Source organism: Siphateles boraxobius, unplaced genomic scaffold (assembly GCF_051911475.1).
Source record: "Siphateles boraxobius isolate OS27281-9 unplaced genomic scaffold, OSU_SipBor_1 39, whole genome shotgun sequence".
Taxonomy (NCBI): Eukaryota; Metazoa; Chordata; class Actinopteri; order Cypriniformes; family Leuciscidae; genus Siphateles; species Siphateles boraxobius.
The window spans coordinates 776,164-898,059 of record NW_027509019.1 but is presented as its reverse complement, the minus strand read 5'-3'; the positions used below and the strand labels follow the sequence as shown (position 1 = coordinate 898,059).

Genomic DNA, 121,896 nt, shown 5'->3' with positions numbered 1-121,896 from the left:
GGCCTGTTACCCTCATTTGATGGCCAAACTCCTGTGCTGGCAAACTGTTTTAGCCTTGCAATCCAGTCAGTATCTGACATGGCTTTATGGGATTTTTTGCCAGACATTTTTTTGTTGGGGGGCTAACGGTTAGGTTATATCGTTTTGAACAAAACTACTATAATACAAATTAGTTCTTTAAAAAAAGCACACACGATATTTACAATTATAATATATACAATTATATACAAATATAAAATTACATTGTCCGAAAATACAGTTAAAGTTACCGAAAAATAAGTTTCGCAGTCCTCCGTTAAAATTATGCTGCCTGACCTCCGTGACAGTGATGCTCGACGTCTGAACTTTTTGACCTCTGACACGCCCCTCAGGATATGTCATTACTTCGTACACCTTCGGCTCATTTCGGCAACTTGATTGACACTCGGCTAGCTTCCTGACTCCTCCTCCTAGCGGTGCTAAGCGTAAACGTGCCATCGACATTTCCTTGTACTCTGATTGGTCAAATGTCGAAAATGATAAGGAAAAAGTCAAGAATGGCGCTCTCTGATTGGCTGCAAATGTTATAATGTCGAGAATGGCGCTCTCTAATTGGCTGCAAATGTTATAGCGCGTCGACGTGATTGGCTGTGGCGTTCAACATTGTTCAACATTATCCCCATTTTGACGGACTATCCTTCGGCAGCTGGCGTTCAAGTCCCAGTCTCCCCTGTAGGCGTGGGTTGGAGTCCCACTTCTGACAAACCTAACCTTTGGCTGCGGGCTGAAGCTAGAGTCTTTAACCCTCTGGCAAGTTTATCCAGAAATGCAGTAATGTTGACAAAGCACTGCAATTCAGTTCATGCTAGAATTAAGAGAGGAACATTTCACACCTTCAAAATATCCATTCACTCAACATCCCTCATTTGATGGCCAAACTCCTGTGCTGGCAAACTTTTTTAGCCTTGCAATCCAGTCAGTATCTGACATGGCTTTATGGGATTTTTTTCCAGACATTTTTTTTGTTGGGGGGCTAACGGTTAAGTTATATCGAACAAAACTACCATCAATAAAAATGATTTCTTAAAAAAAAGCACACACGATATTTACAATTATAATATATATACAATTATATACAAATATAAAATGACATTGTCCAAAAATACCGTTAAAGTGACCGGAAAATATGTTTCGCAGTCCTCCGTTAAAATGATGCTACCTGACCTCCGTGACAGTGATGCTCGACGTCTGAACTTCTTGCCCTCTGACATGCCCCACCTGATATGTTATTACTTCGTACACCTTCGGCTCAGTTCGGCAACTTGATTGACACTTGGCTAGCTTCCTGACTCCTCCTCCTAGCAAGGCCGGCGCTATGGGCGGGCCTTAGGGGGCCGGGCCCGCCTAGAGAGCTCCTGTGCCACCCCTCCATCCAATTTGCATTTAATAAATTATTTTAATAATAATAATAATAATTTACGTGCAGTATTTATATATTTATTGATGTGTATTTAAGTGCAATGTTTGACTTATAGGCTAATCTTATAAAAAAAAACTCCCGGAAGTTTGACTGATTGTTTACAAAAAAGGGGTTTCCCGCTGAACCGCTCTGACCGTGTCAGGGTTACATCATCCAGATCACCATCTCCGCCCACTCGTTCCCTTTCACCCAACCAGACTTTTCCCCGTTCATTATCCCCTGAGTACTAATCACCGTCACCTGTGTCCCATCAACCATATGGACTATAAAACACTCACCTTCACTGCAGTCACTTGTCTGGTCTCGTCATTCCATGGCTCACAGACTTCCCGATCACTTACCTTCTACTTACCGTCGCTTCACTCATCTTTGATCAACCCATCCGTACCAGCCATCGCCATGCCACCTGTAAGAGAGGGAAAGAAAGAGAGAGACTTAAAACCACAGCTAAGCTTCATTGAACTTTCTATGTTACTTCTTCTCACCTGTTATCTCCGACCGCATTCCTTCTGCAAAATAAACACTGATAACTTACCATCTTGTCTGATTCCTCTGTGATCCGTGACAGAAGACCAGACCACAGAAAGGAGTAATTATGCAGAATCAGTCGGATTTAGAAGAGGATTCCTCAGCGGCTAATCCTCCGGTCGCCGCGGCACTCTTTCCACCACCTCCACTTCCGCAACCTCCCGCTGCTTCGTTCACTGCCTCTGCGAGTCCCATCGCCCGGCCAGCACCCTACTCTGGTGAGGCGGAGAACTGCAGTGGGTTTCTTCTCCAGGTATCCTTGTATATCTCCATGAATGAGCATCAGTTCCGTAGGGATACCGCCCGGGTGGCTTTCATTATCTCACTGTTATCTGGTCAAGCACTTCGATGGGCACAGTCATTGTGGGATTCAGATGCCCCGGTGGTCAAATCCTTCTCAAGTTTTAAACAGCACTTTAAAGAGGTTTTTGGGCAAACAATATCAGAACTGTCCATTCACGACCAACTCTATAACCTCCGTCAAGGAAATTCTTCAGTGAGTTCGTATACGCTTCAGTTCCGCACACTAGCCGCAGCTAGCGGCTGGAATGAAACCGCCCTGATCACCGCCTTTCGTCATGGTTTGAATTCCAACGTCCGCCAGCTGTTGGTGGTGTATGAGGACAGCATGGGGTTAGAGAATCTGATCCAGCAGACAATCCGTACAGCCCAGCGTCTCACCGCTTGTGATAGGTTTGTACCCACTGTAAGTTCTCCGCCTCCGGCGCCTTCAGTCACTCCTCCAGCACCAGTTCCAATGGAAGTAGACTCCACCCACCTTTCTACAGCTGAACGCCAGCGCAGATTTCAACATTCCCTCTGTCTATACTGTGCTTCCGACAAGCATCTCCTCAGTTCTTGCCCTGTACGACCTCCGCGACAGGCGGTAGGTGCCATTCAACTCTCCCCGAAGATTGAGCCTCTCACACGTACCAGAGTACATGTATTAACCTCCTGTGTTTGTCTCCCAGCGCAAGCCCTCATTGACTCCGGGTCTGCGGGGAACTTCATATCCACCCAGTTTCTCCAAAAGTTGAATATTCGGCGACGCCGTCTGTGCCGAGATCTTCCCGTCCAAACCATACAAGGCAAGCCATTAGGTCGTGGTCGAATTCGCCATTATACACCCACTCTAACTCTTCGTATCGGCTGTTTACACTCTGAGGAAATTTCTCTTATGGTGCTGGAGGAGTCCACCGCGGATATCATCCTGGGACGTCCCTGGTTAGTATAACATCAGCCGGTACTCCACTGGGGAACTGGAGAGGTACTCCGTTGGGGTGAAGATTGCCATAGATCCTGCCTCAGTTCCATCCAGAAGGTTCATTCTTCGTCCCGTTCCAAGTCACCCGCGGGGAAACTAGAGTTCCTGTCTGTTCTACTTCGGTGGAAAGCCCTGAAGTCCAAGTTCAAGGCGAAATCCCAGTGGAGTACCAGGCGTTCCAGGACGTATTCAGTAAGGAACTGGCAACCAAACTACCTCCACACCGGCCATGGGACTGCGCCATCGACTTGCTACCCGGAGCCACCCTTCGCAGAGGTCGTATATATCCTCTGTCCATCCCGGAACAGAAGGCCATGGAGGAGTATGTGAAGGAAGCTTTACATCAGCAGTTTATTCGACCATCTACCTCCCCTGCCGCTTCGAGCTTCTTCTTTGTGGCCAAAAAGGACGGAGGCTTGCGGCCCTCGATTACCGTCATCTTAACTCTCAGACTGTCAAATTCAGCTATCCCCTTCCTCTGGTACCTGCCGCCCTGGAACAGCTGCGTGGTGCACGCATTTTCTCCAAACTGGACCTTAGAAGTGCGTATAATCTGATCCGAATCCGGCATGGAGATGAGTGGAAAACTGCCTTTGTGACCCCCTCGGGCCACTACGAGTATCAGGTCATGCCTTTCGGACTGTCCAACGCTCCTGCCGTCTTCCAAGGTCATATGAATGAAGTCCTTCGAGAGTTCCTCAACCGTTTTGTAATCGTCTACATTGATGATATACTCATATACTCTTCTTCTATGTCTGAGCACCATCAACATGTCATCCAGGTCCTCGAGAAGCTGAGAGCACACAGGTTATATCTGAAGCTGGAGAAGTGCGAATTTCACACCTCTACCGTTCACTTCCTGGGTTATGTCATCAACCAACAGGGCATCCAAATGGACCAGAGGAAGGTGGAAACTATCCAGAACTGGCCACAAGCCTCCTCTGTAAAGGAACTGCAACGATTCCTGGGGTTCGCGAACTTCTATAGACGATTCATCCGGAACTACAGTCATATCAGTGCTCCCCTCACTTCTTCCCTCAAGGGACGGCCCAAGTCTCTGTCCCTATCTCCCTCCGCAGTACAGGCCTTCCAGCGTTTAAAGGAAACTTTCATCACTGCTCCCATCCTCATTCATCCAAACCCGGACCTTCCGTTTGTGGTAGAGGTAGATGCCTCATCTACTGGAGTAGGAGCAGTTCTCTCTCAGCGGCAGGGTGAGCCACCCAAACTCCTTCCATGCGCCTTCTTCTCCAAGAAATTAGCCCCGGCGGAGCGGAACTATGACGTCTGTAACCGAGCTGCTGGCCATCAAACTGGCCCTTGAGGAGTGGAGGCACTGGCTGGAGGGAGCTAACCATCAATTCACAGTAATCACCGATCATCGCAACTTGGAGTACTTAAGGGAGGCTAAAAGACTGAACCCTAGACAAGCCCGCTGGGCTCTATTCTTCACACGCTTCAACTTTGTGGTGTCATATCGTCCCGGGAGTAAGAATTGCAAGGCTGATGCACTTTCACGACTCCATCACACCTCTGTTGAAGATCTTCATCCCGAACCTATCCTCCCTCCAGCCGTAATCCTCAGTCCAATCGTCTGGGAGGTTGACCAACAGATCGCCCAGGAACTGACACGTCAACCCGCTCCGCCGGGAGGTCCAGAAGGGCGTATTTTCGTACCTCCTCATCTACGTACTCCCCTTCTGGACTCCGCTCACTCCCTTCCGCGCTCTGGACATCCGGGTAGCAAGCGTACCCTCTCGCTCCTCAGTCAACGGTACTGGTGGCCGTCCATCTCCAGAGATGTCTCCAGGTTCATCCGCGGTTGTTCAGTCTGTGCCATCACCAACACCCCGAGGAGAGTCCCAGAAGGCAAGCTCGTGCCGTTACCTCTTCCCAGGCGACCATGGTCACACATTGGTGTCGATTTCATGACTGATCTACCCAATTCAGAAGGCTTTACCTGCGTATTCGTTGTTGTGGACAGGTTCTCTAAAGGTTGTAAGCTGATTCCCTTACCTGGTCTTCCCACTGCGTTACAAGCAGCTGAAGCTCTATTCCACAACGTCTTTAGGAACTTCGGCCTCCCAGAGGATATCGTCTCGGATCGGGGACCTCAGTTCATCTCAAGAGTATGGCAAGCCTTCTTCAAACTCCTGGGGGTCACCATCAGCCTTTCCTCTGGCTACCATCCGCAGACTACCGGCCAGACTGAGCGGAACATTCAGGAGATTGGACGTTACCTGCGGACGTACTGCCATCAGTACCAGGACAGCTGGAACCGTTACCTCCCATGGGCTGAGTATGCCCAAAACTCTCTGCGGCAGAACACCACCGGGCTCACCCCCTTCCAGTGTATCCTTGGTTACCAGCCTCCACTCTTTCCTTGGTCGGGTGAGCCCTCGGAGGTTCCAGCTGTCGACTTCTGGTTCCATCAGAGCGAGGGGGTATGGGACTCAGCTCATGTGCATCTACAGCAGGCAGTACGGAGACACAAGGAACAAGCGGACCGTCACCGACTCGACACCCCTCAGTATCAGCCAGGTCAAAAGGTGTGGTTGTCGACTCGAGACATCCGTCTCCGTCTACCTTGCCGTAAGCTGAGTCCTCGATTCATCGGACCATTCACCATCCAGAGGCAGTTGAACGAAGTGACCTACAGGCTCAATCTTCCCCCTCATTTCAGGATTGCTCCTTCATTCCATGTTTCCTTACTTAAACCCTTCACTGACCCTGTCACCCCTGTTCCCTCAGATAACTTTCCCACTGACGTACCTCCTCCCGTTCCCGTTGAAGAGGAGCCCATTTATCGAGTCCGCTCTATCATGGATTCTCGGCGGCGAGGTCCTCGGCTGGAGTACCTGGTGGACTGGGAGGACTACGGACCAGAGGAACGTTCCTGGGTCCTGCGAGATGACATCTTGGATCCAACGCTACTCACCCAGTTCCACAGTGATCATCCGGATCGTCCGGCTCCCAGGGGTCGTGGTCGACCTCGCCGCCGGCAGCGCCCGGTTCAGGCGTCAAGAGCCGCCTCGGGAGGGGGGGGTACTGTCAGGGTTACATCATCCAGATCACCATCTCCGCCCACTCGTTCCCTTTCACCCAACCAGACTTTTCCCCGTTCATTATCCCCTGAGTACTAATCACCGTCACCTGTGTCCCATCAACCATATGGACTATAAAACACTCACCTTCACTGCAGTCACTTGTCTGGTCTCGTCATTCCATGGCTCACAGACTTCCCGATCCATTACCTTCTACTTACCGTCGCTTCACTCATCTTTGATCAACCCATCCGTACCAGCCATCGCCACGCCACCTGCAAGAGAGGGAAAGAAAGAGAGAGACTTAAAACCACAGCTAAGCTTCATTGAACTTTCTATGTTACTTCTTCTCACCTGTTATCTCCGACCGCATTCCTTCTGCAAAATAAACACTGATAACTTACCATCTTGTCTGATTCCTCTGTGATCCGTGACAGACCGCAGCATCTCGGTAAAGTTATAGCGACGCGACGTGCTCGGTTTTGCCTATTCAGAAACGAATGGAAAGAGAAACTCATGAGATTCCAATCCCAAAAACGTCGACTTCAGCTGTATTTAGAACGTGAGTAGGACAGTTGGTTTTATTACTCTTCGTAAGTTGCACCAGACGTGGTGTAAATTATGCATTTGACACTGATATGCAATATGTGTGTGAGTGTGTCGTAGTTGATTATGCATGGTTGATTTAATACTTAACTTGAGATTTGTGACTATTTGGCTGTTATTATAGGAAGCTGGCTTATAGCATGCTGTGTTCACGGAACAATTCAGACAAGGTTCATTAGTTAACATTAGTTAATGACTAACATGAACTAACCATGAGCGATACATTTGTTACTGTATTTGTTAATGTTAGTTAATAAAAATACAGCTGTTCATTGTTTGTTCATGTTAGTTAACAGCCTATAGGCTATAACTGTAACATGATATCTCATGATAGCCGAAATATGATTGGGCAATAGGCTAATTATAGTTAGGATATTGAAATCGGTGTGAAACTGTTGTAGCTAGTGTTGCCACCCGTCCCGGTTTTTCCGGGATTGTTCTTCTTTTTAACAACCTGTCCCGGGAAATTTATAAACTCTCCCTGATATACAAAAGGCTCATAAGAATTATGATATACAAAAGGCTCAAAAAAATTTCAAAAGGCTATGTGAATATGTCCCGGTTTTCGAAAGGCAACGAAGAATATGTCCCGGTTTTCGAAAGTCTACGTGAATATACGTTCAAACAGCGCGCACGGCAGAGAGGTAGAGAGCGCGAGACCTTGCGTGCATGAAGCGCATGTAAGCACCCCCCCCCCACAATTTATTTGTTTGTCATAATTAGCCCCCCCCCAAGAATATTAAATGCCCGTCCATTGATTTGTTTCTGCCGCCAGCTCTGCCTCCTAGCGGTGTTAAGCGTAAACGTGCCATCAACATTTCCTTGTACTCTGATTGGTCAAATGTCGAAAATGTTAAGGAAAAAGTCAAGAATGGCCCCCTCTGATTGGCTGAAAATGTTATAATGTCAAGAATGGCGCTCTCTAATTGGCTGCAAATGTTATAGCGCGTCGACATGATTGGCTGTGGCGTTCAACATTATCCCCCTTTTGACGGACTATCCTTCGGCAGCTGGCGTTCAGGTCGCAGTCTCCATTGGAGGCGTGGGTTTGAATCCCACTTCTGACAAACCTAACCTTTGGCTGCTCAAGCTAGAGTCTTTAACCCTCTGGCAAGTTTATCCAGAAATGCAGTAATGTTGACAAAGCACTGCAATTCAGTTCATGCTAGAATTAACCAAACATTAAAGTAACAAAAACCACCCACAGTTTCCTCCCAGTTTCGAACTGGGGACCTTCTGCGTGTGAAGGGAACGTGATAACCATTACACTATGGAAACACATCTTCAGGATTCAGACATAAATCATTAGGTGCACGCTTTTTAAAAAGCTTATAAAGGAAATGAGCGCTACACCCACCTAGCGTGGCAAACAGTTTAAATCTTCTGTCAGAAGACAACTGCTGTTTCTGCTCAGTTTCGAACCAAGGACCTTACGCACGTTAGGCGAACGTGATGACCACTACACTACAGAAACCTGTTGATCAGGTCATTAGGCATGGCAGTCTGCCTACAGCTCCTTGGTACGATGGCCTTCACCTGTCTCAAAAGTAAGGGTTTTGTAGCGAATTGCAGCATTTATGTCTAAAGTGCCTCCACTTGGGAGATCCAGTCCTTTACTGCTGCCAAAAGACCGGTACAAAAGTTTTGCTCCAGCAAACAAGTTACAGGAGGAGCTGGCCAGGGTCCCCAGACAACTGTTTTAATGACAGCTTGAGCAAAATGCAACGTGTTGGCCAGGAATCGAACCCGGGTCAAATGCTTAGAAGGCAGATATTCTCACCACTATACCACCAACGCAAGACCATTGGGTGTAGGCTTAAAAAAATTGCATGAACTTATTGACCTGACCTACCAGGCACCATATTAAAAAAGAGGTCTCTAATATAATAATGTAACACGTTTTATACAGACACTTCATATTTAAATGGTATTAGATTATTTTTTGGATTCTCTGGCTTCTGTGAAGCGTTGAGGTAAAATGATGCATGACGCCGTTCCTGGAAATCGCGCTGTCGGGGACAACTACCTGTCTCTGCAACTCCTCTTTAGTATAGTGGAAAGTATCTCCGCCTGTCACGCTATAGTCTGGGGTTCGATTCCCTGATGGAGAGATCCAGTTCTTTACTGCTGCCAAAAGACATTAACAAAAGTTTTGCTCCATCAAACAAGTTACAGGAGAAGTTGGCAAGGGGCCCGGACGACTGTTCTAAAGACAGCTTGAGAAAAATGCAATTCATTGGGCGGGAATCGAACCCATACAGCAAGAATGGACAGACCCAGGAATTGAACCCATACAGGAAGAATTCTCATAATCAAGGTATTTAATTTAAAAATGTGAGACTTTTTATACAGACACTTCATATTTAAATGGTATTAGATTATTTTTTTTGGATTCACTGGCTTCTGTGAAGCGTTGAGCTAATATGACGCTGTTCCTGGAAATGGGAAGGCTGTTTGTAGCGAGCTGTAGTCGCGCTGATCGGGGGTGACAACCTGTCTCTGCAACTCCTTGTTAGTATATTGGAAAGTATCTCCGCCTGTCAAGCGTAAGACCGGGGTTCGATTCCCCGACGGGGAGATCCAGTCCTTTACTGCTGCCAAAAGACCAGTACAAAAGTTTTGCTGCAGCAAACGAGTTACAGGAGGAGCTGGCCAGGGTCCCCAGACAACTGTTTTAACGACAGCTTGAGCAAAATGCAATGCGTTGGCAGGTAATCGAACCCAGGTCAACTGCTTGGAAGGCAGCTATGCTCACCACTATACCGCAAGACTGTTGGACGTAGGCTGGAAGCCCTGTTGTGCGGTCAGCAAAGAAATTTTGCAATACATTAGCAGCTGGCAGGTGCAGATGAACTGAAACTCTGTTTGTTTGGACCTGGCACTTAAAAAAAATTGCATGAACTTATTGACTTGACCTACCAGGCTCCATATTAAAAAAAAAATTTTTAATAATGTAACACGTTTTATACAGACACTTCATATTTGACACATGACGCCGTTCCTGGAAGTCGCGCTGATCAGGTACATCTACCGGTCTCTACAACTCCTCGTTAGTATAGTCGAGGTATAGTATAGTAGTATAGTATAGTATTTTTAGAAGATGGCTCCTTCCCATAATCTGCCCTGCAAGCAGTGTGACAGTCTGTAAATTCCACAAACAACAGTATAGAGGTCATTCGGCATGGCAGTCTGTCTACAGCTCTTTGGTACGATGGCCTTCATCTGTCTCAAAAGTAAGGGTTTTGTAGCGAATTGCAGCATTTATATTTAAAATGCCTCCACTTGAGCACCTTTCGCGTGTAAAGCAAATGTGATAACCACTACACTACGGAAACTTGATTTGTATGTCAGTCCCACCTCTTCTAGGGTACGCTTGTTCAAAAGCAAATTAAACTATAGACTGCCCAGTGTTTTTAACATGGCAAAAGCTGCTAATTTTGTTGGCAGACCAAACATTTTTTTATTACTGTACAGGAAACCTCAATGGTCATTTGTTTTATTTTTGTCCTTTTCTAAAGAGATTGAACCACAAACATCCCTGCAAGTGTACTGACCTGCTCAACAGAAAATCGCATATGAAATTTTTACAAAAACCACCCACAGTTTCCGCCCAGTTTCGAACCTTCGCGTGTGAGGCGAACAGTCTGCCTACAGCTCCTTGGTACGATGGCCTTCAACTGTCTCAAAAGTAAGGATTTGTAGCGAATTGCAGCATTTATATTTAAAATGCCTCCACTTGTTTCCGGCCAGTTTTGAACTGAGGACCTTTCGCGGCGGGAGTCGAAAATGGTTAAGCTTAACTTCCCTTAACTTTTCCCATTCATTCTCTATGGTAGTGCTTAACACTACGGATGCAATATACCTTTGGCCACACGTAGACTTCCTGGCGCTGTTCCGCTTTTCCGTGGCGGGGAGTTTAAATAGCATAGTGTCATCTGTCAGTCATTCGCAGTGGAGGAGGGGAGACCCGTTTTACGAACGGAGAGATATTTGTTTACCGACTTGTCAGCAAACTTGTTTTGTTTTGTTGCTGTCTAAACTACCTGCAGACAGATTTTCCCTCAGGTGACCGCATATACATTATTATTCAAATATTTTATAATTTAAATTGCATGTATATTGTCATGTAATCGTATTGTTATCGTGTTGAATGGATTGTGACGATAAGAAACAGTAAACTCCTCGTTGTGAATACAGCTGTTATTTTATAAGAGTAGCTTTGTTTGTAAAGGTGAATGTTTCATCATAATCTCTCACTATGCTTAAAATATATGTTAACAGTGCAGTAAGATGTAATGTGCAGTAGTATGGAGGACCAAACTTGCAATTAAAAATGAATGAATAAATAAATGAATAAATAGATAGATAAATAAATGTGATAATAGGAAAATAAATAAAGGAATAAACGACTTGATAAAATAAATATGATTCATTTTAATCAAATGTATTTTTGTATATTTTTCCCCTAATTTATAATTTTTTGCTTTTATATTTTAATGTATTTGTATTCTTTTTAATTGTATTTATTTATTATTTTATTTATTTGTTTGTTCCATTTATTCTTATATTTATTTATGCATTCATTTATTTGTATATTTATTTATTCATATATGTATTTATTTCCAGATTTATTTATTTTAATCTTTATTTATTTTTATTTTTATTTCTTTATTTTTATATCTATTCTTACATTTTTTTGATGTGCATGATAATTAGGTTGGTTGGTCTTGCTTACCAAATATAAATATTAATTAGCAAATAAATAAAAGCAGAAAATAAATTAAGGGAAATAATACAAAAATTAGTTTGATAAAGAATAAATCATATTTATTTTATCAAGTCGTTTATTCCTTTATTTATTTTCCTATTATCAAATTTATCTTTTTATTTGTTTACATGTTTATTTATTAATTTAATTTCTGCGGGTTTGGTCCTCCTATAATGTAATTAATATCAGACACACACATATATTACATTTAAATTACAAACAAATATATATATGTGTACAATTTAATGGTATAATTTAACATTTTTAATTAGTTAACTTGTTAACTTTTTTTATATACATATATAAATTTTTAAAGCAATTTAAATAATGAATATTAAATAATGCAAATTTAATAAACAGTACGTGCTCTAAGGCTGCATTTATTCAGAAACATTATATAAAGAAACATTAATATTATGGAATATTATAGCATTGTAAAATAACTCTTTTATATATATCACTGATGCTTTAGTATTAACTGTCTTATTTCATTTTGTTACTGTAAGTATTTAAATGCTTATGCTGAGACACTAATGAATACATTCTGATTTCAGAACAGCATCATGAAGAAAACAGTGTTCTTCCCAGGGAAAGTCAAAGTGTCTTTCAGGAAAGGCCCATCAGGCCATTTACGCCGGGACCCATCAAAAGAGGCAAAAAGAATTAAAGACAACCCCTTACTGCAGGACAAGTCAACACCTCAAAGAGAAGATCTGGTCAAGTTGAACGCCCGTTCTGTTGTTTTACATAGAGGAGGGGATGTCTCTGACAAGCAAGAGGTGTTGGGAGAATGCATTCTTCAGTTCGGCAAGTACAAGGGCAAGTCTTTCAAGTGGTTATTAGAGAATGATGGCAGCTATGCTTTGTACCTGTCCGATAAGGTTGAGGAAGAAGAACAGGCTGGGCAGTTCAACCCAGAGGGTCCATGCAAGGATAGCCTCATTTCCTTTCTTGAGTATTCAAGAAGCTTCAAGGAAATTGAAGATCTTAAACAGTATCTGTCTCAAAGGCCAGACGCAGTGCCTTTTTTGACAGAGGATGACAATACTGTTGGATTTGGATCCAGAGCACAAGACACTTGGAGGAAGATTTGGGATACCAGGGCAGACGGATATGCTTTCTTTATAATGAGGCAGGAGTGTGTGCCAGGCAGCAAAATGTACAATTTGCAGCAGTATCTTTTAAAACAGCAGCAAAAACAGATGACCAAAAACACTCCTCCGATGCCCTCACCATCAGCTTCCGCTGCAAGACCACCTGTTCCTTCCATTACTGACTCTGATCAGCCTGGTGAGTTAATAAAATTCATGCAAGTTTGCTTATATTGATTCTTAAAGCCTGCCTAGCTACTGATGCATTTGTCATATTTTATAGTAATGGAGGAGGATGAAGAACTGGAGAGGATGATGCTGAGTATTTCTCCAACAAAATATCTCACACAGCTGAGTAAGTAAATCAAGTATCGTGTCATGTGTGTTATATATACCCATGTCAAATTCTTATAAAATTGGTATAAAATTGTACATACTGGAGAGAAACCATTCAAATTATAATGCTTAATTTTTAGGATCATCTGCAGCCACAGGATCCACAGTCTTATCTACAACAGGTTACTTTACACAACAGGTTACTTTATCAGTTTTGGAGGCTTATTCGGTTACATACAGACTTATCTTACATTTCTGTTTTTTAATTATCTTATTTGTTGTTTTGGCACTGTTCTTGCCTGTTCTAAAACACATGTTCTTTTGTTCTAACTACTGTTAAGGTTTGAATATACCAGTGGTGAGGGTGAGTGCACTTCATGAATTGTATGCATGCTATTTAAACTGTTTTTATTTGTTGTGAAAAAGTGGACTGTTTACTTACAGACATTTGAACATTATCAGAATGTGCATTACTAGAATAAATAACAAAATACATAGAATAAAATAATAAATAATGATTAGTCATTTAATGTAGTCAAGACAATCAAATACATATCATGTACATTCAGTGTTTTAATATGTTTTTAATTTCCTCCCTGTGCTTTTCCTTGCAGCTCTGCCGCAGCCTCCATCAACATCAGCTCCTGTGTGTAGGCCTTCTTCACAGGGTGAAGGCTTTATACCACCTCAAGCAGCACAATCAGCACCTACACCTGCACCAATGCCGTCTGCACTGACTGAAACCCCTGTTCCCAGCTACTTGAACAAAAAAGTAAAGACAGTTAAACACACGAGCATTAAATGTGTTATACACGCATATATATATATATATATATATATATATATATATATATATATATATGCATTTATTTCCTTTGCTTTGTGTTCCGTGCAGTTCTGCCACAGCCTTCACCACCATCACATGCAGTCTCTAGTTCTCCCAATCCACCAGCTCCTGTGTGTAGACCTTCTTCACAGACTGATGGCTCTGTACCACCTCCTGCAGCACAATCAGCACCTACAGCTCCTGCATCAATGACGTCTGCACAGACGGAAGCACCTGTTACTAGCTACTTGCAAGATATTAGCCACTGGAACTGCTCTCTTCATCAAAGAATTTGGATGAAAACAGAGATGGAGTCCATGGGGCTCTGGCCAGGATCACACCCAGTAAGACACCTAATGAATATGGTCTCCTTGTGGCGCTATCCACCTCAGCCTGAGCTTATAGAGACAAACATGGGCCTTCCGTCACCAAAGTACTTCCAGCTCCATCCCTTTTTCATTTGGAAACCTGAGCACAGTATAAATGAAAGGCTTAGAAACAACTACATCCTGCCCTGACTCTACAGCTGTCCAAATCCTCATGTTGTGTCCTCAGGTTTGGGAAGACCCCGAGTGATCCTTGGCACTAGTGGGCAATATTACATCCTTGCTTCACGTCTGTGCTGTAAGGCATGTAAAAAATACTGGTTCGCTGATAAACCTCAGTGGGTGGACATGCTACCACAGCAATTCAGAAACATCTTGCCAACCTTCCTCACTCATAAGAAGGCAATCTGTAAAACTGTGATGGATGAACTGAGGCGCTCTGGAAAATCCCCTAATGACAAGGCCAACCAGCTGTCTGAGTTGCTTCACCTTAAGTTTGAAAGAGCCCACCTTGCATACCTTCTCATTGTGCAGAACGTCAGGGATGCTGAAGCAGGGCTGTATGGCCAGAAAACCATCACAGGAGCATTGAGGAAGGATGACACACCTGCTTCGTTTGGGGGTTACGAAGATACTGATGGGTGGCATGGGGTGTCTGTGTCTGCACATTATCTGGTGGAGTGCCTGCTTCAGGAATATCACCGGCAAGAGGCAGCTCTCCCTCAGCTCCTTCAAGGAACTTTTGGATAGGTGTTCAGATCAGATCACACACGCAAAGTTGCTAGAAAAGTGACCCTCTCATCTGGCACAATGTCATCCTACGCTGTGATGAACGAGAACTGGATGATCCTGTCCTGGGTGATGCTGCAGTCTGAGAGTGAGCAATCCTTGAGGTCAATGTACTGTGGGATGGCCAATCGCTACAGTGCTGCTAGCATACCCAAGGCCAAGTACCAGTGGGTGGACAGGTAAGAATAATCACATCTCATCACACATCACATCAAGATGTGTAAGCAAAGGTAATGAATACATTAAAATTAAAATATATTTCCCTTTTATGTACTTAGGGACTGCTGTGCTGCTTTCAGAGTGATGGACCCAGGACCGTATGAGCACCAGCAGTGGGAAGCTTGGAGGACCACTGAAGCTATACTGTGGCAGAGGTTACATCAGAAAACCTCAAGAATGTAAATGCCGCTTGCCAGAAGTACAATGAGGACATGGTGGTTAAACTAGACTTGTTTCACTGTATGCGGCGATTCACCAGGGAATGTGTTTCGGAGCACCATCCTCTGTATAGCTCGTTCTGCCAGTTCCTCTCTTCTGCCGTAGTAGATCTGAGTGACCTGGAGAAACTGAGGAACGCATACAAGTTCTGTGGAATTGAGCCTGCTAATCCCACAAAGCAGCACATCAGAGCGCACTGCAGGACAAAAGTGCCACATCCTAGAGAGCTGGTCCAAAGAGTGGAAGAAGTACTTCACCATTTCCATCTTGCAAAGGATCCCAACAACATCTTCCTTTTTAAACCCTCGATGCTAAAATTGTGGTACAACTGAATCATGTCAAGGGTGAAGGAGCTGCTGTGCCCATCTGGATCCCTGTCAGAGGCACTTCACAGCAAGAGGGGTTTCATTTCCAACAGGCTCAGTGAGTAACGGGTAATCGCGTCTCTCCTGAGCTGTTCCAGGCGCAGGGTATGACTGGTGTCGCGCGCTGGAATTATCAGCCGCTGGTGGACCTGAAGCAGCCTGGGCTTGTCTTACCTGGAGTGTTTGACCCTGTTTTGATGATGGAGTTAAACAGGGCATCTATAAGAGTGACTGGGTAACCCAAATATCCAGCCTTCCACATCTCCAGCTGGGACACAAGAGAGAGGTTTGGCCTACAATATGTGGAGCCAGGCTGTCGACCTGTGCCTCTTGACTTTGACAAACACAAAAGCAGGAAGACAGACCTAGGGATGCAAGAAGAGTCTTCATCTGGCACTGATTTCTCCTTTCCATCTCAGGTAAGCCTTTAAAGTTCTTTGATAACAAACATTTTATTGAAAAACAAATACTTAATAATTCTCGCTCGCATATAACACTAATTTTGCTGAATTTCAGAAATGCTTAGAGGATTCCTCTTCTGCTGAGACCCCTCTTGCTCCTGAACCAGAGGCCACCCAACAGACTCTCATTTTCAATGTTTTTCTACTCCGAGTGCTGTGACAGTGAAGGAACAAACATCTGAGGAGTTTCTTTTAGATGCAGGTAATTATATTATTCATACAGGCACCAATGTGTGTAATCTGTTTACCTAATCTATGCACACAAAACAAATACTTCGTTTAATAATTTTGTGAATCTCTTTTAGAACTGCTAAGCACACCACCACTGCCTTTAGCTGCTTCTCCCTGTGCTGCTCGGACTGGACCCATTAAGACAGGCGGTCGAGTCTTTGTGTTGGACCATAACAGATGGACAGATCCAATGAGAAATGCCATTGATGGTTTGCTGGCCAAGCACCACGGGAGCAAGGACCTCCTGACAAAGGTGGATGGTGAATATGCTGCTATGGTACAGAGTGCCTGCACTGACCCAAACAGCCTTTTGCACTCAACCACAAAGCAGCACATGAGCAGGTACATAAAAAACCTTGCTAAAAAAAAGAACACTAATGCTTCACTCAACACCAGCCCAGAAAAGCTCCTGGAGACACAGCAGTTATGGCAGCTTCTTCACTCAGGCAGTGAAACCATCAGTGTCCCAGTGACAGTACTGCCACCTGCCCCAGTCAATCCTCCCGCAAAGAGTGTTCCTGAGACTGTCTTTCTGGACCAGGCAGCGCTTGAGAAGATGGTGAAAGGACATCATAGAGAAGCAGCAGGCAGTTCAGCAGCAACAACAACAGCATATGCTGCAAAAAAAGCACACTAGATCCTGTTTAGCCTGTGGTCAGCCTAATTCTCGATACATGGGTGATGGCACCTCAATACATTTCTTTTATCAAGGTGGTGATGTTAAATACTTCTACTGCTCCAAGAAAGTTTTTGACACATATTCCGCAGAGGGCCTGACCAACCCCAGAATGCCCTTTGAAGACTTTGCAGAGACTCCTTTTTTTCAGCGAGAACTGGAGTCCTCGAAGCAGAGAGGGGCAGAAAATAGGAGGGTGATTGAGGAGAGAAGCAAGAGAAAGTCAGTAATGGAGTATCCTACTGGTCGTCTGTGCAGATTCTGCCACCTGCCACTGAAACAAGGACCCAACAGTCCTCATATTCACACTGGTTTCCCTGGAGTGGCAGGCAAATACATTTACTTTCCTGCTAAAGTGTTTTCCCTTTATCAGGCTCAGGGAATGAAATTTCATGGAAAGACTTTCAGCAGTCTCCATTCTATGAGGCTGAGAAGCAGAGGTGGATTGAGGAAAAGAAAAAATGACTTCACTGAGCTATAAACAGTATTTGAGGTCTGGGCATGTCATTTGTCAAAGACATTCCTTGCACAATCTTATGCATATATGTATATACATATTATTGCACTTTTAATGTATATATATATATATATAATTTTTTTAAATATTTAATTTATTTCCATTTGTTCATTAAAATACCAAAAGTATTGTATTTTATTGTATTGGATTGTGTTTTAGTGTTTTTTTAAGTTCATTTATTGACTTGCATTATTTTATCTTGCTCAGATTTGAAAAACACTAAATGTTAAGCACTGGTACTATTATACTCTGTACATAATTGTTTAATTTAAAATACTTTTTTTCTTGTTTTTTCCTGTTCTCCTCAACTTTAGATATTATTATTGCTGTTGTTTAATCTATAATCTATCATTTTAAATTGTTACATTTATTTCCATTGTTCATTAAAATCAAACAATTGTGTCCTTGTTTGCATTGTACTTTAGTGTTTTTAAAGTAAATTTTATTGACTTGCATTATTTTATCTTGCTCAGATGTGTAAACACTAAATGTTAATAACTGTTGTCATTAAACACTACATAATTATTTGATTTAAAAAATCTTGTTTTTTTCCTATGTTCTCCACAGCTTTATATTGTATTATTTTTATTATTAATGTTATTGTTGTTTAATCTATAAGTATTTAATACATTACCTTTTTTAGTTTTACATAATAATATGTATATTTTTGTACTATAAATAAAACGAGAAACTTACTATTTGGTGTTTACTGGTTATATTTAATATATATATTGGATTTCTGTACATAGTTAAACAAATATAATGTAAATATCTCAATGTAAAATGTAAAGGTCTAAAACATTATCAAAATGTTCTTTACAATTATTCACATTCAAATATTTTCTATATTAAAGAAAACTAAACCCTATTATAATGTAAATGTTTATTAAGGTAGTTGCACATTTTGTACATTCTACACAATAACAAATCTTACACGTTTCATTCTATTTTTGTGCACAAAGTTAGTTTATTATATGTAAATCGTACTTAACATGAGTTTCTAATCATTTTTTAATCTAGATACACTTTATGGTAGTTGTGGTCGAGACGAGACTCGAACCTGTAATTTCGTGTATTTTTTCAGGCCCGCCTCCCTGGAATTTCCTGCGTTCTTATTGGCTAGCAACGCTCTACACCTACATGCGACTGGCCCTCCCTGGGATTTCCTGCGTTCTTATTGGCTAGCAACGCTCTACACCTACATGCGACTGGCCCCCGCATGGAAGGCAGCTATGCTCACCACTATTGAAGACTGTTGGATGTAGACTGGAAGCCCTGTTCTGCGGTCAGCAAGAATTTTCGCAATACATTAGCAGCTGGCAGGTGCAGATGGACTGAAACTCTCTTTGTTTGGACCTGGCACTTAAAAAAATTGCATGAACTTATTGACCTGACCTACCAGGCACCATATTAAAAAACAAGGTCTCTAATTTAATAATGTAACACGTTTTATACAGACACTTCATATTTAAACGGTATTAGATAATTTTTTGGATTCACTGGCTTCTGTGAAGCGTTGAGCTAAAATGACGCATGACGCCGTTCCTGGAAGCCGCGCTGATCGGATACAACTACCTGTCTCTGCAACTTCTCGTTAGTATAGTGGAAAGTATCTCCGCCTGTCACGCGGAAGACCGGGGTTCGATTCCCCGACGGGGAGATTCAGTCCTTTACTGCTGCCAAAAGACCTTAACAAATGTTTTGCTCCAGCAAACAAGTTACAGGGAAGTTGGCAAGGGGCCCGGACGACTGTTTTAAAGACAGCTTGAGAAAAATGCAATGCGTTGGCCGGGAATCGAACCCATACAGCAAGAATGGACAGACCCAGGAATCGAACCCATAGCAAGAACGCTCGTAATCAAGGTCTTTAATTTACAAATGTGATGCGTTGGCCGGGAATCGAACCCGGTCACCTGCTTGGAAGGCAGCTATGCTCACCACAATACCACCAACGCAGGCCTTTGAACGTAGACTGGAAGCCCGGTTGTGCGGTCAGCAAGAATTTTCGCAATACATTATCAGCTGGCAGGTGCAGATGAACTGAAACTCTCTTTGTTTGGACCTGGCACTTAAAAAAATTGCATGAACTTATTGACCTGACCTACCAGGCACTGTAGTGATCTTTTTCTTTGTAGAAAAGTTAGAAGCTCAGACCAGGAGACAGTGGAAGTTTTCCAAGCAGAAGTTCTTTATTGTTTGTCGGTAGCTGCAGTCATTCCAACATCGTCTAACTAAGGGAACTTTACATTGTAGTTTATATACATTTCAAGGGGGAGGGATTACATTGTGAGGAACAAAGCATGTAAATGAGCTGAAACATGAGAACAGAACGGTGCAGGACTTCTCGCACTGAGATAAGAACTCCAAGTCAAATGGTCTCAGTAATAAAATGGCAGGATTTCAAACTTGCTCAGCATGACTCTTCACCCGGTAAAACAATGAGAACAGGAAAAGCCTAGCCTTCTCGCACTGAGATGGGACAGTCAGGCATATCCTGCTGGGAATCCCTACCGTTTGCAGAGATTTCCTGGTCTCATCATTTATAAACTTTCTCAATATAAAATACTATTGTATTGGAAATCTAAATTAAACATTTAAATAAAATTTGTAATCCTACAACACCATATTAAAAAAAAGGGTCTCTAATTTAATAATGTAACACGTTTTATACAGACACTTCATATTTAAACGGTATTAGATTATTTTTTGGATTCACTGGCTTCTGTGAAGCGTTGAGCTAAAATGACGCATGACGCCGTTCCTGGAAGCCGCGCTGATCGGATACAACTACCTGTCTCTGCAACTCCTCGTTACTATAGTGGAAAGTATATCCGCCTGTCACGCGGAAGACCGGGGTTCGATTCCCCGACGGGGAGATCCAGTCCTTTACTGCTGCCAAAAGACCTTAACAAATGTTTTGCTCCAGCAAACAAGTTACAGGAGAAGTTGGCAAGGGGCCACCGACGACTGTTTTAAAGACAGCTTGAGAAAAATGCAATGCGTTGGCCGGGAATCGAACGCATACAGCAAGAATGGACAGACCCAGGAATCGAACCCATAGCAAGAATGCTCGTAATCAAGGTCTTTAATTTACAAATGTGATGCGTTGGCCGGGAATCGAACCCGGGTCAACTGCTTGGAAGGCAGCTATGCTCACCACTATACCACCAACGCAAGACTGTTGGATGTAGACTGGAAGCCCTGTTCTGCGGTCAGCAATAATTTGCGCAATACTTTAGCAGCTGGCAGGTGCAGATGAACTGAAACTCTCTTTGTTTGGACCTGGCACTTAAAAAAATTGCATGAACTTATTGACCTGACCTACCAGGCACCATATTAAAAAAAAGGGTCTCTAATTCAATAATGTAACACTTTTTATACAGACACTTCATATTTAAACGGTATTAGATTATTTTTTGGATTCACTGGCTTCTGTGAAGCGTTGAGCTAAAATGACGCATGACGCTGTTCCTGGAAGCCGCGCTGATCGGATACAACTACCTGTCTCTGCAACTCCTTGTTAGTATAGTGGAAAGTATCTCCGCCTGTCACGCGGAGACTGGGGTTCGATTCCCTGACGGGGAGATCCAGTCCTTTACTGCTGCCAAAAGACCTTAACAAATGTTTTGCTCCAGCAAACAAGTTGCAGGAGAAGTTGGCAAGGGGCCTCGGACGACTGTTTTAAAGACAGCTTGAGAAAAATGCAATGCTTTGGCCGGGAATCGAACGCATACAGCAAGAATGGACAGACCCAGGAATCGAACCCATAGCAAGAATGCTCGTAATCAAGGTCTTTAATTTACAAATGTGATGCGTTGGCCAGGAATCGAACCCGGGTCAACTGCTTGGAAGGCAGCTATGCTCACCACTATACCACCAACGCAAGACTGTTGGATGTAGACCGGAAGCCCTGTTCTGCGGTCAGCAATAATTTTTGCAATACTTTAGCAGCTGGCAGGTGCAGATGAACTGAAACTCTCTTTGTTTGGACCTGACACTTAAAAAAATTGCATGAACTTATTGACCTGACCTACCAGGCACCATATTAAAAAACAAGGTCTCTAATTTAATAATGTAACACGTTTTATACAGACACTTCATATTTAAACGGTATTAGATTATTTTTTGCATTCACTGGCTTCTGTGAAGCGTTGAGCTAAAATGACGCATGACGCCGTTCCTGCAAGCCGCGCTGATCGGATACAACTACCTGTCTCTGCAACTCCTTGTTAGTAGAGTGGAATGTATCTCCGCCTGTCACGTGGAGACTGGGGTTCGATTCCCTGACGGGGAGATTCAGTCCTTTACTGCTGCCAAAAGACCTTAACAAATGTTTTGCTCCAGCAAACAAGTTACAGGGAAGTTGGCAAGGGGCCCGGACGACTGTTTTAAAGACAGCTTGAGAAAAATGCAATGCGTTGGCCGGGAATCGAACCCATACAGCAAGAATGGACAGACCCAGGAATCGAACCCATAGCAAGAATGCTCGTAATCAAGGTCTTTAATTTACAAATGTGATGCGTTGGCCGGGAATCGAACCCGGTCACCTGCTTGGAAGGCAGCTATGCTCACCACTATACCACCAACGCAGGCCTTTGAACGTAGACTGGAAGCCCGGTTGTGCGGTCAGCAAGAATTTTCGCAATACATTAGCAGCTGGCAGGTGCAGATGAACTGAAACTCTCTTTGTTTGGACCTGGCACTTAAAAAAATTGCATGAACTTATTGACCTGACCTACCAGGCACTGTAGTGATCTTTTTCTTTGTAGAAAAGTTAGAAGCTCAGACCAGGAGACAGTGGAAGTTTTCCAAGCAGAAGTTCTTTATTGTTTGTCGGTAGCTGCAGTCATTCCAACATCGTCTAACTAAGGGAACTTTACATTGTAGTTTATATACATTTCAAGGGGGAGGGATTACATTGTGAGGAACAAAGCATGTAAATGAGCTGAAACATGAGAACAGAACGGTGCAGGACTTCTCGCACTGAGATAAGAACTCCAAGACAAATGGTCTCAGTAATAAAATAGCAGGTGTTCAAACTTGCTCAGCATGACTCTTCACCCGGTAAAACAATGAGAACAGGAAAAGCCTAGCCTTCTCGCACTGAGATGGGACAGTCAGGAATATCCTGCTGGGAACCCCTACCGTTTGCAGAGATTTCCTGGTCTCATCATTTATAAACTTTCTCAATATAAAATACTATTGTATTGGAAATCTAAATTAAACATTTAAATAAAATTTGTAATCCTACAACACCATATTAAAAAACAAGGTCTCTAATTTAATAATGTAACACGTTTTATACAGACACTTCATATTTAAACGGTATTAGATTATTTTTTGGATTCACTGGCTTCTGTGAAGCGTTGAGCTAAAATGACGCATGACGCCATTCCTGGAAGCCGCGCTGATCGGATACAACTACCTGTCTCTGCAACTCCTCGTTAGTATAGTGGAAAGTATCTCCGCCTGTCACGCGGAAGACCGGGGTTCGATTCCCCGACGGGGAGATCCAGTCCTTTACTGCTGCCAAAAGACCTTAACAAATGTTTTGCTCCAGCAAACAAGTTACAGGAGAAGTTGGCAAGGGGCCACCGACGACTGTTTTAAAGACAGCTTGAGAAAAATGCAATGCGTTGGCCGGGAATCGAACGCATACAGCAAGAATGGACAGACCCAGGAATCGAACCCATAGCAAGAATGCTCGTAATCAAGGTCTTTAATTTACAAATGTGATGCGTTGGCCAGGAATCGAACCCGGGTCAACTGCTTGGAAGGCAGCTATGCTCACCACTATGCCACCAACACAAGACTGTTGGATGTAGACTGGAAGCCCTCTTCTGCGGTCAGCAAGAATGTTCGCAATATATTAGCAGCTGGCAGGTGCAGATGTATTGAAACTCTCTTTGTTTGGACCTGGCACTTAAAAAAATTGCATGAACTTATTGACCTGACCTACCAGGCACCATATTAAAAAAAAGGGTCTCTAATTTAATAATGTAACACGTTTTATACAGACACTTCATATTTAAACGGTATTAGATTATTTTTTGGATTCACTGGCTTCTGTGAAGCGTTGAGCTAAAATGACGCATGACGCCGTTCCTGGAAGGCGCGCTGATCGGATACGACTACCTGTCTCTGTAACTCCTCGTTAGTATAGTGGAAAGTATCTCCGCCTGTCACGCGGAAGACCGGGGTTCGATTCCCCGACGGGGAGATCCAGTCCTTTACTGCTGCCAAAAGACCTTAACAAATGTTTTGCTCCAGCAAACAAGTTACAGGAGAAGTTGGCAAGGGGCCACCGACGACTGTTTGAAAGACAGCTTGAGAAAAATGCAATGCGTTGGCCGGGAATCGAACGCATACAGCAAGAATGGACAGACCCAGGAATCGAACCCCTAGCAAGAATGCTCCTAATCAAGGTCCTTAATTTACAAATGTGATGCGTTGGCCAGGAATCGAACCCGGGTCAACTGCTTGGAAGGCAGCTATGCTCACCACTATACCACCAACGCAAGACTGTTGGATGTAGACTGGAAGCCCTGTTCTGCGGTCAGCAATAATTTGCGCAATACTTTAGCAGCTGGCAGGTGCAGATGAACTGAAACTCTCTTTGTTTGGACCTGGCACTTAAAAAAATTGCATGAACTTATTGACCTGACCTACCAGGCACCATATTAAAAAAAAGGGTCTCTAATTCAATAATGTAACACTTTTTATACAGACACTTCATATTTAAACGGTATTAGATTATTTTTTGGATTCACTGGCTTCTGTGAAGCGTTGAGCTAAAATGACGCATGACGCTGTTCCTGGAAGCCGCGCTGATCGGATACAACTACCTGTCTCTGCAACTCCTTGTTAGTATAGTGGAAAGTATCTCCGCCTGTCACGCGGAGACTGGGGTTCGATTCCCTGACGGGGAGATCCAGTCCTTTACTGCTGCCAAAAGACCTTAACAAATGTTTTGCTCCAGCAAACAAGTTGCAGGAGAAGTTGGCAAGGGGCCTCGGACGACTGTTTTAAAGACAGCTTGAGAAAAATGCAATGCGTTGGCCGGGAATCGAACGCATACAGCAAGAATGGACAGACCCAGGAATCGAACCCATAGCAAGAATGCTCGTAATCAAGGTCTTTAATTTACAAATGTGATGCGTTGGCCGGGAATCGAACCCGGGTCAACTACTTGGAAGGCAGCTATGCTCACCATTATACCAGCAACGCAAGACTGTTGGATGTAGACCGGAAGCCCTGTTCTGCGGTCAGCAATAATTTTTGCAATACTTTAGCAGCTGGCAGGTGCAGATGAACTGAAACTCTCTTTGTTTGGACCTGACACTTAAAAAAATTGCATGAACTTATTGACCTGACCTACCAGGCACCATATTAAAAAACAAGGTCTCTAATTTAATAATGTAACACGTTTTATACAGACACTTCATATTTAAACGGTATTAGATTATTTTTTGCATTCACTGGCTTCTGTGAAGCGTTGAGCTAAAATGACGCATGACGCCGTTCCTGCAAGCCGCGCTGATCGGATACAACTACCTGTCTCTGCAACTCCTTGTTAGTATAGTGGAAAGTATCTCCGCCTGTCATGCGGAGACTGGGGTTCGATTCCCCGACGGGGAGATTTAGTCCTTTACTGCTGCCAAAAGACCTTAACAAAAGTTTTGCTCCAGCAAACAAGTTACAGGGAAGTTGGCAAGGGGCCCTGACGACTGTTTTAAAGACAGCTTGAGAAAAATGCAATGCGTTGGCCGGGAATCGAAACCATACAGCAAGAATGGATAGATCCAGGAATCGAACCCATAGCAAGAATGCTCGTAATCAAGGTCTTTAATTTACAAATGTGATGCGTTGGCCGGGAATCGAACCCGGGTCAACTGCTTGGAAGGCAGCTAGGCTCACCACTATACCACCAACGCAAGACTGTTGGATGTAGGCTGGAAGCCGTCTTGTGCGGTCAGCAAGAATTTTCGCAATACATTAGCAGGTGGCAGGTGCAGATGAACTGAAACTCTCTTTGTTTGGACCTGGCACTTAAAAAAATTGCATGAACTTATTGACCTGACCTACCAGGCACTGTAGTGATCTTTTTCTTTGTAGAAAAGTTAGAAGCTCAGACCAGGAGACAGTGGAAGTTTTCCAAACAGAAGTTCTTTATTGCTTGTCGGTAGCTGCAGTCATTCCAACATCGTCTAACTAAGGGAACTTTACATTGTAGTTTATATACATTTCAAGGGGGAGGGATTACATTGTGAGGAACAAAGCATTAAATGAGCTGAAACATGAGAACAGAACGGTGCAGGACTTCTCGCACTGAGATAAGAACTCCAAGACAAATGGTCTCAGTAATAAAATGGCAGGATTTCAAACTTGCTCAGCATGCCTCTTCACCCGGTAAAACAATGAGAACAGGAAAAGCCTAGCCTTCTCGTACTGAGATGGGACAGTCAGGAATATCCTGCTGGGAACCCCTACCATTTGCAGAGATTTCCTGGTCTCATCATTTATAAACTTTCTCAATATAAAATACTATTGTATTGGAAATCTAAATTAAACATTTAAATAAAATTTGTAATCCTACAACACCATATTAAAAAAAAGGGTCTCTAATTTAATAATGTAACACGTTTTATACAGACACTTCATATTTAAACGGTATTAGATTATTTTTTGGATTCACTGGCTTCTGTGAAGCGTTGAGCTAAAATGACGCATGACGCCGTTCCTGGAAGCCGCGCTGATCGGATACAACTACCTGTCTCTGCAACTCCTCGTTACTATAGTGGAAAGTATATCCGCCTGTCACGTGGAAGACCGGGGTTCGATTCCCCGACGGGGAGATCCAGTCCTTTACTGCTGCCAAAAGACCTTAACAAATGTTTTGCTCCAGCAAACAAGTTACAGGAGAAGTTGGCAAGGGGCCACCGACGACTGTTTTAAAGACAGCTTGAGAAAAATGCAATGCGTTGGCCGGGAATCGAACGCATACAGCAAGAATGGACAGACCCAGGAATCGAACCCATAGCAAGAATGCTCGTAATCAAGGTCTTTAATTTACAAATGTGATGCGTTGGCCGGGAATCGAACCCGGGTCAACTGCTTGGAAGGCAGCTATGCTCACCACTATACCACCAACGCAAGACTGTTGGATGTAGACTGGAAGCCCTGTTCTGCGGTCAGCAATAATTTGCGCAATACTTTAGCAGCTGGCAGGTGCAGATGAACTGAAACTCTCTTTGTTTGGACCTGGCACTTAAAAAAATTGCATGAACTTATTGACCTGACCTACCAGGCACCATATTAAAAAAAAGGGTCTCTAATTCAATAATGTAACACTTTTTATACAGACACTTCATATTTAAACGGTATTAGATTATTTTTTGGATTCACTGGCTTCTGTGAAGCGTTGAGCTAAAATGACGCATGACGCTGTTCCTGGAAGCCGCGCTGATCGGATACAACTACCTGTCTCTGCAACTCCTTGTTAGTATAGTGGAAAGTATCTCCGCCTGTCACGCGGAGACTGGGGTTCGATTCCCTGACGGGGAGATCCAGTCCTTTACTGCTGCCAAAAGACCTTAACAAATGTTTTGCTCCAGCAAACAAGTTGCAGGAGAAGTTGGCAAGGGGCCTCGGACGACTGTTTTAAAGACAGCTTGAGAAAAATGCAATGCTTTGGCCGGGAATCGAACGCATACAGCAAGAATGGACAGACCCAGGAATCGAACCCATAGCAAGAATGCTCGTAATCAAGGTCTTTAATTTACAAATGTGATGCGTTGGCCAGGAATCGAACCCGGGTCAACTGCTTGGAAGGCAGCTATGCTCACCACTATACCACCAACGCAAGACTGTTGGATGTAGACCGGAAGCCCTGTTCTGCGGTCAGCAATAATTTTTGCAATACTTTAGCAGCTGGCAGGTGCAGATGAACTGAAACTCTCTTTGTTTGGACCTGACACTTAAAAAAATTGCATGAACTTATTGACCTGACCTACCAGGCACCATATTAAAAAACAAGGTCTCTAATTTAATAATGTAACACGTTTTATACAGACACTTCATATTTAAACGGTATTAGATTATTTTTTGCATTCACTGGCTTCTGTGAAGCGTTGAGCTAAAATGACGCATGACGCCGTTCCTGCAAGCCGCGCTGATCGGATACAACTACCTGTCTCTGCAACTCCTTGTTAGTAGAGTGGAATGTATCTCCGCCTGTCACGTGGAGACTGGGGTTCGATTCCCTGACGGGGAGATTCAGTCCTTTACTGCTGCCAAAAGACCTTAACAAATGTTTTGCTCCAGCAAACAAGTTACAGGGAAGTTGGCAAGGGGCCCGGACGACTGTTTTAAAGACAGCTTGAGAAAAATGCAATGCGTTGGCCGGGAATCGAACCCATACAGCAAGAATGGACAGACCCAGGAATCGAACCCATAGCAAGAATGCTCGTAATCAAGGTCTTTAATTTACAAATGTGATGCGTTGGCCGGGAATCGAACCCGGTCACCTGCTTGGAAGGCAGCTATGCTCACCACTATACCACCAACGCAGGCCTTTGAACGTAGACTGGAAGCCCGGTTGTGCGGTCAGCAAGAATTTTCGCAATACATTAGCAGCTGGCAGGTGCAGATGAACTGAAACTCTCTTTGTTTGGACCTGGCACTTAAAAAAATTGCATGAACTTATTGACCTGACCTACCAGGCACTGTAGTGATCTTTTTCTTTGTAGAAAAGTTAGAAGCTCAGACCAGGAGACAGTGGAAGTTTTCCAAGCAGAAGTTCTTTATTGTTTGTCGGTAGCTGCAGTCATTCCAACATCGTCTAACTAAGGGAACTTTACATTGTAGTTTATATACATTTCAAGGGGGAGGGATTACATTGTGAGGAACAAAGCATGTAAATGAGCTGAAACATGAGAACAGAACGGTGCAGGACTTCTCGCACTGAGATAAGAACTCCAAGACAAATGGTCTCAGTAATAAAATAGCAGGTGTTCAAACTTGCTCAGCATGACTCTTCACCCGGTAAAACAATGAGAACAGGAAAAGCCTAGCCTTCTCGCACTGAGATGGGACAGTCAGGAATATCCTGCTGGGAACCCCTACCGTTTGCAGAGATTTCCTGGTCTCATCATTTATAAACTTTCTCAATATAAAATACTATTGTATTGGAAATCTAAATTAAACATTTAAATAAAATTTGTAATCCTACAACACCATATTAAAAAACAAGGTCTCTAATTTAATAATGTAACACGTTTTATACAGACACTTCATATTTAAACGGTATTAGATTATTTTTTGGATTCACTGGCTTCTGTGAAGCGTTGAGCTAAAATGACGCATGACGCCATTCCTGGAAGCCGCGCTGATCGGATACAGCTACCTGTCTCTGCAACTCCTCGTTAGTATAGTGGAAAGTATCTCCGCCTGTCACGCGGAAGACCGGGGTTCGATTCCCCGACGGGGAGATCCAGTCCTTTACTGCTGCCAAAAGACCTTAACAAATGTTTTGCTCCAGCAAACAAGTTACAGGAGAAGTTGGCAAGGGGCCACCGACGACTGTTTTAAAGACAGCTTGAGAAAAATGCAATGCGTTGGCCGGGAATCGAACGCATACAGCAAGAATGGACAGACCCAGGAATCGAACCCATAGCAAGAATGCTCGTAATCAAGGTCTTTAATTTACAAATGTGATGCGTTGGCCAGGAATCGAACCCGGGTCAACTGCTTGGAAGGCAGCTATGCTCACCACTATGCCACCAACACAAGACTGTTGGATGTAGACTGGAAGCCCTCTTCTGCGGTCAGCAAGAATGTTCGCAATATATTAGCAGCTGGCAGGTGCAGATGTATTGAAACTCTCTTTGTTTGGACCTGGCACTTAAAAAAATTGCATGAACTTATTGACCTGACCTACCAGGCACCATATTAAAAAAAAGGGTCTCTAATTTAATAATGTAACACGTTTTATACAGACACTTCATATTTAAACGGTATTAGATTATTTTTTGGATTCACTGGCTTCTGTGAAGCGTTGAGCTAAAATGACGCATGACGCCGTTCCTGGAAGGCGCGCTGATCGGATACGACTACCTGTCTCTGTAACTCCTCGTTAGTATAGTGGAAAGTATCTCCGCCTGTCACGCGGAAGACCGGGGTTCGATTCCCCGACGGGGAGATCCAGTCCTTTACTGCTGCCAAAAGACCTTAACAAATGTTTTGCTCCAGCAAACAAGTTACAGGAGAAGTTGGCAAGGGGCCACCGACGACTGTTTGAAAGACAGCTTGAGAAAAATGCAATGCGTTGGCCGGGAATCGAACGCATACAGCAAGAATGGACAGACCCAGGAATCGAACCCCTAGCAAGAATGCTCCTAATCAAGGTCCTTAATTTACAAATGTGATGCGTTGGCCAGGAATCGAACCCGGGTCGACTGCTTGGAAGGCAGCTATGCTCACCACTATACCACCAACGCAAGACTGTTGGATGTAGACTGGAAGCCCTGTTCTGCGGTCAGCAATAATTTGCGCAATACTTTAGCAGCTGGCAGGTGCAGATGAACTGAAACTCTCTTTGTTTGGACCTGGCACTTAAAAAAATTGCATGAACTTATTGACCTGACCTACCAGGCACCATATTAAAAAAAAGGGTCTCTAATTCAATAATGTAACACTTTTTATACAGACACTTCATATTTAAACGGTATTAGATTATTTTTTGGATTCACTGGCTTCTGTGAAGCGTTGAGCTAAAATGACGCATGACGCTGTTCCTGGAAGCCGCGCTGATCGGATACAACTACCTGTCTCTGCAACTCCTTGTTAGTATAGTGGAAAGTATCTCCGCCTGTCACGCGGAGACTGGGGTTCGATTCCCTGACGGGGAGATCCAGTCCTTTACTGCTGCCAAAAGACCTTAACAAATGTTTTGCTCCAGCAAACAAGTTGCAGGAGAAGTTGGCAAGGGGCCTCGGACGACTGTTTTAAAGACAGCTTGAGAAAAATGCAATGCGTTGGCCGGGAATCGAACGCATACAGCAAGAATGGACAGACCCAGGAATCGAACCCATAGCAAGAATGCTCGTAATCAAGGTCTTTAATTTACAAATGTGATGCGTTGGCCGGGAATCGAACCCGGGTCAACTACTTGGAAGGCAGCTATGCTCACCATTATACCAGCAACGCAAGACTGTTGGATGTAGACCGGAAGCCCTGTTCTGCGGTCAGCAATAATTTTTGCAATACTTTAGCAGCTGGCAGGTGCAGATGAACTGAAACTCTCTTTGTTTGGACCTGACACTTAAAAAAATTGCATGAACTTATTGACCTGACCTACCAGGCACCATATTAAAAAACAAGGTCTCTAATTTAATAATGTAACACGTTTTATACAGACACTTCATATTTAAACGGTATTAGATTATTTTTTGCATTCACTGGCTTCTGTGAAGCGTTGAGCTAAAATGACGCATGACGCCGTTCCTGCAAGCCGCGCTGATCGGATACAACTACCTGTCTCTGCAACTCCTTGTTAGTATAGTGGAAAGTATCTCCGCCTGTCATGCGGAGACTGGGGTTCGATTCCCCGACGGGGAGATTTAGTCCTTTACTGCTGCCAAAAGACCTTAACAAAAGTTTTGCTCCAGCAAACAAGTTACAGGGAAGTTGGCAAGGGGCCCTGACGACTGTTTTAAAGACAGCTTGAGAAAAATGCAATGCGTTGGCCGGGAATCGAAACCATACAGCAAGAATGGATAGATCCAGGAATCGAACCCATAGCAAGAATGCTCGTAATCAAGGTCTTTAATTTACAAATGTGATGCGTTGGCCGGGAATCGAACCCGGGTCAACTGCTTGGAAGGCAGCTAGGCTCACCACTATACCACCAACGCAAGACTGTTGGATGTAGGCTGGAAGCCGTCTTGTGCGGTCAGCAAGAATTTTCGCAATACATTAGCAGGTGGCAGGTGCAGATGAACTGAAACTCTCTTTGTTTGGACCTGGCACTTAAAAAAATTGCATGAACTTATTGACCTGACCTACCAGGCACTGTAGTGATCTTTTTCTTTGTAGAAAAGTTAGAAGCTCAGACCAGGAGACAGTGGAAGTTTTCCAAACAGAAGTTCTTTATTGCTTGTCGGTAGCTGCAGTCATTCCAACATCGTCTAACTAAGGGAACTTTACATTGTAGTTTATATACATTTCAAGGGGGAGGGATTACATTGTGAGGAACAAAGCATTAAATGAGCTGAAACATGAGAACAGAACGGTGCAGGACTTCTCGCACTGAGATAAGAACTCCAAGACAAATGGTCTCAGTAATAAAATGGCAGGATTTCAAACTTGCTCAGCATGCCTCTTCACCCGGTAAAACAATGAGAACAGGAAAAGCCTAGCCTTCTCGTACTGAGATGGGACAGTCAGGAATATCCTGCTGGGAACCCCTACCATTTGCAGAGATTTCCTGGTCTCATCATTTATAAACTTTCTCAATATAAAATACTATTGTATTGGAAATCTAAATTAAACATTTAAATAAAATTTGTGATCCTACAGCACCATATTTAAAAACAAGGTCTCTAATTTAATAATGTAACACGTTTTATACAGACACTTCATATTTAAACGGTATTAGATTATTTTTTGGATTCACTGGCTTCTGTGAAGCGTTGAGCTAAAATGACGCATGACGCCGTTCCTGGAAGGCGCGCTGATCGGATACGACTACCTGTCTCTGCAACTCCTCGTTAGTATAGTGGAAAGTATCTCCGCCTGTCACGCGGAAGACCGGGGTTCGATTCCCCGACGGGGAGATCCAGTCCTTTACTGCTGCCAAAAGACCTTAACAAATGTTTTGCTCCAGCAAACAAGTTACAGGAGAAGTTGGCAAGGGGCCACCGACGACTGTTTGAAAGACAGCTTGAGAAAAATGCAATGCGTTGGCCGGGAATCGAACGCATACAGCAAGAATGGACAGACCCAGGAATCGAACCCCTAGCAAGAATGCTCCTAATCAAGGTCCTTAATTTACAAATGTGATGCGTTGGCCAGGAATCGAACCCGGGTCAACTGCTTGGAAGGCAGCTATGCTCACCACTATACCACCAACGCAAGACTGTTGGATGTAGACTGGAAGCCCTGTTCTGCGGTCAGCAATAATTTGCGCAATACTTTAGCAGCTGGCAGGTGCAGATGAACTGAAACTCTCTTTGTTTGGACCTGGCACTTAAAAAAATTGCATGAACTTATTGACCTGACCTACCAGGCACTATATTAAAAAAAAGGGGTCTCTAATTCAATAATGTAACACTTTTTATACAGACACTTCATATTTAAACGGTATTAGATTATTTTTTGGATTCACTGGCTTCTGTGAAGCGTTGAGCTAAAATGACGCATGACGCTGTTCCTGGAAGCCGCGCTGATCGGATACAACTACCTGTCTCTGCAACTCCTTGTTAGTATAGTGGAAAGTATCTCCGCCTGTCATGCGGAGACTGGGGTTCGATTCCCCGACGGGGAGATTTAGTCCTTTACTGCTGCCAAAAGACCTTAACAAAAGTTTTGCTCCAGCAAACAAGTTACAGGGAAGTTGGCAAGGGGCCCTGACGACTGTTTTAAAGACAGCTTGAGAAAAATGCAATGCGTTGGCCGGGAATCGAAACCATACAGCAAGAATGGATAGATCCAGGAATCGAACCCATAGCAAGAATGCTCGTAATCAAGGTCTTTAATTTACAAATGTGATGCGTTGGCCGGGAATCGAACCCGGGTCAACTGCTTGGAAGGCAGCTAGGCTCACCACTATACCACCAACGCAAGACTGTTGGATGTAGGCTGGAAGCCGTCTTGTGCGGTCAGCAAGAATTTTCGCAATACATTAGCAGCTGGCAGGTGGAGATGAACTGAAACTCTCTTTGTTTGGACCTGGCACTTAAAAAAATGGCATGAACTTATTGACCTGACCTACCAGGCACCATATTAAAAAACAAGGTATCTAATTTAATAATGTAACACGTTTTATACAGACACTTCATATTTAAACGGTATTAGATTATCTTTTGCAATCACTGGCTTATGTGAAGCGTTGAGCTAAAATGACGCATGAAGCCGTTACTGGAAGCCACGCTGATCGGTTACAACTACCTGTCTCTGCAACTCCTTGTTAGTATAGTGGCAAGTATCTCCGCCTGTCACGCGGAGACTGGGGTTCGATTCCCCGATGGGGAGATCCAGTCCTTTACTGCTGCCAAAAGACCTTAACAAAAGTTTTGCTCCAGCAAACAAGTTACAGGAGAAGTTGGCAAGGGGCCCCGGACGACTGTTTTAAAGACAGCTTGAGAAAAATGCAATGCGTTGGCCGGGAATCGAACCCATACAGCAAGAATGGACAGACCCAGGAATCGAACCCATAGCAAGAATGCTCGTAATCAAGGTCTTTAATTTACAAATGTGATGCGTTGGCCGGGAATCGAACCCGGTCACCTGCTCGGAAGGCAGCTATGCTCACCACAATACCACCAACGCAGGCCTTTGAACGTAGACTGGAAGCCCGGTTGTGCGGTCAGCAAGAATTTTCGCAATACATTATCAGCTGGCAGGTGCAGATGAACTGAAACTCTCTTTGTTTGGACCTGGCACTTAAAAAAATTGCATGAACTTATTGACCTGACCTACCAGGCACTGTAGTGATCTTTTTCTTTGTAGAAAAGTTAGAAGCTCAGACCAGGAGACAGTGGAAGTTTTCCAAGCAGAAGTTCTTTATTGTTTGTCGGTAGCTGCAGTCATTCCAACATCGTCTAACTAAGGGAACTTTACATTGTAGTTTATATACATTTCTAGGGGGAGGGATTACATTGTGAGGAACAAAGCATGTAAATGAGCTGAAACATGAGAACAGAACGGTGCAGGACTTCTCGCACTGAGATAAGAACTCCAAGACAAATGGTCTCAGTAAAGAAATAGCAGGTGTTCAAACTTGCTCAGCATGACTCTTCACCCGGTAAAACAATGAGAACAGGAAAAGCCTAGCCTTCTCGCACTGAGATGGGACAGTCAGGAATATCCTGCTGGGAACCCCTACCGTTTGCAGAGATTTCCTGGTCTCATCATTTATAAACTTTCTCAATATAAAATACTATTGTATTGGAAATCTAAATTAAACATTTAAATAAAATTTGTAATCCTACAACACCATATTAAAAAAAAGGGTCTCTAATTTAATAATGTAACACGTTTTATACAGACACTTCATATTTAAACGGTATTAGATTATTTTTTGGATTCACTGGCTTCTGTGAAGCGTTGAGCTAAAATGACGCATGACGCCGTTCCTGGAAGCCGCGCTGATCGGATACAACTACCTGTCTCTGCAACTCCTCGTTAGTATAGTGGAAAGTATCTCCGCCTGTCACGCGGAAGACCGGGGTTCGATTCCCCGACGGGGAGATCCAGTCCTTTACTGCTGCCAAAAGACCTTAACAAATGTTTTGCTCCAGCAAACAAGTTACAGGAGAAGTTGGCAAGGGGCCACCGACGACTTTTTTAAAGACAGCTTGAGAAAAATGCAATGCGTTGGCCGGGAATCGAACGCATACAGCAAGAATGGACAGACCCAGGAATCGAACCCATAGCAAGAATGCTCGTAATCAAGGTCTTTAATTTACAAATGTTATGCGTTGGCCGGGAATCGAACCCGGGTCAACTGCTTGGAAGGCAGCTATGCTCACCACTATACCACCAACACAAGACTGTTGGATGTAGACTGGAAGCCCTCTTCTGCGGTCAGCAAGAATGTTCGCAATATATTAGCAGCTGGCAGGTGCAGATGAATTGAAACTCTCTTTGTTTGGACCTGCCACTTAAAAAAATTGCATGAACTTATTGACCTGACCTACCAGGCACCATATTTAAAAAAAGGGTCTCTAATTTAATAATGTAACACGTTTTATACAGACACTTCATATTTAAACGGTATTAGATAATTTTTTGGATTCACTGGCTTCTGTGAAGCGTTGAGCTAAAATGACGCATGACGCCGTTCCTGGAAGCCGCGCTGATCGGATACAACTACCTGTCTCTGCAACTCCTCGTTAGTATAGTGGAAAGTATCTCCGCCTGTCACGCGGAAGACCGGGGTTCGATTCCCCGACGGGGAGATCCGGTCCTTTACTGCTGCCAAAAGACCTTAACAAATGTTTTGCTCCAGCAAACAAGTTACAGGAGAAGTTGGCAAGGGGCCACCGACGACTGTTTTAAAGACAGCTTGAGAAAAATGCAATGCGTTGGCCGGGAATCGAACGCATACAGCAAGAATGGACAGACCCAGGAATCGAACCCATAGCAAGAATGCTCGTAATCAAGGTCTTTAATTTACAAATGTGATGCGTTGGCCGGGAATCGAACCCGGGTCAACTGCTTGGAAGGCAGCTATGCTCACCACTATACCACCAACGCAAGACTGTTGGATGTAGACTGGAAGCCCTGTTCTGCGGTCAGCAAAAATTTTCGCAATACTTTAGCAGCTGGCAGGTGCAGATGAACTGAAACTCTCTTTGTTTGGACCTGGCACTTAAAAAAATTGCATGAACTTATTGACCTGACCTACCAGGCACCATATTAAAACAATGAGAACAGGAAAAGTCTAGCCTTCTCGCACTGAGATGGGACAGTCAGGAATATCCTGCTGGGAACCCCTACCGTTTGCAGAGATTTCCTGGTCTCATCATTTATAAACTTTCTCAATATAAAATACTATTGTATTGGAAATCTAAATTAAACATTTAAATAAAATTTGTAATCCTACAACACCATATTAAAAAAAAGGGTCTCTAATTTAATAATGTAACACGTTTTATATAGACACTTCATATTTAAACGGTATTAGATTATTTTTTGGATTCACTGGCTTCTGTGAAGCGTTGAGCTAAAATGACGCATGACGCCGTTCCTGGAAGCCGGGCTGATCGGATACAACTACCTGTCTCTGCAACTCCTCGTTAGTATAGTGGAAAGTATCTCCGCCTGTCACGCGGAAGACCGGGGTTCGATTCCCCGACGGGGAGATCCAGTCCTTTACTGCTGCCAAAAGACCTTAACAAATGTTTTGCTCCAGCAAACAAGTTACAGGAGAAGTTGGCAAGGGGCCCCGGACGACTGTTTTAAAGACAGCTTGAGAAAAATGCAATGCGTTGGCCGGGAATCGAACCCATACAGCAAGAATGGACAGACCCAGGAATCGAACCCATAGCAAGAATGCTCGTAATCAAGGTCTTTAATTTACAAATGTGATGCGTTGGCCGGGAATCGAACCCGGTCACCTGCTCGGAAGGCAGCTATGCTCACCACAATACCACCAACGCAGGCCTTTGAACGTAGACTGGAAGCCCGGTTGTGCGGTCAGCAAGAATTTTCGCAATACATTATCAGCTGGCAGGTGCAGATGAACTGAAACTCTCTTTGTTTGGACCTGGCACTTAAAAAAATTGCATGAACTTATTGACCTGACCTACCAGGCACTGTAGTGATCTTTTTCTTTGTAGAAAAGTTAGAAGCTTAGACCAGGAGACAGTGGAAGTTTTCCAAACAGAAGTTCTTTATTGCTTGTCGGTAGCTGCAGTCATTCCAACATCGTCTAACTAAGGGAACTTTACATTGTAGTTTATATACATTTCAAGGGGGAGGGATTACATTGTGAGGAACAAAGCATTAAATGAGCTGAAACATGAGAACAGAACGGTGCAGGACTTCTCGCACTGAGATAAGAACTCCAAGACAAATGGTCTCAGTAATAAAATGGCAGGATTTCAAACTTGCTCAGCATGCCTCTTCACCCGGTAAAACAATGAGAACAGGAAAAGCCTAGCCTTCTCGTACTGAGATGGGACAGTCAGGAATATCCTGCTGGGAACCCCTACCATTTGCAGAGATTTCCTGGTCTCATCATTTATAAACTTTCTCAATATAAAATACTATTGTATTGGAAATCTAAATTAAACATTTAAATAAAATTTGTAATCCTACAGCACCATATTTAAAAACAAGGTCTCTAATTTAATAATGTAACACGTTTTATACAGACACTTCATATTTAAACGGTATTAGATTATTTTTTGGATTCACTGGCTTCTGTGAAGCGTTGAGCTAAAATAACGCATGACGCCGTTCCTGGAAGACGCGCTGATCGGATACAACTACCTGTCTCTGCAACTCCTCGTTAGTATAATGGAAAGTATCTGCGCCTGTCACGCGGAAGACCGGGGTTCGATTCCCCGACGGGGAGATCCAGTCCTTTACTGCTGCCAAAAGACCTTAACAAATGTTTTGCTCCAGCCAACAAGTTACAGGAGAAGTTGGCAAGGGGCCTCGGACGACTGTTTTAAAGACAGCTTGAGAAAAATGCAATGCTTTGGCCGGGAATCGAACGCATACAGCAAGAATGGACTGCCCCAGGAATAGAACCCATAGCAAGAATGCTCGTAATCAAGGTCTTTAATTTACAAATGTGATGCGTTGGCCGGCAATCGAACCCGGGTCAACTGCTTGGAAGGCAGCTACGCTCACCGCTATACCACCAACGCAAGACTGTTGGATGTAGACTTGAAGCCCTGTTCTGCGGTCAGCAATAATTTTCGCAATACTTTAGCAGCTGGCAGGTGCAGATGAACTGAAACTCTCTTTGTTTGGACCTGGAACTTAAAAAAATTGCATGAACTTATTGACCTGACCTACCAGGCACCATATTAAAAAAAAAGGGTCTCTAATTTAATAATGTAACACTTTTTATACAGACACTTCATATTTAAACGGTATTAGATTATTTTTTGCATTCACTGGCTTCTGTGAAGCGTTGAGCTAAAATGACGCATGACGCCGTTCCTGCAAGCCGCGCTGATCGGATACAACTACCTGTCTCTGCAACTCCTTGTTAGTATAGTGGAATGTATCTCCGTCTGTCACGCGGAGCCTGGGGTTCGATTCCCTGACGGGGAGATTCAGTCCTTTACTGCTGCCAAAAGACCTTAACAAATGTTTTGCTCCAGCAAACAAGTTACAGGGAAGTTGGCAAGGGGCCCGGACGACTGTTTTAAAGACAGCTTGAGTAAAATGCAATGCGTTGGCCGGGAATCGAACCCATACAGCAAGAATGGACAGACCCAGGAATCGAACCCATAGCAAGAATGCTCGTAATCAAGGTCTTTAATTTACAAATGTGATGCATTGGCCGGGAATCGAACCCGGTCACCTGCTTGGAAGGCAGCTATGCTCACCACTATACCACCAACGCAGGCCTTTGAAGGTAGACTGGAAGCCCGGTTGTGCGGTCAGCAAGAATTTTCGTAATACATTAGCAGCTGGCAGGTGCAGATGAACTGAAACTCTCTTTGTTTGGACCTGGCACTTAAAAAAATTGCATGAACTTATTGACCTGACCTACCAGGCACTGTAGTGATCTTTTTCTTTGTAGAAAAGTTAGAAGCTCAGACCAGGAGACAGTGGAAGTTTTCCAAGCAGAAGTTCTTTATTGTTTGTCGGTAGCTGCAGTCATTCCAACATCGTCTAACTAAGGGAACTTTACATTGTAGTTTATATACATTTCAAGGGGGAGGGATTACATTGTGAGGAACAAAGCATGTAAATGAGCTGAAACATGAGAACAGAACGGTGCAGGACTTCTCGCACTGAGATAAGAACTCCAAGACAAATGGTCTCAGTAATAAAATAGCAGGTGTTCAAACTTGCTCAGCATGACTCTTCACCCGGTAAAACAATGAGAACAGGAAAAGCCTAGCCTTCTCGCACTGAGATGGGACAGTCAGGAATATCCTGCTGGGAACCCCTACCGTTTGCAGAGATTTCCTGGTCTCATCTTTTATAAACTTTCTCAATATAAAATACTATTGTATTGGAAATCTAAATTAAACATTTAAATAAAATTTGTAATCCTACAACACCATATTAAAAAAAAGGGTCTCTAATTTAATAATGTAACACGTTTTATACAGACACTTCATATTTAAACGGTATTAGATTATTTTTTGGATTCACTGGCTTCTGTGAAGCGTTGAGCTAAAATGACGCATGACGCCGTTCCTGGAAGCCGCGCTGATCGGATACAACTACCTGTCTCTGCAACTCCTCGTTAGTATAGTGGAAAGTATCTCCGCCTGTCACGCGGAAGACCGGGGTTCGATTCCCCGACGGGGAGATCCAGTCCTTAACTGCTGCCAAAAGACCTTAACAAATCTTTTGCTCCAGCAAACAAGTTACAGGAGAAGTTGGCAAGGGGCCACCGACGACTGTTTTAAAGACAGCTTGAGAAAAATGCAATGCGTTGGCCGGGAATCGAACGCATACAGCAAGAATGGACAGACCCAGGAATCGAACCCATAGCAAGAATGCTCGTAATCAAGGTATTTAATTTACAAATCTGATGCGTTTGGCCAGGAATCGAACCCGGGTCAACTGCTTGGAAGGCAGCTATGCTCACCACTATACCACCAACACAAGACTGTTGGATGTAGACTGGAAGCCCTCTTCTGCGGTCAGCAAGAATGTTCGCAATATATTAGCAGCTGGCAGGTGCAGATGAATTGAAACTCTCTTTGTTTGGACCTGGCACTTAAAAAAATTGCATGAACTTATTGACCTGACCTACCAGGCACCATATTAAAAAAAAGGGTCTCTAATTTAATAATGTAACACGTTTTATACAGACATTTCATATTTAAACGGTATTAGATAATTTTTTGGATTCACTGGCTTCTGTGAAGCGTTGAGCTAAAATGACGCATGCCGCCGTTCCTGGAAGCCGCGCTGATCGGATACAACTACCTGTCTCTGCAACTCCTCGTTAGTATAGTGGAAAGTATCTCCGCCTGTCACGCGGAAGACCGGGGTTCGATTCCCCGACGGGGAGATCCAGTCCTTTACTGCTGCCAAAAGACCTTAACAAATCTTTTGCTCCAGCAAACAAGTTACAGGAGAAGTTGGCAAGGGGCCACCGACGACTGTTTTAAAGACAGCTTGAGAAAAATGCAATGCGTTGGCCGGGAATCGAACGCATACAGCAAGAATGGACAGACCCAGGAATCGAACCCATAGCAAGAATGCTCGTAATCAAGGTCTTTAATTTACAAATGTGATGCGTTGGCCGGGAATCGAACCCCGGTCAACTGCTTGGAAGGCAGCTATGCTCACCACTATACAACCAACGCAAGACTGTTGGATGTAGACTGGAAGCCCTGTTCTGCGGTCAGCATTAATTTTCGCAATACTTTAGCAGCTGGCAGGTGCAGATGAACTGAAACCCTCTTTGTTTGGACCTGGCACTTAAAAAAATTGCATGAACTTATTGACCTGACCTACCAGGCACCATATTAAAAAACAAGGTATCTAATTTAATGATGTAACACATTTTATACAGACACTTCATATTTAAACGGTATTAGATTATTTTTTGCATTCACTGGCTTCTGTGAAGCGTTGAGCTAAAATGACGCATGACGCCGTTCCTGCAAGCCGTGCTGATCGGATACAACTACCTGTCTCTGCAACTCCTTGTTAGTATAGTGGAAAGTATCTCCGCCTGTCACGCGGAGACTGGGGTTCGATTCCCCGACGGGGAGATTCAGTCCTTTACTGCTGCCAAAAGGCCTTAACAAATGTTTTGCTCCAGCAAACAAGTTACAGGGAAGTTGGCAAGGGGCCCGGACGACTGTTTTAAAGACAGCTTGAGAAAAATGCAATGCGTTGGCCGGGAATCGAACGCATACAGCAAGAATGGACAGACCCAGGAATCGAACCCCTAGCAAGAATGCTCGTAATCAAGGTCTTTAATTTACAAATGTGATGCGTTGGCCGGGAATCGAACCCCGTCACCTGCTTGGAAGGCAGCTATGCTCACCACTATACAACCAACGCAAGACTGTTGGATGTAGACTGGAAGCCCTGTTCTGCGGTCAGCATTAATTTTCGCAATACTTTAGCAGCTGGCAGGTGCAGATGAACTGAAACCCTCTTTGTTTGGACCTGGCACTTAAAAAAATTGCATGAACTTATTGACCTGACCTACCAGGCACCATATTAAAAAACAAGGTATCTAATTTAATAATGTAACACATTTTATACAGACACTTCATATTTAAACGGTATTAGATTATTTTTTGCATTCACTGGCTTCTGTGAAGCGTTGAGCTAAAATGACGCATGACGCCGTTCCTGCAAGCCGTGCTGATCGGATACAACTACCTGTCTCTGCAACTCCTTGTTAGTATAGTGGAAAGTATCTCCGCCTGTCACGCGGAGACTGGGGTTCGATTCCCCGACGGGGAGATTCAGTCCTTTACTGCTGCCAAAAGGCCTTAACAAATGTTTTGCTCCAGCAAACAAGTTACAGGGAAGTTGGCAAGGGGCCCGGACGACTGTTTTAAAGACAGCTTGAGAAAAATGCAATGCGTTGGCCGGGAATCGAACGCATACAGCAAGAATGGACAGACCCAGGAATCGAACCCCTAGCAAGAATGCTCGTAATCAAGGTCTTTAATTTACAAATGTGATGCGTTGGCCGGGAATCGAACCCCGTCACCTGCTTGGAAGGCAGCTATGCTCACCACTATACCACCAACGCAAGACTGTTGGATGTAGACTGGAAGCCCTGTTCTGCGGTCAGCAATAATTTGCGCAATACTTTAGCAGCTGGCAGGTGCAGATGAATTGAAACTCTCTTTGTTTGGACCTGGCACTTAAAAAAATTGTATGAACTTATTGACCTGACCTACCAGGCACCATATTAAAAAAAAGGGTCTCTAATTCAATAATGTAACACTTTTTATACAGACACTTCATATTTAAACGGTATTAGATTATTTTTTGGATTCACTGGCTTCTGTGAAGCGTTGAGCTAAAATGACGCATGACGCTGTTCCTGGAAGCCGCGCTGATCGGATACAACTACCTGTCTCTGCAACTCCTTTTTAGTATAGTGGAAAGTATCTCCGCCTGTCACGCGGAGACTGGGGTTCGATTCCCTGACGGGGAGATTCAGTCCTTTACTGCTGCCAAAAGACCTTAACAAATGTTTTGCTCCAGCAAACAAGTTGCAGGAGAAGTTGGCAAGGGGCCTCGGACGACTGTTTTAAAGACCGCTTGAGAAAAATGCAATGCGTTGGCTGGGAATCGAACGCATACAGCAAGAAGGGACAGACCCAGGAATCGAATCCATAGCAAGAATGCTCGTAATCAAAGTCTTTAATTTACAAATGTGATGCGTTGGCCGGGAATCGAACCCGGGTCAACTGCTTGGAAGGCAGCTATGCTCACCACTATACCACCAACACAAGACTGTTGGATGTAGACTGGAAGCCCTCTTCTGCGGTGAGCAAGAATGTTCGCAATATATTAGCAGCTGGCAGGTGCAGATGAATTGAAACTCTCTTTGTTTGGACCTGGCACTTAAAAAAATTGCATGAACTTATTGACCTGACCTACCAGGCACCATATTAAAAAAAAGGGTCTCTAATTTAATAATGTAACACGTTTTATACAGACACTTCATATTTAAACGGTATTAGATTATTTTTTGGATTCACTGGCTTCTGTGAAGCGTTGAGCTAAAATGACGCATGACGCCGTTCCTGGAAGCCGCGCTGATCGGATACAACTACCTGTCTCTGCAACTCCTCGTTAGTATAGTGGAAAGTATCTCCGCCTGTCACGCGTAAGACCGGGGTTCGATTCCCCGACGGGGAGATCCAGTCCTTTACTGCTGCCAAAAGACCTTAACAAATGTTTTGCTCCAGCAAACAAGTTACAGGAGAAGTTGGCAAGGGGCCACCGACGACTGTTTTAAAGACAGCTTGAGAAAAATGCAATGCGTTGGCCGGGAATCGAACGCATACAGCAAGAATGGACAGACCCAGGAATCGAACCCATAGCAAGAATGCTCGTAATCAAGGTCTTTAATTTACAAATGTGATGCGTTGGCCGGGAATCGAACCCGGGTCAACTGCTTGGAAGGCAGCTATGCTCACCACTATACCACCAACACAAGACTGTTGGATGTAGACTGGAAGCCCTCTTCTGCGGTCAGCAAGAATGTTCGCAATATATTAGCAGCTGGCAGGTGCAGATGAATTGAAACTCTCTTTGTTTGGACCTGGCACTTAAAAAAATTGCATGAACTTATTGACCTGACCTACCAGGCACCATATTAAAAAACAAGGTCTCTAATTTAATAATGTAACACGTTTTATACAGACACTTCATATTTAAACGGTATTAGATTATTTTTTGCATTCACTGGCTTCTGTGAAGCGTTGAGCTAAAATGCCGCATGACGCCGTTCCTGCAAGCCGCGCTGATCGGATACAACTACCTGTCTCTGCAACTCCTTGTTAGTATAGTGGAAAGTATCTCCGCCTGTCACGCGGAAGACCGGGGTTCGATTCCCCGACGGGGAGATCCAGTCCTTTACTGCTGCCAAAAGACCTTAACAAATGTTTTGCTCCAGCAAACAAGTTACAGGAGAAGTTGGCAAGGGGCCACCGACGACTGTTTTAAAGACAGCTTGAGAAAAATGCAATGCGTTGGCCGGGAATCGAACGCATACAGCAAGAATGGACAGACCCAGGAATCGAACCCATAGCAAGAATGCTCGTAATCAAGGTCTTTAATTTACAAATGTGATGCGTTGGCCGGGAATCGAACCCGGGTCAACTGCTTGGAAGGCAGCTAGGCTCACCACTATACCACCAACGCAAGACTGTTGGATGTAGGCTGGAAGCCGTGTTGTGCGGTCAGCAAGAATTTTCGCAATACATTAGCAGCTGGCAGGTGGAGATGAACTGAAACTCTCTTTGTTTGGACCTGGCACTTAAAAAAATGGCATGAACTTATTGACCTGACCTACCAGGCACCATATTAAAAAACAAGGTATCTAATTTAATAATGTAAGGCAAGGCAAGGCAAGTTTATTTATATAGCACATTTCATACACAATGGTAATTCAAAGTGCTTTACATAGAAGAAATTAAAATAATCAAAAGAAATCAGAATAATTAAAACAGTTTAGAATAAAATATAAAATACAGAAATCAGAATAATTAAAACATAAAATAAAATACAGTGCAAACAGTCGGACGAACAGTGGTACAGTGCTCATTCAGTAAATGCACAATTAAACAGATGTGTTTTGAGTCTGGATTTGAATGTGACTACTGTAGGAGCACATCTGATCTCTTCTGGAAGCTGGTTCCATCTGCGGCTGGCATAGTAGCTAAAAGCAGACTCGCCATGCTTAGAGTGAACCCTTGGTATTTCTAGCCGATGTGATCCTAATGATCTAAGTGATCTGTTGGGTTTATATTCAGTGAGCATATCTGCAATGTATTGAGGTCCTAGGCCATTGAATGATTTATATACCAGTAATAATACTTTAAAATCAATCCTAAATGTAACTGGCAGCCAGTGTAAAGACCTGAGGACTGGTGTGATGTGTTCATATTTTCTGGTTCTGCTCAGAATCCTAGCAGCAGCGTTCTGTATGAGCTGCAACTGTCTTATGGTCTTTTTGGGAAGGCCAGTGAGAAGTCCATTACAATAATCCACCCTACTGGTGATGAAAGCATGCACAAGTTTGTCTAAGTAATGTAACACGTTTTATACAGACACTTCATATTTAAACGGTATTAGATTATTTTTTGCATTCACTGGCTTCTGTGAAGCGTTGAGCTAAAATGACGCATGACGCCGTTCCTGCAAGCCGCGCTGATCGGATACAACTACCTGTCTCTGCAACTCCTTGTTAGTATAGTGGAATGTATCTCCGCCTGTCACGCGGAGACTGGGGTTCGATTCCCTGACGGGGAGATTCAGTCCTTTACTGCTGCCAAAAGACCTTAACAAATGTTTTGCTCCAGCAAACAAGTTACAGGGAAGTTGGCAAGGGGCCCGGACGACTGTTTTAAAGACAGCTTGAGAAAAATGCAATGCGTTGGCCGGGAATCGAACCCATACAGCAAGAATGGACAGACCCAGGAATCGAACCCATAGCAAGAATGCTCGTAATCAAGGTCTTTAATTTACAAATGTGATGCGTTGGCCGGGAATCGAACCCGGTCACCTGCTTGGAAGGCAGCTATGCTCACCACTATACCACCAACGCAGGCCTTTGAACGTAGACTGGAAGCCCGGTTGTGCGGTCAGCAAGAATTTTCGCAATACATTAGCAGCTGGCAGGTGCAGATGAACTGAAACTCTCTTTGTTTGGACCTGGCACTTAAAAAAATTGCATGAACTTATTGACCTGACCTACCAGGCACTGTAGTGATCTTTTTCTTTGTAGAAAAGTTAGAAGCTCAGACCAGGAGACAGTGGAAGTTTTCCAAGCAGAAGTTCTTTATTGTTTGTCGGTAGCTGCAGTCATTCCAACATCGTCTAACTAAGGGAACTTTACATTGTAGTTTATATACATTTCTAGGGGGAGGGATTACATTGTGAGGAACAAAGCATGTAAATGAGCTGAAACATGAGAACAGAACGGTGCAGGACTTCTCGCACTGAGATAAGAACTCCAAGACAAATGGTCTCAGTAATAAAATAGCAGGTGTTCAAACTTGCTCAGCATGACTCTTCACCCGGTAAAACAATGAGAACAGGAAAAGCCTAGCCTTCTCGCACTGAGATGGGACAGTCAGGAATATCCTGCTGGGAACCCCTACCGTTTGCAGAGATTTCCTTGTCTCATCATTTATAAACTTTCTCAATATAAAATACTATTGTATTGGAAATCTAAATTAAACATTTAAATAAAATTTGTAATCCTACAACACCATATTAAAAAAAAGGGTCTCTAATTTAATAATGTAACACGTTTTAGATTATTAGATTATTTTTTGGATTCACTGGCTTCTGTGAAGCGTTGAGCTAAAATGACGCATGACGCCGTTCCTGGAAGCCGCGCTGATCGGATACAACTACCTGTCTCTGCAACTCCTCGTTAGTATAGTGGAAAGTATCTCCGCCTGTCACGCGGAAGACCGGGGTTCGATTCCCCGACGGGGAGATCCAGTCCTTTACTGCTGCCAAAAGACCTTAACAAATCTTTTGCTCCAGCAAACAAGTTACAGGAGAAGTTGGCAAGGGGCCACCGACGACTGTTTTAAAGACAGCTTGAGAAAAATGCAATGCGTTGGCCGGGAATCGAACGCATACAGCAAGAATGGACAGACCCAGGAATCGAACCCATAGCAAGAATGCTCGTAATCAAGGTCTTTAATTTACAAATGTGATGCGTTGGCCGGGAATCGAACCCGGGTCAACTGCTTGGAAGGCAGCTATGCTCACCACTATACCACCAACACAAGACTGTTGGATGTAGACTGGAAGCCCTCTTCTGCGGTCAGCAAGAATGTTCGCAATATATTAGCAGCTGGCAGGTGCAGATGAATTGAAACTCTCTTTGTTTGGACCTGGCACTTAAAAAATTTGCATGAACTTATTGACCTGACCTACCAGGCACCATATTAAAAAAAAGGGTCTCTAATTTAATAATGTAACACGTTTTATACAGACACTTCATATTTAAACGGTATTAGATAATTTTTTGGATTCACTGGCTTCTGTGAAGCGTTGAGCTAAAATGACGCATGACGCCGTTCCTGGAAGCCGCGCTGATCGGATACAACTACCTGTCTCTGCAACTCCTCGTTAGTATAGTGGAAAGTATCTCCGCCTGTCACGCGGAAGACCGGGGTTCGATTCCCCGACGGGGAGATCCGGTCCTTTACTGCTGCCAAAAGACCTTAACAAATGTTTTGCTCCAGCAAACAAGTTACAGGAGAAGTTGGCAAGGGGCCACCGACGACTGTTTTAAAGACAGCTTGAGAAAAATGCAATGCGTTGGCCGGGAATCGAACGCATACAGCAAGAATGGACAGACCCAGGAATCGAACCCATAGCAAGAATGCTCGTAATCAAGGTCTTTAATTTACAAATGTGATGCGTTGGCCGGGAATCGAACCCGGGTCAACTGCTTGGAAGGCAGCTATGCTCACCACTATACCACCAACGCAAGACTGTTGGATGTAGACTGGAAGCCCTGTTCTGCGGTCAGCAATAATTTTCGCAATACTTTAGCAGCTGGCAGGTGCAGATGAACTGAAACTCTATTTGTTTGGACCTGGCACTTAAAAAAATTGCATGAACTTATTGACCTGACCTACCAGGCACCATATTAAAAAAAAGGGTCTCTAATTCAATAATGTAACACTTTTTATACAGACACTTCATATTTAAACGGTATTAGATTATTTTTTGGATTCACTGGCTTCTGTGAAGCGTTGAGCTAAAATGACGCATGACGCTGTTCCTGGAAGCCGCGCTGATAGGATACAACTACCTGTCTCTGCAACTCCTTGTTAGTATAGTGGAAAGTATCTCCGCCTGTCACGCGGAGACTGGGGTTCGATTCCCCGACGGGGAGATCCAGTCCTTTACTGCTGCCAAAAGACCTTAACAAATGTTTTGCTCCAGCAAACAAGTTGCAGGAGAAGTTGGCAAGGGGCCTCGGACGACTGTTTTAAAGACAGCTTGAGAAAAATGCAATGCGTTGGCCGGGAATCGAACGCATACAGCAAGAATGGACAGACCTAGGAATCGAACCCATAGCAAGAATGCTCGTAATCAAGGTCTTTAATTTACAAATGTGATGCGTTGGCCGGGAATCGAACCCCGGTCAACTGCTTGGAAGGCAGCTATGCTCCCCACTATACCACCAACGCAAGACTGTTGGATGTAGACTGGAAGCCCTGTTCTGTGGTCAGCAATAATTTTTGCAATACTTTAGCAGCTGGCAGGTGCAGATGAACTGAAACTCTCTTTGTTTGGACCTGGCACTTAAAAAAATTGCATGAACTTATTGACCTGACCTACCAGGCACCATATTAAAAAACAAGGTATCTAATTTAATAATGTAACACATTTTATACAGACACTTCATATTTAAACGGTATTAGATTATTTTTTGCATTCACTGGCTTCTGTGAAGCGTTGAGCTAAAATGACGCATGACGCCGTTCCTGCAAGCCGTGCTGATCGGATACAACTACCTGTCTCTGCAACTCCTTGTTAGTATAGTGGAAAGTATCTCCGCCTGTCACGCGGAGACTGGGGTTCGATTCCCCGACGGGGAGATTCAGTCCTTTACTGCTGCCAAAAGACCTTAACAAATGTTTTGCTCCAGCAAACAAGTTACAGGGAAGTTGGCAAGGGGCCCGGACGACTGTTTTAAAGACAGCTTGAGAAAAATGCAATGCGTTGGCCGAGAATCGAACCCATACAGCAAGAATGGACAGACCCAGGAATCGAACCCATAGCAAGAATGCTCGTAATCAAGGTCTTTAATTTACAAATGTGATGCGTTGGCCGGGAATCGAACCCGGTCACCTGCTTGGAAGGCAGCTATGCTCACCACAATACCACCAACGCAGGCCTTTGAACGTAGACTGGAAGCCCGGTTGTGCGGTCAGCAAGAATTTTCGCAATACATTAGCAGCTGGCAGGTGCAGATGAACTGAAACTCTCTTTGTTTGGACCTGGCACTTAAAAAAATTGCATGAACTTATTGACCTGACCTACCAGGCACTGTAGTGATCTTTTTCTTTGTAGAAAAGTTAGAAGCTCAGACCAGGAGACGGTGGAACTTTACATTGTAGTTTATATACATTTCAAGGGGGAGGGATTACATTGTGAGGAACAAAGCATGTAAATGAGCTGAAACATGAGAACAGAACGGTGCAGGACTTCTCGCACTGAGATAAGAACTCCAAGACAAATGGTCTCAGTAATAAAATAGCAGGTGTTCAAACTTGCTCAGCATGACTCTTCACCCGGTAAAACAATGAGAACAGGAAAAGCCTAGCCTTCTCGCACTGAGATGGGACAGTCAGGAATATCCTGCTGGGAACCCCTACCGTTTGCAGATATTTCCTGGTCTCATCATTTATAAACTTTCTCAATATAAAATACTATTGTATTGGAAATCTAAATTAAACATTTAAATAAAATTTGTAATCCTACATTTCCCCCTTTGAGAGTTCTAAATAACTCTCACAAAATACAAATTTAAACACTTAAACAAACATGCAATTTTAGGGTCCGTGACGTCCCTACGGGTAATAATCTTCAGTCATCTGGTGTAATTTGCTGAAAGATCAAGAATGTCTTGTTGGCCCACCATGTTTGCGCACAAGTGAGTCCTGGAATGCAGTCATCTTCAGATGTGACATGCACACTTTCTTTCCAGCAAACAAGGCATTTGTGACATATTCATCAGCTCTAAGAATATGTTGTTTCTGGAGTCCGGACTTTGTGCGATCTTCATGATGTGTAGTAGTAGGACAATCTTGATCATGTCGATGGATGATTGAAGGTTTCGTATGTGAGTCTCTGCGTTGTGTATTTTTTTTTCTTTCGTGATAGTATGTTCGGCAGTGGGTCTAGTTGTTTTCTGGAGGTTGTGGCTTCATACGCAGGTGAGGAGGTTGATGCGTATGGGTCTCGGGACAGTCATCAGTGGTGTCTGCACAGAGTAAGAAAGAAAAAACAAAAGACAGTAGAGCAGTATTTGTTCAAACACTAGGGTTGTAAACTTTTCTGAGTCAGCTTTTGTTGTTTCCTCTTTCCCTATTTCTTAAACCTTTGACACCTAAGGAACAGTGAGGTAAGGATGGACTAGGATAGGGCCTATGAGGGAAGTCTTCACCCCAGGGTTAACCCCCGAAGCCTGTTGCGTTGGGTACTTCCCGGGGCTCCTCACTGGTTCCGTGTCCTAACCTATCCCTGTAGGTGGGGGAACAACCTTACAGTGTGTACAATGAGTCCAGGTTTTCCTTCCCTGACACAATACTGCAGCTGCTGTAATCAACATCACTTGATGTGGCCCATGCCACTTTGGTTCTAATGGAGGAAACGTTTTTGTACAGATCAATTATTGATTCAGGAGGCATAATTTTCTTCTGTGCTGCACTACCTGAACAAACTTGTACAGTTGCATAGAAACAAGCCTGTTTAGCTGCCATATCAGCAAGATAATTATCTTTAGCTTCCGTAGTATTAGTTGTGAGATGTGCTTTCACTTTGATCACTGCTAATTTCTTTGGAAGTTTCATGGAAAACATTAGATCTTTCACTAATTCAGCATGCTTAATGGGGGATCCAGCAGAAGTTAGAAACTGTCTGGTTTGCCAAATGACACCAAAATCATGAATTACCCCAAAAGCATATCTGGAATCTGTGTAGATATTAGCAACTGATCCTGAAGCTAGTGTGCATGCTCTTGTTGGGGCTACTAGTTCTGCAGCTTGAGCTGAAAAATGATCTGGAAGACGTCCTGAAGCTAACACTTCCGTGATTGACGTTACTGCATAACCTGCTCGTCTGTAGTAATTTCTCCTTCATCCTCTAACAAAACTTCAGTCATAGCAGACATTGTACATGAGGACGGATTCGTGACAGGTGCAAGCTGTAAGACAATATTCGGCATTATTGTGGACACTGCATGATGGCTTTTTTTACGTTTACAGTCTGACCTAACACTATTAATGATGAAAGGCCTGTGCTGTAAAATAACATTTAAGGCTGTGAGTCTACTTTAACCAGTGTCCCCCAAAGGAGAAACTGAGATAGTTACTTTCCTTTTGTTCTATTAAACAAAAACAGAAGTCTTTTATCTCTGTTGTAAGTTAGTGGGGAAATTAAGCACTCACAGCCCAACTGGTTAACAACTAAAACAGCCGCCCAACGAGCTTAATGACGAGGGGAGGGGCTGCTTCAGAGGAGCCAGCAGGCTGAGCAGAAGCTGAGTTACATTGTTAGTTTCTCTAACATTCTTTTTGTTTTTTCTACACTCTTTTCCCCAATGTCCATGTTTACCACAATAATAACAACTGCTGCCCTCTCTCTTAGGACATTTGCGTTTCTGTTGCTTCTCTGCGTTGACCTTAAAGGATGCTGCTGCAATTTTCACTCTTGCCTTGACATCAGAGTTTCTTTCCCAAGTAACTAAACTGTCCAAGTTGTTTTGCAGGGTTCTAGTGACCCATGTGACATTTAAGAAATGCAATGCATTTCTATGCTCTGACAAAAGACCATCACACCATGTGCGAGCTAAGGGGCCATTATCATTTAACACCTTCTCTGAAGTGTCCGCTATACCACTGTATGCAGCAGCTGACTGACAAAATATTTCTGTGTACTGACTAACAGTTTCATTCTTCTTCTGTACACAACTAGTTATCTTTGACCAGTCCACTTTTGGTCCAACAATGCTTTTTAACGCTCTCATAACTATCTCTCAAGTCATCTTTTCTAGCATTTTGAAACTCAAAATAGTTTACAGAATTTTCAAAATCACTGAATTCTGACTGTTGCTTTTGTGTTTTCCCGCTTTATTTTCTCTTCAGGTGCTGATTGTAGACACCTGAAGTTTTGCTGTTTTTCTTTTCACTTTATTTTTGTTATAGGTAATTAAGAAGATTAAAATTTAGTTAGGATAGTTTTGTTTATTATTTTTGCTCCCTCCTGAAGCTTTTATTCCCTTTTTTCCCTGTTTTAATGAATTACGCTTCAGTTTTACCTTTGGTTGGCAATATTCTTTCTTGAGCTGGGGCTGGACATGAGAAGTTCCCCATGGTCTCTCTCATCTCTTTGTTACATTTTCCCTTAACACCAAAAACAGGAAACTGAGGCTGCAATTCACATCAGCTCAATAAAACCTAAGAATAGAAGATTGGAAAAACGTTGCCTGGTCTGCTAGTCTCAATTTCTCCTGCAACATTTAGATGGGTCTCCTGCAAAAACTTGAAAGCATAGATTCATCCTGCCTTGTATCAATGGTTTAGGCTGTGGTGTGAGGGAAACTGGTTTCTTGAACACGAAAATGAGTTCACTAAACTCGAATGGCCCCCAAAGTCACCAGATCTCAATCCAAAAGAGCCCTTTTGGCATGTGCTGAAACGGAAGATTAGCATCTTGGATATGCAGTTGACAAATCAGCAACTGTGTGATGCAATCATGTCAATATGGACCAAAATCTCTGAGGAATGTTTCCAGCATCTTGTTGAATCTATGCAACAAAGGATTAAGTTCTGAAGGAAAAAACATGTCTAACCTAGTACTAGCAAAGTGTACTTATTGAATGGCCAGTGAGAACAACTCCCTGTTGTTTTCTGACTCATATACACTGTATTATCTAATAAAGGCACAACACATATTAAAGTGTTCTAATTTTGTAAGGACAGCACTCACTTTTGCACCACTATGAATGTGGGTGTCTGATCGACGAGTTCCCTGTCTGATGAAGTGAGCCGGAGTCTCTTCCAGGTGGAGCAGAGATCTCTCTGGTCATGCACACAAATAATCATTTCATCATAGAATATTTTTTTTAATCTTTTAGCTAAGGATTATGAGTTTGAGTATGTTTTGAACTTTGATGTTATTCACTATAAATCTTCATAGAAATATATTAATTGAATTTTATAAATACTCACTGTGCTCGTCACACGTGGAGTCTAGATCCATTCTGAGAGCCCGGTTTGATGATTTGGTACAAGGTAAATAAATGGGCCTGTGTAGAAAGTTATAAGATGTAAAGCATTAATTGGCCATACAGAACTCCAAGGCAGTCTGCTTGTTAAGCCATGACATATGGAATACTGTTTTTGGTCCAAGTCTTTACTCCGTTTCAACTGAGAATACCATCTCAACAGCTGTTTATAAGCCTTATTTATTTACTTATAGCAAACATTTAAGATAAAAACAAAACACTCAAAAAAATGATGTGTTGGCTTTACTAAACTTTTTTATGTAAAAAGGTTCCACCGGTTCCACATAACTGGGTTTCGTTAAACAAACATACTTTGTTTAACGAATAACTTCAACATCATGAAAGTCATTTTAAGCGGCCCAATTAAACTCTGAGCTGGGTGTTAAATGAACACTGGAGCAGTGTTAAAGTTAATGAGATAATTAAGTGAATAATTGATTGATGATTGAACATTATTGAAGACACCTGATGTTAACAAGCAGAATCACTGAAGGAGAAAACCGGAATTTCAGGTCACCAATATGGTTATCAGTGTTTGTTTTAGTTGGGCTCTTGACCCCCACATTATTAACTTTATATTTTGTCTGGCTGCTGTATCTGAGTTACAATAGCCAGATAATCAAATAGAAAATGTGATCTGTAGATGTTGGTTGTGTTTTAACATAATCATTATATCACAATCATTTGACCTGAATCACTGAACTCATACAGAAGCCAAATTCTGAGTTAAGTTTACCTTATGGATTATTGCAGCACTGCCATTGTAGAGCAACTATAAGTTACATGAACAAATTATGTTTGTTTAACGAAACCCAGTAATGTGGAACCGGTGGAACCTTTTTACATAAAAAAGTTTAGTAAAGCCAATACATCATTTTGTTGACTGCAGAATAGGTTTGCAAGCATCTAAATATATATCCAAGGAATGGGTAGTTGAATCTTACCTTGCCATCAAAGATATCGTAATGTTTTCTCTCATCCTAACCAGAGCAATGTCGTAATCATAAAACTCCTTTACATTTTTGTCCTTAAGGCCTCTCAAATTAAAAAGTGGATGAAGAATCAACTCCATAGCTTTAACTTCACCAATACCTTTGTAAGAGAATTGAAGCAAAGTATAGTTTGTATAAAAAAGTATAATCAATGTAGTTTAGCGTCTGTGCATGACAGGATACAATCAACATAAATTCACAATTATATATATATTTTTTTTATTTAAACTTTTGTAGGATTACAAATTTATTTAAATGTTTAATTTAGATTTCCAATACAATAGTATTTTATATTGAGAAAGTTTATAAATGATGAGACCAGGAAATCTCTGCAAATGGTAGGGGTTCCCAGCAGGATATTCCTGACTGTCCCATCTCATTACGAGAAGGCTAGGCTTTTCCTGTTCTCATTGTTTTACCGGGTGAAGAGTCATGCTGAGCAAGTTTGAACACCTGTTATTTTATTACTGAGACCATTTGTCTCATCTCAGTACGAGAAGTCTATGTCTTTCCTGTTCTCGTGTCTCATGCTGAGCAGGTTCCACAATCTGTATACCTTATTTACATTTGCTTTGTTTTCAGAAAAGTCTCCACCTATATGCAATCCCTCCCCCTTGAAATGTATATAAACTACAATGTAAAGTTCCCTTAGTTAGACTTGATTGAGAGGACTACAGCGACGAAATAAAGAACTTATACCTCAACAATCTCCTGGTCTGCAACTCTATCTTTTCTACACTTGAGAAGAAAAAGTTCACAACACTTTCTTCGATTTGGCTTTGATTTTTTAGCGGACTTATAAGAGATACTCTCTGAGTAGCATGAGTCACCTTGAATCATTCCATAACATTGTTGACTAAAGCAACAATTCTTACCATGGTGAACTGTTATGTCATCAGCACTGGCAAATGATACAGATTCATCTGTATTCACCTTTATAAAGCAGTGTGCAGCTGTCAATACCATGCTCTTAGTCACTAGACTCCCTTTGCATTTTTCAGCTCTCTGGATGACAAAAAAAGTAAAATATGATCTACCATCTGAAAGCAGTGCTTTTATAGAAGTCTTTATCTCAAGTTTTATTAAATCATTAAACTCTTGATATAAATTTACTAACCCAGCAAACATTGACATGCCAGGGTCTGGTGTAAGTGGTCTTCTCTTGCTCGTCTTGGTCATCTTGCTCTTGTGCCAATCCACACTTAGTCACAACACAATCCAAACACAAACACGTCTATGAAACATAAATGCACACAACTGGTAAAACTAAGAAAAAAAGGCTGTATTTTTTTGAAACCTTGGATCAGGGCTTGCACAACCACACTGCTACACAAAACACACCCACAGGTAAATAATGTATGATGAACTAGCTTGCTTACACTACCTACAGTTGTGGTCAGAATTATTGGCACCCCTGGTGAATATGATCAAATATGGCTGTAAATTTAAATCTGCATTGTTTATCCTTTTGATCTTTCATTTAAAAATCTAACCGTTCATTGTAGGAAAATAATTGAAATCACACTATGAAGTAAATGATTTTCTCCAAAACAAGTTGGCCATCATTTTTGGCAATTTTTAATTGTTGCCAATAAACCTTTTTATTTTATATAACATCCTTGTGCCAAGATAACAGCTCTGAGTTTCCTCCTATAGCTCGGAGAACAACTGACAAAAGATCAGAGACTGTTCCTCCATAAAGAATCTCTTCGACCTATAATTGACCAATGTCTAGGACCTCCAGCAAAAAATAGGCCCTCAAGATTAAAGATCCAGCAGTATATTTAACCGTGGACATGGGGTACTGTTTATTCCTGTTTTCCCCAAACCCATCTGGTGGCTTTGCTGCCAAAAAGCTCTTTTTTTACACTGTAAAAAACTGGCAGCTGTGGTTGCCAGTATTTTACCGTAGAAAATATGGTGGCAACCTTTTATGTTTTATGGGGCTTAAATTTACGGGCAAAAAAAAAACACAATGTAAAAAAAACTGTGAAATTTATGGTAGAAAAACGTCAGGGTTGGTTGCCAGCATTTTACCGTAAAAAAATATGGTAGAATCCTTACTTTGGACGAAAAACAAAACAAAAAAACATCAGCAGGACTTAACTCTCTGATGGTCTTCAAAAAAAAATCACACTCGTGGTCTTCGGGGTCTATTGGACCCCAGACAACAACATTTAATTTTGTAACCGAACAATATTTTTTTTTTAACAAATATAATTTTACTCGGTTCATTAATGTTTTTATTCAACATTTGTGCAGTTTTTGTAGAATTTATGATTTTTAAAAAATTTCTATAAATAAATAAATAAATATTTAATTAAATAGGATTTTTACAAAAAAACCAGCATTTTATGTTAAATAAACTTTATAAAAGACCCAGATTTCTAACTTTCATTCCTGGGGATACCATGGATAATTTTACAAGGTTTAATGTAAGATTTTTGCCCATTTTTTGGAAAATACAGATTAAAATTTGTAATAAATCACTTTAACCACTAGATGGCTATAGAGCTCCATTATATGCTATTTGCTATTTGAATTACTGAAAGATATAGTTTCTAAAGTTGGATTCAGTTGGATTCATATCTAAATATGATAAAATCACAATTATAACAAAAATAAAATAATTTTTGTCAAAATTTTGCATTTTTTGTACTGAAAAAACACAGCACACACAAAAACAACCACAACAGTGAAGTGCCAAACCTGCAGACAGGGTTGGAGCAAACACAGGGTGTGTGTGTGTGTACATTTTATTTTTATTTTTATGTGTACAGTGTCACCAATTTATTTTTGAGGTGGTTCTTCATTTTGTATGATTTTATTTGACAAATTATAAGACTTTTTATAGCCTTACAAATGTATTTCTGTGTGTGTGTGTTTGTGTGTCTGTGTGTGTGTGTGTGTGTGTGTGTGTGTGTGTGTGTGTGTGTGTGTGTGTGTGTGTGTGTGTGTGTGTGTGTGTGTGTGTGTGTGTGTGTGTGTGTGTGTGTGTGTGTGTGTCTGTGTGTTTGCGCACGCACATTTTCAATGCGTCTAAGTGTTACCAATTTATTTTTTCTGGTGGTTCTGCATTTTAGATTATTTTATTTTACAAATGATAAGAGAACAGTTTTTATAGTCTGTATGTATTCCTGTATAAATGTATTCCTCTTTATGTGTGTGTTTGTGTGTGTGTGTACGCCTGTGGTGAGCATGATAATTTTGGATTGTGGATGTTTTTTGCATTGTTGGAAGTGTGCCACTTTATTTCTGTCATTTCTGTCTATGTGTTCTACGTTGTTTCTGATTTTGATGATGTTATTTTGTCTATTTTGATTGCAGGGTCCAATAGACCCCGAAGACCACGAGTGTGACTATTTTTGTCACGCCAACATAAAAACAGATATCATAAAAAAATAAATAATTTGTTGTAGATCTAGAAAGTGTTGAGAGCCGTAGAAAGTTTCAAACCATTTGGACAAAGAGAACATTTTTTTTAATTTGAGCAAAAGTCATTTGGGGTCCAATAGACCCCGAAGACCATCATAGGGTTAAATGTGTGGTTAAAAAAAACATCATATGTGGTTCCCAGTACTTTACCAAAAAGAATATAGTAGTAACTCTTTAGTTTCCACAGGACAACCCTTATATTTCATTAAATGATAAACGTCATCATTCACTTTCACTAGAGTATTAAAATCTGCTTTATATCTTAATATTATACTGATAACCACCATAATAATGCAGGCTGTAAAAAAAAACACATGATGATTCAAAGTTCATCACCATTTGACACAAGCTGAGGCACATGTTAATATAAAGAAGGTGCAGAGTGTGACACACAAATACAAAACACCATCATGTTGATACACACATGACTCCAAAAAAATGCCATTAATATCCATTAAACAATATATAATGTAATACAAATCCCAAATGTACATAACTAATAACAAAACCCAAGAAGGAACATGATTAATTAAAACCAATAACATCAAATGTGAAGTGTCACGCAAGGGAATTTAGGCAATGTCAATTTAGAGAAACAACAAGAACAGAAAAAAGAGAAGCGACGAGCAGAAACAAAATAACTACTTCAGCCACAGCCTTAGATCAACTGAAGATAACAAACATTAAATCTCTGAAGATCTCAGCAGAGGAGGATTAAACAACTCCACAAACAGTATTACCAGCTTCACTTATTACTAACCAGACTGACTTTATTTCTGTCATACATCTATAGTTCTGTTTGAGAATTAACAGAGGTTTAGATGTTGATGATTTATTTTATTTCAACCCAAGAGAGAGACTAGGGGGCTTTTACACTGGGCTCGTTTGCTGCAGTCCGAAGCCGAGCGCGATTGTTCCCGGCGCCCCCCGCAATGTTGGTCTGGTTTCACACTCAACTTGATTCTATCGAACTCTGGTGCGATTGCGTCACCTTACGTCATTGCAAACGTGCACGGTGCATGATAGAAAACACCACGGGAGGCTGCCAAGATGGCGCTCTTACTATACGTGCTTTGAGGAGCTTCGCAAATTCAAACTAATAATTCGATTTGTAGTGCGGTAAGAAAGACCGTCTATCTTTCTTTTGGTGCATAGGATATTGTTTCTACGAATATAATGATTGAAAATGGGAAAATCTGAAAAAAGAAAGAACAAGAACATGAGCCAAGCCAAAGTTAATCCTGCTAAAACTACACCGACAAAACAGCAAGTTTCAAACAAACTTTTGAGTGACAATTTGCATGATTACTTCGAGTCAGAGGTGGATTGTGTCGATATTATGCCTGCTGAAGTAGATTTCCCTCCTCTCCCCGAAACGTCATGTAAGTCTCCTGTTATAAAACAGTGGAAGATTGAGAACATTGATGCAGCTAATGTCCTCTCACAACTCAAAGAACGTATCGGTTACCTAACGTAACCTCGGTTCTCTCTTAAAGAGGGAACGAGTATTGTGTAAGTTAGCTTACGCTACGGGAAAGATTCATCTTTTCGAGATATTGAAGCCAAAAAATTATCCTTAATTTTGTATCCATTGTCAACGCAGTGCAGCAGCTAGCAGACCTAGAGCAGGCTGTCTAGCGTGCTCATAGGCTGCCCTGCGGGAACTGCAGCAGCCTACCACTGAGCCCGACGTGATGTCACGTCCAGTGAAGGGTGCCCGCGCCTTCACAGGTTCAAAGCCCGCCAGTATGGGCATGGCTTAGCGTATATAAGCAGGGCTCGTAGGCTGATTCCCTGGTTTCCATCGACTGAAGCGAAAACGCTCGTGGCGTGAGCACGGCATGTTACGCAAGACTCATTCCCTCTTCTAGAGAGAACCGAGGGTTACGTTAGGTAACCGGTACGTTCTCTTACGAGAGGTACTCTCGTATTGCATAAGTTAGCTTACGCTACGGGAACCCTTTGTCAACGCCGTGCGCGCCAAGCATCCACAATGTGTCCCAGGGTTTTCCGGGGAACCCAGATAAGTGGGAAATAAGGCGGCCAGCAACGTGGGCCAGCACTTGTACATAAGCACTCATAGGGAATACAGAGCGGCGTCGCCGGTCTGTATAAGCATATAGCATATACCCAATAGTGCAGCTCAACCAGAAGAGCTATTATACGTGAGAGTAGCCTGCACACGAACATATCTGGACAGAACGTACCACTCACTTAAACTGACAGAAGTTTTGCCTGCAGAGCGGGAACTTCTAGGTTATAAAACCTGACAAAGGTGGACGGGGAGGCCCAGCCCGCCGCGACACATATGTTGTGAATAGAAATTCTGCTTGACCATGCCCACGATGAGGCCATGCCTCTGGTGGAATGAGCCCTGATGCCCAGGGGGCATTGCAGACCTGTCGAAGTGTAAGCGACTGCTATAGCGTCCACATTCCATCTGGATAGGCTTTGTTTCAAGGCGGCGAGACCCTTGGTGCGCCCACCAAACGAAACGAAAAGCTGCTCCGAGAGCCTGAAAGGGGAGGAGCGCGCAGTGTAAACCCTCAGCGCCCTGACTGGACTGAATGTCGCTCCCGTTATCAGATGAAGGCAGAGCCGATAGAGAAATGACCTGCGCACTGAAGGGAGTGCCAATCACTTTAGGAACATAGCCGTGTCTAGGTTTGAGGATGACTTTTGAGTCATTTGGCCCGAACTCGAGACACGCGGCGCTGACAGACAGCGCGTGTAAGTCCCCCACACGTTTCACTGATGACAGGGCTGTCAGAAAAACGTTTTTGAGTGATAGGTACTTTAACTCCACGGAGTCTAGTGGTTCAAAGGGGAAAGCTTTCAGGGCCTCGAGGACCAACGAAAGATCCCACATAGGAACCGACGGGGGGTGCGGAGGGTTCATCCTTCTGGCTCCTCTAAGGAAGCGGATGACAAGCTCGTTTTTTTCCTAGTGACCGTCCGCGTGTCGACTCAGCGTACGCTGCAACGGCCGCCACATAGACTTTGAGTGTGGATGGGGACCTCCCCTTATCCAACAGCTCTTGTAGGAAACTGAGCAGCCACAAGACCCCACATGTCCGTGGGTCCAGGTTTTTGTCGGTGCACCATTTGGAGACCACAGACCATTTAGACGCGTAAAGCTTTCTAGTAGAGGGATCTCTAGACTGCGTGATCGTGTTCATCACTCCTTCTGGCATGGCAGCGGGTACCCGTTGATCACCTATGCTTGCAGAGACCAGCGCTCTGGATGGGGATGCCAGATCGAGCCGCGAGCTGGCGAGAGGAGATCCGTTCTCACCAGAATCGGCCAGGGGGCTGTTAGTGACAGCCGCGTCAGCTCCGGGAACCAAATCTGATTCTCCCAGCGCGGGGCTATGAGGAGCACCGAGTGGCGCGTTTCCCTGATTCTCTTGATTACCTGCGGTAGCAGAGAGATCGGAGGGAAGGCATACAGAGGGCGGCTGGCCCAGACTTGGGCCAAAGACCGGTCTGCCCTCGAGGAGCGCACCCCAACCTGAGTTGGACGCATCTGTCGAGATGACCTTTCGGTACGAAACCGCTCCCATCATCACACCCCGCTGATACCAGTCGGCTGTTAACCAGGGCTGCAGAGCCGTAATACAGGTCTGAGTCACTCTGATTTGTTCGCAGCCAGCAGCCCAAGCTCGGCGAGACACACGAGCATTGAGCCAGCGTTGGAGCGGACGCATGCGCAGTAAGCCCAGCTGTAGCACTGCTGCAGCTGAGGCCATACAGCCCAGGATCCTCTGGAATGTCTTCAGAGGGATGATGCTGCCCTTCTGGAAAGTGCGCTGTGCCAATAAACGAGCCGTCATGGCCACAGAGTCCAGTTCTATTCCTAGAAAGGAAATTGACTGACTGCCTGCTCTAGGTCTGCTAGCTGCTGCCCTGCGTTGACAATGGATTCAAAAATTAAGGATAATTTTTTGGCTTCAATATCTCGAAAAGATTAATCTTTCCCGTAGCGTAAGCTAACTTACGCAATACGAGAGAACCTCTCTAAAGAGAACTCTCGTTCCCAATTAATAGTCGATCTGATGCCCTGGAAAGAATGGTGGTGGAGAATGCACGAGCGATCGCGAGTATGAAAGAGACCGTTAACGAAAACCCCAAACAGATAGCCGACGTGAAGACAGCTGTTGAGTTTGTATGTGCCGAAGTTAATGATGTTAAAATCCAGCTCGGTGTTATACAGAAACAAGTGAAGAAGATTGAGGTGAAATCATCTGAGCATGAACAACGTTTATCTCATCTCAAAGGATACACACGTCGTTGGAATCTGAGAATCTATGGGATCCCTAAAAAAGGAGAGGGAGGATGTTCGGGAGAGGGTTATCCAGGTCTGTCAGCAGCTTTTACCAGAAGCAACGGACAAACTTCAACACACTGTCAATTCTGTACATCGACTTGGGTGTAAACAAGGGAGCAACTACAAACCTTGAGGGATCATCTTTCAGTTTACCGCGCACTTCTACCGTGATGCCATTTGGCGGGCTGCGAAGGACTCTCCTTTTCTCAGGAATAACAACTTAAAGTTGTCTGAGGATCTGTCCCCGACAGATAGAGAAAAGAGGAACAAACTATGGCCTCTCGTGGACAAATCACGGCGGGACAACAAGCGGGCATACACAAAAATACATAGCAATTAACCTTAACATATGCACAAGAGAAAAACAATATGTCCTTGGACGTAACATATGGGATGAAGATCCAGAGAGTTGCAAGGATCTCTGAGCGACTTCGTTGTCACTTTTGCCTTGTGACATGTTGCTCCATCATGCTGGAAAATGCACGGATCATCACCAAATTGCTCCTGAGTCATTGGGAGAAGTTTCTCTTGCAGGACCTTTTGATACCATTCTTAATTAAGCAGCATTTTTGGGCAGAATTGTGAGAGCGCCCACTCCCAGAGATGTGAGAGGACAGAACATGAATGGCCTCAGGATGTTTCGCTGTTGGAACGACACGGGACTCATGGTAGCGTTCACCTTTTCTTCTCCAGACAATCTATTTTCCTGATGTCCCAAATAGTGGGAAGTGAGCTTCATCTGAGAAAATAACTTTGCACTAGTCTTCAGCTGTCCAATCCTTGTACCTCCTGCAGAATTTCAGTATGCTCTTGATGTTTGTCATGGAGAGAAGTGGCTTCTTTGCTGCTCTTCTTGACACCAGGCCATTATCGAGAAGACTTGGCCTCAATATGCATAAAGATGCATCACAGCCACCTGCTGACAATACTGAACAAGCTCTGCACTGGTGGTGACACGATTCTGTAGCCATTTACTCATTCTGGACACTCTGGGACATCCTGAAACATTCTTCACTACAGTCAAACCTCTCTCCTTGAAGTTCTCGATGCTGCGGTAAATGGTTCTTTTAAGCGCAATATTCTTTGCAGCAATTTTCTTGCATGTGAGGCAATGTTAATGCAAAGTGATGATGGCTGCAAGTCTTTTTTTGGAGGCAACCATTGCTAACACAAGAACACAATGATTGGAAGCACTTCTTTCCTTCCTTTAATACAATAAGATTGTTCTGTTAATTCAATCAGAATGATAGAGTGATTCGTTCACACTTTCTCATGAGCTATTGATATGATTAGTGAAATTATTTTAGATGCCAGGGCCAAAAAAACAACAACATATTTTGGGGTTTTTGTGATAAAGTGAAGCTTTTTGCTGTTCTATAAAATGTATCTGATCCCTCTGCACAATAATCTAGAAGCAATGTGCATCCAAGCAGCAAACTTCATTTTGCAGTGATTTCTTTGCACAGAATTTGTCACTGCCTAATCTTCTGGCCACAGCTGTACATAGAGCAACAATTAAAACAGGAAGTAAGAACACATCTGTAACGTTCGGAATCCACTGAAGACAAAGATAAAGATATCAAAGTTTATTTAACAGGAACTTACAAAAGCCAACAATACGAAACAGCATGCAAGGCACAAAAATGTGCATTAATCACAAACAATAACCAACACTGCACATTGACATGAGCGGAACTTAAATACACAGAGGAATAAAGAGGACAACAGCTGAAGACGGTGAGTGGTGAGGATGATTGCTGGCAGGTGCGAGTAATGGTGAAGGAGGTGCAGGTGTGGGCCAAGGAGGATGCTGGGAACTGTAGTGCAGACAGGGACTAACACATGACAGTGACGATGACAGTGACAGAGACATTAGGTGTGTTCGATATCTGATGTAACTGATCGGCGAGAGTTGCCGCGTGCAGGCGGGGAGGAGCTGCAAACGGAGACGTGAAGTCGGACACTTTCTGGTGCATACTTTACCACAGCTGAAGTGAATAAATGCAATATTTGCAAAATACACAGATGTTTCAGAGACATTTTCATTCAATACTTTATGTACTGCTTCATACAGCGTCTGCTTGAACAAGTATAAAGTTCAACATAAGCCTACAGCTACTATCAATGAAGTGGAATCAACGTTTTTTAATCAGTTTTATTTTGATAAACATGACACAATATAACATTGCGACTACATGAAAAGAGTGTTTACTGTTATAAAAAACTGATTTGTGAGCTTTAGTGGAACTAAAGGTGTGAGAATAAACACGAAAAAAACGTGATCGTTGTCATGCGGTGAATCCGGCCAATCGTGGAACAGCTGTGTCGTCATCAGAGCTCGTGCAGCCGCTCTTGAGAAGCTGCGCTGGCTGAGTTCTCCGGATTCTCTCGAATTGCTCTCGCGGTACTTTGATGGTATATGTCACAGTCACGTGGCGTCGGCGCTGTATCAAGTCAGACAAAATTTCTAACCGGCATGCACTATTTCAAGTCAGCCACCGATCGATCTGCGCAGAGCTGTATGAAGTCGAACAAGCCTGATGACAGTGACGATGACCATTAGGTGGTGACTGTGACAACATCCTTTGTGAATAAACATGTAGGACTGAAGGACAGTAGGCGTGTTTCCGTTACAGATTTGCACAAAACGACTAAAACGTATTTTTTTCCTCTCAAGATAAGTCATTCCAAAAATCATGCCGTCTGATATTGGTAGATTTACTATATCCCAGCCATTGCACTGGCCATTATTATTAATCGTATGTGTGTTATCCATGCTTTAATGGTAAGGAAAGACCCTTATACTTAGTGCGGCTGGTGTTTCTGGGTGTTTCTCCCTCATATCTGCTTCGAGGTCTTGATTGTGGCATTTCTTTGAGGTTTAGACTCCAGTATTACTCCATGTAATTCTATTGTCTTTTATGAATTTAATAAAGAACTCTGTCTTTTATTCTATCCAAACAAACCGCGTCATCTACGTCAGGTGACCTGTAAATGTGCAAAACTGTTTTCATTGCAGTTTTGCAAAATATTTATTTTTCAAATTGCCTGAAAAAGCACCTCATGTGAGCGTAAAAACTTTTTTTTCGATAAATGGGAGTTTTTGCGAAATTGATGTGTTTCACAATGTGTTTCAATTTGCCCAATTTGAAGGGTAATGGAAACGCAGCTAGTGATAGACTTGTGTTCAATAAAATGGAAATAAAACAAACAATAATTCACTTGTAATGTGATTACTTGTGAACCATTTGATTAATTAATCAGTGCATCCTATCATTTTACTTAATTGAATGTACTTCCACAGAGAGGTGAATGCTTAAAGAAAGCAAAATCCACCTTCCCTGCAAACAGCAGCGCATCACTGTCAGACGTGATCACAGACAGGTTCATGTGCACTGGAGGAACAGAGACAATCAGACATGAAATGACTTGCAAAGGTTTGATTTAAGAAATAAAATAAATAATATATATATATATATTCAAGTGAGTGCTGTGTCCTTTACTTTCAAATTTCTTTCATCTTGATAAAGAGAGAGCCCCCGAGGTGGAAGTTAAAGTGCACAGCAAAAAACTAAAATAATTATTTATTTATTTTTGTCCTAATAATACTTTTACTTGAGTCAAAACAATGTAAGATAATAATACGTGTTTTTAAAGAATATGTCTTGATATCACTGACAAATAATAAGACATTTCTAGGATGACTTTCCACTTCATATTCCAATACTTCCAATATGCATATTGCAATATATGCAAACAATATTTATCACCAGGATAAGTGAATTGGTTCCCAACCCTGCTCCTGGAGGACCCCCAACATGGCACGTTTCTTTGTCTCTCTAATCAAACACACCAGATTCAACTCATCAGCTCATTATCACATTGGTTAATGAGCTGATGAGTTGAATCAGGTGTGTTTGATTAGGGAGACAAAGAAAACGTGCAGTGTTGGGGGTACTCCAGGAGCAGGGTGGGGAACCACTGAATTAGAGAGATCCGTGTCCATAAGTGTGAATATGTACAGTAGTGGCAAAAAGTGATGTCTGGAGCAGATATTTGTTTTTAATGACCCTAAAAGTTTGTTTAAACCATCAAAATATGAGGAAAATATAATTTTTTTTTAAATATGATGGAGCAAAAAAATGCATAGCAAAAACAAAAAAGCTCATGGGGAAAAGCATACACTGACTACAACATAGAAATTATAAACGCATGCAAAAACATATTAATAATTGATTTTGTATGACAGCCTCATTTTGAATAAGTACTTACTGTGTACTAGTACTAAAGTACTAAAAAAGTATGTTCTATATAGTATGAATGTGTATAGTATGAATGTAATCCAAATGACTACATCCGCTATGTTGTCATTACAATGTGTTGCGTCGTTTTACTGCCACTCATAAATCTCCTGTGGCCTCAATCTAACTGAAAGTAGTCATCATCTTCAGGAGGGTCAATCGGGACTGACGACCCTTCGGGTGGCCATGGCGGAGAAGACCCTTCGGGTGGCCATGGCAGAGAAGACCCTTCGGGTGGCCATGACAGATAAGACCCTTCGGGTGGCCATGGCAGAGAAGACCCTTCGGGTGGCCATGGCGGAGAAGACCCTTCGGGTGGCCTTGGCGGATCGGCCTTCGTGGCCTTTCCGTGGGAGCCCGGTCTGGTCACTAAGGCCGAGGACGTATAGCCCCTTTCCAAAATTTTCTTGGGCGGAGCTATAGGTTTAGGCTCAGGGAATGGTTCAGGGATAGGCTCAGGGACAGGCTTTGAGGCAGGCACAACGTGAACGGTCTCTGGCCAGCAGGCGCGACGTGAACCGTCTCTGGCTGCTGTTCCTGATCCTGATCGATTGCTCCTGTCTGCCTAGCTGCCTGCTGTGTTTTGTTTGCTTCGAGGCTGTAAGCTCCGTCTAAGCCTCGTATTAGCTTTGTATTTCTTTCTGTTTTGAACCATCATTTACTACCATTTCTAGTTGTTTATACTACTAAATACAGCTTAGACAACATCTCAGATTAACCTGACATCGCTAGCTTCCGTTATTGTTAGCCCTAGTATAGCCCTCCCCGTCGGCAATATAGGGTTTATATGTGATAAATGCAAGGAAACAGTCAGGCTGACAGAGAAGATTTCAGAATTAGAAACACCCATCCAAACTTTAATTGAGGATAGTAAGTGTGCTAGAGCTTTAGATTCTATTTTGGATGCGCCTAGCATTGTGAACTCTTTACATGATTCGGTTCCGGCTGAATTATTGCCTGTGCAGCCAGGCAGATGGGTGACAGTGAGGGATCGCTCTAGTCGCGGATCAAAAAAACACTCTTCTGTTCCGATTACCACAACAAATCGATTTGCCCCACTCAGTTAAACACCCACTGAGAATTCTGTTGATTGTGCCCTGGTAATTGGCGATTATATTACACGGAACGTGAAAATAGGGACACCAGCCAACATAGTCACATGTTTGCCGGGTGCCAGAGCGCCTGACATCAAAGCAAATTTAAAAGTGCTTGCTAATGCTAATCGTAAATTCTGTAAGATTGTTATTCACGTCGGCACTAATGATGTTCGACTCCGCCAGTCGGAGATCACCAAAATTAATATTAAAGAGGTGTTTGAACTCGCAAGTAGGATGTCAGGCAATGTGATTGGCTCTGGCCCCCTTCCTGTTCGAAGGAGTGACGAGATAGTTAGCAGATTGTCATCACTCAATGGCTGGCTGTCTAAGTGGTGTCCGCAAAATAATATAGAATTCATAGACAATTGGAAAAGTTTTTGGGGCAAACCTGACCTGTTGAAAAGAGATGGTATTCTTCTCTCCTGGGATGGTGCTGCTCTTCTCTCTAGTAATTTGGCTCATAGTCTGAGAGATAAAACATGACAATCTGGGCCTCAGGTCAGGAAGCAGACAAACTGGCTAAACCGACCGTCTGCTAGCGGCCTCGCGTCACCAAGGTCAGATAAATCCCATCACATAGAGCCTCTTTCACCTAGATATCATCATATAGAGACTGTGTCTGTTCCCCGAATTTGGAAATCCAAAAAATGTCCAAACCGATCTAAGGTTAAAAATGTAATTGATACTCAACAAATAAAAAATAGATATAATGCAGATGAGCAAACGATAAAGCTTGGGTTGCTGAATATTCGATCCCTTACTTCAAAAGCGCTCATAGTTAATTAAATGATTTCAGATTATAACTTAGATGTGCTGTGTATGACAGAAACCTGGCTAAAACCAGACGATTACATTACTTTAAATGAGTCCACCCCCCATGATTACTGTTATAAACATGAACCTCGCCTGAAAGGCAAAGGGGGAGGTGTTGCTGTAATTTATATTAATATTTTCAAAACCATTAAAAAATCTAGTTTTAAATATACTTCTTTTGAAGTGTTGGTGCTTAATGTAAAAATATATAATGTAAACGATAAAACAAGTTTGAGAATTCTGCTGGCAACTGTATACAGGCCACCAGGGCACCATAAAGATTTTATCAAAGAATTTGCTGACTTTCTATCAGAATTAGTATTGACTGCAGATAAAGTCCTAATTGTTGGTGATTTTAACATACATGTAGATAATGGAAAAGATGCAATGGGATTGGCATTTAAAGACATTCTTAACTCTATTGGAGTTAGACAATACGTGTCAGGACCTACTCATTGTCGTAATCATACTCTAGATCTAATATTATCACATGGAATCAATGTTCAATCACCAGGATACTGTTATAAGCATGAGCCCCGTCTGATCGGTCGTGGCAGCGGTGTTGCAACAATCTATAGAGATATTCTTAATGTTACTCAGGAAACAGGTCACAGGTTTAATTCGTTTGAAGTACTTGTACTAAATATTACGCTCTTAGATGTAAGAAAGAAATCCCTATTATCTCTAGCCTTGGCTACTGTATATAGACCTCCAGGGCCCTATGCTGATTTCCTAAAAGAGTTTGCAGACTTTCTCTCAGATCTATTGGTCAATACCGATAAAGCAATAATTGTTGGAGATTTTAACATACACGTAGATAACACAAATGATGCGTTAGGGACTGCGTTTACAGATTTATTAAACTCTTTTGGGGTCAAGCAAAACGTCAGTGGTCCCACTCATCGTCTAAATCATACACTAGACTTAATTATATCATATGGAACCAATCCAACTGATATAGATATTATACCGCAAAGTGACGATCTCACTGATCATCACATGGTAACTTGTATAATACGTACTGCTGAAATTTGTCATGTTGCGCCACGTTATAGACCAGGCAGAACAATCGTTCCAACCACTATAGATAGATTCTCAAACAGCTTACCTGATCTATCTCAGCTGCTCAGTGAACCCAAACAAACAGATGAACTAGAGGAAATGACTAGCAGTTTGAGCACCATTTTCTCTAGTACATTAGATATTGTTGCACCAATTAGATCAAAAAAGGTTAGAGAGAAAACTAAAGCACCATGGTACAACATGTTATCAAGAGAGAAACTCGTAACTTAGAGCGTAAATGGAAACAAACTAATTTAGAGGTCTTTAGAATCGCGTGGAAAGACAGTATGTCACGTTATAAAAAGGCTCTAAAAGCAGCCAGGGCTGAGCGTCTCCACAAACTAATAGAAAATAACCAAAATAATCCAAGGTTTTTATTTAACACCGTGGCTAGACTAACAAATATACAGACATCACCAGAGCAAAATATTCCGTTACAGTATAGTAGTAATGATTTTTTGAACTACTTTAATGAGAAAATAGAAAGCATCCGTAACACAATTGTAAATGTACACTCTTTTATGGTGTCTTATGATTCAGCCTCAATTATCGCCCCTCTGGAACAACTACACCGCTTTACAACTATAGGACAGGAAGAGCTAAATAAACTTATCATTGCATCGAAACCAACAACAGGTTTATTAGATCCAATACCCACTAAACTACTGAAAGAAGTGTTACCTGTAGTGGAAGAGCCTCTTCTCAATATTATTAACTCGTCTTTATTTTTAGGTCATGTTCCAAGAATATTCAAGCTGGCAGTAATACAACCTCTCATTAACAAACCGCAATTAGACCCAAATACCTTAGCAGATTACAGACCCATTTCATATCTTCCATTTATGTCTAAAATACTAGAAAAAATTGTGTCCGCTCAATTGTGCTCTTTCTTGCAAGAAAATGAGATATATGAAAAATTCCAGTCAGGATTCAGACTGCATCATAGCACAGAAACTGCGCTAGTTAAAATTACAAATGATTTACTTTTAGCTTCTGACCAAGGCTGTATCTCAATACTAGTTCTACTCGATCTTAGCGCTGCGTTCGACACTATAGATCATAAAATACTCTTGGATCGACTACAAAACTACACTGGTGTTCAGGGACAGGCATTAAGCTGGTTTAGATCGTACTTATCAGACCGTTATCATTTTGTCTGTTTAAATGGGGAAAAATCAAAGATAACGTCAGTAGACTATGGAGTACCGCAAGGATCGGTGTTAGGCCCTCTGCTATTCTCAATATATATGCTCTCACTTGGTAATATTATAAGAAAACATGGAATTAATTTCCACTGTTATGCTGATGACACTCAATTATATATTTCATCACGGCCAGATGAAAACACTAACTTATCAAATTTGACAGAGTGTCTCAAAGATATAAAATGCTGGATGACGGGTAATTTCCTGCTACTAAATTCAGATAAAACGGTGGTATTACTTATTGGTCCAAAAAACTACCCACAAACTCACTTACAATACAACTTTAATATAGAAGGATGTCCTTTTACTTTATCCACTACAGTAAAAGACCTGGGTGTTATACTAGACCGCAACTTGTCTTTCGAAAATCATATTTCATATGTTACAAGAACAGCCTTTTCCACCTTAGAAACATTACAAAGCTACGTAACATGCTATCTGTTTCTGATGCAGAAAAGTTAGTTCATGCATTCATGACCTCGAGACTAGATTATTGTAATGCTATATTAGCTGGCTGTCCTGCATCCTCAATAAACAAGCTACAGTTAGTGCAAAATGCAGCTGCTAGAGTTCTTACTAGGTCAAGAAAATTTGATCATATAACACCAATTTTATCATCTCTACACTGGTTACCTATCAAATTCCGTATCAATTACAAAGTACTATTACTGACCTATAAAGCCCTAAATGGTTTAGCTCCTGTGTATTTAATGGACCTTCTATCGCCCTACAATCCATCGCGTTCTTTAAGATCACTAAATTCGAGGCTTCTGGTCATTCCTAGGATATCTAAGTCCACTAAAGGAGGAAGGGCGTTCTCACATTTAGCTCCAAAACTCTGGAATAGCCTTCCTGATATTGTTCGAGGCTCTGACTCGCTGTCCCAGTTTAAAACTAGATTAAAGACGCATCCCCTTAGCCTAGTATTTACATAATGCTTACCTTTTATACCACTGCTGAATCAGATCAAATGCATTTAATATTATAAAACTTGAAGAGTCTGTAGGTTATTTGTATAGGTTGCATAGTATTTACAGTCATTACGTTCCTGTGTATATTGCGTGAATGACGGGTGGTTGGGTAGATATTGTGTTTTGCGGTAGGTGGTATGCCGTACGGAACCGTTGCCACTTAACCTGCTTTAACGACGACAGTGGGGCTCGACAGCCTTAGTCAAACGGGTCGGCGCGTATGGTTGGGCTGCGGAGAGATTGTGAGATTGTGGTTGGGACTCAGCAGCAGGAGGGATGTAGAGGTCAGTAAGCAGGGCTGAGTTGAGTGGGGGATGGAGGGGGGTGACTCTGGGACGCAAGAATCACTGTCTTAATGTTTTTTATCATTTACGCCCGTGTTATGGAAATCATTATGAACAGCAGTTACGCAAATTTTTTTCCCTTTTTGCTTTTCTGCTGTTAAAAACGGCGTTCGTCAGCTCCAGTTTGTATCCAGCCTTTCACGGAGACTTCAGATACCCCAATCACAAAGCCTGTGAAGAGACGACTCAACACCGGCGATATGGACCCTCTATGGTGGACGGCACTGATTCTCAACAACTCGTTTCAACACCGGCGTGATTACTTGGACTTCCAAAAAATGGAAATGGATAAATATTCTAAATGTTCCGATCCAATCTGCCTTGTAATGCTGCCCGAATCATAAATCATGCACTGTTCCTTCGTTGGCCAGAGGAGAACAGGCCCTCCGACTGAGTCTGGTTTCTCCCAAGGTTTTTTCTCCATTCTGTCACCTGATGGAGTTTTGGTTCCTTGCCACTGTTGCCTTGGCTTTTGGCTTGCTTAGTTGGGGACATTAAATATTCAATAATATTATTGATCTGCCTTACTTAAGGTGGATGTTGACTCAATTTTCTTTTAAAAACAAACTCTGTTATATTATTTTCATGTTATCACTGTGAAGCTGCTTTGATACAATCTGTATTGTAAAAAGCGCTATATAAATAAAGGTGACTTGACTTGACTTGACTTGACTTGTATGTGACAGAAGTTTCTCTGTGAAGTCCAACCTGACTCGGCACATGCAGCTACATGGTCCAAAGGAACATGTGTGTGAAGTGTGTGGGAAAAGCTTCTCACTGAAACAGCAGATGAGCAGCCACCAAAAACAGCACCTGTACCCATGCATCCGTCTGTACAGGCAGGGAGAGGCCAAGCTGCAGTGTACTGATGCAGCTAAGAGTGTGGCAATGGCCCCCAGCAAAGCAGTAGACCCCAGCTGTCTGGATTCTGAAAAGGCGGAGGCTGCTGCAAAGAAAGCTGGAGGGGAAATGTGGAAAGGCCAGCTAGTTGTCACATTCGGCAAATATGAAGGACAGTCTTTCAGGTGGCTGCTTGAAAATGATGTGGGCTGGGTCATATGGCTGCTGTCTGAATATTGCCAGAAGGGTGAGAAGAACGATCTCCTAAAGTGGCAAAAGGAGCGATTGCTGCAGTATGCCAGAGAGTTCCCGCCTGTCACCTTTCATCTTGACAAACGCTTGGAGGTAACTTTAACCCTTTAACCCTTCGGAGTCTTGGGATATTTTGGCTGTTTTTGAGTACTTTTTATTTTTTTTATTTTGCGACATAAACAAATGTTTACCATACCAATATTGGGTATCATTTTTTTCAGCACAACCTCTCCTATATGACCAGATAATTAGTTTTTCACTTTGATGTACTGTATCAACATACTGGACCCAAAATCACACAAAAAACACAAAATCCGAATTGAAAAATTATAGTTTTTTTACTACAAAAAACACAAACATGCTCAATGAAGCATTTTAAAAGGTTTAAAATATAAACACAAGTTGTACATGGCAACATATACAGGAACAATTCAGATATAATCAAGCTATATACAAAAAAAAAAGATTTACAAAAAAAAATGCGGGTGTAGCCATAGGCTTTTTTTTTCTTTCTAGCTTTGCCACTTTTTAAAACAGTTTATGCACACAATTATACAGAGAGCTATATTTAAGGCCTTGCATTCCCAGAGTATGAGGGTTCCCAAATAGGGCAAATACAACATAAAAAAGGTAAAATTGAGATAAAATCAAACTATATACAGCAAAAAAGCAGGTGTGGCAATAGGCGTTTTTATCTTTTCTTTTTTGCTTAGAAACTCAAAACAATTCATGTACAATTACACAGACAGCTAGATTACAGGGCTTTCATTCATTGAGTAAGAAGGGTTCCTAAATAGTGGAAATATACTATAAAAAAGGTGAATGAACACAAAATCAAACTATACATACTACTATTTACAACAAATATCAGGTGTTTTTTTTTTTTTTTTATCTGTGCCACTCCTCAAAACAGTTTCTGTCAACAATGAGACAGAGGGCTACATCACAGGCCTTGCATTTCCATAGTGTGAGGTTCCTTTTCTTCTCCACTTGCCGGCAATGATGTCAGATCCTGCGGCCTTGTGTGGCTTTCTCTTTGACATCTGTAGCCACGCCAATGGCAACAGGAACATGGTCGGTGCTCCTCTGGATGGCAACTCCTGTCTTGTCCACTCCCCACAGCTGGGACACCAGTTCTTCCAGGAAGTTCTTGTGTGTCATGTGCTGAACCTGTTGTGTGTGGCTTATCTCACAGTGTAGGATGTAGGCATTTGTTGTAGCAATGTCCACAAAGTGCAGAAACAGGGTACGGTACCAGCGAGCAGTTCTGCGATGGGTCGAGTAATACTGGAGAAGCTGGTCTGACAGGTCAACCCCTCCCATGTTCTTGTTGTAGGCAACGATGGGGGTAGGGCAGGGAATGTCTTTCACTGCCCAGTGTCCATCTCCACCCTTCACTCTCCTCTGGACAGCCTCACCAGAAAACGCTGGATGGATTGTGGAGCACAGCGACACCTCCCGTGTGTCCATCCACTTCACAAAGACCAGGGGGCCCTCTCTGATCCATCTTATGGTGCCTCTCTTGGATTATTTGTTGAGGGCATTTGCTCTTTTACTTGGACACCCTTTCCTGTTGTCCCTGTAAGTACCACAGGCTCCAAAGTTAATGTTAGCCAAACCAAGGAACAGTTTGGGGCTTGTGTAAAAGTTGTCCATATAAATATGGTATCCTGTCCCAAGATGTGATGGCTGAATGAGGTCAATGACAGCATCATACGACAGTCCATGCACGCTTGGTGTGTGTGACTTGCCCACATACAGGTTGAAGTTGAGTGTGTAGCCATTACTTGACTCTGCCAACACAAACAGCTTGATCCCCCATTTTGTTGGTTTGTCCTTCATATATTGGGTCATGCCAGTTTTTGCTTTGGTTGCCATCATTCTCTCATCGACTGCCAGTTCCTTCCTTGGGTGGTAATGAGCGTTGCAGGCATTCCGAATGTCATCCATCAAAGGTTGGATTCTGAACAGCTTGTCATGCTGTGGTGTTCCCTTCTTCTGGTCATTTTTGACATCCTCCTCTGGATCACTGAGGTGGATGTTCCACGATAACGCCCTGAATCTGTCTCTTGTCATGACAGTGGCTGACGACAAACGGCACAGACATGAAGTGGTTTTTTCTCCAGTAGTCTTGGAGACTTGGCAGTGACACTAATGATGTGTACATGAGGAGACCTAGGTATTTGTATAGTTCCTCAACTTCAACATCAGTCCATTTGTACTTATTCCCCATTTCCTGTTTTTTTGCTGCCTGCTTGTTGGTGTTTTTGCAGAGTGTCTTCATGGTATTCCTGGTAAAGTACAGCTGGAACAGGTCCATTGGTGAGTGTACTGAATGCATATTCACCTGGGCTCCTGGTGTTCTGCGGGGCATGAACCTACTGGTTTGTGGGGCAGTATCAGGATCACTCTCGGTTTTCCAGGGCTCAGAACTGTAGTGTGGCTGTCCTGACTTTGCTGGAGATCTTGATCTGGTTTGACTCTTCCTTCCACCCCCTCTCTGTGTAGGCCTCTGTCTGCTTGTTGTCGGAGTGGTAGATGAACCAGGCTGCTCATCATCTCTGTACATGTCAAGACACATGTAAAATGATTAAAGATTGTACATCAAAGTACAAGATGCTCATTGGCACATATGCACAACAATTACAGTGAAGAAGTCGTTGGCAATGAAATTCTTGTTCACACAGCCACACACACACACAGACAAAGAGACACACACACACACACACACACACACACACACACACACACAGACTGACACACACACACACACACACACTCACAATATAATATACAATAAGCTAGCAATAAATGTACAGTACAATACACAATGTACAATAACAGACAGACACACACAGACAGACAGAGACACACAGACAAAGACACACACAGACAGACAGACAGACAGACAGACAGACAGACAGAGACAAAGACAGAAACACACACACACACACGCACGCACGGAAACACACACGTGCGCGCGCGCACACACACACGCGCGGGCGCGCACACACACACACACACACACACACACACACACACACACACACACACAATATAATATACAATAAGCTAGCAATAAATGTTCACAAAAAGTTTGTCTCACCTCTCGTTGTGAACCACAAAAGCCGAGTCGTCAATCTCATCATCACCACTTTCTGATTCCGACGATGAACTGTAAACAGCGTCCTGGTCGTCCAATCGATAGAACAAGTCGAGGGCTTGTTCAACCGAAAACATTTGCTTCATTTTACTTCCACAAAAAACTCTAAATCTACTCCTAAACTACCTAAACTATCTACACTACTCCACTCCTCTAAACTAGCAATAATATCTCTCTCAGTACGTCTCTCCTTGTCAACTCTGTCAATCTCCCGCCTTTCAATTTCGCTTCTTTGCTCAGTTGGCTCCTCCTCCACTCCCTAAAGTGTGCAGCCTGAAGAGCAGATTCAGCAGATTTACACATTTTTCTCCGTTTTGTTTTATGACAAAAACCGACAAAGTTATTAGAATAAATGCAACGCCTGTCGCATCCCATCTTGCGTTCTTTTACGAACGCGTCAATATTTTTCAATATTTTTTTATATAAAGTTTAAATGATCATATCTCCGTTTTTACTTGGTCAATCAACACAAAACAAAAAGTAGAATAGAGTTTCAAGCCAGCACTTTCGACAGAAGTGGACGGCAGTGCTCAACGAGACTTTGTTTTTATGCTTCGACGTCTTAAACTGGTCATGTGACTTGATCACGCCGGCGTGATCGGCGACTCGGAAGAGTTAACTGAGATTAAATTATATTTACTTTTTTGTTTATAAAAACAATGTAGTGCATGTGTAAATTAGTTAGGCACATGTAATGCACCTTCGATAGTAAAATCATCAATGTTTACTCTGCACAAAAGCTTGTGCTTTAGACATAGGAAGTGGTAACAGTGTAAGTACTTGTGTTTATGTGGTACAATACAGCTTTGTATGTGTTTTTATACAATTTCTTTATTTTCTGCATGAACAGGAGTCAAGGAAAGACAAAGGAAAGAAGGCTGAATCTACCCTTTCCAAGTTCCAGCAGGATCCTGACTATGCCAGTGATGCTGAATTGTTGGCAGCTGCAGGTATTTAACATTTAACTCGCCATAACTCTTATTTTAAAATTCATATAACATTTTCTTACTGATGTATTTCAAACATCTGACTAAATACACTACAGAAATATCACACATTTTATGGCACTGATAATGACGATAGTAGGTTTAGTATTTCACTTTAATTTTCAGCAGGGTGAGGGATATTATCAAGCTAGCTGCCCTTTTTCAGTGTAACAGATTAATGTCTAAATTCTTTGTTGGCATTTAGATAACGCATACACAAATCAATTTAATTTGATGTGATATGTTGGATTTGTTTTAAACTATTGCCTATATTTTTTGTAGCAGGTCTATACTAAAATGTTTGTATCAAATATAATTTGTGTTCTCTAAAATAAGATCTGATAACATGGAAAAAAGAAACAAAATTTGTTTATTGTGATAATGGTAGTGTTTGTCATTATATTCACATCTTACGCAATGTGCTCAATACATTTTGTCTGATTTTTTCTACAGAGACAGTCCTTGAAGATTCTGAGGTAGCGGTCTCCACACGGCTGACCACCTGGGGAGAGCTCACACCGGCTGTGAGACAGGACTCTTCCCACAGCCTCAGCACATCTCAGGGAAGACCTTCTTCCCCTGTAGACACATTTGCCTCAGAAACCGGTGGCATCTTGCTGGAGGGCTGGCAGAAATACTGGGAGCATCCACCTCCATCTACACAAGCCAATGGTATAGCTCCCCCTACATCACGTGGCTGAAATGTGATGAGATGTATGGTCTGTTTAAGAGGCCTTCCAAGTACAAGAATGCCAAAGGAGAGATTTTGGAGAGAAGGCTTTTAAAGGAGAAGATGGAGTTCCACCCACCCCCAATTCGTACTTCTGTCAAGGGAGGACTGCCCAACATGATGGCCTTTTTCACAACCCCTGCCTTGTTCTGGCGCCTAGTTGGTGTGATGCAAGCCAAGATCTGCTGCCCTAGCTCCAACTGCCCTGCACCACCAGGTGAATACCTTGAGAAGAAAGGCTTTGGTAGTTATGCCAGGCAAGTGTGTGGGATGAAGTACAATTACACCCTGTTGACGGAGAAGCTGAAGTCTTCACATTGTGAAAAGATGAGGCGGGCAGTGAGTAAGACACATAGTGAAGCAGACAGTGAAGATGAGGACAGTCATCATGTTCAGCAGTACATTTGGCTGGCACACAGTCCCAAGATTGTGATGAACCTGGCCCCGGCCATCAGAAGCATGTTTCCTGCCATACTGTGTGGGAAGCGTGCTATTGACAAAGGCGTGGTTACTCTTCTGAATGACAGGGTCAACAGTGTGTCCATGAACAAAGTCCAGAGACTGCTGCAGCAGGGACATGATGAGTGGTATGTGGAGCGCCGTGACCTGTACCAGACTCTCCTGTACGAAGCCGACACAGCTGGATCTGCATCGTCTCAGAAGAGCATCCTGTCCTTTGTCAAAGCTGCTGGTACTTACACCCCTCCTCTGCCCCGGACTCCCCTTCCTTCTGCCCGTGTGCTGAGACGTGCACACATGATCATGGAGATGGAGAAGATGCCTGTGTACAGAGCCTCAATCCTCAGTGTGACTGGAGAAATCCTCTGCATTGATGGTACAAAAAAGGTATGTGTATTGTATCAATTCTTGAAGTTAAAGCTGCAGTAGGGAGTTTTGAGAAAATGTTGACTTAGCCTGAAAATTTGAACAAGCACAATTTACAGTTCCAACCCCCTTGCTCTCTGCTGCGCTACAGCCCTCCCTCCACAGCTCCTCCCCCACAGCGGAGCCTGCCGGTGAACGCGCAGGCTAGTAAGCAGGACCACCGATGACGGCGGATTATAAACAGTTATGGAACATTCACTAATAGGGACGAAACATCAAAAATATGCTTTAAATTGACTATGGCCTGCCCATACTTTGTCTACAAACTTGGTCCTCAAATCATTATGTATTTTGCAATACATGTAACTTTATAAGGTTGCACTCTTTCTATAAGTTATAGCTACTAAGATAACGTTAAAGGATTAGTTCACTTAAAAAAAAAAAACTTTTGCTGATAATTTACTCACCCCCATGTCATCCAAGATGTCCATGTCTTTCTTTCTTCAGTCGAAAAGAAATTAAGTTTTTTGATGAAAACATTCCAGGCTTTTTCTCCATATAATGGACTTCAATAGGACACAAACGTTTAGAGGACCAAATGACAGTTTCAGCGCAGCTTCAAAGGGTTTTAAACGATACCAGACGATGAATAAGGGTCTTATCTAGTGAAACGATCGGTCATTTCAAAAATATATAAACAACTTTAAGTTTTATAAGCACAAATGCTCGCCTTGCTCTGTTCTGTGATGCACGATCGTGATCCTGTTCGAACTCGTTCATCCAAATGAACAAATCTTTTTTCGAGTCATTTCGTTCATTCAACGAACGAAATGACTCGAAAAAAGATTCGTTCATTTGGATGAACGAACAGGAGAGTCACGAACGACGGTACGCACTCGCGCTCCAAAGCCAAGGCTGCTGAAAGTTGGCAAAAAATATTTACCTATTGCCCAGCAACTAGGAAGTCCACCACTTCAGGTTTTGAAGGTGTTGTGTTCAACAGTTTTGAACACTTCAAAAGTGTAGTAGATGAGGAACTTAAAAAGAAGAAAAAATAACAACTAGAGAGTCAACTACATCTTCAATTTCATCCCCCAAATCACAATAGCAGATTTCTGGGGTATGGTTTGGACCTGATTCAGACCTGGATTAGACCTAGTTTATATTTTGCCCTAGTTTGGCCATGATTTAGACCTGGTTTAATCCCAGTTGTACTTACCTACAACCTCAATTCCAATGAAGTTGGGACATTGTGTAAAACGTAAATAAAACCAGAAAACAATGATTTGCAAATCCTTTTCAACCTATGTTCAATTGAATACACCACAAAGACAAGATATTTAATGTTCAAACTGATAAACTTTATTGTTTTTTGCAAATACTCACTCACTTTGAATTTGATGCCTGCAATAGTTCCAAAAAAGCTGTATCTTGTCTTTGTAATGTATTAAATTGAATACAGGTTGAAAAGGATTTCCAAATGAATGTATTCTGGTTTTATTTATGTTTTACATAATGTCCCAGTTTAATTGGAATTGGGGTTGTTATTTGGTCCTGGTTTAGACATGGTGTGGGTTATTCAGAATTACCTGTGCACAGATTTACATGTCATCAACATTATTTGCACTTTGTGGGTTACAATGTAATTTAATTTGCCAAAAAATATGTGTTTTTAGTGAATGTAAATATCTGCTTAACATTGCATACTATTGCACTGCATTACCTCATCCCTTTGTATATATTGTATGTATATTGTATATTGCTCAATGTGTACATGTATAAATCTTGTAAATATATATAAAAATCCTGTAAATAATAACTTATTAGTACCTTTTTTGCTATATTTTCTGCTAAATTACTTAATAATTAATGTTTATTCTATTCTGTTTACCTTGTTACCTGTGTTATTGTTATTATGGTTGTGTTGTTTATTTATTTCTGATATGTAGATATATATTGTTGAACAAATCCTATAAATAATAACTTGGTACCTATTTTGCTATATTTTCTGCTAAATTACTTAATAATTAATGTTAATTCTATTCTGTTTACCTTGTTACCTGTTATTGTTATTATTGTTGTTGTTTATTTATTTCTGATATGTAGATAAATATTGTTGAACAAATCCTGTAAATTATAACTTATTAGTACCTATTTTGCTATATTTTCTGCTAAATTACTTAATCTTAATTCTATTCTGTCTTCCTTGTTACCTGTGTTATTGTTATTATTGTTGAGTTGTTTATTTATTTCTGATATGTAGATATATATTGTTGACCAAATTAAAAAAAATAATGTTTCCAAATATATGATTCCTCTCACTGCTGTTTCCCCATTTGTCCAATAGCCAAAGATAGGAAAAGGTAAAGTCTTAAAATCCATTAAGGCCCTTTTATGAGTACATTTTACATGCTTCCTTACAGGGCGAATAGGGCCTATAGAGTGGATAATATCATGAGCAAATTACACTTTGTTCAAGTAGCCTAATATAGTTAATTAGCTTTTTTAAGTGATCTTGCAAACATTGTAACTAAAAGTCTCAAGTTTATTTGTAAGTGCATCCATTTATACTTCAAACAGATATGAGCAAACACATTTATTTTATTACTTGTTTTTTATTGTTTTAATTGAAGCATTATGTTTGTTACATTACGTGACAGACATCATATTATACTTAATGAAGACCAAAATCTCTGACTTGAATGTTTTATTATCTTATTCACAAAAACATAAAAAAGATTAAAAAAAAAAAGAACAGTAAACCATTTTAGAGGTAAACAAGACTTAAGATATTGATGTCCTGAAGTGTGAAAACATATTTCCATTTGGCCCCTCCCCTCTCTCATCTCTCCTCCCCTCTCTCCTCCCTCCTGCTGATCTGTTTACTTTGTTTCCAAGGTGATCAGGACCCAGGATAAGGACTTGGAGGGGTCATGGGCCATTCCCAGGCATCCTCCCATCCAAGTACTAACCAGGCCCGACCCTGCTTAGCTTCCGAGATCAGACGAGATCGGGCGTGGTGGTATGGCCGTAAGTCAAAACTGCTGCCAAAATTGGGCTATTTAAAAGGTTAAACCATTAGTGAAGAAAACAAAAAAGCTCACAGCACCTGATATTCCCAGGCGGTCTCCCATCCAAGTACTAACCAGGCCCGACCCTGCTTAGCTTCCGAGATTGGACGAGATCGGGCGTGACTTTTTTTTTATTTTATTTTTTTATTAAGAAATTTCAATCAATAAAATACAATAAAAATAAATACAATAAAAAATACATATTTTCTTCTACATACATCTATACATCACATATCTTCCATTTACATACACATTTTTTTAAAAACTCCTTCACTTCCGGGCAGCTTCCACATTAAATCTTTTAAAACACAACAAACTTTTGGGGTAAAAACATCATAAAAAGCATGCACAATATTTTCACCTTTAAAATACAAATACAGTCTTTCCATATATAATTCAGTTTTCCTTTCAAACACAGTCCAAACATCCAACACAATTTTTTCCTTTTTAGCCACAGTTCTTCTCTCCCATATTGCACTTTTCATTAACATTACACACAGATTTATAAAACTTTTGTTCCCTTTCGTTGTCACTCCGAGTTACGTCGGATGACGACGAATGGGGTTTCGCTTATAAAGCCTATCAACTTTGAGTATTACAAAAGAGCCAATGGCAAAGAAATGCCATGGGTCTGCGGAATTTGCATAGCGTATCTCCGCCCTACCTCGTGGGTATAAAAGGAGGACGCCGGCAACATGCAGGTATGTTTTTCGCTTCGGAGCCAAGTTTTATTCTTCGTTCCACAAGCCATCTCTGAACTGTCAGCTTTACAGATGAGCGAGATTCTCTGGACAGGGATGACTGTCACTTTTCAGGAGATGGTAGCAGGACCACTCCTTCCCCCGGTGGAGGGCCGGGGGAGAATCTTTTGTTCTCCACTCCCCGCTGCTCACCCCCTGGTGGGCAGCACCCTAATGTGGTTAGAGAGAGAAGTGACATGTTCATCCCTGAGCACACAGAGTTCTCGGACGACACGGTGTGCCGCCCCCGAGCCGTGCACCCCTCGTCCGCCTCTGTTCTAGAGCCGGATGACAGCACGCGCCGTCCCCGGACCGTGCAGCTCTCGTCCCCCTCTGTCGCCAGCCCACTGGCAGAGCAGACCCCCGTGGAACGTTCGTCCTTCCCTGGTCTCCTCTGTCAGGACGCGTTCAATGACTATGCCCCCACACCGGGCCGCTATGCCGTCCACGTCCGGGACAGTCATTCCGCCTCGCTGCCCCACCGACGGGAAGTCTGTGGTTCGCATGACCCCGCTGGTACAGTTCTTGGGAGCCTGGCTAGAGCTTCCCAACCTGTCCCGCTGGGTCGCACGAACGATCAGGCTCGGCTACGCGATTCAGTTTGCGCGGTCTCCTCCCCGTTTCAGGGGAGTCCGCTCCACTTTGTTCGGTGGCAATGCCCCTATCATGAGAGCGGAGGTTGCCACCCTGCTGGCGAAGGGTGCGATCGAGACTGTCCCTCCAGCCGAAATGAGGTCCGGCTTCTACAGCCCGTACTTCATTGTCCCGAAGAAAACCGGTGGGTTAAGGCCAATCCTGGACCTGCGCGTGCTGAACCGCTCCCTTCACAGGCTGCCGTTCAAGATGCTCACTGCCAAGCGCATTTTTGAATGTGTACGGCCCCAGGATTGGTTTGCAGCGATCGACCTGAAGGACGCCTACATTCATCTCTCCATTCTCCCTCCTCACAGACCGTTCCTTCGGTTTGCTTTCGAGGGGCAGGCATATCAGTACGCGGTTCTCCTGTTCGGGCTAGCCCTGTCTCCTCGCGTCATCACGAAGATCGTTGAGGCAGCCCTTGTTCTCCTCTGAGAACACGGGGTTCGCATCCTGAACTATCTCGGCGACTGGCTGATCCTAGCCCACTCTCGAGATCAGGTTTGCGAACACAGGTATCTAGTGCTCCGGCACCTAGCCCGTCTGGGCCTTCGGGTCAACTGTGAGAAGAGCAAACTCTGCCCCGTGCAGAGGATCTCTTTTCTCGGTATGGAAATCGACTCGGTTGCCATGTCCGCGCAGCTTACGAGCAAGCGTGTGCAGTCACTGCTGACTTGTCTGAGACAGTTCGAGGGCAAGAGTGCGGTTCCACTGAAACTTTTTCAGAGGCTCCTGGGGCATATGGCATCTGCAACCGCGGTAACGCCGCTCGGATTGCTCCATATGAGACCGCTTCAGCTTTGGCTTCGCGACCGAGTCCCGAGGTGGGCATGGCAACACGGCACTTTCCGAGTACCAGTTACTCCGACCTGCCGTCAGACCTTCACCCCGTGGTCGAACCTCAGTTTTCTACGGGCCGGAGTGCCTCTGGAACGAGCTTCGCGGCATGTTGTTGTAATGACAGATGCCTCCTCCACAGGCTGGGGCGCCATGTGCAATGGACGTGCTGCCGCGGGCTCCTGGATAGGACCCCAGTGCCTATGGCACATCAATTGCCTTTCCGCACTAACTCAAAACGTGCGTACATGTACACCACCTCCTGACCTGGCGTAGGATTTGAGCGTGCCGTACGCCAACGTCCATATTGATAAATATCAAAGTCACCGTGGTTTTGGGTGTACGCTGGAAATTTGGTGTATGCACTTTTGATAAATGAGGGCCAGTGAGAGGTGCAGGAGCAGTGAGAGATGCAGGTGCAGTGAGAGGTCCAGGAGCAGTGAGAGATGCAGTGAGAGGTGCAGGAGCAGTGAGAGATGCAGGAGCAGTGAGAGATGCAGTGAGAGATGCAGGTGCAGTGAGAGGAGCAGGGCCAGGGAGAAGAGCAGGCCTAAATCATTTCAGTATACTCACCTTCGTGCCAGGATCAGTCGGAACTCCATTCCATCCAGGTGGGATGCTGTTTTTAACTTAGACATTTTCAGCGGTTGAATCCCCGTAATGATTAGGCGATTTCATCACATGTGGTGAAGTCCCACCTGCAACTTATTTGACGGGGTCCAAATAGGCTGTCCGTGGTCAATGCATTAACAGGTCATATTTCATAATTACAGTGGTTTTATGAGGTGAAACCTACTGTACACCACACAGGGGACACAATACAACACACTGATGTACATTAAAGCTAATAATTATACATAATTAGCATAAAAATGGACTGTCCACGGACAGCATTTAGGGCACCCGTCAAATAGGTTACAGATGGGATGCTGTTTTTGACTGTAACGCACTTAACGGGGTACTACGGACCCCAGTCTTTGTGGACCGTCTGAGGGGACCCTGAGGGGCCACAGATTTCAAATCGGAGCCATTCGGAGCTATTGGGACCGTTGCGTGGGGATGTCCACCAAGCGCCTATGAAAATGAATGGGATAAGTTGCACGTGACAGTGGCTCCCGTGCGGCCCCCGGGGGTCCGAGGGGCCCCAAACTCTACAAAAAGTTGCGTCAAGTGGCCCTCTGCGACAGTCAGAGGGCCGAGGCATGCCAAGTTTATTTTTAGCTATTTTTTATGCACCTCTCTGTCTCCCATTGATCTCTATGGGAGCATGTGTCTGCAAGGGTTAATTCAGCAGTTAGGATTAGACGGCCTACTAGGCTCAGGAAGCATCTAGAGCCACGATACTCTGGGGCCCGATTCGGGGGCCCGTGGCGGTCGTCCGTGACCAATCTCGAGGTCCTGCGAACTTTTGACCCCTTAGGGCGACTGTTTATTTGACGTCCCACGTGCAACTTATTCCATGGGGCTGTTGGTGGCCAATTAGCGCGAAAAAAGGTCAGAGGGACGCGGAACTCTAGAACCCGTCCCCGGGGCCCGTGACGAGACCCAGGTGTCGGTTTCGGGCCGATCGGGCGTTTCCTTCAAAGCGTTTGGCTGAAACACAAACCGATCTAGAACCACCAAACCCGTGATCTAGAACCGGGGGCCCCGGTTGACGCATACGTCAGTTTCGGGCCGATCGGACCTTTCTGTCCACCCTTCACCGAGGACATGGTCCAATTAGTGGCAGCCCTCTTGCACACACAGAAAGACATATGCTCAGTAGGACCAAAAGTGAGGAGATTTTTGCACAAAAAAATTATACACTTGGAACCGATCTTGAACCCTGCGATCCGGGATCTAGAACCAGGGGCCCCTCGACTACCAGGGCGGCGAATTTGGAGGCGGTGCGACCTTTCGACCCCTGTATTTCCGCCCTCCCACGTGCAACTTATTCAGTTTTAACTTCACAGGAGCTTCCAGGTCAAGGGGGGCTTTTTTCGGCCAAACGAGCAGTTTTGGGCACGGAACTCTAGAACCCGTCCCCGGGGCCCGTGAAGGGACGCATATGTCAGTTTCGGGCCGATCGGGCGTTTCCTTCGAACCGTTTTGCTGAAACACATACTTAGAACCGATCTAGAACCACCAAACCCGTGATCTAGAACCGGGGGCCCCCGGACTACCGCCGTGCCGAATTTGGGGCCGCTGCGACCTTTCGACCCCTTTTGGCCCCTGTTTATTTGACGTCCCACGTGCAACTTATTCCATGGGGCTGTTGGTGGCCAATTAGCGCGAAAAAAGGTCAGAGGGACGCGGAACTCTAGAACCCGTCCCAGGGGCCCGTGACGGGACGCATACGTCAGTTTCGGGCCGATCGGGGGTTTCCTTCGAACCGTTTTGCTGAAACACATATTTGGAACCGATCTAGAACCACCAAATGGGAAGGAGCCATCTTCTAAAAGCACATGTGCCTCATCAATAGGTTTCTGTAGTGTAGTGGTCATCACATTCGCCTAACACGCGAAACCGAGCAGAAACAGTGGTTGGATTCTGACAGAAAATTTTAACTGTTTGCCACGCTAGGTGGGTGCAGCGATCATTTCCTTTATATGCTTTTTAATAAGCGTGCACCTAAAGATTTATGTCTGCAACCTGAAGACGTGTTTCCGTAGTGTAGTGGTTATCACGTTCGCCTCACACGCGAAAGGTCCCCAGTTTGAAACTGGGTGGAAACTGTGGGTGGTATTTGCAAAAATTTCGTATGCGATTTTCTGTTGAGCAGGTCAGTACACTTGCAGGGATGTTTGTGGTTTAATCTCTTTAGAAAAGGACAAAAATAAAACAAATGACCATTGAGGTTTCCTGTACAGTAATATAAAATGTTCGGTCTGCCAACAAAATTAGCAGCTTTTTGCCATGTTAAAAACACTGGGCAGTCTATAGTTTCAGTCGCTTTTGAACAAGCGTACCCTAAAAGCGGTGGGACTGATGTCCATATCAAGTTTCCGTAGTGTAGTGGTTATCACGTTTGCTTTACACGCGAAAGGTCCTCAGTTCAAAACTGGGTGGAATCAAGTGGTGGCATTTTAAATTTAATGCTCCAATTCGCTACAAAACCCTTGCTTTTGAGACAGGTGAAGGCCATCGTACCAAGGATCTGTAGGCAGACTGCCATGCCTGTGGGTGGTTTTTGCAAAAATTTCATATGCGATTTTCTGTTGAGCAGGTCAGTACAAAATAAAACAAATGACCGTTGAGGTTTCCTGTACAGTAATAAAAAATGTTTGGTCTGCAACAAAATTAGCAGCTTTTTGCCATGTTTAAAACACTGGGCAGTCTATAGTTTCAGTCGCTTTTGAACAAGCGTACCCTAGAAGAGGTGAGACGGACGTCCAAATCAAGTTTCCGTAGTGTAGTGGTTATCACGTTGGCTTTAAACGCGACAGGTTCTTAGTTCAAAACTGGGCCGAAACAAGTGGATAAATTTTAAATATAAATGCTGCAATTCGCTACAAAACCCTTACTTTTAAGACAGGTGAAGGCCATCGTACCCAGGAACTGTAGGCAGATTGCCATGCCGAATAACCTCTGTTTTGTTGTTTGTGGAATTTACAAACTGTCACACTGCTTGCAGAGCAGATTATGGGAAGGAGGGATCTTCTAAAAAGCACACTCTCCATCAGTAGGTTTCTGTAGTGTAGTGGTCATCACATTCGCCTAACATGCGAATGGTCCTCGGTTCGAAACTGAGCAGAAACAGTGGTTGGATTCTGACAGAAAATTTAAACTGTTTGCCACGCTAGGTGGGTGCAGCGATCATTTCCTTTATATGCTTTTTAATAAGCGTGCACCTAAAGATTTATGTCTGCAACCTGAAGGCGTGTTTCCGTACTGTAGTGGTTATCACGTTCGCCTCACATGCGAAAGGTCCCCAGTTCGAAACTGGGTGGAAACTGTGGGTGGTTTTTGCAAAAATTTCGTATGCGATTTTCTGTTGAGCAGGTCAGTACACTTGCAGGGATGTTTGTGCTTTAATCTCTTTAAAAAAGGAAAAAAATTAAACAAATAACCATTGAGGTTTCCTGTACAGTAATATAAAATGTTCGGTCTGCCAACAAAATTAGCAGCTTTTTGCCATGTTAAAAACACTGGGCAGTCTATAGTTTCAGTCGCTTTTGAAGAAGCGTACGCTAGAAGCGGTGGGACTGACTTGCAAATCAAGTTTCCATAGTGTAGTGGTTATCACGTTTGCTTTACACGCGAAAGGTCCTCAGTTCAAAATTTGGTGGAAACAAGTGGAGGCATGTTAAATACAAATGCTGCAATTCGCTACAAAACCCTTACTTTTGAGACAGGTGAAGGCCATCGTACCAAGGAGCTGTAGGCAGACTGCCATGCCGAATGACCTCTGTTCTGTTGTTTGTGGAATTCACAGACTGTCACACTGCTTGCATGTGCCTCATCAATAGGTTTCTGTAGTGTAGTGGTCATCACGTTCGCCCAACACGCGAAAGGTCCTCGGTTCGAAACCGAGCAGAAACAGTGGTTGGATTCTGACAGAAAATTTTAAGTGTTTGCCACGCTAGGTGGGTGCAGCGATCATTTCCTTTATATGCTTTTTAATAAGTGTGCACCTAAAGATTTATGTCTGAACCTGAAGACGTGTTTCTGTAGTGTAGTGGTTATGACGTTCGCCTCACACGCGAAAGGTCCCCAGTTCGAAACTGTGCGGAAACTGTGGGTGATTTTTGCAAAAAGTTCGTATGCGATTTTCTGTTGAGCAGGTCAGTACACTTGCAGGGATGTTTGTGGTTTAATCTCTTTAGAAAAGGAAAAAATATAAACAAATGACCATTGAGGTTTCCTGTACAGTAATATAAAAGGTTTTGAGGTTTCCTGTACAGTAATATAAGATGTTCAGTCTGCCACTAGCAGCTTTTTGCCATGTTAAAAACACTGGGCAGTCTATAGTTTCAGGCGCTTTTGAACAAGCGTAGCCTAGAAGCAGTGGGACTGACTTGCACGTCAAGTTTCCATAGTGTAGTGGTTATCACGTTTGCTTTACACGCGAAAGGTCCTCAGTTCAAAACTGGGGGGAAACAAGTGGATGCATTTTAAATATAAATGCTGCAATTCGCTACAAAACCCTTACTTTTGAGACAGGTGAAGGCCATCGTACCAAGGAGCTGTAGGCAGACTGCCATGCCGAATGACCTCTGTTCTGTTGTTTGTGGAATTCACAGACTGTCACACTGCTTGCAGAGCAGATTATGGGAAGGAGGCATCTTCTAAAAAGCACATCCGTCTCAACAATAGGTTTCTGTAGTGTAGTGGGCATCATATTCGCCTAACACGCGAAAGGTCCTCGGGTCGAAACCGAGCAGAAACAGTGGTTGGATTCTGACAGAAAATTTAAACTCTTTGCCACGCTAGGTGGGTGCAGCGCTCATTTCCTTTATATGCTTTTTAATAAGCGTGCACCTAAAGATTTATGTCTGCAACCTGAAGACGTGTTTGTAGTGTAATGGTTATCACATTCGCCTCACACGCGAAAAGTCCCCAGTTCGAAACTGTGGGTGGTTTTTGCAAAAATTTTGTATGCGATTTTCTGTTGAGCAGGTCAGTACACTTGCAGGGATGTTTGTGGTTTAATCTCTTAGAAAAGGACAAAAATAAAACAAATGACCATTAGGGTTTCCTGTACAGTAATATAAAATGTTCAGTCTGCCAACAAAATTAGCAGCATTTTGCCATGTTAAAAACACTGGGCAGTCTATAGTTTCACTCGCTTTTGAACAAGCGTACGCTAGAAGCGGTGGGACTGACTTACAAATCAAGTTTCCGTAGTGTAGTGGTTGTCACGTTTGCTTTACACGCGAAAGGTCCTCAGTTCAAAACTGGGTGGAAACAAGTGGATGCATTTTAAATATAAATGCTGCAATTCGCAAAAAAACCCTTACTTTTGAGACAGGTGAAGGCCATCGTACCAAGGAGCTGTAGGCAGACTGCCATGCCGAATGACCTCTGTTCTGTTGTTTGTGGAATTCACAGACTGTCACACTGCTTGCAGAGCAGATTATGGGAAGGAGGCATCTTCTAAAAAGCCATGTGCCTCATCAATAGGTGACTGTAGTGTAGTGGTCATCACGTTCGCCTAACACGTGAAAGGTCCTCGGTTCGAAACCGAGCAGAAACAGTGGTTGGATTCTGACAGAAAATTTAAACTGTTTGCCACGCTAGGTACTAGCAGCGCTCAGTTCCTTTATATGCTTTTTAATAATTGTGCGCCTAAAGATTTATGTCTGCAACCTGAAGACGTGTTTGTAGTGTAGTGGTTATCACGTTCGCCTCACACGCGAAAAGTCCCCAGTTCGAAACTGGGCGGAAACTGTGGGTGGTTTTTGCAAAAATTTCGTATGCGATTTTCTGTTGAGCAGGTCAGTGCACTTGCAGGGATGTTTGTGGTTTAATCTCTTTAGAAAAGGATAAAAATAAAACAAATGACCATTGAGGTTTCCTGTACAGTAATATAAAGTGTTCTATTAATTATGCATAATTAGCCTAAATATGGACTGTCCATGAACAGCCTATTTGGACCCCGTCAAATAAGTTGCAGGTGGGACTTCACCACATGTGATGAAATCGCCTAATCATTACGGGGATTCACCCGCTTAAAATGTCTAAGTTAAAAACAGCATCCCACCTGTAGCTTATTCGACAGGGTCCAAATAGGCTGTTCATGGACAGTCCATATTTAGGCTAATTATGCATAATTAATAGCTTTAATGTACATCAGTGTGCTGTAGTGTGTCCCCAGTGTGGTTTACAGTAGGTTTGACCACATAAAACCATTGTAATTATGAGATATGACCTATTAATGCATTGACCACGGACAGCCTATTTGGACCCCGTCAAATAAGTTACAGGTGGGCCCTTACTTTGCCCACCTGTAACTTATTTTACAGGGTCCAAATAGGCTGTCTGTGGACAGTCCATTTTTAGGCTACAGTGGGCCCTTAACTTGCCCACCTGTAACTTATTTGACAGGGTCCAAATAGGCTGTTCGTGGACAGTCCATTTTTAGGCTAATTATGCATAATTGATAGCTTTGATGTACATCAGTGTGTTGTATTGTGGCCCCTGTCTAGTGTACATTAGTTTTTACCTAATAAAACCATTGTAATTATGAAATATGACCTATTAATGCATTGACCACGGACAGCCTATTTGGACCCCGTCAAATAAGTTACAGGTGGGCCCTTACTTTGCCCACCTGTAACTTATTCGACAGGGTCCAAATAGGCTGTTCATGGACAGTCCATATTTAGGCTAATTATGCATAATTAATAGCTTTAATGTACATCAGTCTGTTGTATTGTGTCCCCTGTGTAGTGTACAGTAGGTTCCACCTCATAAAACCACTGTAATTATGAAATATGACCTGTTAATGCATTGACCACGGACAGCCTATTTGGACCCCGTCAAATAAGTTACAGGTGGGCCCTTACTTTGCCCACCTGTAACTTATTTGACAGAGTCCCTGTAAGCTGTCCATGGACATGCCATTTTAAGTCTAATAATGCATAGTTCTTCTGATGGGACACATAGGCCATTCGTGGCCACACAGGCGGTCAGTGGGATGAATAGGCCGTTCGTGGTCTCATAGGTGCACAGTGGGATGAATAGGCTGTTCGTGGTCACACAGGCGGTTAGGGGGATGAATAGGCTGTCCGTGGTCACGGGGCGGGGCCACGGGCCGTCACTTAGATTGGCCGTGGACAGACGGGCCGTTCGTGGTCAAACAGGCTGTCAGTGGGACGAATAGGCTGTCCGTGGTAACTGGGCGGGGCCACGGGCCGTCACTTAGATTGGCCGTGGACGGACGGGCCGTTCGTGGTCAAGCAGGCTGTCAGTGGAACGAACAGGCTGTCCGTGGTCACTGGGCGGGGCCACGGGCCGTCACTTAGATTGGCCGAGGACAAACGGGCCGTTCGTGGTCAAACAGGCTGTCAGTGGGACGAATAGGCTGTCCGTGGTCACTGGGCGGGGCCACGGGCCGTCACTTAGATTGGCCGTGGACAGACGGGCCGTTCATGGTCAAACAGGCTGTCAGTGGGACGAATAGGCTGTCCGTGGTCACTGGGCGGGGCCATGGGCCGACACTTAGATTGGCCGTGGACGGACGGGCCGTTCGTGGATACATAGGCTGTCGGTGGGACGAATAGGCTGTCCGTGGTCACTGGGCGGTCGGTGGGATGAATAGGCCTTTCGTGGTCACATAGGTGGTCGGTGGGATGAATAGGCTGTTCGTGGTCACACAGGCGGTTAGGGGGACGAATAGGCTGTTCGTGTCAGTGGGCGGGGCCAGGGGCCGTCACTTAGGTTGGACGTGGGCGAAAAGGCCGTTCGTGGTCACACAGGCGGTTAGGGGGACGAATAGGCTGTTCGTGTCAGTGGGCGGGGCCGTCACTTAGGTTGGCCGTGGGCGAAAAGGCCGTTCGTGGTCACACAGGCGGTCGGTGGGACGAATAGGCTGTTCGTGTCAGTGGGCGTGGCCAGGGGGCTGTTCGCAGGTCAAAGGTGGGACGGACGGGCGCTCCGTGGTCGGTAGGTGCGGTCAGGGAATTTCGCGAAAGGGCGGTCAGGGGGATGCGCGTGCGCTCCGTGGACGCCCGCCCGCAACCTTTTCGGCGCGCGTCGAATCGACTGAGGGCGGTCGGCGAGTCGCCCCCCTGTGCCCGACGCCCGTATCGCGAGCGAGGGGGCCGGATTTCGCCGGGCTCCCGACTTCCGTAGTGTAGTGGTTATCACGTTTGCTTTACACGCGACAGGTCCTCAGTTCAAAACTGGGCAGAAACAAGTGGAGGCATTTTAAATTTAATGCTCCAATTCGCTACAAAACCCTTGCTTTTGAGACAGGTGAAGGCCATCGTACCAAGGAGCTGTAGGCAGACTGCCATGCCGAATGACCTCTGTTCTGTTGTTTGTGGAATTCACAGACTGTCACACTGCTTGCAGAGCAGATTATGGGAAGGAGCCATCTTCTAAAAAGCACATGCCATGATATCACGTTCGCTTTACACGCAAAGGTCTTCAGTTCAAAACTGGGCGGAAACAAGTGGAGGCATGTTAAATATAAATGCTGCAATTCGATACAAAACCCTTACTTTTAAGACAGGTGAAGGCCATCGTACCCAGGAGCTGCAGGCAGATTGCCATGCCGAATAACCTCTGTTCTGTTGTTTGTGGAATTTACAAACTGTCACACTGCTTGCAGAGTAGATTATGGGAAGGAGCCATCTTCTAAAAAGCACATGCTCTATCAATAGGTTTCTGTAGTGTAGTGGTCATCACGTTCGCCTAACACGCGAAGGTCAGTCGCATGTAGGTGTAGAGTGTTGCTAGCCAATAAAAACGCAGGAAATTCCAGGGAGGCGGGCCTGAAAAAATACATGAAATTACAGGTTCGAGTCCCGTCTCGACCACAAACACCATAAAGTGTATCTAGATTAAAAAATGATTAGAAACTCATGTTAAGTACGATTTATATATAATAAACTAACTTTGTGCACAAAATAGAATGAAACGTGTAAGATTTGTTATTGTGTAGGATGTACAAAATGTACAATTACCTTAATAAACATTTACATTATAATAGGGTATAGTTTTCTTTAATATAGAAAATATTTGAATGTGAATAATTGTAAAGAACATTTCGATAATGTTTTAGACCTTTACATTTTACATTGAGATATTTATATTATATTTGTTTAACTATGTACAGAAATCCAATATATATATGAAATATAACCAGTAAACACCAAATAGTAAGTTTCTCGTTTTATTTATAGTACAAAAATATACATATTATTATGTAAAACTAAAAAAGGTAATGTATTAAATACTTATAGAGTAAACAACAATAACATTAATAATAATAATAAAATATAAAGCTGTGGAGAACATAGGAAAAAAACAAGATTTTTTAAATCAAATAATTATGTAGTGTTTAATGATAACAGTTATTAACATTTAGTGTTTACACATCTGAGCAAGATAACATAATGCAAGTCAATAAAATTTGCTTTAAAAACACTAAAGTACTATGCAAACAAGGACAAAACTGTTTGATTTTAATGAACAATGGAAATAAATTATATTGATAGATTATAGATTAAACAACAGCAATAATAATATCTAAAGTTGAGGAGAACAGGAAAAAACAAGAAAAAAAGTATTTTAAATTAAACAATTATGTACAGAGTATAATAGTACCAGTGCTTAACATTTAGTGTTTTTCAAATCTGAGCAAGATAAAATAATGCAAGTCAATATATGAACTTAAAAAAACACTAAAATACAATCCAATACAATAAAATACAATACTTTTGTTATTTTAATGAACAAATGGAAATAAATTAAATATAAAAAATATATATAAAAAAAAAAAATATATATATATATATATACATTAAAAGTGCAATAATATGTATATACATATATGCATAACATTGTGCAAGGAATGTCTTTGTGCTATAAACAGTATTTGAGGTCTGGGCATGTCATTTGTCAGTGAAGTCATTTTTTCTTTTCCTCAATCCACCTCTGCTTCTCAGCCTCATAGAATGGAGACTGCTGAAAGTCTTTCCATGAAATGTCTGCACTCATTCCCTGAGCCTGATAAAGGGAAAACACTTTAGCAGGACAGTAAATGTATTTACCTGCCACTGCAGGGAAACCAGTGTGAATATGAGGACTGTTGGGTGCTTGTTTCAGTGGCAGGTGGCAGAATCTGCACAGACGACCAGTAGGATGCTCCACTACTGACTTTCTCTTGCTTCTCTCCTCAATCACCCTCCTATTTACTGCCCCTCTCTGCTTCGAGGACTCCAGTTCTCGCTGAAAAAAAGGAGTCTCTGCAAAGTCTTCAAGGGGCATTCTGGGGTTGGTCAGGCCCTCTGCTGAATATGTGTCAAAAACATTCTTGGGGCAGTAGAAGTATTTAACATCACCACCTTGATAAAAGAAATGTATTGAGGTGCCATCACCCATGTATCGAGACTTAGGCTGACCACAGGCTAAACAGGATCTAGTGTGCTTTTTTTGCAGCATATGCTGTTGTTCCACCTGTCGACCACCTGTCTTAATGGGTCCAGTCCGAGCAGCACAGGGAGAAGCAGCTAAAGGCAGTGGTGGTGTGCTTGGCAGTTCTAAAAGAGATTCACAAAATTATTAAACGAAGTATTTGTTTTGTGTGCATAGATTAGGCAAACAGATTACACACATTGGCGCCTGTATGAATAATATAATTACCTGTATCTAAAAGAAACTCCTCAGATGTTTTTTCCTTCACTGTCACAGCACTCGGAGTGGAAAAACATTGAAAAATGAAAGTCTGGGGGGTGGCCTCTGGTTCAGCAGCAAGAGGGGTCTCAGCAGAAGAGGAATCCTCTAAGCATTTCTGAAATTCAGCAGAATTAGTGTAATATTACACTATTTATACACTTTACACTTTATAAATTATAAAGTATTTGTTTTTTTAAAAAAAGTCTGTTATCAAAGAACTTTAAAGGCTTACCTGAGATGGAAATGAGAACTCAGTGCCAGATGAAGACTCTTCTTGCATCCCTAGGTCTGTCTTCCTGCTTTTGTGTTTGTCAAAGTCAAGAGGCACAGGTCGACAGCCTGGCTCCACATATTGTAGGCCAAACCTCTCTCTTGTGTCCCAGCTGGAGATGTGGAAGGCTGGATATTTGGGTTGCCCAGTCACTCTTATAGATGCCCTATTTAACTCCATCATCAAAACAGGGTCAAACACTCCAGGTAAGACAAGCCCAGGCTGTTTCAGGTCCACCAGCCGCTGATAATTCCAGCGTGCGACACCAGTCATACCCTGCGCCTGGAACAGCTCAGGAGAGACGCGATTACCCGTTACCCACTGAGCCTGGGGGAAATGAAACCCCTCTTGCTGTGAAGTACCTCTGACAGGGATCCAGATGGCCACAGCAGCTCCTTCACCCTTGACATGATTCAGTTGTAGCGTTCCACCATGTCTGTAGAGGATTTCTTCCTCCACCTCAGGGTCACTCAGGCAGCCTCTAAGGATGTGGATACGCTGAATCCACCAAAATTTTAGCATCGAGGGTTTAAAAAGGAAGATGTTGTTGGGATCCTTTGCAAGATGGAAATGGTGAAGTACTTCTTCCACTCTTTGGACCAGCTCTCTAGGATGTGGCACTTTTGTCCTGCAGTGCGCTCTGATGTGCTGCTTTGTGGGATTAGCAGGCTCAATTCCACAGAACTTGTATGCGTTCCTCAGTTTCTCCAGGTCACTCTGATCTACTACAGAGAAGGCAGAAGAGAGGAACTGGCAGAACGAGCTATACAGAGGATGGTTCTCCGAAACACATTCCCTGGTGAATCGCCGCATACAGTTAAACAAGTCTAGTTTAACCACCATGTCCTCATTGTACTTCTGGCAAGCGGCATTTACATTCTTTAGGTTTCCTGATGTAACCTCTGCCACAGTAGCTTCAGTGGTCCTCCAAGCTTCCCACTGCTGGTGCTCATACTGTCCTGGGTCCATCACTCTGAAAGCAGCACAGCAGTCCCTAAGTACATAAAAGGGAAATACATTTTAATGTATTCATTACCTTTGCTTACACATCTTGATGTGATGTGTGATGAGATGTGATTATTCTTACCTGTCCACCCACTGGTACTTGGCCTTGGGTATGGAGAGCTTGGCCTTTCTGTAGTGTAGTGGTCATCACGTTCGCCTAACACGCGAAGGTCAGTCGCATGTAGGTGTCTCAGCAGCCTTCTCTGCCATCTTGGTTATAGAACAAGATTTATCTGACGCTTTTATCCAAAGCGACTTACAATTGCTATATTTCAGAGGTCGCATGCCTCTGGAGCAACTAGGGGTTAAGTGTCTTGCTCAGGGACACATTGGTGTCTCGCAGTGGATTCGAACCCGGGTCTCTCACACCAAAGGCATGTGTATTATCCACTGCGCCATCACCGCCCCTATGTGCCAGCAGCACTGTAGCGATTGGCCATCCCACAGTACATTGACGTCAAGGATTGCTCACTCTCAGACTGCAGCATCACCCAGGACAGGATCATCCAGTTCTCATTCATCACAGCGTAGGATGACATTGTACCAGATGAGAGGGTCACTTTTCTAGCAACTTTGCGTGTGTGATCTGATCTGAACACCTGTCCAAAAGTTCCTTGAAGGAGCTGAGTGAGAGCTGCCTCTTGCCGGTGTTATTCCTGAAGCAGGCACTCCACCAGATAATGTGCAGACACAGACACCCCATGCCACCCATCAGTATCTTCGTAACTCCCAAACGAAGCAGGTGTGTCATCCTTGCTCAATGCTCCTGTGATGGTTTTCTGGCCATACAGCCCTGCTTCAGCATCCCTGACGTTCTGCACAATGAGAAGGTAAGCAAGGTGGGCTCTTTCAAACTTAAGGTGAAGCACCTCAGACAGCTGGTTGGCCATGTCATTAGGGGATTTTCCAGACTGCCTCAGTTCATCTATCACAGTTTTACAGATTGCCTTCTTATGGGTTAGGAAGGCTGGCAAGATGTTTCTGAATCGCTGTGGTAGCATGTCCACCCACTGAGGTTTATCAGCGAACCAGTATTTTTTCCATGCCTTATAGCACAGACGTGAAGCAAGGATGTAATATTGCCCACTAGTGCCAAGGATCACTCGGGGTCTTCCCACACCTGAGGACACAACATGAGGATTTGGACAGCTGTAGAGACAGGGCAGGATGTAGTTGTTTCTAAGCCTTTCATTTATACTGTGCTCAGGTTTCCAAATGAAAAAGGGATGGAGCTGGAAGTACTTTGGTGACGGAAGGCCCATGTTTGTCTCTATAAGCTCAGGCTGAGGTGGATAGCGCCACAAGACCATATTCATTAGGTGTCTTACTGGGTGTGATCCTGGCCAGAGCCCCATGGACTCCATCTCTGTTTTCATCCAAATTCTTTGATGAAGAGAGCAGTTCCAGTGGCTAATATCTTGCAAGTAGCTAGTAACAGGTGCTTCCGTCTGTGCAGACGTCAATGATGCAGGAGCTGTAGGTGCTGATTGTGCTGCAGGAGGTGGTACAGAGCCATCAGTCTGTGAAGAAGGTCTACACAGAGGATCTGGTGGACTGGGAGAACTAGAGACTGCATGTGATGGTGGTTAAGGCTGTGGCAGAACTGCACGGAACACAAAGCAAAGGAAATAAATGCATATATATATATATTTACATTTACATTTAGTCATTTAGCAGACGGTTTTATCCAAAGCGACTTACATTTGAGGATTAAACCAAGCGAGTCATCATGGAGAGGCAAAAACAACGCAAGAAGTGCTCAGAATACAAAGTTCAAACATTGCTAAGAGTAGCATAAACCAGACAAGCGAAGATTTCAAGAAAAAGGTTTTTTTTTTTTTTTTTCCTATGTTAAGTGCTCACGGAAGAGATGAGTTTTCAGTTGTCTTTTGAATGCTGTCAGTGATTCTGCATTCCGGACGAGGGTGGGTAGGTCATTCCACCAGCATGGAACCGTGAATGAGAATGTTCTGGACAGTGATTTTGTGCCTCGCTGTGAAGGCACCACGAGCCGTCGCTCCTTGGCCGATCGTAGGCTTCTGGTAGGGATGTAGACCCGTAGGAGCGAGTGAAAGTAGGAGGGAGCTGAGCCGGTGGACAATCTGTAAGCAAGTGTCAGCGCCTTGAACTTGATTCGAGCAGCGAGTGGTAGCCAATGCAGGGAGATGAACAGCGGAGTGACGTGGGCTCTTTTGGGCTCGTTGAAGACAAGACGAGCAGCAGCATTCTGGATCATTTGTAAGGGTTTAGTTGCAAATGATGGAAGACCAGCTAGAAGAGCATTGCAGTAATCAAGCCTAGAAATAACCAGGGCCTGGACTAGAAGTTGTGTTGCATGCTCAGTTAGGAAAGGCCTGATCTTCCTGATGTTGTGCATTGCAAACCTGCATGATCGAGCTGTCTTTGAAATGTGGTCTGTGTAGGTTAGCTGGTCATCAAAGATTACTCCAAGATTTCTGACTGACCTTGATGGGGTGATTGAGGATGAGTCTAGCTGGATAGTGAAGTCGTGCCGTAGAGACGGATTGGCAAGGAGGACGAGAAGCTCAGTCTTTGCCACATTGAGCTGCAGGTGATGTTCCTTCATCCATGCCGAGATGTCCGCCAGACAGCTAGAGATACGTGCAGCTACTGTGGGATCGTCTGGTTGAAATGAGAGGTAGAGCTGGGTGTCATCAGCATAGCAGTGGTAAGAGAAACCATGTGCCTGTATGATGGGTCCCAGTGATGTGGTGTAAATGGAGAAGAGGAGGGGTCCAAGGACTGACCCCTGGGGAACCCCTGTGGTCAGTCGATGTGCTTTGGATATCTCGCCTCTCCATGCGACCCTGAATGACCTACCTGTGAGATAGGGCTCAAACCAGTAGAGGGAAGTTCCAGTGATGCCCAGTGATGAGAGGGTGGACAGAAGGATCTGATGATTCACAGTGTCGAAGGCAGCAGACAGGTCTAGGAGAATGAGAACTGATGATTTGGAAGCAGCTTTAGCGATCCGCAGGGCTTATATAAGTATATATATATATATTTATATATTTATATATATATATATATATATATATATATATATATATATATATATATATATATGCGTGTATAACACATTTAATGCACGTGTGTTTAACTATCTTTACTGTTTTTGTTCAAGTAGCTGGGAACAGGGGTTTCAGTCATTGCAGACGGCATTGCTGCAGGAGCTGTAGGTGCTGATTGTGCTGGTTGAGGTGGTATAAAGCCTTCACCCTGTGAAGAAGGCCTACACACAGGAGCTGATGTTGATGGAGGCTGCGGCAGAGCTGCAAGGAAAAGCACAGGGAGGAAATTAAAAACATATTAAAACACTGAATGTACATGATATGTATTTGATTGTCTTGACTACATTAAATGACTAATCATTATTTATTATTTTATTCTATGTATTTTGTTATTTATTCTAGTAATGCACATTCTGATAATGTTCAAATGTCTGTAAGTAAACAGTCCACTTTTTCACAACAAATAAAAACAGTTTAAATAGCATGCATACAATTCATGAAGTGCACTCACCCTCACCACTGGTATATTCAAACCTTAACAGTAGTTAGAACAAAATAACATGTTTTTTAGAACAGGCAAGAACAGTGCCAAAACAACAAATAAGATAATTAAAAATCAGAAATGGAGGATAAGTGTGTATGTAACCAAATAAGCCTGCAAAACTGATGTGTAAAGTAACCTGTTGTAGATAAGACTGTGGATCCTGTGGCTGCAGATGAAACTAAAAATTAAGCATTATAATTTGAGCGTTTTCTCTCCAGTATGTACAATTTTATACCAATTTTATAAGAATTTGACATGGGTATATATAACACACATGACACGATACTTGATTTACTTACTCAGCTGTGTGAGATATTTTGTTGGAGAAATACTCAGCATCATCCTCTCCAGTTCTTCATCCTCCTCCATTACTATAAAATATAACAAATGCATCAGTAGCTAGGCAGGCTTTAAGAATCAATATAAGCAAACTTGCATGAATTTTATTAACTCACCAGGCTGATCAGAGTCAGTAATGGAAGGAACAGGTGGTCTTGCAGCGGAAGCTGATGGTGAGGGCATCGGAGGAGTGTTTTTGGTCATCTGTTTTTGCTGCTGTTTTAAAAGATACTGCTGCAAATTGTACATTTTGCTGCCTGGCACACACTTCTGCGTCATTATAAAGAAAGCATATCCGTCTGCCCTGGTATCCCAAATCTTCCTCCAAGTGTCTTGTGCTCTGGATCCAAATCCAACAGTATTGTCATCCTCTGTCAAAACTGGCACTGGATCTGGCCTTTGAGACAGATACTGTTTAAGATCTTCAATTTCCTTGAAGCTTCTTGAATACTCAAGAAAGGAAATGAGGCTATCCTTGCATGGACCCTCTGGGTTGAACTGCCCAGCCTGTTCTTCTTCCTCAACCTTATCGGACAGGTACAAAGCATAGCTGACATCATTCTCTAATAACCACTTGAAAGACTTGCCCTTGTACTTGCCGAACTGAAGAATGCATTCTCCCAACACCTCTTGCTTGTCAGAGACATCCCCTCCTCTATGTAACACAACAGAACGGGCGTTCAACTTGACCAGATTTTCACTGTTTTCTTCATGATGCTGTTCTGAAATCAGAATGTATTCATTAGTGTCTCAGCATAAGCATTTAAATACTTACAGTAACAAAATGAAATAAGACAGTTAATACTAAAGCATCAGTGATATACATAAAAGAGTTATTTTACAATGCTATAATATTCCATAATATTACTGTTTCTTAACTGAATAAATGCAGCCTTAGAGCACGTACTGTTTATTAAATTTGCATTATTTAATATTCATTATTTAAATTGCTTTAAAAATGTATATATGTATGTATAAAAAGTTAACAAGTTAACTAATTAAAAATGTTAAATTATACCATTAAATTGTACACATATATATATTTGTTTGTAATTTAAAAGTAATATATGTGTGTGTCTGATATTAATTACATTATAGGAGGACCAAACCCGCAGAAATTAAAAAATAATAAATAAACATGTAAACAAATAAAAATATAAATTTGATAATAGGAAAAAAAATAAAGGAATAAACGACTTGATAAAATAAATATGATTTAGTCTTTATCAAACTAATTTTTGTATTATTTCCCTCAATTTATTTTCTGCTTTTATTTATTTGTTAATTAATATTTATATTTGGTAAGCAAGACCAACCAACCTAATTATCATGCACATCAAAAAATGTAAGAATAGATATAAAACTAAAGAAAGAAAATTTAAAATAAATAAAGATTAAAATAAATAAATCTGGAAATAAATACATATTGGAATAAATAAATATACAAATAAATGAATGCATAAATAAATATGCGAATAAATGGAACAAACAAATAAATAAAATAATAAATAAATACAATTAAAAAGAATACAAATACATTAAAATATAAAAGCAAAAAATTATAAATTAGGGGAAAAATATACAAAAATACATTTGATTAAAATTAATCATATTTATTTTATCAAGTCGTTTATTCCTTTATTTATTTTCCTATTATCACATTTATTTATCTATCTATTTATTCATTTATTTATTCATTCATTTTTAATTGCAGGTTTGGTCCTCCATACTACTGCACATTACATCTTACTGCACTGTTAACATATATTTTAAGCATAGTAAGAGATTATGATGAAACATTCACCTTTACCTTCACCAGATGACACTATGCTTTTTAAACTACCCGCCACGGAAAAGCGAAACAGCGCCAAAAATTTCGTATGCGATTTTCTGTTGAGCAGGTCAGTACACTTGCAGGGATGTTTGTGGTTTAATCTCTTTAGAAAAGGACAAAAATAAAACAAATGACCATTGAGGTTTCCTGTACAGTAATAAAAAATGTTTAGTCTGCCAAAAAAAAAATTTAAAATTTTAATCTTTTTAAAGAAAATGTAAAAATAATAATACGTTGTATAAAGTTAAAAAATGTCTGACGTTTTTACAAAACTCAGTTTTGCTGAAAGAAGAAGAACAAAGACATTATAAAAGGTTTTGTGAGAAACGCTGTGAAACACTTGCACACTCCGACCAGAAATGGCTGAACGGGAGTGGTACGGTGCGTCACACACTGACTCCTCCCACGACACACCTCCGCACCTGGAGCGTGGGAGATAGAACACAGAGTTCCCACACACACACATCTCCACACATGGATCGAGGGGAATAGAACACAGAGTTCCCACACACACACATCTCCACACATGGATCGAGGGGAATAGAACACAGAGTTCCCCCACACACACGCACACGCACGCACGCACGCACGCACGCACGCACGCATACACGTCGTCACAATGTCTGACCCCTGGTGTTTGACCCGTGCTGTGCCCTCCTGCTAGTGTTATTTTCGTAAGAGGTCGAGAATTATTTTATTGCTGAGGTTATCTGATGAGATCGGGGTGTATGTGCAAGACAGTCGCCATATGCTTTTCTAGTTGTAAAATCAAATATCAGAATCCCTACCACATGCAGAGTTGAAAGATGTTCTTTGAAAAAAAAATGTGCGGGAAAAAAAGGTGTTTTTGAAATCGGGAGATGCAATCTTTAAATTATGAACGGCTATTTCATTCAAACTCTTCACTTCGACCAGAACAGTCAACCGAATCTTGGCTCTACGTGAAACATGTCAGGAGATCACCACGGTATGTTGGTAGCACCATTTCTCATTTTAACAAAAAGTATTATAGTTCAAATACGTGTTAGAATATTACATTTTTATTCTCTCTTTTATTAACATGAACAGAGGAATCACTCCCGGATTTATATTATAATGGCGCTTTAGCAGAAATTCTGGATCCTCATTGTGAGTTTTTTATAAAACATTCAAATTGTTTAATACATTTTACTGAAATTGTTATTATCAGAAACATATATATATATATATATATATTTGTTTATTTGCATTTTAGATAACGAATGGTTTTCACAGAGGGCTTTACACAGTTTTTTACAAGACAATACAGTAGATAGCGGTGAACTCCCCCCGACTCAGACTCCTGTTTCTACAACGCAACAAACCCAGGCTTCGGAGGGGGATCCACAAGCGTTATTGGACAACTCCGTGCAAGCGTATGATAACGTCACTACTTTGAATCGTCCTGAAGTGCCTGTTTGTGAACAGCCAAACAGATCGCCGGAGGTTGAAGTGAACGCATCTGACATAAGCGACTCGTATCAGAGGCCTTCATGCAGCTACTGGAGCGGACATTATAACGTGCGTGTACATCGTCCCACCTCTGGGAGAGGAATAAAGCGTCTTCGTGATGTTTATGGAGAATATGATTCAGACAGTGGCTCGCAATTAGGATATCCAAACGACGGTGGGTAACATGACAATCGTCATTATTTTTATTCATTGAATATTTAAAATAATAAAAATAAATATTATTTCTCCAGAACAAAACTCCATTGATGAATGTACACCGACGACGAATTACCAAGACCCCGAAGTCGGAGGACCATACAAGAAACGAGACACGGATTTAGCCGTGTCTCACGACTCATACGAAAGCTCATCGGAAGATAGTGGTAAGATAGGCTACTATACATTTTGTGTCTTATCATATGTAATAAATAATACATATAATAATTATTGTTATGTTTTCTTCTAGTACAATATCATGATGAAAGAGAATTGAATATATTCCTTGAATCCCAAGCGGCAGTGTTGGATATAATTGAGCCTGAACAGAATTCATCCGACAACAGTGACTCCGGAGAATCTGCGGGTGCCTTTAGACCGTTATTCAGCGAGCGGGATTTTCAGAGGTTGCGTTATGAAACATTTCTCAGCGCCAACCGGAATTTCCTACGAATTTTAGATGTTGTGTGACAGCCCAATCGTATCAGCAAACCGAAGGACTGCTGTTTGATTCACAATCGCCAATAGTCGGACTTCTACGTACGATTGCTGATCGCCAAAACCAACACACTGCAGACTTGAGAAGCGTTGTGGAGTTTTTTCGGAAACTGTCACGAACAAGCATTAGATGAAAACAGACAATTGCGTAACGAGCTCTTAAGCGTACAACAAGAAGTCGATCAGGTAAGGTCTGATCAACAATTGGTGACGGTGGCCATGTCTCTAATTTCTGAACGACTACATGTTGTTCAGAGAATGTTGAGGGAATTACATGATGCGTTTATGAGAAGATAAGGATGCATACCTTTTTTTTTTTTTGAATGTTACTTTTTAATTTCTTTTTAAAACTCATTTGAGGGTTATTATTTTTAAATTCATTTGGTAATTATTTTTAAATTCATTTGGTTATTATTTTTAAATTTCATTTGTTTGTTATTATTTTATGTGATCTTTATTAGTGATACAGACATGTGTAGGTGGCTTAGTATTGTTGTTGAATTGTTATTCTATTTCTGTTACACTTTGTTAATCGTACACATTAATTGACAATATTGTTTATGTATGGTAGTAGCACATATGTGCTTGTTTTACACGATTTTAAATAAATAAAACATACCAAAATGCTTTGTAAAAGAGCTCGAACCGACTCAGATTCTGAAGACGTAGAACACGAGCGATCAAGACAGCAGATTAATAATCAATTACGACAATTAATAAGCAATCAGCTACAAATGCTAAACACAAGCGAACTAACCACTACCGAACGATTGCAAAATATTATAGACGAACAGCAAAGATGGTTAGAAACACCTGTGCCTAATGATAATGAAAACGTACAGATCGGTACAGGTGATTCACCTCAAACGAGCTATGATCCACAGCTTCCAGAAATGGGGCTGAGTCAGTCAGAAATACGTAACCTCGCGACTGAGGGAGGCTGTGTAGGACAGTTCACAATAATACCAAGACCGCATTTCAATGGGGTAGAAATTAATAGGACACTTAATCTCCGTGAAATAGACACAAATGATTTAGCTACTTATAATATACATCTTCATAATATTTTAAATGAGATTGTAGATTTTTCTCAATTGATGGCTGGCAAAACAGGCTATATAAACATAGCTTTATCTGGCGATAGTTTATCCACGTCCATAAATACAGTTTTAACACCTGAGAACAATCACAATCCTACATTATTTATCGAACAGATTGAACAAGCGACACAGAGTAACGGTGCTGTAAGCACAGACGCGACACTATCATTACAGATTTCTGTAGTTATGGACAAGCCTGGAGGGAGTCATAGGAGAAGAAGAATTACAACCCTTGCGATCAGTGAATCTATAGAGATGAATAAAATGCATTTATGCAGTCCTAATAATTTCGAAAACAGTATGTGTTTGAGTTTTTGTCTAGCCTATTTTCTTAATCCGTCGTTTACAGATCAGCAACTACAAAGACCTGCGTACGAAATCCATACGAGCTGTGTTTTCACACCGCATGAAAAATAGGATTTCACAATTTGATTGTTTTCGAAAAGAAATATGATCTAAAAATCTTGGTATTTCACCGAGACAGCTCAGGGAATCTACAAGTGTACAAAAACACAGATGAAATTCATCCAAAGACTGTGAACCTGTATAATCACGAGGGGCATTACCATCTATTAAAAAATTTGAAAGGTTTTATAGGGTGTAGCTACGTCTGCCAATACTGCCATAAGGGACACAACGATATGAGGACACACAAATGCAAATATGTATGTAATATATGCAATACGTCCGAGTGTCGGATACATACTACAAAGTATAGACAATATCCAGATTGTCTCAGATTCTGTAGAAATACGTTCTGCTACAATACACATAAAAAATCATGAGTACCCGACGAAAGCCCGCTATGTGATACCATTCGTTTTTGCTCAAAATGTCACACTACTTATAGGCTAGCAAGAAACTGTGATAAGATAAAACCACACAACTGCTCTCCGAAGTGTTGCGAACATTGCAACGAGGCCTTGACAGACGCCGGTAGCCACGAATGTTACATTCAACCCCTTAAGTCTGAAGCACATGATGAGAAATACATTTATTACGATTTTGAAACTATGTTTGAAAATGGTAGACATACCGCTAATTACATATGTGCAATGACACACGCTGGTGAGGTATTTGAAGCTGCTGGAACAGATTGCGCAGCGCGTCTGATTAAACACTTCAGACGTTCAAAATATACCAACTTTACCTTCGTAGCACACAACACGTCCGGTTTTGACAATTTTATTCTAGTGGAATACCTCACCAAGAAAGGGTTAACACCGAAAATTATCATGCAAGGATGTCGTATCTTGTACATGTATGACGCAGCGTTTAAACAACGCTTTATCGATTCATTTCAGTTTCTCCCAATGTCTTTGGCAAAGATACCGGCTGTATTAAACCTAAGTGTGAGCGATAAGGGTTTTTTCCCACATCACTTCAATAGATTGGAGAATGCTGATTATCTGGGGCCGTATCCAGCAAAAGAGTTTTAAGGCTATGAGACGATGAGTCAATCCGAACGTACTAGATTTGATCTATGGTATGCAAGTGTATCGGGTTTGTTTGACTTCAAAAAGGAGCTAGCTTTTTACTGTCGGAATGACGTGATTATTCTACGCCAGGCCTGTTTGAGCTATAGGGATGAGTTTTTAAAAATCACAAACATTGATTCATTTAAATCAGTAACACTAGCAGAAACGTGCATGAAAGTATTCAAAACTAATTTTCTGACACGCGACACACTGGCTCTCACCCACAGCCATGCGTACTTTAATCAACACAAAGCTTTTTCAAATTTGTCTATACAGTGGTTAGAATATTTTCAAAAAAAAGAATAAAGTAGATGTGCAACATGCTTTAAATCATGGTGTCAAATCAAGTCAAATTCGGTCCCTATCATGTTGATGGGTATTACGAGAGCAATGAAGGCGTGAAAACAGCTTTAGAGCACTTAGGGTGCTTTTTTCACGGACATTCTTGCGGATTTAAGGCTGAAGAAATTCAACCTTTATCAAAAATGTCTTTTGGATCTCTCAGGAGACTGTCGGATGACAAACTAGAGACCCTGCGTAAAACGTATTCCTTGCGTGTGATCTCTATATGGGAATGCGAATGGAACAATGCAAAACAGTCAGATCTGGACGTCATACGGTTTATGGAATCTTACTAAGCGCCTGAGAGGTTGAAACCCCGCGATGCTTTATACGGTGGCCGCACAAACGCATATAAGTTGTACCACAAAACTGCTGAGGGTGAGAGGGTAAATTATTATGATTTCACATAGTTGTATCCGTACGTACAATCATGTAAAACATATCCTATCGGACATCCTAAAATAATTTCTAAGGATTTTGAATCTATAGAGAATTATTTTGGTCTTATCAAAGCCACAGTCCTACCCCCACGCAAGCTTTTTCACCCCGTACTACCTTACAGGTGCTGTGGTACGCTAAAATTTCCATTGTGTAGGACTTGTGCAGAGAATCAGATTCAAAACCCTCACTGCAGTCATACGGATGAAGAGAGGTGTATTGCAGGGTCGTGGGTCTCCGTCGAATTACAGCGTGCTATTCAACACGGATATAAAGTGTTGAAAATGGACCAAGTCTGGGATTTTGAACAGACATCTGACACCTTGTTCAGCGGCTATGTAAATACATTTCTAAAATTCAAACAGGAAGCCTCAGGCTTTCCCTCACATGTATTGACAGACGAAGACAAACAGTCTTATGTCAACTATTATCTTGAAAACAAGGGTGTTAGTTTGGATGTTTCTAATATTTCACACAACCCTGCAAAAAGATCTATAAGTAAGCTAATCCTGAACACATTGTGGGGTCGGTTCTCATTGCGTACCCAGCTCCCGAACGCGGAGCTTCTGACAGATCCAGAAGAGTTCACACAGCGCCTTTTTAGTAATGCGTATTTCATAAAACATTTCTCTTTTGTATCTGATACCGTCGCATTAATCCAATGGTCTTATGCCGAACAAGACCCCTCTCCCACTTGCGATGTTAATGTGTTTATCGGAGCGTTCACCACCGCATACGCGCGACTTGAGCTCTATAATCTTTTGGATAAATTAAATGAGCGTGTCCTTTACGCCGATACGGATTCAGTCATCTTTGTATGGAAAAACGGGGAATGGATCCCTGAAACAGGTGCATATCTCGGACAGCTCACAAGCGAGTTAGAAACGGAAGATTGGATAGAATTGTTCTCTTCTTCTGGTCCGAAATCTTACGGGTACTGTACTGCAAAAGGATATACATGTCTCAAAGCAAAAGGCATTATGCTTCACGCAGAGAACGCACAAATAGTCACGTTGCAGAGTCTGATCGGTTTAGTGCGCTCACATGTTGAGACAGGTGTCGGTCTGCACCTGCTCGCTAGCTCAGACACCATCACGCGCAATAAGTCGTGTCTCACACTGCATAATAAAACAGTTGTGAAGAGTTTCAGAATCGTGTACGACAAACGCGTCCTTCTACCAGACTATACAACATTGCCTTACGGGTTTTAACAATATTTTGTGGATATGTGTGAAATTGATGTTTTTGACTACAGACTGCAACATCCGTTTTCTGGGGTTGTTAGCAGTCCTAGCAACAGTAGGAAGACTTTTTTTGTGAAAACTCTGATGTATAACTCTGACAAGATGTGTTCTGTAAAGTTTGATAATTTTGTGTACATATATACATCCTGGCAACCTTTATATGACGAATTGTTGCATGCTTTTGATATTAAATTCATTGAAAACATTCCAAAGAAACTGGATGATGATACTTTATTTCCCCCCGATAAACGGTCATTATTAATATTGGATGATGTTATGACACACGCTGCGTCCAATCCAGAAGTATCTAAAGTTTTTACACTCATCACAACAAGATCAGCTGTTTATTGTTGATACAGAATCTATTCTTCCAGGGCAAATCTAGCAGAACTATAAGTCTTAATGCTAACTATTTAATAATATTTAAAAATCCCTGTGATAAACAACAGATAGGGGTTTTGGGCCAACAGATGTTTCCTACCAGTGCAAAGTTTTTTATTGAGGCCTACCAAGATGCAACCGAACGACCTTACAGCTATTTACTGATAGATTATAAAACACAAACGCCTGAAAAATTCCGTCTCAGATCGGACTTACTGTCTGACCATCCGTTCGTGTACGTTCAGAAGGGAGCTTAGCAATGAGTTCGAGGCTTTCCAGAAATCAGGTACCTTTTAAAGTTATTATACAAGGCTACACCCAAGCAACGAGGAGTTATTCTGGATTCGGCCCCCGATGAGTTAATAGTAGCATTACTTCACGGATCAATTCCTCTTACTACGAAGCAACATAATTCTTTAAAAAGAAGGAAAAACGAGATTAAGTACGTTGCTAATAAAAAGATTAATATAGTCAGGAAGAGGTGTATGATTAATCAAAGAAGTGGATTTCTACTTCCTTTATTATCAGTAGCTCTCCCGTTTATAACCAGTCTGATAACTAGAAACTGAACCTGAAAAGGATGGACCACACCGAAAAAATGTATCAAGTGCCTAAGAATCAATTGGACAGATTGAGGTCTGCACCACCTCGTGAAAATATACATACGCTCGTGGAGGACAATCTGGACTCATCTATTAGGGAAATATTACGAAGACATGATTTGGACACACATGAAAAGGCAAAACTTTACACTAACGCTTTACAACGATTTCTTAATGTGGTAAAACAGCGTGATATGGAATGTAACACTCTAACCCTAAAATATATTATGGATAAAATGTCCAAAGCCAAACATCTGGCATCATGGACTGACAATGGAGAGTTTGTTTACATAGGGCGAATCATCCCCGGATCCCGTGTGTTTGATCTACTGAAAAGTGTGACGTCACCACAGATGATACGTGACATCAGGCGTCCGGTGGGGTGGCCCGAGTTTCTGGATGCGTTTGCAGAGCTACACATACCTTATTCGACTGTAACCAACTAACATGTTAGACACATGATTGAATCGCTTAAAAGAAAAACAACCGATGGAGGTATTGAATCGCGTAAAAAAGAAAAACATCCGATGGTGATTTTGAGACTGTACCACCTAAATCTTCGAAAAAGGTTGGATATTATGACTCAGCTTCTTCACCTGTCCCCGCTATGAAAAATTCTATCGGAGATAAATCTGTATTAGATGAAATCGGCGGAATCTCCACATAAGTGTTTTTTTCAATAGCTGTTTGTGTCAAAGGGACAGTAAACAGATCCAGCTCGGTCTTGATGCATTCGTCAGACATGCAATGTAACAGAGACATTTTTTAGAATATAGTATTGGATCGTCTTTTTAATTTTGTAGTTCTTTTCACACGCTTCGTACGGGTTCTTTGTTTGATTTTTGCGACTGAGCGCTTCTTACTGATGCGTATGGTTTTCTTTATGCCATGACCACGCCCTCTTCTCATACGGGTCCCTGGTGGTTTTAGCCGTCTACGCCCCATGACCATAAGTCCATGCCCGCTCTGATCGTCATCATTGTTATACGAATTTGTTAGAGCTGTAGTTACGAAATTACTTACTATGTTTTTTGCAGCGGCTTTTAGATGTGGTTTTGCTATACTGAACCCCCTTCTAAGAAATGGGATTGCCATTCGATACAAGCCCCTAAACAATCCGCCGATTCCTGATGCAAAACCGGAACCGTACATGACACCACCCCCTGCGTAACCGGGCAAGCCGTTTCCGGTTTGAGATTTGTAGTACGCAACATAACGATCGGGGTCCGACTGGTACGGAGCGAGATAAACCATTTAAAAAAGGTGTTGTTTCACGGGTCTAAAAGTGAAGTTTAGATACAACCTTCCCGTAGGTGAATAGTATCTCTCTGTTCAAGTCGTCTTTAACCTCAATAGTAATCTCGTTAATACTGGTTTTATTAAGACGCACGTAGTGTGACTTGTCGTACCTGACACAGGCAGTCTTGTTTGTTTCCCCTTCGATAAGTACTGTACCTAGTAAAGGTACATACAAATCTCCAACTGATCGGTAGTCTATTATATCTGTGTACACATATAGGGTATAAAAACCACCTCTTATATCAGCCTGGTATGTGACTGATGTTACGTGTGTGTCTTGATGCTCATCCGAACTATTAGCAACTTCTATGGGAACACCGGGTTTTAATCCCAGTATAACAAATACCTTACCATAAAATGTCAACGAAGCCCTCTGGCCTGCTTTCAGAAATATCTTATTCTTTATATGATCGTAGCCGAGCTGCACCCGCGGGGGGAGATATGCATTTATTTCTCTGAGTAATACGGGTATATCCTCAAAATAACCACACTTTAAAGCATTCCGGCTCGTAGATATTTTTAGGGCTTTCCGAAAAGTTTGGATATTAAGGTCACCCCTTACACTGTGCAGTTCGCCGTTATTCTGTAACAGGCTTTGATCACAATCGATAATAAATACAGCGTCGTCCTCATTGAAGGTGTACCAGGTCAATGGATATTCAAACTCGACCAGTGCCACTTCCCACAGGCCTTTTAAATTTATACTTCTAGCCAACCTAGTTCTGCAATTAGATATACGATTCTCAGGATAGACATTAGTCGAAGCATTGCAGGGAAGTGTAACGTAGAACCCTTCCTCAGACATGATTTACATAAATGACACCTGTTACGAATTCACTATAACTTTAAGGTGGTTTGCAGATCCATCGCCTGTTTTTTAGGAATCCAGCTGTTGAATTTAGAAGGCCACCCCCACCACTTGACTAACACACACATGACTTTCCCACAGCGTTGTTTATCCAGTATTTTTCAACCTTGAAAGATGCATCATTACTCACGATAATCTTCTGTAGTTCTTGTTCATAAAAACAACCAGCGATAATTTCACCGTCATAGTCTTGTAATCGGTATACGGGAGGGATACGTGGAATGCATGCGGTTATTGAGAAATATTGTTCAGTATAATTTTGCTCGTACCCTTTGGCAAAAATATTCCGGACTTTAGAGATTCTCACGACATCTCCAATTGAGAATTTAAATTTGGGTGTCTCCTTACGTATTTGTAAAATACGAAAATGTTTATTGAAAAACTCTGTGCCCTTATCTGTTTGTAGCTTTGTTGGTATACGCCCCTCCCGCAGAGTAGACAAAAAAGCTTTCATCACTTGCAGCCCCGTCTTATTTTTAAGTACACACATCCATGCGAATTTACTGAAAATATCAATAACCATAATTATGTATTTAATATTATCATTCTGTTTCGAGTATATCGACATATCAACCAAATCAGCGTGAAACTGATGGTCTTTTCCATACACTACCACACGATTCCGTTTATATTTTATTGGTGCAGTACGATGGAGAGTGTATACGTCTTGACTGGAGAGCCAGTCGGTCACCTCTTTATCAGATAGTCTTACGTTGTATTCCTGCAATACCGCTTGTTTTAATCTGCCCTTACCACCAAAAGCACCAGAATTCGCTGGATCATAGTATATCTTCTTCATTAGCTCTGACATGTCGACGCTATGAGTTTTTCAGACAATACCTGAATCACTTGCATTGTTGTTCAGTTTTTATTTTTTACAAACAATCAGCAAACAACAAAGTTTTTTTTTACAAACAATCAGCAAACAATAAAGTTTTTTTAATTTTTTTATTTCAGGAATATCTATTATTTTATTTCAGAAAATAACGGATCACTTACAATGTTGTTCACTTTATTTTTTTTACATACATAGTCACACACAAAAGGGTATATCAACATAATCATTTTTTTTATTTTAGAATAGAGAAAAGTACAGGGTTACAAGGGTTTAATCATGTATCATCCAAACGTCAAAAGAAATTTCACACACATTTCAAAATTTTTCTCCAGGACGAATTCAGCTAAAATGTCAATAATTTTACAAATATCAGAATCTTTATTTCTCAACAATTTGCAAACATCAGTTACATACGTACATAGACATAATATGTTTCCTATTTTAAGGGAATCAGCATTTTCAGGCATTAGATCGAGAATGTTTTTGATAGTCGTACATTTATGGATTACAGATATGTTCACCATATTACTCCAGTCGTCCGATGACTTCCGCACAGCATTCATTTGACACGTTAATTTCGTTAGACGTATATCATCCGCAGACTTTCCGGTGTTTGTAGCATGATTATCATCGATAATCTTGTACAGCAGGGTTGATAATCCACATTTAACACGCAGTTTAAAGAAATATTTGAGAATCCAGAATGTGCAGAGGTTCCACATTTTCACACGAGGACAGGTTCAGGGTCTTCAGCAGCAGCAAGCTTCCACTTCTCGACAGCGGAGTAAATAATTTCCTCACAACTTTCATCCATAAGTTTCTGTCTGATAGATCCCAGCTGCTCCACAATGTACATCTCATCCTTAAGCTCAAACAAGATTGTCTCGACAGCACCTTGGATTCTTTGCAGATGTGGTGTAGCACCATACAGACTCAGCGATTGAGCTAGGATAGTTTTTAGCTCCGGTCTGAGGACCTTCAGGCTGATCTCGTCAAAACATCCATAAAAATAATATCCAGGTGGTTCGAACAAACACGAGTGCCTCGTTTGGGATGGGTGGTCTACGATACAGCCGTCGCAGCTTTGTTTCATCCGTTTATCGATCAAATATTCCAATATGATTGTAACTACACTTTTAATAATCTGATGTCCAGCATCGCCGAGACACCCGTCTGGCTCATCAGCAGACGTGTCAGCGTTCACAGGGAATGCTGTACCTGCATCTGTAACGGGCCCATTAGCTCCATAGTTCGTGAAGAACGCCAAGTTGTGATATCCAAGATCTGTACAAAATTTATTCATCCAGTCGACGCTTCTTTCCAGTGCATTTGATAATCCTGATTGCGTGTATCCATCAACAGCTCCAAGAGGAGAGAATCCGGGGTGAATGGTTTCTTGAAACATAATGCAGAATGAGTTGAGTTGTCAAGGGAGGTCTTTTTAATGCTTGTAGAATGTGGGCGGTGCTATATGAACACCCCTCCTACTGGGCGAGTACTGAAGGGTTGGTCAAAATCCCTTGCCTCTTCAAATACATCTATAATCATATCCTTTTGAATGTATATACTTCCTTTATAAAAATCAATAATCAAATATATTCATTATCACATAATAATTTTTATATTCTTTGTGCTTGTGAAATTATATTGTCTTAAATGCATGTGATGTAAGTAACCAGTTTCTTTTAGGTGCATTCCAATCTTACTTTGAGATTGCACGCAGTACACGCAGGACACGAAGGCCACGTAACCCACAAGGCCGTTTGTCTCTTTCTCTGGTATCAGTAGAGGGTCCTAAAGGCAGCGTGGACACATATGATTCTTCGCTGGACATATGGTCAAGCTATATTGAGCGTTACTATATCGAACTTTAATTGTTGTATTAAAATGTATTCTTTCCAGTATATTTCCTTCCTTCGGAGTAAATGCCAGTGATCTGTTTTTCTCCCAAATGAGTGAATGTTTTAGCATTATGTTTTGGTATACTTAACTGATAATAAGGAGCTCAGACTCTCTTCAGCCTTGATGGGAGCTGTTATTTGCTAGTGTCTGTTATGTGTGTGTGTGTGTGTGCGTATGACATTCTATGTAGGTTCTGGACGTTCGGACCAGACACCCCGGTGCCCTTCTCTAACCTCCGAGGCCACCACAGACCTAAATCTAATGAGTGGACGACAACTATCTTGACTAATGGCGATAGGCACCCCTATCTCCTCACATGTGTTAAATTGTTTAGGCTCTTAATGTTTCTTAGCCAATGAGAATCATTCGACCTGTAAGCAATGACGTAACTTAGACCTTGGAAATGGTATAACTGCTGTGATCTTTGTAACTGTAAGCGGGGCGGCCTACGAACTCCTGTGCGAGTATTGAAGCTGACTTCTGCTGATGAAACTGCAAACTATCTTCAGTAAATATTTTCTTTAATTTTTTATAATTCTGACTCTGGGTCTTCATTCTTCATATCTGGTTCTGGGTCTTTAACTGTATACCCCTTACAGTACCAATCCGGGTGAAAGAGCTTCACTTTAATATTATTGTAGCGCTCGTACGCATCACACCATTTGAAAAGTTTATCAATTTTGGCAAAAATGTCTTCCAGCACGGGCATATCCTTCCACTGAAACATGAATTTTAAATCGTAGTATTTAAGGTGGTTATCCTCCGAGATAGGCCATGCCCGTTTGGGTACATCTGACCCAAAATCAGTGCAAAGGATGTAAATGTAATCCTCGGGATGTTTGTTAACGTTGTCCGCCAGCAGCCTGTATTTTGTACCCATCGTTAGACCGTTCCACTCCGCTATAAAGAGGGGCTCGTCACACCCTTCTTTCATATCTTTCCAGACGCAGGTGAAAAATAAGATCCAGTCTCGTTCTGTGAAAAACAGATGCGGATCCTCTGTTGTATTCCTTGTGAATCTCTCATCGTTATCCACATTAATCAATCTGACTTCGCGGTTGGTCTTGTCAAAATTGTACTTGCACAAACGGCCGCCAGACAAATGAAAAACATATTCCACATCGTTCATGGAGAAATCTTGTTAAACAAGATTGCTTCTTCCGCGGAGCTAAAGTCAAATCCTCCATAGCCTCATCAATGTTTCTCTCGGGGGTCTTGGGTTCTGTTGCCATAGCCATTGCTCCTGAATAGATCTAATAATCCACAATCACAACCGTATTTTGCGTTGAAATCGTGGCGTTTTTAAATAGACCGCCACGGAGGGAAATCCCTTAGAGTGATGTCATCGTAAGTGTCAGTCGTAGCTGACCAATGAGACGTGTGTGTGTGTGTGTGTGTGTGTGCGTGCGTGTGGGAACTCTGTGTTCTATTCCCCTCGATCCATGTGTGGAGATGTGTGTGTGTGGGAACTCTGTGTTCTATCTCCCAGTCTCCAGGTGCGGAGGTGTGTCGTGGGAGGAGTCAGCGTGTGGTGCACCGTACCACTCCCGTTCAGCCATTTCTGGTCGGAGTGCGGAAATGATCACAAGTGTTTCACAGCGTTTCTCACAAAACCTTTTCTAATGTCTTTGTTCTTCTTCTTTCAGCAAAACGGAGTTTTGTAAAAACGTAAGACCTTTTTTAACTTTATACAACGTTTTTAATACCTTTAAACACTAGTTAATTGTAAAAGTACAACTTTTCTTCAAACGTATGTTAGAAAATAAAACTATTTGCATGATACTGATTATGGCTTTTATTATACATTTTCTTAAAAAAGATTTAAATATTGTTTTTAATGTTTTTTTATCATTTTGAACATTTTTTACATTGAGCCCTAGTGATCGTGGGTGATCGTGGGAGAAACTTCGCTAGTTAAAATTACAAATGATTTACTTTTAGCTTCTGACCAAGGCTGTATCTCAATACTAGTTCTACTCGATCTTAGCGCTGCGTTCGACACTATAGATCATAAAATACTCTTGGATCGACTACAAAACTACACTGGTGTTCAGGGACAGGCATTAAGCTGGTTTAGATCGTACTTATCAGACCGTTACCATTTTTTCTGTTTAAATGGGGAAAAATCAAAGATAACGTCAGTAGACTATGGAGTGCCGCAAGGATCGGTGTTAGGCCCTCTGCTATTCTCAATATACATGCTGCCACTTGGTAATATTATAAGAAAACATGGAATTAATTTCCACTGTTATGCTGATGACACTCAATTATATATCTCATCACGACCAGATGAAAACACTAACTTATCTAAATTGACAGAGTGTCTAAATGATATAAAATGCTGGATGACGTGTAATTTCCTGCTATTAAATTCAGATAAAACGGAGGTATTACTTATTGGTCCAAAAAACTACCCACAAAATCCCTTACAATACAACTTTAATTTAGAAGGATGTCCTGTTACTTTATCCACTACAGTAAAAGACCTGGGTGTTATACTAGACCGCAACTTGTCTTTCGAAAATCATATTTCATATATTACAAGAACAGCCTTTTTCCACCTTAGAAACATTGCTAAGCTACGTAACATGCTATCTGTTTCTGATGCAGAAAAGTTAGTTCATGCATTCATGACCTCGAGACTAGATTACTGTAATGCTTTATTAGCTGGTTGTCCTGCATCCTCAATAAACAAGCTACAGTTAGTGCAAAATGCAGACGCTAAAGTTCTTACTAGATCAAGAAAATATGATCATATATCATCTCTACACTGGTTACCTATTAAGTTACGTATCAATTACAAAGTATTCCTACTGACCTATAAAGCCCTAAATGGTTTAGCTCCTGTGTATTTAACAGACCTTCTATCGCCATACAATCCATCGCGCTCTTTAAGATCACTAAATTCGAGGTGAGTATCTCGGGGGATTCCCACAGTGTCATAAACGGGGAGGCTTTATGGGGGGCAATAAAACTGTCAGTTTGACGAAAGCCGCCCTTATACCTCTCTCTTCCGCAGTTCAAAACTGGGTGAAAACAAGCGGAGGCATTTTAAATATAAATGCTGCAATTCGCTACAAAACCCTTGCTTTTGAGACAGGTGAAGGCCATCGTACCCAGGAGCTGTAGGCAGACTGCCATGCTGAATGACCTCTGTTCGGTTGTTTGTGGAATTTACAGACTGTCACACTGCTTGCAGTGCAGATTATGGGAAGGAGCCATCTTCTAAAAAGAACATGCTCCTCGTCAATAGGTGTCTGTAGTGTAGTGGTCATCACGTTCGCCTAACACGCAAAAGGTCCTTGGTTCGAAACCGAGCAGAAGCAGCGGTTGGATTCTCACAGAAAATTTAAACTGTTTGCCACGCTAGGTGGGTGCAGCGCTCATTTCCTTTATATGCTTTTTAACAAGCGTGCACCTAAAGATTTATGTCTGCAACCTGAAGACGTGTTTCCGTAGTGTAGTGGTTATCACGTTCGCCTCACACGCGAAAGGTCCCCAGTTCGAAACTGGGCGGAAACTGTGGGTGGTTTTTGCTAAAATTTCGTATGCGATTTTCTGTTGAGCAGGTCAGTGCACTTGCACGGATGTTTGTGGTTTAATCTCTTTAGAAAAGGACAAAAATAAAACAAATGACCATTGAGGTTTCCTTTACAGTAATAAAAAATGTTTGGTCTGCCAACAAAATTAGCAGCTTTTTGCCATGTTAAAAACACTGGGCAGTCTATAGTTTCAGTCGCTTTTGAACAAGCGTACCCTAGAAGAGGTGGGACTGACGTCCAAATCAAGTTTCCGTAGTGTAGTGGTTATCACGTTTAGTTTACACCATGCGGCCAGTCGTATGTAGGTGTAGAGCGTTGCTAGCCAATAAGAATGCAGGGAATTCCAGCGAGGTGGGCCTGAAAAAATACACGAAATTACAGGTTTGAGTCTCGTCTCGACCACAAATACCATAAAGTGTATCTAGATTAAAAAATTATTAGAAACTCATGTTAAGTACGATTTACATATAATAAACTAACTTTGTGCACAAAATAGAATAAAACGTGTAAGATTAGTTATTGTGTAGGATGTACAAAATGTGTAATTACCTTAATAAACATTTACATTATAATAGGGTATAGTTTTCTTTAATATAGAAAATATTTGAATGTGAATAATTGTAAAGAACATTTTGATAATGTTTTAGACCTTTACATTTTACATTGAGATATTTACATTATATTTGTTTAACTATGTACAGAAATCCAATATATATATGAAATATAACCAGTAAACACCAAATAGTAAGTTTCTCGTTTTATTTATAGTACAAAAATATACATATTATTATGTAAAACTAAAAAAGGTAATGTATTGAATACTTATAGATTAAACAACAATAACATTAATAATAATAATAATAAAATATAAAGCTGTGGAGAACATAGGAAAAAAACAAGATTTTTTAAATCAAATAATTATGAAGTGTTTAATGATAACAGTTATTAACATTTAGTGTTTACACATCTGAGCAAGATAACATAATGCAAGTCAATAAAATTTACTTTAAAAAAACTAAAGTACAATGCAAACAAGGACAAAACTGTTTGATTTTTAATGAACAATGGAAATAAATTTAACAATTTAAAATTATAGATTATAGATTAAACAACAGCAATAATAATATCTAAAGTTGAGGAGAACAGGAAAAAACAAGAAAAAAAGTATTTTAAATTAAACAATTATGTACAGAGTATAATAGTACCAGTGCTTAACATTTAGTGTTTTTCAAATCTGAGCAAGATAAAATAATGCAAGTCAATAAATGAACTTAAAAAACACTAAAATACAATCCAATACAATAAAATACAATACTTTTGGTATTTTAATGAACAAATGGAAATAAATTAAATATTTAAAAAAAAAAATAAATAAATAAATATATATATATATATATATATATACATTAAAAGTGCAATAATATGTATATACATATATGCATAAGATTGTGCAAGGAATGTCTTTGTGCTATAAAACAGTATTTGAGGTCTGGGCATGTCATTTGTCAGTGAAGTCATTTTTTCTTTTCCTCAATCCACCTCTGCTTCTCAGCCTCATAGAATGGAGACTGCTGAAAGTCTTTCCATGAAATTTCTGCACTCATTCCCTGAGCCTGATAAAGGGAAACTTGTTGTTGAAACTCAACAACATTTTGACATATTGTTTGATGTCATATTGATGTTACATTGATGTCAAGGTGCCCGCTGGGAACGTTAGAGGGAAAATATCTAGTGGAAAATGAGTATGTTACGTTATGTCATTCCATGAAAGTCACTTAGGAGATTACCTATCAACACTAAATTTTCCCCAGCCTTAATTTAAGACCGGCCTTTAATTGTCTGTGTTGACCCCGCCCCCGGCCACTATCAGAGGCCCGGCAGGCGTTTAATTGACTACCGGTTTTTATTTGAGGAATTACGGTAGTCATCTTTTAGTGGCCTGATTGACTGATATCAGAGTCTCTGATTAAATTGTTTAATATTAATTGTTAATTTCACATCCCAATACTACTGCAGAAATTCATGCAGTGCCGTGATACTCTGAAAGATTTCACACGTCACACGCATCACACACATGACCAGCGTCGGCCAATAGTGAGCCTATGTGACGACAGAAGCGCTGCGCTATTACACTAGTAAACTCACTCGAGGCCCACAGAGAAGAAAATCCCTAAAAAGCCTGTGGAGGAGTGCTCAGATTTCATCAAAAATATCCTAATTTGTGTTCCGAAGATGAACGAAAGTCTTACGAGGTTGAAACAACATGTGGATGAGTAATTACTGACAGAATTTTCATTTGTGGGTGAACTAACCCTTTAAAAGTAATTTGAATAACAGATTGTCATAATACTGATGCCACAATATCACAGGGCTACTGTAAATCATGTGAAATTGACTGCTACTGTTTTTTATGTAATATTATTGTGGCAGAATAAGTGATTTTATCATCTGATTAGTTTAGTTTGGGGTATGGATTGGCTGGCCAATGGGGTGGGGTCTCCTCTACCTGGCATTTCCGTTCCCATTCCTATTCAGGTATGTTAAGACTCTACTGACGGTGTAATGTGAACAGCTCAAGGCTAATATGTGCTATTTCTAGTTTAAATTAAAAGCGGAGTTGGTGGCGTTGGCCCTGTGGCAGAATTTGCTCTCAGGTACATGTGGTCTTCGTATTAAATCTCTTGATTGACAGCCATGGCACCTGTTGTGAGTAACCATCAGAGTTGGGTATAACGTGTTACAAAGTATTGTATGTAATGTAATGCAATGTAATGTAACGTAACTCATTACATTTAAATATTATGTAATTTGATTACAGTTACTGATGTTAATAAAATTAAGTTACTTGCGTTACAAATGTATTGTTAAGAAAAATATTTATTAAAATTCAATTTAATTCTATTCAAATTTATTTGTATAGCGCTTTTCACAATACATATTGTTTCAAAGCAGCTTTACAGAAAGTGCATTTCAGAAATGTACGTAGAAAAAAATACAGTTAGTTAATCATGTAGTAATTTAGGGCATAACATATCGCCGGCGTTGAGTCGTCTCTTCACAGGCGTCGAGTCGTCTCTTCACAGGCGTTTAGTCGTCTCATCGCAGGTGTTGGGGGATCTGAAGTCTCCGTGAGAGGCTGGATACAAACTGGAGCTGACGAACGCTATTTACCTCAGCAGATAACAGCAGAAGAGCAGAAGGGAAATAATTAGCATAGCTGCTGTTCATAATATTAATGCATTCGATCTGATTCAACAGTGGTATAAAAGGTAAGCATTATGTAAATGCTTGGCTAAAGAGATGCGTCTTTAATCTAGTTTTAAAGTGGGACAGCGAGTCTGAGCCTCGAACAA

At 42.1% G+C, this 121,896-nt stretch overlaps 3 long non-coding RNA genes and 39 other non-coding genes across 42 annotated transcripts; 23 read left to right on the top strand and 19 right to left on the bottom strand.

Annotated features, from left to right (window-relative positions):
- Positions 1-19,313: 19,313 nt before the first annotated feature.
- trnad-guc (transfer RNA aspartic acid (anticodon GUC)) lies at positions 19,314-19,385 on the top strand. Its single transcript has one exon. It is a non-coding gene; the product is annotated as a tRNA-Asp (tRNA).
- A 1,144-nt stretch (positions 19,386-20,529) lies between these two features.
- On the top strand, positions 20,530-20,601 carry trnad-guc (transfer RNA aspartic acid (anticodon GUC)). Its single transcript has one exon. It is a non-coding gene; the product is annotated as a tRNA-Asp (tRNA).
- A 226-nt stretch (positions 20,602-20,827) lies between these two features.
- Positions 20,828-20,899, bottom strand: trnag-ucc (transfer RNA glycine (anticodon UCC)). The gene has a single exon. It is a non-coding gene; the product is annotated as a tRNA-Gly (tRNA).
- A 637-nt stretch (positions 20,900-21,536) lies between these two features.
- Positions 21,537-21,608, bottom strand: trnag-ucc (transfer RNA glycine (anticodon UCC)). The gene has a single exon. It is a non-coding gene; the product is annotated as a tRNA-Gly (tRNA).
- A 1,555-nt stretch (positions 21,609-23,163) lies between these two features.
- On the top strand, positions 23,164-23,235 carry trnad-guc (transfer RNA aspartic acid (anticodon GUC)). Its single transcript has one exon. It is a non-coding gene; the product is annotated as a tRNA-Asp (tRNA).
- Positions 23,236-23,873: 638 nt separating this feature from the next.
- trnad-guc (transfer RNA aspartic acid (anticodon GUC)) lies at positions 23,874-23,945 on the top strand. The gene has a single exon. It is a non-coding gene; the product is annotated as a tRNA-Asp (tRNA).
- A 226-nt stretch (positions 23,946-24,171) lies between these two features.
- On the bottom strand, positions 24,172-24,243 carry trnag-ucc (transfer RNA glycine (anticodon UCC)). The gene has a single exon. It is a non-coding gene; the product is annotated as a tRNA-Gly (tRNA).
- Positions 24,244-25,587: 1,344 nt separating this feature from the next.
- Positions 25,588-25,659, bottom strand: trnag-ucc (transfer RNA glycine (anticodon UCC)). The gene has a single exon. It is a non-coding gene; the product is annotated as a tRNA-Gly (tRNA).
- An 849-nt stretch (positions 25,660-26,508) lies between these two features.
- On the top strand, positions 26,509-26,580 carry trnad-guc (transfer RNA aspartic acid (anticodon GUC)). The gene has a single exon. It is a non-coding gene; the product is annotated as a tRNA-Asp (tRNA).
- Positions 26,581-26,806: 226 nt separating this feature from the next.
- On the bottom strand, positions 26,807-26,878 carry trnag-ucc (transfer RNA glycine (anticodon UCC)). The gene has a single exon. It is a non-coding gene; the product is annotated as a tRNA-Gly (tRNA).
- Positions 26,879-27,515: 637 nt separating this feature from the next.
- On the bottom strand, positions 27,516-27,587 carry trnag-ucc (transfer RNA glycine (anticodon UCC)). Its single transcript has one exon. It is a non-coding gene; the product is annotated as a tRNA-Gly (tRNA).
- Positions 27,588-29,142: 1,555 nt separating this feature from the next.
- trnad-guc (transfer RNA aspartic acid (anticodon GUC)) lies at positions 29,143-29,214 on the top strand. The gene has a single exon. It is a non-coding gene; the product is annotated as a tRNA-Asp (tRNA).
- A 638-nt stretch (positions 29,215-29,852) lies between these two features.
- On the top strand, positions 29,853-29,924 carry trnad-guc (transfer RNA aspartic acid (anticodon GUC)). The gene has a single exon. It is a non-coding gene; the product is annotated as a tRNA-Asp (tRNA).
- Positions 29,925-30,150: 226 nt separating this feature from the next.
- trnag-ucc (transfer RNA glycine (anticodon UCC)) lies at positions 30,151-30,222 on the bottom strand. Its single transcript has one exon. It is a non-coding gene; the product is annotated as a tRNA-Gly (tRNA).
- Positions 30,223-31,566: 1,344 nt separating this feature from the next.
- Positions 31,567-31,638, bottom strand: trnag-ucc (transfer RNA glycine (anticodon UCC)). Its single transcript has one exon. It is a non-coding gene; the product is annotated as a tRNA-Gly (tRNA).
- Positions 31,639-32,487: 849 nt separating this feature from the next.
- Positions 32,488-32,559, top strand: trnad-guc (transfer RNA aspartic acid (anticodon GUC)). The gene has a single exon. It is a non-coding gene; the product is annotated as a tRNA-Asp (tRNA).
- Positions 32,560-32,785: 226 nt separating this feature from the next.
- trnag-ucc (transfer RNA glycine (anticodon UCC)) lies at positions 32,786-32,857 on the bottom strand. Its single transcript has one exon. It is a non-coding gene; the product is annotated as a tRNA-Gly (tRNA).
- Positions 32,858-33,493: 636 nt separating this feature from the next.
- On the bottom strand, positions 33,494-33,565 carry trnag-ucc (transfer RNA glycine (anticodon UCC)). The gene has a single exon. It is a non-coding gene; the product is annotated as a tRNA-Gly (tRNA).
- Positions 33,566-35,122: 1,557 nt separating this feature from the next.
- Positions 35,123-35,194, top strand: trnad-guc (transfer RNA aspartic acid (anticodon GUC)). The gene has a single exon. It is a non-coding gene; the product is annotated as a tRNA-Asp (tRNA).
- A 226-nt stretch (positions 35,195-35,420) lies between these two features.
- trnag-ucc (transfer RNA glycine (anticodon UCC)) lies at positions 35,421-35,492 on the bottom strand. Its single transcript has one exon. It is a non-coding gene; the product is annotated as a tRNA-Gly (tRNA).
- A 340-nt stretch (positions 35,493-35,832) lies between these two features.
- On the top strand, positions 35,833-35,904 carry trnad-guc (transfer RNA aspartic acid (anticodon GUC)). The gene has a single exon. It is a non-coding gene; the product is annotated as a tRNA-Asp (tRNA).
- A 226-nt stretch (positions 35,905-36,130) lies between these two features.
- On the bottom strand, positions 36,131-36,202 carry trnag-ucc (transfer RNA glycine (anticodon UCC)). Its single transcript has one exon. It is a non-coding gene; the product is annotated as a tRNA-Gly (tRNA).
- A 536-nt stretch (positions 36,203-36,738) lies between these two features.
- On the top strand, positions 36,739-36,810 carry trnad-guc (transfer RNA aspartic acid (anticodon GUC)). Its single transcript has one exon. It is a non-coding gene; the product is annotated as a tRNA-Asp (tRNA).
- Positions 36,811-39,881: 3,071 nt separating this feature from the next.
- Positions 39,882-39,953, top strand: trnad-guc (transfer RNA aspartic acid (anticodon GUC)). The gene has a single exon. It is a non-coding gene; the product is annotated as a tRNA-Asp (tRNA).
- A 639-nt stretch (positions 39,954-40,592) lies between these two features.
- On the top strand, positions 40,593-40,664 carry trnad-guc (transfer RNA aspartic acid (anticodon GUC)). Its single transcript has one exon. It is a non-coding gene; the product is annotated as a tRNA-Asp (tRNA).
- A 2,347-nt stretch (positions 40,665-43,011) lies between these two features.
- trnag-ucc (transfer RNA glycine (anticodon UCC)) lies at positions 43,012-43,083 on the bottom strand. Its single transcript has one exon. It is a non-coding gene; the product is annotated as a tRNA-Gly (tRNA).
- Positions 43,084-43,423: 340 nt separating this feature from the next.
- trnad-guc (transfer RNA aspartic acid (anticodon GUC)) lies at positions 43,424-43,495 on the top strand. Its single transcript has one exon. It is a non-coding gene; the product is annotated as a tRNA-Asp (tRNA).
- A 226-nt stretch (positions 43,496-43,721) lies between these two features.
- Positions 43,722-43,793, bottom strand: trnag-ucc (transfer RNA glycine (anticodon UCC)). The gene has a single exon. It is a non-coding gene; the product is annotated as a tRNA-Gly (tRNA).
- Positions 43,794-44,133: 340 nt separating this feature from the next.
- trnad-guc (transfer RNA aspartic acid (anticodon GUC)) lies at positions 44,134-44,205 on the top strand. The gene has a single exon. It is a non-coding gene; the product is annotated as a tRNA-Asp (tRNA).
- Positions 44,206-44,431: 226 nt separating this feature from the next.
- Positions 44,432-44,503, bottom strand: trnag-ucc (transfer RNA glycine (anticodon UCC)). The gene has a single exon. It is a non-coding gene; the product is annotated as a tRNA-Gly (tRNA).
- Positions 44,504-46,736: 2,233 nt separating this feature from the next.
- Positions 46,737-46,808, top strand: trnad-guc (transfer RNA aspartic acid (anticodon GUC)). The gene has a single exon. It is a non-coding gene; the product is annotated as a tRNA-Asp (tRNA).
- Positions 46,809-47,034: 226 nt separating this feature from the next.
- trnag-ucc (transfer RNA glycine (anticodon UCC)) lies at positions 47,035-47,106 on the bottom strand. The gene has a single exon. It is a non-coding gene; the product is annotated as a tRNA-Gly (tRNA).
- Positions 47,107-47,446: 340 nt separating this feature from the next.
- On the top strand, positions 47,447-47,518 carry trnad-guc (transfer RNA aspartic acid (anticodon GUC)). Its single transcript has one exon. It is a non-coding gene; the product is annotated as a tRNA-Asp (tRNA).
- A 226-nt stretch (positions 47,519-47,744) lies between these two features.
- trnag-ucc (transfer RNA glycine (anticodon UCC)) lies at positions 47,745-47,816 on the bottom strand. The gene has a single exon. It is a non-coding gene; the product is annotated as a tRNA-Gly (tRNA).
- A 5,234-nt stretch (positions 47,817-53,050) lies between these two features.
- LOC143703918 (uncharacterized) lies at positions 53,051-54,392 on the bottom strand. The gene is made up of 3 exons (XR_013191477.1): positions 54,293-54,392; positions 53,293-53,369; positions 53,051-53,142 (listed from the first exon to the last, which is right to left on the bottom strand). It is a non-coding gene; the product is annotated as an uncharacterized LOC143703918 (long non-coding RNA).
- A 5-nt stretch (positions 54,393-54,397) lies between these two features.
- Positions 54,398-55,559, bottom strand: LOC143703917 (uncharacterized). Its single transcript, XR_013191476.1, has 3 exons — positions 55,458-55,559; positions 55,216-55,345; positions 54,398-54,440 (listed from the first exon to the last, which is right to left on the bottom strand). It is a non-coding gene; the product is annotated as an uncharacterized LOC143703917 (long non-coding RNA).
- Positions 55,560-86,616: 31,057 nt separating this feature from the next.
- On the top strand, positions 86,617-86,689 carry trnav-cac (transfer RNA valine (anticodon CAC)). The gene has a single exon. It is a non-coding gene; the product is annotated as a tRNA-Val (tRNA).
- Positions 86,690-87,640: 951 nt separating this feature from the next.
- trnav-aac (transfer RNA valine (anticodon AAC)) lies at positions 87,641-87,713 on the top strand. The gene has a single exon. It is a non-coding gene; the product is annotated as a tRNA-Val (tRNA).
- A 123-nt stretch (positions 87,714-87,836) lies between these two features.
- On the top strand, positions 87,837-87,909 carry trnav-cac (transfer RNA valine (anticodon CAC)). The gene has a single exon. It is a non-coding gene; the product is annotated as a tRNA-Val (tRNA).
- A 514-nt stretch (positions 87,910-88,423) lies between these two features.
- On the top strand, positions 88,424-88,496 carry trnav-aac (transfer RNA valine (anticodon AAC)). Its single transcript has one exon. It is a non-coding gene; the product is annotated as a tRNA-Val (tRNA).
- A 15,396-nt stretch (positions 88,497-103,892) lies between these two features.
- On the top strand, positions 103,893-104,642 carry LOC143703916 (uncharacterized). The gene is made up of 3 exons (XR_013191475.1): positions 103,893-103,970; positions 104,047-104,178; positions 104,262-104,642. It is a non-coding gene; the product is annotated as an uncharacterized LOC143703916 (long non-coding RNA).
- A 13,808-nt stretch (positions 104,643-118,450) lies between these two features.
- On the top strand, positions 118,451-118,523 carry trnav-cac (transfer RNA valine (anticodon CAC)). Its single transcript has one exon. It is a non-coding gene; the product is annotated as a tRNA-Val (tRNA).
- Positions 118,524-121,896: the final 3,373 nt, after the last annotated feature.